This window comes from Myodes glareolus, chromosome 13, assembly GCF_982192425.1.
Source record: "Myodes glareolus chromosome 13, mMyoGla1.1, whole genome shotgun sequence".
Taxonomy (NCBI): Eukaryota; Metazoa; Chordata; class Mammalia; order Rodentia; family Cricetidae; genus Myodes; species Myodes glareolus.
This window is the reverse complement of record NC_142038.1, coordinates 33,960,765-34,104,943: the sequence shown is the minus strand read 5'-3', so window position 1 is coordinate 34,104,943 and position 144,179 is coordinate 33,960,765. Positions and strand designations below refer to the sequence as shown.

General features: G+C 38.3%; 2 protein-coding genes across 10 annotated transcripts; one reads left to right on the top strand and one right to left on the bottom strand.

Annotated features, from left to right (window-relative positions):
• Nucleotides 1–31,552: 31,552 nt before the first annotated feature.
• LOC125390551 (uncharacterized) lies at nt 31,553–37,951 on the bottom strand. Its single transcript, XM_085676543.2, has 3 exons — nt 35,306–37,951; nt 35,067–35,206; nt 31,553–31,997 (listed from the first exon to the last, which is right to left on the bottom strand). The coding sequence occupies exon 1, from the start codon at nt 37,949–37,951 to the stop codon at nt 37,502–37,504; it is 450 nt and encodes a 149-aa protein (XP_085532669.2). The 3' UTR covers nt 31,553–31,997; nt 35,067–35,206; nt 35,306–37,501.
• A 91-nt stretch (nt 37,952–38,042) lies between these two features.
• Csnk1g3 (casein kinase 1 gamma 3) lies at nt 38,043–129,076 on the top strand. 9 transcript variants are annotated; one of them, XM_085699852.2, is made up of 14 exons: nt 38,043–38,182; nt 63,046–63,469; nt 71,962–72,002; nt 73,781–73,850; nt 81,087–81,235; nt 83,041–83,275; nt 102,481–102,566; nt 102,687–102,771; nt 104,780–104,925; nt 105,676–105,771; nt 109,144–109,239; nt 120,768–120,874; nt 121,372–121,395; nt 126,771–129,076. In XM_085699852.2, exons 2-14 carry the CDS (start codon nt 63,292–63,294, stop codon nt 126,823–126,825), a joined length of 1,368 nt encoding a protein of 455 aa, XP_085555978.1. In that variant the 5' UTR covers nt 38,043–38,182; nt 63,046–63,291; the 3' UTR covers nt 126,826–129,076. The 9 variants fall into 9 exon arrangements, with proteins under 9 accessions (XP_085555978.1, XP_085555977.1, XP_085555982.1 ...); XM_085699851.2 differs by having other exon boundaries at nt 104,777–104,925; XM_048419107.3 differs by lacking the exon at nt 38,043–38,182 and adding an exon at nt 44,808–44,894 and having other exon boundaries at nt 104,777–104,925.
• The last annotated feature ends 15,103 nt before the right edge of the window (nt 129,077–144,179 follow it).

Below are 144,179 nucleotides of genomic sequence, written 5' to 3'. Positions count from 1 at the left end.
CTTTGGTGAATGATTAAGCTTCTTTATAAGGAAAACTGCAGTACGTAGCTGCTATTACAGGGAACTACCCACACATATCAAGCCACATCCCAGCGCTCTGTGAATAGCTGTGCAGGCTCATCCTGAGTTGAGCGAAGGAAAAGCTCTGACTGCTCTCCAAGTCCAGAGGGTTGCTGTTCTGTTCGTTACATAGTACATCTGCGGTGGGTTCTCTGAGTACTCTCTCCAGAGTCCTGCAGACAATCAGTGCCAGCAGGGTCCCGCATACGGACTCAGTTCCACTGTTTGATGTCTTTCTTGAGTTGCTACAAGGTCTTCAAGGAGGGGGAACAACCTTCACCATAGAGGGAAAGAAAGATCTTTAACTCCAACCCTTACAAATATCTCTGTCTCGGTTATTACATTGCCATCCTTTCTAAAGAACGCTCCATCTTTCACCCAGGAGACCCCAGAGAGATAAGAATTCAACCCACACTATTTATCACCCCACACACCAAGTTCTTGGTTTTATAAAAAATAAAACTTGTTTCAGTTGAGTTATTTTAGAGATAGAATATTGCGATTTTATTTACCTGTTTTAGAGCAAGCTAGTTTTTACTTCCTATGCCCAAAGTGTCTCACACAGGTGGAGCACTACTGCGCCTTGCTTTTCTTGATTGTCCCTTCCTGGGACCTACTGTCCACCCCAGAATGCTGGACTACATGAGCAGATACTTGTGAAAATTGTGCTGGGGCAAGAAACATAAAGCATCAGGACACTGCACATGTAATTGTGGTACAGCTCTTCCTAAGGTTGCTCTGACATTAGCCAAATTCTTTTCTCCAGTGAATATTCATTATGGGTAGCTGGAGATGGTAACTGACTTTAATTTGAATGGCTATGTTGTCAAAGTAGCCGACTTTAATAATAGCTTGATTCTTTTTCTGATACTCTAAGAGTCTGTTTCTAGAAATTTCCACTACTTATTCATCTTGCTGATGTCTTAGCAGCCAGAGTTCTTTGTGTTGGATCATTCTTGATGAAGTATCGGGCAACCTGGGTTCTCCATTGGTAAGCATTTGCTGGACAGAATGGTGTTTTCTGGAACGGCAAGAAAACCTGGTATGGAATCACCTGATTCAGTGATGTTTAACACCAATAAAAGATGAACCAGAAAGATAGCACAGGTTCTTTCAGTTATATTTTGGCATTATTATTATTGTATGCTCATGTGGACTCCGGGTTATAAGATTACATTAAACATTAACTTTCTTTGACCACACAGGACTCAGTCATTTAAATGGGTATTTTAGTCATGCCAAAGTATTTGTGTACTTTGCAGTGTTGACTGTATAATTTAGAGATAAGCCTTTTTAAGAATACTAAGAATAAAGGAGCAATTCTGGTGTGTGTGGAAAGACTCTAACAATGCTATCGAAATGTCAAGTGTGGCAAGAATAATGATTCATGCTTTGGAGGGAAGAGGGGAGCAAGACTAATCTGCTAGCTCTAGAACAGAATTTTGCCACATCAGTAAGTGAAGAATTTCTTTAGGTGAACTGCAAAATGTCATTCAGATCTGTTATCCTATGAGTCTACAGAACACCAGCATGTAAATACCTGAATAATGACATCTAACCCAACGTTAGAAAAGCATAGTTCAGCTGGGAATTCATCGTAAGTCGGTAGAGGTCTTGCCTGGCTTGCAGGAAGTGCTGGGCCCAATCCCTAGAACCACATAAAGTGAATTTAGTGACAGGTTCCTATCATCCCATGAAGCACAAATAAAAACTCAGGGTCAGACATTGGGTTTCAACCTGAAGATCTGAAAAGCAAAACAACCAGACACTGGTTCTTACCTCGATCTCAGTCTGAAATGACAATCCTGCCTCCAGGAATCTCAGAATGAGACTGTCTGAGAGTTGTCTCCCCCTGACCCCCCGGCACCCCATTTTATATTCCTCTCTAGGGCTGGGATTAAAGGTGAGCACCACTGGGATTAAAGGTGAGCACCACTGGGATTAAAGCATGCATCACCTGATTTCTATGGCAACTAGTATGGCTACTGGGATTAAAGGTGTCTGTTACCATAACCTGGTTTGTAGCGCTGACCAGTGGGACTGTTTAAATCTCAGATCCTCAGGCAGTCTTTATTTATTAAAATACAATTGAAATGCCACTACAGTTCCAGCTCTTGGAAGATGGGATCAGGGAGATCAGAGGTTCAAAGGTCATTCTTTGCTGCAGAGTGGGTTTGTAGCTAGTCTGGGCTACTTGAGGCTCTGTCTTAAGCCCACCTCCCAAAGGACAGTTCATTGAGAACCATATGCTTCTAAAATCTAAAGGCAGTTTGCTTTTGTTTCTGTTTTCCTGTTAGAGAGGGTAATTGGCAGGCAGAAGGGCTATGGGGCTTACTCCATACTTTTGCATTCAGGTAGTTCATGTAGGTATAGCTAAGAAATTATTCTGTTATATCTGGAAGATGTTCTTGTTTCTCTTTTTGAGACTGTGTTTCATTCTGTAGCTCAGACTGGCCTGGAACTCGTCATGTAGCCCAGGCTGGCCTCAGACTCACGTGAGCGCTTCTGTCTCAGCATTTTGAGCACTGGGATCATGCCTAGCCCATGAAGACTGAAAAGTATGTTGGTACACAGAACCGCTCTTGTGGGCATTATAAGTTTCGGCGGCATTGGTGACACATTCATTTTTTTAAGCGATTGATTTAGTGGGGATGTATTGACATAGAGAAGTGGCTCCCTCCTGCTACTATGAGTTCTGAGGGTGAAGCTCATTTTAACAGACTTAGAGGCAAAGGTCTCGACCCACTGAGTCATCTTGCTGGCCCACTCCCTCATTCTTGATATGGACTCTATCTGTAATTCCCCAAGTGGAAGTTTCGGTCACTATGCCAACTATGGAAATCTTTACTGTTTGCAGAAAGCTTTGTGAAGAATAAATGTCACCCTTGCCCCAAATGCTATGCTCTGGAAAATCAAGTAATATTTTCATGTTATTACATTGAAATGTTCTTGACCACTGTTTAGATGACCCATCTTGGTATCTTTGGTATGAAGTGATGGTGGCTTTGAGACAGCAAATATCGACCAGAAAATATACTTTCACAGAGATGATGAGGGAAAGAACACATTAGAAGATGTCCTCCAACCATGGTGTGACTTACAGGTAGACTTACAATTCACCTATTATGATTGCTTGGGTGGGAGTCATGCAACTCTTGGACTTAGGTAATGACAATGAAAAATAGCACTGTAATTTCAAGAAATGAGGTTTGAGGTGGCTCAGCAGGTAAGAGCACCTGTTACTGTGCAGAGCCCCTGAGTTTGAATCCCACATAGTAGCTCACAACCACTTGTTGTTCCTCCAGTTCCAGGGGATTCAATGTTTTCTTCTGACCACCAATTATGTATAAACACATGTAGGCCAGCACTCATATGCATAAAACTAAATAAATATAAAAAGACTAAGAAGGCCTACATTTTCTTTGAAAGTTGTTTTTATTGACTCTCTCAAAGGTACTTTGAATAATACTTATCAAATAAAACTATGATTTGGTGTTCCTTTATTTAGAATCCATTTTCCCCAGTGGAAAAATCTGAGCTTTGATCTTTGCTGGTGAATCACTCAACAGAGGTTTCAGTGCCCGCCTTTATAAGGAAGGACTGCACTGGATTCTGGAATGAATTTCCCCAAGGCTCCTTTAATGGCCTGCATTCAAATGCACGATAGCTTTAAAAAAGGTTTAAATCCTTTTTCAATTTGATCGATTCCTTTTAAATTTCAATGAGTTCCTGCTCTTCCTTACAAACTCGGACAAGTGCTACTGACTCAGAGGCTTGGGGCCTGCCCTTTGGGTGGATTTTGCAGTCCTGGTGGCATGAGTCAGTCCAACCCAGACACCCCCACCCAGATCTCCATGTGACTGAAGATGCTCTTGACCAGCAGGGAGACCGACCTGGATTCTGGCCTAGAACAGAGCGAACCCTGGAACCTCCCATAGGACCCACTCATCCTGGGCCTCTGTGCTATGATTCCAGGATCAGCAGATTCCATAGATAATAAGGATGTCTTTTCTCTCAGAAGTAGACCTGGATTTCTACTGCCTTATTTCTCTCCCCATAGCTTCAGCTAGGAACTGTTTTATTTGCTAATATTCCCTAGCTTAGGTTGGGTTTCGAGCCAAGGACATTACTGCAAGAGAAGCAAGAATAGAAGATCAATACTGTATCGATTGCCTGTGAAAATGGCTATGAATAACTTCAGTTATTTTTTTCATAGTTTAAGGATCATTGTTCTATCTTCCTCGTTTATGGGTATCTCAGTTTTTATAACAAAAACGTTAAGTTTGAGCCAAGGACTCTAGGAAATATTATGTCTATTCAAGTTTGTAAACATCAATAAACAGTATGTTTAAATAAAATCTCTCAACATTGGCCTAAGTTAGTTTATTCTCTATATTTTTAAGAGTTATTTTTACTATTTTTAATTATGTGTAGGAGTGTGTGTGTGTGTGTGTGTGTGTGTGTGTGTGTGTGTGTGTGTATGTTGGTTATGTACCTGTGAATAGAAATGTCCTTGGAGGCCAGAGGTGTCAGAGCTGGAGGTAATGATGGTGGGATGTCAGATGTGGGTGCTGAAAACTGAACTTGAGTCCTAAGGAAGGGCATAAAGTACTCGTAACCCCTCAGATGCTCTCCAGTCGCCCCTCTCCTCCCCCCATTTTTTAAACAATAACCAAAAAAAAAACCACCATTTTCTTGTTCGCATCAATAACACAGTAGCCATGCTTGCTCTGATCTGATTTACTGTGCCCAACATTTCCATTCCATTTCAGCATATCAAAGACATATTGTTCATGTGATAACGTATTTATTTTAGATCTGACATTTCCTTCAGATACTGAACATAAAAGGTAGCATTTGGCTGACTGTTCACATAGAAATGCTTTAGATTTCAGAGAAGCCCCAGAGTGCTATGTCATGCCTTAAGCATTTCAGAGCACAAGGAAATGTATTCGTTAGTTACTGGAATAGAGAGTTGGAGTAGAAGAGTCAGCCTGATGTGCTCAGGAGGTTCCTGGAGAAATACGATCCTGCAGCTAGGGGGCAGTTCTTCGTGGGGCGGGGGGACCCACAATGTGCAGATCCACAGACATTGATCCTGGCTCTACCTTCAGGAAGGCGGATTCTGGAAAGAACCGGAACCTTGCTGTCATTTTTGATAATGAATCATTTGGTTGCAAGTAACAGAAATGACCTCAGCTGACTCAAATGAAAGAAATATACACTAGAGAAATATGAATAGTCTCGGAAGACAGGAAACACTGAAGACCCAGACTTCGGAAAGGAGATGAGCTCAAAGAGAGCTGGCAACTGTATGCAGGGAAGCCTACACTTAGCAGTGAGGTAGCGTCCGTTAGGTACCATTTCTTCTTCCGCTGCTGTTGTTCAAATTCTGGTTAAGTGCAAGGGATGTAGCTAGGGTCCTGAGCCTTGGGTGTGCAAATCACTTATGTGATGTGTTAATAGGGGATGGGGCTCAGAGAAAACCCAGGAAACCAGAAGGGCAGGAAAACAGAACCAAAGCAACAATAACAATAACAAAAAACCCACACATTCCCAAAAGGTGGCATTTTTCTCATCCCAACTTTTCAAGGCTGTGTCATTCATTGCTCCAATAGCACCCTCTCTTCATAGCAGCTTCCTTATGGACTTGACTTCTAGAAAGAACGTCTGAGCCTAGTTCAGCTTTGTTTAAACTGTGCTTTCGGGAGCCCTTAGCACTGGTTTGGCTAATGCCTTATGGTCTGGTTCTAGCATCATTTTTAGGACACAGCTTGTTTCTTTCTTCTTTTCCAGTAAGCATAAACCCTGAACTGCTTCTAGCTAGTCCGTCATCCTAACAAGAGGCTTGGCTGCTTTCCCGAACACCAACACCTGGCACTTTTCCCTGCTATCGAACTTCCCTGAGCTGTTTGGCACAATTGCTTCCATATTTCTCAGCACTATGCTTCTTCTATGAGAATATTTTGATTTTCCTGGTGGGTCCAACTAATGACAACTGATTGTGTGCCAAATCTTCTTCTTCTCTCTCTCTCTCTCTCTCTCTCTCTCTCTCTCTCTCTCTCTCTCTCTCTCTGTGTGTGTGTGTGTGTGTGTGTGTGTGTATCATAAATTCAGCTCTTTATATGGTTCTGGCTCATTCACTATTCTATTTATCTTTTAAAATTTATTTCAGTCAATATTGAGTAAAATCCTAAAGATAGTATACATAGGATTTTAAGAATTAGGAAACAATCAAAAGTACTAGCCAGTGCTGGTGTTATAGCCATGCACAGTCATGGCTGTGCCTAACTTTTTATATGGGTCTGGGAATTCAAACTCAGGTCCTCACTCTTGGATTACAACTGCTCTTATGTACTGAGCCCGCTCTCCCCAGTCTGTCCATCTGATGCTTTTGAACATAGGCTCTGGGCTGAGCCTGGAGTTCATCTATTTGACTAGGCTGGCCAGTGAGCTTCCAGGGAGCTTTGGGCGTGTCCCTGCAACTACCTCTGATAGGTTTATATGCCCTCACTGTGAAATTCAGCTTTGTATTTTAGCTATTTTTATTTTGGAGACTGTAATATTACTACATCATTTCCATCTTCCCTTTCTCCCTCCAAACATTCTCATACACCCTTCTCTGTTCTCTTTCAAAGTCATGAACTCTTTTTCACCAGTTATCGTAACATACACACATACATACATGTATATACTTACATATCCTTTTAAAAGATTGATTTCTTTATTATGTATACAGTGTTCTGCCAGCATGTATTCCTGTATGACAGAACTCATTACAGATCTGCATAACCAGATTACATTACAGATGCTTGTGGGCTGCTATGTGATGGCTGGGATTTGAACTCAGGACCTCTGGAAGTGCAGCAGCCTATGCTCTTAACCTCTGAACCATCTCTCTAGCCCCTACTTACACACTCTTAAATATATAACTTCAACCTGCTCAGTCTGTATAACGTTACTTATACGTGTATTTTCAGGGCTGACTGTTTGGTTTTGGATAACAATTGGTGTGCTCTTCTCACAGAGAAGACTCTAGCTCTCAATGTTCCTGTTGTTCTTTGTGTGGGGTTGAGGCCTTTTGGGCTTTCCCCAGTCCGGTTAAGATGTCTATTGTTGTTATTCTTGTTCAGGTCACTTTTAGGCAGTCATGTTGGTATGACTTTATGAATGTATCTTCTGACAATGCTAGGAGACACAATTTCACAGCAAACTCCTTGGCCTTCTGCTTTTTATTTATTTTTTCTGGGTTTTTTTCCAATCTTTTTATTCCCTCTTTCACAATGTTCCGTGAGCTGTTTCGTAGATGCATCCACTGGGAATGGATTCTACAATCCTGCATTTTGATTGCCTGTGGTTTTCTGGCAGAGCCTCCGTCGGTTGCAAAAGGCAGCTTACTTGACGAGGGATAAAGACTACTCTTATTTGGAGGTATGATGACAGACCCTTAGAATGCTCTCAGGAATCATGCTGGTTTAGTAAAGTGGTACTTGTAGGTTCTCTTCCAAGATGCAGGCTTTTAAAAACCCTGGATAGCTAGTTAGGTTTCCAGTATCAAGCATGATTTCTCTCTTGTTGGGAAGAACCTTAACTTCAATTACAAAGCTGTTGGTTACTGACAAGGTATGTATGCTACTGCTGAACCTTAGGGTTATCATGCCATGCTTTTATCATTGTGGTTCATAGGGGTCATAGCTGGGTAAGACTTTAGGTTGCTTCCCTTCTTTTGGAAGCTTGAATAGTATCTTCTGGTGTCACGAAAGCTAGTCCTAAGAGAGGAGGTTTTCAAATCAGTTCTAGCTCAGGGACCTCGGGGCCTGGAGTCTAAAGTACATGGTATCTTCAGTAATAGAGACTTAGACTTCCACCTCAGGAGGGTAACCAGAGGCAATAACCTGTAATGTTTTGGGAGTCTGATCAAGAACTCAAAAGAGGGCTTCTCATGCTTGGTGTTGGGGTTTTTGTTAGATGGTCGTGGGCCTTTGGTGGAGGCACTATCAGCCCAGATAGGAAACTTTAATTTAAACTATATATGTATATTTATGCATACACTTTTATTTTTTAGGTAGGTAGTTAATAGCATGATTTCTTGTGACTTTTTTGAACATTCTTACTGTTATTTCACTCTCCCTGCTCCTTCTTTGTGTTTCTTTCCTGGCCCCCTACCTAGAGCCCCTCCCATTTCCCCGTAGCCCCCATCAGATCACTTGTACCCTGCGATTCCCCTCCCAATTGCCCCCACCCGGGCAATGATCCCTTTTTGCTTTCCTGGTTCTGCAATTACTCCTGAATATGTACTCACATCAGAAGATTTAGAACCGGGACCCTCAGATGAGAAAGAACATGTGACATTTGTTTTTCTGGGTCTGGGCTACCTGTCTCGATCTCAATATGACTTTCTTTTAGTTCTATCTATTTACCTACAAAGTTCGTGGTTTCATTTTTCTTTTTGGCGTAATAGTAGGTGTTAGTGTGCATGTACCACAGTTTCACCATCTACCTGCCAGCTGGAGTACACTTAGGTTGTTTCCGTTTCCTAGCTTGCAAATAGCCGTGATGAACATGGCTGGGCAATCCTTAGAGTGGGATGTGTAGTCCTTTAAGTTTATCACAAGGGGTGGTATAGCTGGGTTTTATGGTAGATTTGTTTTTAGTTTTTTTGAGATTTCTTCACACTGAATTCCAGATTGGCTGGAGGAGTTATCCCCACCAGCAATGAAAGAAGGTTCCCTTACCCCCACAGCCCTGAAATAAGTAACATTAACAGACTGAGCAGGTTGAAGTTATGCAATTAAGAATGTGTAAGCAGCAGCTGGAGAGATGGTTCAGCGATTAAGAGCACAGGCTGCTCTTCCAGAGGTCCTGAGTTCAACTCCCAGCCACCACATAGCATCTCACAAGCATCTGTAATGCAATATGATGCTGAGTAGGGTGAGATGGAATCTCAAAGTTGTTTTGATTTGCATTTGCCTAATGTTAAGGACAATGAGCACTTTTTTCATATTTTTTTTTCTTCTTTGGAAAACTCTCTGTTGAGGTTCCAACTACATTTTTGAACAGGACATTGTTTACTTGTTTATTTTTTGACCCTTTGATTTTTTTGTTTGTTTGGGGTTTTTTTTTAGTTCTTTATATATTCTGGATTATTAATCCTCTGTTAGGTGTATAAGTGACAATGATTCTCTCTGCAGAGCTCAGGTATCTATGAGTACTGGAGTCGCAGTTCAGGTCTCCTTGCCTATGCACTCCATTGACTGAACCATCTCTCCAGCTTCATCACTCTGTCTTAAAGTACCGCTTTGCCTGATTGGCCAGAATGGGCCTAGAGAACTAAGTTGGAAACTCAGCTCTACTGTGTCCTATGTGATCTGGGATAACTGTTCTTCTTTACATGTCGACTAAAATCACCTATGTTTAATTAAGTTGATGTCACTGTTATACTATTGAGATCAGTGGACTTCCTTTATGAGATTCCTGTTAGCCAATTGTCCCCAGTACCCTGTTCCTCATGTTCAGATTCTGCTTGCTGCATTAAAAGGTAGAATGTCTATAGTACACAAATTTGAATTCTTAAATCCTCCTGTTAAATTGGTCTTTTGTTCATCAAAAAATTTTAATTACATTTCAATTTATTTATTTTGTGTGTTTGTGTGTGTGTTCTCACCCATGAACAAATGTGCATGCCATTGCTGACAAGCAAAGGTCCTATGACAGACTGTGGTCCTTCCACCAAGTGGGTCCTGGGGCTCAAACTTAGCTTTGAAGCCTTGGTGGCAGGTGACTTTATCTGCTGAGTCAACTTGCTAGTCCTTGTTCTTTTATTTTTATCTTTTTGAGAGAGGTTCTCATGTCGCCTAGGCTGGCTTTGAACTCACTTCATAACTCCTGATCCTCCTACCTCTAACCTCCAAAGTGATGGGAATACAGGCGTACATCTCCTAAAACTGGTTTTGAGAGCACAGTCCAGCAGGTACCTAGAGATCCTGACCATAAATAAGAAAGACAATACATTATATCCACACTCCAAAATGACATGGTCATAGCAAGACATTAGTCATCTATACTTTGACTACTTAAATGCTGCTCCTGTTCAATCTTCCCTCCAGTCTCCACATGTTCACTCCTGCCAAGTCAATTACCATATTTTTGAATTAGTATTACCCAAAGTACATGCTTCAGTCAAACCATTTACTATGCTATATTTTTAATCAAAATGTCTTCCCTTCGCAAAGCTCCTTAAATGTAACGTTCTTTCTTCTTATCTTTCCATCTTTAGCACTATGAGCATCACACAGTAGGTGCTTAAAAGAGGTTTGTTTTGTAGAAGGTATGGAGACAAGATGTAGCCTACCTAGGACTTCTTAACAAACTTTGATCTGATAATAGTGTTTAAGGATGGCTTGTCTGAAAGATCATTGCATTGCTATTTTTAAAAAGAATCATAAACCAATGATCAAACTTAAACACACAAGGCATGCAAAGATCAAATGGTGTCAGACTGCCTTTCTGTGTAAAATTTAAATTCCTTAGGCCATGTTTGAATTCTTGTCTAATATGGTATTCTGTCATTTTTCTGGTCTCTGAATTTGACACTGTTCCAGGCTGGCCTTGTCTGTTGGCAAGTGGGCTGGGAGAATGCTTCCTATTCAGCCCTACGTACTAAGCAGGACCTCCTAACAGGGCCTTTCCATCTGCACCCCTACACTCACCCCATGCCCCCACCCCCAGATGTTGCCCTGATCTGTGTGAGGAATGTTCTGTGAATGCTAGCAGATGAAATCCCACTCATCAGTTAACTCGTTTCAGCTGAAATGGATGTGTCCAAAGGGATTGCCACCCACATCTGAAATTCTCTGGTTATAATAGTAATGGTTTTTCTTCCTTAAAAGAAATCCCATTTGACTGACAATAAAAATCACTCAGAACTTCAACGATTATGGCACTGTCTTGCAAAGATCACTGAGTCTTTTTAAATCCAATTTAGAACAAATTCTATGATATGCAGAATGTTGCCTTCAATAAGAGAAAGTAGCAGAATTTAACACATCAGCTTCTAAGGAGGACATGGTAACTGCTTTAACAGTCCCTGTGTGGGGGTTGATTCTATAGTGGCTGAGTGACTCAGAACAGTATTTCTCTCTGTGGGTGGCGGGTGGGAAGGAGTGTCTTGTGTGCAAGGAGCTAAGTGACAAACACAAAGCAGGAATGGCATTTGTAAAGCCCAGGAGCCCAAAACAATCGCACATAGACTGCATATATTTAGACAAGAGCAATCACACATACATTGAACACATTTAGGCAAGAATCCGTAGCATAGAGCTCACTTCACTATCTAGTTCAGTTTTCTGAACAGCCCAGCTATTCCATTCTTACCAACCAGAACTCTATCTAGTCAAGCACAGACCGGCAGTGTATTTTAACTTTCCTTTTCTCCCAAACACCTGAATGCTACACAACACTATAATCATCCAGCTCCATCACTTGGCCTGTAAGCTTGGCAAGTTTAGAATTTAACTGAATGTGGCTTTAGGTAATGAAGCAGGAGCTACCTGATGAATAAATATCATTTTTTCTCATTTTTTTAAATTGTGTGCATCTATGTGTATCTGTGCACATCTCTTTGTATCTGTGTGTATCTGTGTGCGTCTGTGTGTCCTGAGATGTGGATGAGTGAGTGCTTGTGTATCTAGAGTCCAGAAGAGAGCTTTGGATCCCTTGAAATCACAGGTCGTTGTGAGCAGTAAACAATATTTATTTAATAAATATCTAGTGAGCACCTATTGTGCCTTTATGTAAAAAATAAAGCACTAAATTTGGGGGCTGCGGAGAGAAATTGGTGACCCTAAAGAGGTTAGAAACCACTGACGATGTGGTCTCTGTTAATTTATGGAAAATCAGAATATTATGCTTATGCATACCTTTCAGATAAAACAGAAAATATAGGTTACCTAGAACTTCCAGCCTTCCAATATATTAATATCAACTTCAGTATGAGGCTACCATACCTAGGTTATGCTAACACTGACAATAATAAGTAAGGCAACAATACAATTTCTTTGCCTGACAATGTAGGCAACGTTGATTGGATTTTAGCCATGCTTTTGCTTTTTCATAAATTTACAACAACTGATGGGTTTTCTCTTTGAATAGAAATATAAATATTCTCTTGAGATTAAAAACTAGTCTAAAAAAACAACACAATGTCTATTTAAATATTTAATATGGATCAAAAAAGTCTGCCAACCTATCATAACCTAGAAGGTTTTTTGTTTTGTTCTGCTTCCTTTTGTGTTTGTTTGTTTTCAAGATTTCCAGTTGGATACTTGCTACTGCTAATATTTTTTTGAGCCAGAAGGTGCTATTTTTAAAACCCCAAACTTAATTTCTATATTAAAGCATTTTCTTAAGGATAGTAATATTACTTGAAATTCTGTTGGCTTTTGTATCAACTTGGGTATGTTGTTTAATGGATTCAATAACACTAACCAATCCTGTCATCATGATGCTGTTAAAAGGTAAAGAGGTCGTTATATGTCGTCCCTTAGCTGGTGTTACACTGAATTGGGATGTATAAGAATTATCGATACAATACAACTTGGTAAACTGATCAGAGTAATTTCCCTGTGCTTTGACGTCCCTTGTGGTACTGAAGTGGGTTAATCCTGAAAATAAGTTAAAGATAGTAAGGGCACCAACGTGGATTCTGAAACTTGCCAAAGATGTATAACTGTGCTGATTTTAAAAATGCCAAGCCCAGAAATTAAATTTGTGCACCCTATTATTCTAGTGTATCTGTCTTAGCTAAAGGATCCAAGAAACTCAATGAATCGTAATGATAAATATTTTATCATTTAAATGGAATTAGAATGAGAAAGTTTTGATAAATAACAGCTGATTTGACCCTCACAGGCAGAAATTGGTGAATAATGATTACATGGATAGGAAAAATAATATGTCCTGTCTTTAAATGCTGATTAATAAGAAAAGAAGGAACGTGGGGCAGTTATAACAGCAACAATCACACACGACTCACGACTGTTTGTTGCTGCCTCCATTACTCTATAGCTCATTCAAACAAAGGTGTCTAGGACTGGAGAGATGACTCAGTGGTTAAGAGCACTGTGTTCATGTAGAGCACCCAGGCTCGATTCCTAGTACTTACTTACACAGCAGCTTGCCACCATCTGTAACTCCAATTCCAGTGGATCTGGTAACTTCTTCTGAGTTCAATGGGCTCCTGTTCACATGTAGTGCACATACACTAGGGACCCCCCCAACACACACACACACACACACACACTAAATAAATAAATAAATAATATTAAAAAATAAATGTTGGTGTCTCATTTAATATGTAGATGATGAATAATAAAATAATCCATGCACACCAAATAGTTCATACTGACTTCTTTTTAAAATCATTTGGTTTAAATAGTATCATTACTTACCAATCATTACTTCGCAAATTTTCCAAGAACCCCATGAGTAAATATTACATAAACCTGAATTTTGATGAGTTGGCCAGCAGCTACTACAAAGAAAAGAACTTTTGCTGTCATTAGTTTGTTTTTCCTCTTGACCTTTATGCTGTATCAGCTTGAGGTCAATTCTAATGATGCATGAGTCTGTCTTATTCCTCATCTTCAAGTTAAGTTCTTGCTCATCTATGCTGAAGTGAAGTAATTTAAGACATCTGGGGATTGACTGAGTCCTCAGGCTTCTATGACTAAGAGCGAAGGTCACTCCCAATCTAGAACGCTGGTGTGGATCTATTTTTCTTGTTCTCTTTGACTAAACATAGCTATGATCCCTTAAAATGATGTGACAGATGACCGGAGAACTGTGGAATAAGTGTAATGAGGAGAAGACATGGTAGTTTGGGACACCAAGGTTACAGAAAGCTTATCATAGAGTATGCACCAATAATGTGCTCTCTCCAGAGACAGCCTATGGCCGTCTGTCCTGTATGTCCTTACACAGCAGCGGAATGCTGCCTCAACACAAGCTGACTTTCAGTCTAGCCAAAGACAGCAGCCCAAGTACATTCGTTTCTCTCCCTGAATCACACTGGAGTCTTTCTGACAGTCCTTTGTGGGACGGACAACTGCTCATAAAAGAATTAAACTGGGAACTGCCCTTGGAAATCAGTGCTTGAGGAGTCTCCTTGCTCACCACTGGATCCAAGCCTCTCCTTGTTGCTTAGAAATAACCCTGACAGCAAGGCAGAACTCCCAGGAGAGACTGGAACCTGGTCAGCAAAGTTTATCTGTTCCTATAGACAATCTCCTTTCCCACCCAGAGACACCAGAATGGTGAGCAAAGGGGCCAATAGGGAGACACCAATAGTGGTGCTTTTAAATTGAATTAAAACTGACTCTGCACAACCTCTTCATATAGAAGATGGAACTTTCTAACTTACTTGACGAAGGCCAGCATTGGCCTTAGCAGAAAGGGCAATGCCGTAAAGTAAATGACAGCCAGAATACAGAATGAAAACTATGGACAAATGCAAACATTCTGAAAACAGATACGCAGACAAATTCCCAAAACAATGCATTTAAAATGTACACTGTGACCAGGTGGCATTTATTATATAGGCAAGCAAGGCTGGTTGAATATTTTCTTTAAAAAAAGTTAATTTTATCTGTGGGTAGAGCAATGACTCAGAAGTTAGAACTTTCCACACTTGAAGAGGCTCTGAGTTCAGTTTCCAGCACCCTCATGGTGTCTCATAGCCGTCTATTACTCCAATTCCAGGGCATTGGGCATGCGCATGGTATACAGACATATATGAAGGCAAACCACACGTGTAAAAGTAAGCAAATCTTTAAGATGTTATTTTATCTACATCATCAATAATCTAATAAAAGATAAACCCCTTTACTTGAACAATGTTGTCCTTTGCTATACAGAGCTTTGCAAAAGCCTCAGGGAGTCACATTTATTAATTATTGGTCTCAATGCCTATGCTACAGATATGTCAAAGAAGAGTTCTAGACTATTCCTTATTTTCTCTTGGATCAGATTCAGGATATTGGGCCTTACGTCAAAGTCTTTGGTCCATTTGGAGTTGAGTTTTGTGCAGAGTGACAGATAAGGATCTATTTATATTTTTCTACATGCAACTGTCCAGTTTGAATGGCACCATTTATTGAAGATGCTCTCTTTTTTTCCGGTGTGTATTTTGGCTTCTTTGTAAAAAAAAAAAAAAAAGTATCAGGTATCTGCATGTATATGAAGTTATATTTAGGTCTTCAATTCCATTTCATTTATCAATGTGTCTGTTTTTGTGCCAATACTACACTGTTCTTATCACCATAGTTCTATAACACAGCTTAAAATCTGGGATAGTGATGTTTCCAGCAGTTCTTTTATTACTCAGTATTGTTTTAGCTATACTGCTTTGTGTGCATGTGGTGTGTGTGTGTGTGTGTGTGTGTGTGTGTGTGTGTGTGTGTGGTGTTTCTGTGTGAAATTTAAGATTGTTTCTTCAAGTTCTGTGAAGGATTGTTTTGGAATTTTTATGGGGATTACATCGAATCTGTAGTTTGCTTTTTGTAGGATGGCTGTTTTCTCTATATTAATCCTACCAATGCATGTTCATGGGAAATCTTTCTATCTTCCTATGTCTTATTCAGCTTCTTTCTTCAATGTCTTAAAGTTTTTATTATACAAGATGGAAATATCTTCCATGCTTGAGTTGCTCAGAGTCCCCCAAGATTTTATATATAAATATATATAGGCCATTGTGAAAAGTATTATTTCCCTGATTTCTTTGTCTGTCATTTGTATACAGGAAGGCTACTGACTTTTGTGTGTTAACTATTAACTTGAAACATCATAAAGTTAATGTAATACAAAATTATGAAACTTTTAGAAAAAGAAACAGGAGAAAGCCCTTTGGACTCTTGAGCTAAGCAAAGAGTTCCTGGAGAGGCACTAAAACTTGATGTAAAGAAGGGAAAGTTGACCAATTAGACTCCATTAACATCTTAAAAGTTTTTCCTCTGAAACAGACCCTGTCACAAAAGTGGGAAGATAATTTTGAGATTGAGAGAAAACATTGTAGACAAATATCTGTCACAGGACTTGGAGGGATAACAGAATGATGCCTAGCTCTGAGGCTGGGGGTCAGTGGTACCCAGTACCGCTTATCCAAACAAGACTATAAGGAGTAGCTGATGACATAAACTTGTAATACCAGCATTTGGGAGTCAAAAGCAGATGAATTACCACAAGTTGAAGGCCAGATGGGGTTATATCGCAGTTTGAATGAATTTATGTAACACAGAGTGAGACCATGTCTAGAAACCAAAATCTCGATATCTAAAAGTCAATAATGTGATGAGACAATAATCAAAAATATAATGTAGAAGTAGTACCCTACAGAGCCTACAGAGAAAGCAATAAAAGAATGCACAGATGTTCAAACTTATTAGCTTTTAGAGAAAATGCAAGTTAAAAGGAAGGATATCATTACACATCTATCAGAGTGACTAAATTATAAAAACTGCGATAACATTAAATGTGAGGGCGTAGAGAAATTAAGCCACTCATACACTGATGATGGGAATGTAAACAGTCCATCCATGCTGGAAAATGTCTTTTGAGAAATAGGACATCTAACAACCACATGAGTCACAATTACACTTCCAGGCATTTATGCTAGAAAAAATGAAGACTCAACTTCACAGACTCCTATGCAGATATGCTCACAGCAGCCTTAGTCAGAATGGTTAAGCTTGGAATCAGCCTAGGTGGTTTTCAGTAGGCAGATGGTTAAAGAGGTGAATACATAGATGGCATATAATACTACTCAGTAGCGGAGAGGAATGGGCTATTGATACATGCAACAGCTTGGATGAACTGCCAGGAAATTATTCTGAGAAACAAAGAACCAATCCCTGATGGCTAAACATCGTGGGATTTCATCTATATTCATATTTTACAAATAGAGACCAGGGACAGAGCCAAATTAAGATAGTTTTCTGGAGAAATGATACCCAAGGGATCCTTCTGTGCGGTTTGTTACAGCTACACGTAAATATATAATTATCACAATAAAATTCACCTTAAATTTAAATTTTTTAAATGATTTACCACAATATTTAGAAACTGAATGACATCTTAGTATCTGTAAGTGGCATTTTTATGTGTTTTTGAGGAAGGGAAAATTTGTGCATAAATTTGAGATAATCCAAATATTTTAAGCTTATAATAAAGACTTGTTATATTCAGGGAGAAAGGATCGTTTTGAATAAAAAGCATACGTTATAAGAAAAGCACAGCTGATGGTGAGAAAGGCGAGAGTGGGTGAGCTGATCAACACTGCAACTACCCAAGCCCAGAACCAGGGTCATGAGTTAGCCCACGCCAACATCCACCCTGTCTGTGACCTACTGGAGAATGTGAAGGGACCGGTCCTGGAAACTCATAGCTGCAGGATCTCTACAACACAGAGCATTAACAGGATGTCCAAGAGGAGTCCCAGTGAGAGCCCAGCATTGTTAGAGTAGCAGAAACCACAGGCCTTGAACCAGATCAATGGCTCTGCAAAGAAAATTTGCAAGTGAAGATTTATGACTTAAAGAGTCTCCTGTGTGACTCACTGTGTCACATTGTAGCTTCTATGACGAGGTTAATTTGTCCTTCGACTTTCTTCTTCTTTTTTTCTCTTGTATTGTATTTTATTTTATCTGGTGTGGCTGCAAGGGCAGAGGGCAGATACAAAGGGATGGGGAACTGAGTGGAATCGAGAAGCATGATGTGAAAGTCACAAGAACAAATAAAGAGAAAGTTAGACAAAGAAAAGTACAGCTTTTTCCTCCTTTTGTATTAAACCAACTTATGACATAAATAATTGGTTCAAGAAGTCCTCAGAGCCACCTTTACCCTCTTTAGATAATAGTCAAGGTTACTGTAAGGAAGAGTCCAAGGTGTACACTGCAGTCACCTGTCCAAAGTTCCTCTAGGAGCTTCACCAGCAAGTCTCAAGCACAACTTTTTGGATAATTTTTTGTTTTGTTTTTGAGCCCTGACTGTCCTAGAATTCACTACTTGAACCAGGCTGGCCTTGAACTCACAGAGATCTGACACTTCTGCTCTCAAGTGAAGGGATTATCTTGATTATCTTGAGGCAAGAAGACCTGCCCACTGTGGGTGTAACCAATCCCTGGAATGGGATCACTGCTCGGAGAAAAAGGAGAAAACTAGCTGAACATAGGCCTTCGTGACTCCCGGCTCGACTGTGATGCCCTGTGACCAGGGGCCTCTTCAGGCTCCTGCAGGATTTCCCTGCCATGATAGACAGTAGCCTGAAAATGTGTGCCAAACCTTCCTTCCTTTCTTTCTTTCTTTCTTTCTTTCTTTCTTTCTTTCTTTCTTTCTTTCTTTCTTTCTTTCTTTCTTTCCTTCTTTCTTTCTTTCCTTCTTTCTTTCTTTCCTTCTTTCTTCCTTCCTTCCTTCCTTCCTTCCTTCCTTCCTTCCTTCCTTCCTTCCTTCCTTTCTTCCTTCCTTTTTTCCTGCCTCCCTGCCTTCCTTCCTGCCTGCCTACTTTGCTTCTTTTTTCGTTCTAAGACAAGGTGTGAGTACCTCTCTCTGTGTTTCTCGCTCTCTCTCTCTCTCTCTCTCTCTCTCTCTCTCTCTGTCTCTCTGTCTCTCTCTCTCTCTCTCTCTCTCTCTGTTGTGTGTGTGTGTGTGTGTGTGTGTATGTGTGTGTGTGTGTGTGTGTGTGTGTGCTGCATGAATGAGGTCAGAGGACAGTTCTGTAGAGTCTCTCTCTCCTTCCACCTTTAGCATGTGTTTTGGGCATCAAACATAAGTCATCAGGCTTACTTCATTGGGTAGCAAAGATCTTTGCCTGCTGAGCTGTCTTATAGATCCAACTCTCCCTCCCTCCCTCCCTTTCCCTCCCTCCCTCCCTCCCTCCGTCCCTCCCCTCCTCCTTTCCTCCCTCCCTCCCTCCCTTCCTTCCTTTTTCTTTAGGGATTATAAACTGATTATAGCATTTTCCCTTCCTGATTCCTGCCCCCAAACCATCTCACACATTTACCCATCCCCACTTTCCTTCATATGCGCTCTTCCTTCCTAGATGGCATTTCTGGCCACATTCTATCGCAGTGCCAGATGAGGACCTTGACTCCTTCCTGGTTTTTCATTTTCCCTCAGCAGGAATTGGAAGATAGCTAAGAGAAGACAGTGAAAATACCAATTTAGTTAACATTCTTCTTTTTTAAAATGTAGATTAAAACTGATACCAAGAAAAAAAATGCCCCAAATAGTGTGTCAAATGATAGATTAATAGGAATTTTTGCCATGACATAATGTGATTTACAATGGTACTTAGTTCTGGGGTTTGGATTGTACTTGTTTCTTGTCTTTAGAAATGTATTTAAGTATTTAAATCTGCCATCGGGGAGGTCTGGGGTGCTAGAAACCTAAACCAGCAGCAATTAAGTAGTATTTGAGAGTGCCACGAGACCAGAAATTCCACACGTAATGGCCCCCCACTCGGAAATGACTTTGCATCAACCAGCACTCTCAGCATTTCTATCTGCAGAGTCAGTGGACAGAAATTCTGTCCTCAGACGTACATAGAAAATGAGCGATGGGAACGGTGCCAATACAATCTCTCTACAGACAGCAGCAAGTTAGAACCAACCATAAGAGAATTGTCAGTCCAGAGGAAGCAGAGCGAAGGCAAGGGGCCACTTAGCATCCAATATGGGAGGATTTTAATTAAGTCACATTTGGGAAGTGTATGTGAATAGTGGAGGTTCTGCACTGGGTACAATTTCATAGGCATTATAAATTCTGTTTCTCTTTGACCTTTGGCACTCTCTCTCTCTTTTTTTTTAATGGATCCCTACAAAGCATGCAGCACAGCTTTTGAACTCTTGAGTTAATTAGATTAAAATGAAATATAGTTACTTCATTGTCAGAGAACAATTTGACTAATAAGAAAAATAAAAGGACCCTATTTTCAGGATTTCTGCTCTGGAAAAGGACATTATAGGAACGGACATTTTCTTATCCAAAAAAAAAAAAAAAAAAAAAAAAAAAAAGGAGAGGGAAGAAAGTTCATCTTGATGAGCACCAAGTTTGAGATTTTTTTTTTCCTGGAATTTTGTTAAAAACACATTAAACAAATGGTGTGCTATGGAGTACTGTGGGAAAAAAATTGAAGAATTCCGCAAGATGATTAAGGCCACATTAGTAACTTAATCAGCCATTATAGGAATATAACATCATAAAAATAAGCAAATTCCCCCATTACCCATCTGTCACACGATGGCATGAGTGGAGAAAGATACTACCCCACCACACACACACACAGACACACACACACAGACACACACACACACACACACACACACACACACGTTCACTCATCAACACCTGAGGCAGGTGGTGGGAGAGCTGGCCCTGAGGTCATCAGAGCAGGAGAGCTAGCCCTGGCCTACATGAGCCACACCACTCAGGAGAGCGGGCCCTAGCAGCACAATAGAGCCAACCCTGTTGTTGGAGGTGTGGTTGAACCAGCCCTAAAGTTGTGAGCGTGGGAAAGCTGTCATGTGGTGTGGTGGCACGGGCTGAGGGGGGAGGGGGGAAGGTGCCCTCCCCCATCCTGCCCATCAACACTTCGAGGCAGGAAGAAGAACTGGTCCAGCCCCTCCTCAGCTGCACCACAGGAGAGGGGCTGCTATGCCACACCTAGGCAGCGCAGTAGAGCTGGCCCTGAAGGCGTCAGTGTGGGAGACCCAACCCTGAGGATGTGAAAGCCTGAGAACCGGCCCCACCCCTTGATCATCTCTGCAAGGGGTGAACAAGCCGGGGCAATGCAGGAGAGCTCACCATGGCGGTGAGGACAAACCAGAGCTGGCAGGCTGACCAACTTTGCAACTACCCAAGCCCAGAAAGAGTTATGAGCTGGCCCACCCCAACGCCTACCCCATCTGGATCTGCTGGAGTGTGTGAAGGAACTGGTCCTGTAGACCCAAAGCTGCAGGATCTCCACGACACAGGACAACAGGATATCCAAGAAGAGTCCCAGCATCGGTAGCGTAGCAGAATCCAGAGGCCTCAAACCAGACTAATGACTCTTTGCAATGAACACTTGTAAGTGAAGATATAGGGCTAAAGTATTTACTGTGTGATTCACTGTGGTACACTACAGCTTCCAAGATGAGACTGATTTTTCTTTCTTCTTCTTTTCTCGAAAATGTATTTTATTTCATTGGCGAGAGGGAGTTTCAAGGGCAGAGGGTAGATATGAAGGGATGGGAAATGAATGGGATGGAGAGACCTGATGTGAAAGGCACAACGAATAAATTTTTAAAAGGTTAAACACATAAGCAAATTGTACACATCACATTTCTGTGCCTCCTCCCAGTCTAGAACCAGCTGTTAGCATTTGTTGCCGTTTCCCTGAGAGTTGGTCAGTCCGGAACCCGCCATTAGCATTCCTGTCATCTCCCTTAGCGTTGGTCAGCCTTTCATACTATGACAAAATACCTGCCACAGATTATAGCGGACAAAGATGTATGTGGACTCCATATTTCATAGGTTTCCATCCAAGAGGCTAGACCTATTTGCTTTGGTCCCGAGATGAGACAGAATATCATGGCAGCAGGAGCATGCAGTGCAGAGTCAGAGGAAGGTTGCCGACAAAGTGTAAGGCCAGCCCCCATGGCTCCCTTGTTCCAGTCCTGTTCCACCTTCCACAGCTTTGACCACTATCAATAATCGGTTCAACTGTGAATCCATCAGTGGATTAACCCATTGACTGAACCAGAGCCCTCATAACCCAGTCTCTTCTCAAGGCCCCACTTTCCCAGAATACACTGGGGTTCAAGTCTTCAACAGTGAGCTTCATATCCAAACCATAAGCCCTGGGTACACACTTATTGGTGCGCCAAGTGGCTTCTGGGTGTTTGTAGTTTTGAGATGGGAAGGTGAGGAAGCCTTGCCTATCTGACAATAATTCCTTACACAGTTGGCACGAGAAAGTCTGTGTGAAAGCTGTGACTTAGAAAGCTTTGATATACAAAGGTATGGTTGAGGAGAAGGCTCTGTTGTAGACATGAGGGAGAGAACAGCCAGAGAGATCTACAAGGGTTCAGACTGAACAGGGACATAAGAAGAGTGGGAGGGGGAAGAGAGACAGGAGGGGGGAGAGATTATTTCGAGTGTAATTCAGCCCCAGGGAATAGTATTTACCTCAAGCAAGGCTTTAGTTTCCTGTGCGCTAATGCTCAAGCAGGAATTGCTACTCTAGGTATTTCATTCAAATGGTAGAGGGTGAGATCAGGAAAGCTGATGTAGACGCTACTAATCGTGAGTGTCTACAAGAAGCTGCAGTTGCTTCGAAGCTTGGTGACTTAGGGAATGCCCCATTCAAAGGTCACCTTAGCAATTCACGGCCTGCCACAGCTACACTTGGGTGTGGTTTACAGGGCAGGGGAAGCCAGTGAAGAGATAAGCGGGTGGTGTCCTCTGCACTTAGCTCCAGTGGGGGAGGTTCCTGAGATTCTTGAGGGAGGTTATGAACTGGGGGTGATCTGAGAATTAAGTCGGGCTCTCGAGGTGGGATTAAACTCCATCACTTAAATCTGACATAGTTTCCGATGTAGGGATTCCAATGGCTTCCAGCAATGTCTGCAGTCATTAACTGTAAGTCAATCTGAGAGGACATAAAGCTCTTCAGGATGGGCTCCAAAGTGACCTAGGAATCTGTAAATTGTAAAAGTCTTGAAATGAGAGGTTTTTTGGTTTTTTTTTTTTAGAGAAAGAAACAAACAACAACAACAACAACAACAAAACCTACGTATTTCACGAGATCAACAAAAATTTACTCTGGAAACAATATGGTTTCAGGAGACCTTTGAAGGTTAACATGGGGCCACGTGGGATATATGTTATTAAATATGTGGGTTTGTGGGCATGTGGGATGTGTGTGCGTTGGGTGATGGTGGTGAATGGATAGCATACAAAACAAATGTGACACTAAGCTATTTATCTATGTAGTATACAACAAACATACAGTATTTAATGTGTATAGACCATATGTGCAATGATTATACACACTATATCCTATAAACTGTATATTATATCAATGTACTTTTTATACATGTGAATTTAGAATTCAGGTAGCTATAAACCTATAGTGATTCCTTTTGCAACGACCTCATCCCAAATGAATCTTGCTTCATACTGTCTTTACAGTATGGCGGTGGCTTTATACCACATGAAAGCCTCCTTGGAACATATAATCTACTCGGAGACAGTGGAGACACATATGGGAACGGCACTGCCAAGACCACAATGAGGCAATCAGTGAGGAGACAAGCATGTCTGTGGCAAGGAGAGAACAAAAATGAGAGCTTTGCTGAGACAGAACGTCTATAGCATGCCGCACCATTTTGAACCGCGCTCTGTGTTTAGGAGCCTGGACTCGGTAACCCATGGTGAGTTCATTTTAATCAGATTCCCGAGGCAGGAGGCCTGGCAAAGATTTAAATTGGTTCTCGTATTTTCATTTCCCGACTGTTAGAATCCCCGTTGCTCTTCTTTACATACAAAGTTTCTATATTAAATCAGGGAAAGTTTCTAAAGGCGAAAGTCCAACATAACTCAGAGGTCTTGGAACCTTAGCACACTCCCAAAGACACAGCTCCCTGCCCTCTGCTCCTCCGTGTGCCATGCTCTGGGTTTGACACTGAGTCTCCTCACAAGAGAGCTGATGTGGCACCGGCCGTAGCTGGCGGAACAGAATACGGGAGGTGGGAGGCAGCTTTGCCCACAGCAAAATCACAACCTTTTTTGAAGAGGTGGCCTTAATGGGTGGCTCTAAATTCTCTGGGGTGGAGGGGGACCCTTCTCTGACCTCATCTTCCATGTGGACTGCAGTATAATGGGGAACTGCTTTTTGACATTTGGTAACCTTCATTTAGCCTGCTAAGAGATACTGGTTTTGAGAAAGAAAATGGTTATTTAATTCTCTTTCTCTTACATACATGACATGCATTCATATTAATTGAAGTATATTCTGCATCAAATCTCTCTCGGGACCTCTCTGGCTAGGCTGGCATGGTGTAGTAGTGTCCATCTGCTTACTATAAGCCTACTCACTGGCTGTCCTTCATGGTCTAATCTCACCGTAGCAGCTGGCAAGATGTTCTTCATTGTAAATCAGATCATATCAAAGCTCTCCTTAAACTGTCCAGAGGCCTCCCTTTACTCTTTCCATTTGTGAGATGGACTGAGAAAAGATTTTGAAAAGAATTAAGGAATGTGTGCAGAGTATTTATGGGTGTCTGCATATAGTGGGCACCTAATTAATGTTTAGGTTTAGCATTGCCATTATTTCTTTGGGGGTGATAAGTTAAGAGTTATTTTATGCTTCTCATTCCTTTTGATTGCTAGAGGTGGTGTGCCAGTATTGTTAGGGAGAATCACAGCATCCCCCAACAAAAATGTCCTCGGCATGTTTAGAGCAACATAGAGAGAGTGCCCTCGTTATAAAAGCAGCCTCCTCTACAAATGGTTGCTCATGCTTTTTATTTAGAGTTTAAGTTGGTACGTGTTTGTTTTCTCTGACAGGAATACCTCAGACTGACGGCACATTTCTCCTCATTGGAGACACCCTCCTTAGACATAGTGCGGTTGTCCTAGAAGATGAGAGCCTCTCTTCTTCAGGTGTCCCTCAGGAAGTATCGTGGAATCAAAAGGTGCCATGGTTAGGTCAAACTAACCTAAGTACTCTTCAGATTTTCAAATACAATTAGCAATTGTTACCAAATGCACTAAATCATTACCCAAGCAGAAACCTCTATAAATTTAAGCATACATTTGAGACTGTATACATGTGTACCTATGTACACACCACACACACACACACACACACACACACACACACACACACCGTAGCAAGAAAAATAAAGGGAGAATAAATAAAAGTATCAGAATAAAATTATACCAGAGTTGGAGACTAAAATGCACATAATAAACACATGGACTCTCTGCAGGCTGGAAGCTCCCTAACCTACCAGTTTGTGCATAATTTAGGAGTTGTAGTCAAAGGCTTAAAACAAACCAGTTGTTTGAAGGGAGCATAATTATTTTAGATATTGTCACTTGAAAGGTTTGTTCTTCAGGTCCTCATGATGATGCTATGGTATCATATAGTGCCCTCCTCACAGACATTCTTACATCTGGTATGACAGGATGGAATTGCGCCTATAATCCCAGCCGAGGGAGTTGAGACCAGGCTGGATTTAACAGCAGCCTCCTGCCTCAAACAAAGTAAAGAAAAGCTTCCTACAGCAACTGCCACAGTGAGTTTCCAGGGACGGTTTCTTCTGTTCCTGGAGCAGTTACAGTCACGACGCAGGGACACAGAGTGATGAAGAATGTTTAGTTAAGGAGCACTCCCTGGGCAACGGAAAGACCCAACACCGCGCAAGTGAGATTTGCGATTTGTCTGACTAAATGTAACTGTATATTTGACACTAGAAATGGAAGGGCTGCATTTTTTTCAAGACAGGGCTTTCTCTGTGTAACAACTCTGGCTGTCCTGGAACTAGCTCTTGTAGACCAGGTTGGCCTTGAACTCACAGAGATCTGCCTGCTTCTGCCTCCCAAATGCTGGGATTAAAGACTGTGCCCTCATCGCCTGGCAAAGGGCAGTATTTTTTTTTAAATCCTCTACAATGATATTTTTCCACCGAGTTTTTTGGTAAATTCAATGTGACAAAACAATTTACAGTAGCGTGCTCAGACACCTCTCTTAATACCTACTGGTAGGGCAGACCCGCTAATTTGATGGGCACTATTTTATCAGAACTTAGCCTAAGGAAGAAGTGATAGGATAGCTACTATCTAATCTCAACGATGCAGCTGAATCCTGAAGCACAAAGTAGTTGAAAAGGACACTCAGGGTTGAAAGAAATTTAAAGTGGAAAACAGTTTGCTAAAAACCTTTATTGGGCTGGTCAAATGTGTGTTTGGGTCCATTGTTTTGTCTGGGCCAGGGTTGCTGCTGAGGGCCATGGTTGGGTCCAGGGCCTTAATGAAGCCGGAGTCTGTGTTGATATCTGTGCCTCTGGATACCATTGAAGGCCATACCAATGCCAGGGGTCTGAGCTACCACCTGGAGCCATGTTAGAGTCAGAGGCCATGCCCACCTGAATAGCCTGCACTGCCACCTGGGGTCATGGGGACATCTGAGCCCAGGCTGCTGTTGATGACCATGTCTTGGTCTGTGGTTCTACCATGGCCTGGGGTCTGTGTTGATGTCCATGGCCTATATTGCTACCAAAGGCTACATAGATGCCTGTGGTATAGGCTACAACCTATGGCCATGTTAGTGTCTGAGGAGGGCCATGCGGTCGCCAGGGTCATGCTAATCTGGGTGGCCTGAGCTGCCACACAGGGTCATGATGTCATCTGGGCTGGGCTGTTGGCTAAGGCCACATCTAGTTTCATGGCCAAGCAGTAACCAGGGACTGAGTTGATATTCATGGCTCCTATTAGCACAGAGCACTGTGCAGAAGCCCAGGCTCTGGCCAGCCATCTGAGACCGTCTTGGTGTCTGAGAGTCTTGCTACTGCAGGGACCTTAATGATATGGTTGACTTGTGCTGACACCAGGGCCAAAATGACAGAGCTGCTGCCAAGGGTCTCGTCTGTGTCCATCATTCATTAGGATACACCTTGTTCTCCTTCCTTCTTTGGCTACCCTCCCTTACTTAAGAAAGTCCAGACTGTAAAAGTTAATTGTAGACTACTACTGCATCCCAGAGTCCTCTTACTTATCTCTCCTAACACATCAAGAGAAATCGTGTAAATACGTCAGCATTAGAGTCAGCCACATTTGTATGTAAATCCTAGCTCTGTCACAGATTTGTTCTATTTTCGATTATGTGCACATGTGCTTTTCTGTGTGTGTGTGTCTGTGCAAATGAGTGTAGGTGCCTATGGAGGACAGCAGAAGACATCAGGATCTCTAGAGCTAGAATTATAGGTGGCTGTGGGCTACCCAACACGGACTATGGGAACTAAACTTCAGACCTTTTTAAGAACACTCTTTACCACTGAGCTGTTTCTTCAGCTCCAACTGTGAGTCTTCTCTTCTCTGAGAAGAGAAAATGATACCTATGAACTAGGATGGATATTATTGGGAAAATAATGGGCATTCTTCAGAAGTTTTTAGGGTTTCGCGTCCCTTTTATGATTGCAGAGATCCTCTAGGTAACTATCAATAAATTATGCTAAGAACCAGATGTGACAGTAGAACTCTGTCACTAATTAATGTTAGACTCTGTCCCTTTTTAAAAACCTTAAGCTCTTTCACTTGACTCTGTGCATGTGATAGGTAGAATAATGCCACACCCCAATGTCCACACCTTAGTCCCTAGAGAATGTGAATATATGTCTTACGTAGTAATTGAGACTTTGTACTAAGATGAAACCAAAGGGTCTGAAGAGAAGGCTCTGTGGTTAAGAGCATATGCTTCTCTAGCAGAGGACCCAAGGTCAGTTCCCAGAACTCATACCAAGCAGCTTTCAACTGCCTGTAACTCCAGCAGCAGGGGATCTGATACCCTCTTTTGTTCTACAAGCAACTGCTTTCATGTGCACCTCTCTCCACACAGACACACATGCATACACATAACTAAAAAGAAAAATAAGTCTTATTTACAGAAAGATGAATCAAAGATTTTGAGAACAAAGGATCATTCTAGTGAGCTCAGCATAATGACAATCATTCCCATAAATAAAGGGAGCCAGAAGGGGTAGGGGCTGTGATGATGGGTGCAGAATTTGGAGTGGTGTGGTATTGACTTTCAACACAGACGCAAGGGATGCTGGAAGCCTCTAGAAGCTGGAAACTACAAGCAAATAAATTCCTACTTACAGCCCCCAAGAAGGAACATAACTCCGCAAATGTCAGAATTTTAGATGAATGAGAACCATTTGGGTATTTTTAACCTCCAAACCTATGAAATACTAAATTTGCATTCTTTGAAGTGACTACTAGGTTTGAGGTAATTTACAGCTGTAGAAAAGTAATATAGTGCTATGCTATATTTGGGGTTGGAAATATGTGACTTGTCTCTGAGTCTTTTCAGTGAACTAAGCTACAAAAACACTTGGAAGATCATGACGGTATTCACATTAACGAGTCAAATTTTGTTCGTCTATCTTAATTTGTATGTAAAAGGTAACTTAGACAAATCTATGCACCAAATCTGGCTTTATATATTCAAACTAGAATTGAGACTTCTGCCTACCACCAGTGCGATTTGCTACATGAAACATCCTGGGGAGGGAAAGATTTAAAATCCTGCCTCACCAAGGAAGAAATACTGACTGATGCAATAGTTTGAAAGTGAATTTCTCTGTGCTCGTTAGTTTTTGTCAGCTTGACATAAGCCAGAGTCATCTGCGATGGTCTTGCTTTAGTTTGCACATGACTTTGCAAGTTTCAGAAAGTTATGCGTGATTCTCCAACTGTTCTATTGCGTAGTCTCTACTAGCATTTTCCATGATTCACAGTCTAAACACTGTGAACATGCAAATTGAAGGAGGTATTATTCTACCCCTGATATGAATTCCACAGTTATGAACTTATTAAAGTAATAAGTGAATAAGATAAAATTCCAGAAAGAGATTTCAAGAGAATATTCCTAAAAATACTTGGTGAAATCAGGGGATATAAACAATCTTAAAGATGATTTTTAAGAGAATGCAAATGAACAACTGAATGAAAAAGGAAGTCAATACAAATTCCTTCAAACAGGAATTCAACAAAAAGAAAGCTTAACTGAAATAATATCAAATTGAAGTTTAGAAATGAAAAGTTTAGTTAATCAAAGAAAAAACTCAGTAGAAGATTCACCAATAGAATGGATCAAGTGGAAATCAGAAAGTCATGAGTGGGAGACAACATAGATGAATTAGACTGTTCAGTTCTGACAAAGATTAAAATGAAAAGAAAGTATGAGCATATATGATCTATGAAATAGCATTAAAAGATCAAATCTATAAATTATGCGGATAGAAGGGGGAGATAAATTTAAGGCTAAACATATAAACAACACTCAATAAAATCATAACAGAAGAATCCTCAAATCTAGCAAGACTACAGTCCAGACTCATGAGGCATTTAGAACACCAAGCAGACAAGACTAGAAAGAAACCTCCCTAGATTGTATTGTAACACTAAAAGCATTTAAAACGAAATATAGAGGAAAAAACAAATTGATAGCTACAAGAGAGAAGCAGTAAGTCACAGAGAGATGGACCCTTCACAACCTCAGCACACTTCTCAACAGAAACCCTGACAAATGTGGTTCCATGAAATTAAAAAGTTTTGACGTATAAAAGAAACAACTAGAATAGAGACAATCTATAGAATTGGAGAAAACTCTTTGCTGCTCTAACTCTGATAGAATATTAATATCTAGTATATATAATGAATGGAGAAAACCCAAAACATCAAGAAATCAGGCAACCTAATCAATAAATGGGCTAATAAAATGAGCAGACATTTCTCAACAGATAAAGTCCAAATGTCAATAAGCATGAAAAAAGTTCAATCTCACTAGCCAGTAGAGAAATAAAAGTAATACAAAACTGAGATTGCATTTAATTCTAGTCAGAACCCCAGTCATTACAAAAACAGATAACAATCAGGTGGGGTGGCATACACCTTTAATCCCAGCACTCAGGAGGGAAGCAGAGGCGTTTGAGGTCAGATTGATCTACAGAGCTAGTTCCAGGACAGCCAGGACTACACAGAGAAACCCTGTCTTGAAAAACAAAAAACAAAACAAACAAACAAACAAAAAATTAAGAAACAAAAAGAAAAGAAATAGAAAAAGACACAGAACTTAGTCAAGAAACAAGTTGATTTTTCTTTTGGTTTTCTTTTTTAAAGATTTATTTTACATTTCATTTCCTATAATGTTAACGTGTGTGTCTCTGTGTGTGTTTGTCTGTGTGTGGTATGAATGCAGGTGCTTGAGGAGTTCAGAAGAGGGTGTTGGGTCCCCTGAAGCTAGAGTCATTGGTGTCTGTGAAATTCCTGGTGTGGGTGCTGGGCTCCAAACTCAGGTCTTGTGCAAGAGCAGCATATGCCCTTAACTGCTGAGTCATCTCTTTGGTCCCAGTTAATATTTCTTGATCAGCTAGACCATAACCTAGAACAGAAGGCCATAGGCAACATAGGAAAATAAGATATTGGACTGAACTGACTTCCATTATTGTAAATATACATTGATAACCATACCCTAATACATATAAAAGTAGCAGTTCTAGAAAGCAGCAAGTGTTGGCAGTGGGTAGAAATGTCTGCTAGATCAGGTGACTCAAGCTGGCAGAATACAAACCTTAAGTCTCAGTCCAAAGGGTTAGGCCCGTAACTGGTAGGGTTTCAGGAAGACGCTGAGGTAGATTGCCTGGTGACAGGATGCAGCTGCATTGGAGCACAAAGCCTTGGCAGGGTGTGAGCAGTTTTGTCAATTATCAGAACACAAGCCAGAGTCCAGAGGGACGGGTGGCAATTACAGAGAAGCAAGGCTGAATTCAAAAGTTCACAGGGCGGTGTCAGAGCAGGCAAAGGGAAGCCAATGCTCGCTCCTCTCCCTTTGTCCCTCCCCAACCTTATGGCGTGCCCATGGGAGGCAGGGCCCTCACTGCTGAGCAAAGAGAAATGGGGGGAAACAATCATCCAGAGGAAATCAGAAATGTAAATAAATGTATATCATTTAGGAAATGATATACAGGTGGTGGGGGTCAGACAATATCCCATAAATGTTCACATACATGCATGAAAATCCAGACTAATAGGGCCTGGAGCAAGTTCAAATGATGTTTTACCGTGGCCTCCTAGAGTTTAAGACCACATATCCAGTTCTAAGTCTTAGAATTTTACAGTAAGTAATACCTTAAAACTTGCTATTTCCAACCTCCAATTACTGTTCATGTTGGGTTGGAAAATAGAGATTCCTGGGGGTGGAGAGGCTTTGTGGCATCTAATAACAGCTGTCTATTTAGTGTTTATCGTATGCTGGGCAATGTGGTAAGTATATTACAGATTTCTCACTACATTTAATCTTTCTGGTGCCAGGATGCTGCAGGTATTACTGGCCCACTTTGCAGATCAACTAAGGTCAAAACTACCCAAGTAGTTTGTGCCAAGAAGGAATATAGAACGAATCTCAAAACAGGTAAAAGTCCAGAGTTGCAGAAAGAAAGCCAACGGAAGTAAGAGTTCTAAGTATCTTCTTGCACCAATTCTAGCTTTTGTTGGACTTGTATTTGTTCAGTCAAATAAGAAAACAACGCCCCAAGAGAAGTAGATGAGAGGATAATGAAATAAGTAATAAAGAGAATAAAGAAATGCTGGGAGTTTAGCAGTGTAAGTTGGTGCATAGGGATGATGTGAACGCCGGGAATATCCAAGTACGACAGAGATTAAAGAAACAGAATTAGACAAAGAGGCTGACTTCCTTGTTTACTGTTCAAAGGGCACACGAAGTTCACCCTGCCTTTGGCACCACTGTAATCCTACCAAGCAGAATTGGTTTAACAACGGCGTGTGATGATTCGTTTCGAAGTGTGAAGCAGCCTTATCCAGTGATGTATGTTCAGGTCGAAACTGGAGCTAGGGAAGAAAATTTCCCTGCAAACTCATACCTGCTTGTGGGCTGGTTGGGAGTTTAGGAAAGGCTACAATTTCCTTTAGGAAGGGAAGCTGAAGAAGTCCAGTGTTCCCCACACAGCGGGTGTCAGGCAGACGGGTGAGTGGCAGAGCTCAAAGTCCGCAGAGTTCAGCTCAGAGACAGCAGGTGCAGCACTGCCTGATTCTTCCTCATGGGGACTGAACAGCCACCTTGTCTTGTTCAGATTTGGCTTGTGAGCTGTCGTGGGCTCCTGAGATGAATGTAGGGAATACGATTCCAGAATCATAGAAGTCAAGCAGGGAGGAACAGAGCAGAGATAAATTATTAAGAGACCATCTAGAGAAGCCAGGATTTGTGTGTTACCCAGAATTCAAGCTATCCTGCAAACCATTAAGAAAATAAAAAAGACAGCTTTAGCTAACTCTTCCATTTTCTACAAAGCACCATTCTCTGAATAGGCAATCTTGTTTAGAAGCTGCCAAAATTTAGGACTCTTAATGGAAAAAAAAAATAGATTGCCTAGCAGGAGACTTAGCCACTCTTTTTGGCAAGACTTTTTTTTTTTTAAAGACATTTGTGGTGGTTATAGATTTTCTTTACTGAAGTTCTTTCTCTTAAGTATGTACTCGTTTTCTCCATAAGCCATTTACATGGTTGTCCAAAGTTAGTGCTCCTATTTACAATGTGTCTGCCCTCTGACTTGTCTCTTATTTAAAGATGAACTACTTCCTACATGAAATGTATTATTTTGAGGAGTGCTCGGGACAGAATTTTGTCTTTCCAAAGTTTATGTGCTTACACTTTAAATCCTAACACCATGATGATATTTGAAGTTGGAGCCTTTGGGAGGTAACCAAGTTTAGTCAAAGTCAGGGTATAGAGACTTCAAGAGAGATCACTGTCTGTCCCTGTCCACACACAGAGGTGAGGGCATTTGAGGACACAAGAAAGCATGAATCCCGAAGTCTAGACAAAAAGCTCTCTTTACAACTTCGCCTCCCTGACAGTTTGATGTTGGAGTTCCTGGCTCAAAAAAATGTGAGAAAGTAAATTCACAATTTTAAAACATCCAACTTGTTATATTTTGTTGTGACAGCCTGCCTTAGTCCATTTCCCATTGAATAACCGAGCACACAGTCTGAGTAATTTGTAGAAAGATCTATTTGATGTCTTAGCCAGGGTTACTATTGCCGCGATTAAATACCATGACCAAAGACAAGTAGGTGAGGAAAGGTTTATTTCATTTACAGTTCCATATAACAGTTCATCAGCAAGGAGTCGGATGGAAACTAAAGCAGGGCAGGAGCCCAGAGGCAGGCGCTAATGGAGAGGCCATGGTGAGGAGCAGCTTATGGGCTTGCTTCCCATGACCTTGCTCAGCCTGCTTTCTTACAGAACCCAGGACCACCAGCCCAGGGATGGCACTACCCATAGTGGGCTGGGCCCTCCCCCACTGATCACTAATTGAGAAAACACCTTAGAGACAGATCTTATGAAGGCATTTCTCAACCGAAGCTCCCTCCTCTCTGATGACTCCAGCTTGTGTTAAGTTGACATAAAACTAGCCAGTACGTTTGGGTTCATAGTACTGGAGGCTGGGAAGTCCAAGATCAGGAGGCCGAGTGGCAGAGGGTGAAAGGGCCAAGGTGCCCGTAAAAGAATGGACTTGCTTTCTAACAACCTGCTTTCAAAGTAAGTCATGCAGTTCTGTGAAAGGATTCACCCAATGTACAAAAGGCATTGATCTACTCTAGGGAGCTCTGCTCACATAACTCAAATGCCCACCCAGCAGGTTCCACATCCAATGCTTCTGCAGGAAGGAATTTCTCTGACCTTTTGGGGTTCCCATCCAAACCTTGGTTCAGCTTGAATTAAGAGAAGCCCCCAAACTGGAATTTTATTAAACCTATCTGAAGATTACTGTTCTAAGGTATAATAAAATCTCATGCAAATTTTGTGATTGTCGTAGATACATTTTTCCACCTACAGAATATTTTTTAAGATCCTCCTCAGGATGGTAGAAACCAGCATGCTGACTCTTTCTAGCAACAGCCATGAAATAGCTGGTGTTTTCTGAGCCCTGAGGACACCTGAATTAATACTCACTCCAGACAGGCACTAAGGAATAGACCAAAAACTCCAGCTTGGCTAACCACTAAGTTTATTGGCCTTACTTATATAACGTGTCTGAGGGATTGCTTACAGGCATGTGAATAACTGCTCCGCAAACAGCTGCACCACCAAAAAGTCTCACCCCAGCATAGACGACACTTTCTCCCCCCTCTCTCCTCCATTTAACTTTCCACACTTTATATATTTTGACACCTACTGAGAACAGGAGGGCATGTGTACGCCCAGGCTGGGCAGAAGTACCATAGAAAGGAATGACTGGGATCGTGGGTGGATTCTAATGACCTTCCCGACTCCTTTCTTCTATAAGGAAACATTAGTGCCGATCTTTTATAAAAACTGATTCTGTGAGAATTCCACACGTGTGCTCTGATCATTTTCCTCCCTGGGTACCTCTTTTATCCCCCCCCTCCATTCCCTCTGAACCACTTTTTCTCAAAAAGTCCCTTTTATACTTTCATTCTTTCCCCTCTTGATCCCCTGAATTTAACTAGGGCTTTTTGCAATGAGTAAGGGAGGGAACTTATTGGAAGGTGAGCAACTATTATTGGCTCTACCACTGAAGGGAAAGTAAAAACTGCCTCCCTTTCCCTCAGGAGCCAGTCACTCCTCTGCAAGGGATGGGGCCTGATGAGTCCCTCCCCCATCTGTGATGGAATGTTTACAGGCTTGATCATGGGCAGATCCTGCACAGCAACCTAGCTGCTTGGAGTTTCTGAGGGCAATGGCCATGCAATGTCCAGACCACAGTGTTTCCCAGCATCCTCCAGCTCTTACATTATTTGTGTTCCTTCTGTGATGTTTCCTAAGCCTCAGGCATGGTGTGTATGTGTATGTGTGTGTGTGTGTGTATGTGTGTATGTGTGATGCAAATGTTCCATTTAGGGCCCAACCATTAACAATCACTTCTCAGCACTTTCACCAGCTAGGAATCTGCATGAACCTCTACTTACTGAAAAAGACACTTCTCTCACCAAGACTTAAAATAACATTAACCTTAACCTATGGGTATAAACATAAATATTAAAAAGGCGTTTGACACCATTTCAACTTAGCAAAATGACAATGGCAGGTAGGTTCCCTCCTCGAGCCTGTGATGTCAACAACCAGTGGGCTTTTGATGAGGTACCCAGCATGAATTGCCTCCTGGGAAGAAGGCTTTGAGTCTAGTAAGAAAGTCAGTACTTACCCCCTTTACAGTTATGCCACTATTGCATTTGTGGGCACGTCTTGTCAGGAAGGTCCCGCTTCTCATGTGCAGGGACCCCCACTGGGTATGACTAGTGAGGGTTATCTCTTCAAGCGGCCTGCATAGCACCTCCTGGCTCTCTGAAATGTAACAAGAAGGAAACTTCCATTTCCATTCTAGTTTGATTTCTCTACGTCCTGCAACCAAAACGTCTGCTATCCTCGGCAATGAGATCTTACCTTAGTCCTGGTGGGCGATCCACAGCAAGGGAAACAGGTTTGCTGTTTTGGGGGTCTCTGGGGCCTCCCTAATCAACACTCACAGTGCGCTATCAGAGGGACATTCTCCCTGAACTTTCCCATAGCCTGAGGTAACTGTTGTATGTGACTGACATTCTCACAGAACTCTTCCCTTTGCCCGCCTTGATTGCAGGATTCTCTGCAGATAAAGTTACGAAAATGTGTCTTTCTACTTCCAGGCTTTGTTGTTACAGTGTCTCATTTTGTTTCAGTTTTCTTTTTGTTTGACTATTTGATTTTTCTTAATTACATTTCAGCCGCAGGTATTTGACTTTAAGGATGATACTGAAAAAAGGTGCAGATGAGTTTTATTTGGGAATGCCTTAGGCTTTATCCTGGTCAACCACCAGATCACTGTAGCAGCCTTCCGATTACAGGTAAAGATGTGGAAGAAAAAAACCGAATGTGTCACCTGGTTTTGCTTTGGCAGGTTTAATAAGCATCTTAATCTCATAATTTCCTGCTAATAACTAACCAGGATCCCTTTCTCTCCTGCTTGGAACCTCATTTCTTGGAGAGGAGGGAAAATGGCCAACTTTGCTTTCCACAGTCTTCCTCTCTCTCTCTTTCTCTTTCTCTCTCTCTCTCTCTCTCTCTCTCTCTCTCTCTCTCTCACACACACACACACACACACACAGCAAAAAATTGGTAGGAAATAAAGCTCTTCACAAAAGAGGAATTTAACAAATGAAAGTTTTCAGTGTGTTATAAAAAACTATAACTACCTGAGCACATAACTGGACAGTGCAGGAGTAACAAAGAATCTCAACCGAGTATATGTGCCTGGAGAATGGCAGTGTCAGCTTGAGCGACACAAGCCAACTGCGCTGGTTTGCAATATAGCAGACTGGAAAGCAAACACTGTCTGCTTTGTTGAGACATTATGTTCTGAAGAGCGTTGTTGCGATGTCTTTGGTTTGGCTTTTCCCCTGCTAATATAAACCATGTTTATACTGACTTTGCTTTCTTCTTACAAGTTATTGGAAGAGGCTGAAAATTTAATTCCTACCTAGATTTCTTGCTAGTTTCAATTCATGAGTTTCCAGTCAAATGTCAATGAAAAATATTTACTTAAGTGTTAGAAATCTAAACATTCTCACCCACATCTAATTAAAATATATATAATCCACATATTTACATTTGTGGCTTAAAAGGGTTGGCATTATTTATCGAAACTTGGCCTGGCCTGGTGAATCACTCCGGCCTGTGATTCCAGCTACATAGGATGTTGAGGCAGGAGGATTACAAATTCAAAGTCTGCCTTGGCTACAGAGTGAGTTCAACGCAAGCCTGAACAATTTACTGAGACTGTCTCAAATAATAAGAGAGCTTCAGATGTCTCAGTGATAGAGGATTTGCTGAACCTCAAATACAACGCTTATTTGAGTAGATAACATATACGGGATGATTGGGAGTGAAGGACAATGCATTTTCTAGACATCTCTCTTCCATTTATTGAGATAGGTTTTACTCCATCTCTTTTCTAGTACTGGGCCCTTGGAAGATCAGTTTTTTTTAGGCGATGGGATATGTTGTTCGAGGAGATAATTACCCCCAACACACCAGTCCCCTGTATTATGGACCAAACTTAAGAACTCCTGAATGCTAGGTTATTTTCTTTTACTAAATCTCAAGCCAGTTCCAGCTCCCTTAGCGCCAACGTGCCATCTGCCTGTCTCAGCCTCCCCAGTAGCTGGGATTCCAGGCCTATGGGGCTGCGTCTGGCTGTATCATATTACGCAATGATGCTGTGTTACTCACGAAGCAGTACTTAATGAACAATATAATCCTTTGCCCTTTCGAAGTGGCCTGGGAACTGGATTCCAGTTTGAGCTTTACAACTTAACGATTTGAGTCACGTTTAGAGTCCAAAGTCCTAGAGCTTCATTTGAAAAAAAAAAAAAGGCAATAATATCTATGACACAATTTTCGCTCAGGGGATGGTGACCTGAGCTCCCAAATGGGGACCACAAACCATTTTTCTAAGCATCCCGAATTCGTGGTAGAGTACTTGGGGGCAGGAAGAAGAGACCATCAGCCAGGTCTTGATTTGCTGGCATTGTTCAAGAAGGCCCTGCCACCCTGGCTGAGTAACGATGCCCTGAACGCTCTGTCCCTTGATTCTCAGCAGCATTTCTAGAGCTCGCCCAGTTCTTCGCAGACCTCGCTTTCCCTGCCTCCCACGGCTTCAGAGAGAAGCCACCAGGGACCTACAACCGCTCCCCTCTCGCGCGCTGCTCCTGCGAAGGCGGGGCGGGGCGGGACTTCAGACTTTCTAGGTCGTGTCAGCCAATGAGCGCGTGGCCTCCTTTCCGGCCAGCGAGCCGACCAATCCGAGCCGGCCTGTGTCATCTTCGGCTCCACTCGGCTCTTTTCGCTGCTGCGGGCTGCTTGGGGGCCTCCGCCGCTGGAGAGACGAGACGCTTTCCTTTTTTTTTTTCTTCTTCTCTTTTCTTTCTTTTTTTTTTCCTCCCCTTTTCCCATGTGTTCACTTCCGGGTCCGGTGCCGCTCCGGATGCTCGAGGCCGAAGGATGTTTGACCTCCGGATAAGCGAGGCGCCGCCGTGCATTCATTCCCGGTTGCATTGGTGGCCCCAGCCGCGGCCCGGACGGCGACTCGGCGCTCAGCGGCGGCAGTAGGTGGCGCCGGCGGCGGCGCGCCGAGCCAGGAGACGCGGGCCCGTCCTTCTCAAGCTCGCGCCTTCCTCTCCCCGGCCTCGTTCATCTCCTGCGGCCGCCGGCGGCGGGGATGTGCCGGCGCTGACGGGCGGACGCGCGCGCCGGGCCGAACCCGCTGCCCGCGGCTGCGCCTCTGAGGTAAATTCCGGTCGGCGGAGGCCCGCGGGCAGGCGGGCGAGCCAGGGGCGCGGGCTACGGGGCGAGGCCGGGCCGGGCGGCGCGGGGGCTGCGGGCCGGGCCGGGGAGGGGCCCGGCGGTCGCGCGGCTGCCCGAGCTCCTGGGCGGCGGGGAGGAGGAGGCGGCGGCGGCGCGGAGCAACTTCCCTGAGCCGAGGCGGCGGCGAGGGACCGGGTGTGCCGAGCCTTCCGCCGACTCGGAACTCGGCCGAGCCGTTCGGGGAAGGCGGCGACGTGCCTGCCGCGGGCTCTGGGGTCGGGTTGGTGTGTTTACCCGCCCGCGGGGGAGGAGGCACCGCGGTTCACGGGTGCGGGGTGTTGATGGAGATCCTGTGTACTGCTGGGGTCGGGGGTGTTCGGGCTGTGCCGTCTACGATCACTCCTGTTCGCCCACCCCGTGTTTCAGGACGAAAAGTTAAAAAAGGGTGAGGGAGAAGTCTGAGTGGCAGCAGGCTACTGTTGCTCCAGGCTGGGCATGAGTTGTATGTAGCTCTGTTGGGATGAGTATCCGGGCTTAGATCAGTGCCCCGGTGGAGCAGTCTGTTCAACGGGTACTTAGTGTTAGAAGATGAAATACCTTTGAAAAATAAACTTAAACGAAGACAAACTGTTTTTATTCTTGCAATTGCTTCTTGTGATTATACTTGGCGTTTGACCACAGGTAGAGATATCGAACAATGAAAGTGGAAATAAATCAAATTTAAATGTGTGCTTCTTTGAGGAATCTTGGCTTTCCCTGTAAACCCAAGGTGGGAGAAAAATAGACACAAAGTTGTTTAAGAATAATTAAATTTAGACGTGAGACTGGTTTAAGAAAATATATTATGACAAAAATCAAATGCCTTGCTTGCTATACATTCTTAATTGCTTATTTTTGAGATGTGCTTACAGCGTTTTATAGTGGTTACTTAACTTTGCTTTCACTGTATTCTGCCCTAGGGTAAACTTTATATTTTGTATATTAGCTTTCCTAGCTGCACAAAGATTAATTTATTTAGAGGCACTGGAAGAAGAGTATTATCATATTCAGTGTGCCTTTCACCTCCATTCTTAATAGAATGTATAGATTTGCTTTAAGTGAGCTTGCATTTCTGGATATGCATCATGTAGAAGTAATCCATATAGGACTTGGGGACAGAAAGATTTTATTTTGTTTTTTTTCTTTCTCATTTTGGACTTTTGAGGCAGGGTCTGACTACATAGCATGGGTTGGACTTGAATTCATTATCCTCCTGAGTCCTCTTGAGTGTTAGTATAACTAAATAGTTTTCCACCTTGCTTTTAATGTTGATATAGAAGAGACTTTTTTTGATGTTGTGGGGTATCTTGAGGAATGGTTATTGATGATTTATGTATTCCATGGCCCCTCTTTTCTCAGCTTAAAATTAATGAATTGTGTAATTATTGACATTTTTAGTATTAGATTTGCAAATGTTAATGTATACCGCAATTCTGCTAATGACGAAAGTCATTTGTTGCTCTTTTTAAAATCAAGTACTGGGAATAGAGTCAAGGGATAATCTAATGAACCCTTACCACTTGAAGTTATTAGAAAAATGGGTAGAAATATGAAGATGACCGAGACTCTAGCTACCTTCAAGGGAGAAGCAGGCATGCTCCCAAATAATTGCAACCCAAGCTTCCTGTAGGTTTTATTAGAGGTGGACGGAAGCATGGGGTGTGTGTGCAGGACACTAATTTGAAGGGAGTTAGGAATGAGCGTGGGGCTGTGACACTCTGTTTGGGCCTTAAATATTTTCATGGGCACAGGGGGCTGGGGGCTGGCTGAGCGCTGTCATGTGGCTGGGTGTTAGGGTACCTGTTGAGCTGGATGGGAAGCTGCTGTGAAGAGGAAGCTGGGAAAGTGGGTGGAGAACAGGCCATGGAGGTTCAGAAGGCCTTGTGTTTAACAGTGAGTCAGCTGGAGGTGTGAAGGTTCAAATGTGTCTCTTCTGTGGTGACAAGAGAACACAGAAGAACGCTGTGTTTAAGGAAACAAATTATAACCTAATGGTTAGCTGGCTGTCATCTATGCTACGGGGGGGGGGGGGCAGATGTATACAGTGGACATCAGTTTATACATGGCTTTATAATTTTTCTTTACTTACATTTGATTATGGGTGTGTCTGGTAATCTGGTAATTGGTTTTACATGAAATAAATAAGGACTGTAAAAATGACTCAGGGAGAAATGGGAAGCCCTCCAATTATTTCTGTGTTCCCTCCGATCTGTCCTGTAATCTTTTCCCTGCTGGGAACAGAACAGATCATTTCTATGGTATAGTTTTTGGTTTAGTTTTTTTTTTTTAACTTCGCAGAATAGAACAAATATTGTTTTAATTATAAAGGGCACCCCCAAACAAAATATACAATTAAATAAAAGGAGTGGTGAAATATTAAACAACACAGCAAAGTGCAGGCCATTGCATAATCTGTTACTGTGAATACATTTGAAGGGAAGATTTGCTAGAGAAAAAGGGTCATGAAGAAAAAAATCTATGCATGAAGAAAATTAACTGTGATAGTAAGATGATAAAATGAGAATAACCACAGTTCCAGGTAATCATGTGAGGTTTTTGTCATCTTTTTATTTTTATTTTATTGGTTTTTTTGCCTGTATGTATGTCTGCATGAGTGTGCTAGATCCTGGAGTTGCAGACAGTTGTGAGCTGCCATGTCCGTTCTGGGAATTGAACCTGATTCCCCTGGAAGAGCAGTCAATGTTCTTTATCACTGAGCCATCTCTCCAGCCCACTTTTAGTCATCTTAAGTATCAATAAACTCTAAAGTAATTTAACCTTCAAATCACTATCAAAGTAGTGCTTAGAAAGATATCACCCTCACACCACCAGTTTCTGAGTGCTTCTAGAAAAGTTACAGTGAAGGTTTTTTCCCTCAAATTTCTCTCTTAATATTAGAAAGACTTACATTGTGACTGAATTTATATTATCTTGAAACCTCCCCCTAAAAAACAAAACGAGCTACAATTTACTTTTAAGTCTACCTTTTGTAAGACCACTTTGAACTTTTCTGGGGGATTTAGTTAAATGATGGGACTCCCATTATGAGACCAGGGAAGTCTAAGTGATTTTAAGTAAGCTGTTGAAAATATGTCTTGGGAATAACAATGTATATTTGTGTCCTTTTTTTCTTGACTCCATAGTCACCAATATTGTTTTTCCCTTCAACTTTCATATTCTTTTTCTTTATTCAAGCAGTTGGCATTTAGTGACATTATTTGATACCGTTAGTATGTTCTAGTTTTGGCTCTTTAAGAAGAAAGTTAGCTCGCTCTTTGGAAGTGGCAGTTTGGGGATATATGTCTTTTCCCAGTTGCATGGAATCTGTAGGCTCAGAAAAACAGTTTCAGTGATAAGCATTCCTGTTGTGTGGATCCACAAGACAGAATCATACTTGGGGTCTCATTTTTCGAATCAAGTATGCATAATTTGTTAATGGGGAAGGACTCTGGAGAGCCTGGAACTTCTTAGAAAATATATAATAAAACCTGGGGTTATAGCTCAGTAGTGGAGTGCTTGCCTAGCAAATACTGAAGGAGAGAGGTGTATGTGGGATTATTTTAGATACCCACTGTTAGGCATGTTTTCCTAACTCACCCCAAAGTTGGGGTTGAGAAACTGTGTTTGAAGTTCCCGTCTGTTATGTTCCTAGACCCTGAGTGGTTGTATCTTCTCATCCATCCCAATCTCTCACCTTAGCATTCCTAACAATGAGTATTAGTGTGTTGTGGGGAGGAAGAAATACATTTTGGCCAACCTAGTTTGAATTAAGTTTAATAAATTTGTGGCTAAATCATATTGGCTTTTATTTTTGTAGCTTTCAGTGGTTTAAGACGGAAATATCACATCAGTTATATCAGGTTTTTTTCTTTAACTACTAATGCTTTTTTCCTCTAGTATAGTCACGTCAGACTTGAAGTTGTGCTCAGGTTTCTATTTGCGTTTAGCCAGTTCTGAATTGCCTAGAAGAATCTTTAGTTTTAGTTGACTTTGTGTATGTGTGTGTGTGTGTGTGTGTGTGTGTGTGTGTGTGTGTGTGATGGTGTGCGTGTTGGGGAAAGAGGAGTGGAGACGAGATTGAGGGTTAGGGTTGACTCTGCCTTTATGCTCTTCATTGAGATAGAGCACATTGTTGTGAAAGTGCCAAGGTATGATGCCATATAGGGCTTTATTTCAGAAATTGCTGATAGGTATCAATTGTTAGAGGGCTGATTGGTGTATAGAATAACCAAAGACTCTTGGGGAGGCTCATTATAGGAAGATTGCCTCTTAAGTGACCTCTGCTTGAACCCACTCCTGAGCTTAAATGATACCTCTTTTCCCTGAAGAATAGAGCAAAGCCTGCATGCTGTGGCGGTAAGCAACTCCAGTTTCCCCTCGACTTTCACTCCTACCGTTGTCCTCCCAAGAACCATTTGTTTCTTTATGTTTGTTTATGCTCCACTATCGGTGGCAGTTACATTTGATTTTGTAATCACATATTGCAGTAAAACCTTGTTCAGCAAATTCTCAGGTCAGAAACTTGTGTGTATGAGAACCATTTGACTGCGTTGGAAAAAACAGTGTAGTAAAATCAATTACAGTTGAAATATGGGGAGAGGATGAAATGATTTTAATCCAGGACAATTTGTAAAGATCCCATAGTAAGACTGCTTAAGTGTTGTGAGCTGCAGTGCAAGATTGCACTGTAAATAGACCTTGTTTTGTTTTAGCTGCAGTAAATTATTTAGTGCCCCGAGCTTTTTGTTCTGCAGATTTTTAAAAAAAATCTTTTTAAAGCTAATTGACATCTGTTGATAAATAAGCCAAAGAGAAACCTACTAAAAATCTAATTACACCGACTTTGAGACTTCCTTAGTATCTAATGACTAGGTTTTTTGTTTGTTTGTTTGTTTCTGCTTTTTTTGTTTGTTTTTTGAGATGATTTCGCTCTGTAGTGCAGGTTAGCCTGGAATTCACTATGTAGCTCAGGTTGATCTTGAACTTCAAATCGTCCTGTCTGTCACCTTCCCAAGATTATAGGCTTGAGCCACTTTGCCTGACTGCATCTTCTTCTAAGACATAAAGGAAATTCTGGTTTTCCTGACTCTACCAGAAGGTCATTTCTCAGAATACATTGTTTAAATATCTAGTCATGTGATTGCATAAAGTAGTGCAAACTACACTTGGTCAGATTTCGTATGCTATTTTTCAGGTTTTATGCAGTATCAGCATTGGAGTAGAGCCTTACCATTTCAGTAGCTCTTCAAGTTAAGTAGGCACTGCTAGGGTGAATTGGTAGGCGAGGTTGTTCTTAGAAAGTAGAAATAACACTCCCTTGATGTCTATCAGGAGCACTTGAATGTGGTGCAAAGCATGCTGGTTTGATGGCTGAAGATTGCTATGCTGACCTGCCTAACTTAGCTCAAGTCGAAAAGGAGAATTTGCAGTTAAAAAATAACAAGGTCCAGGTTGAGAAATATACAGAGATGTGCTGCGTATGTGGGATCCACTGCTTCAGAATGTACAGCAATGTGCAACATTGAATTGGGAAGGCTCAAGGCTGAGTCTTGAGTAGTTTGCCTTTCTGTGACTTTGCCAGCTCTTATCTGTGCTCTCAATACATCCTTAGACTGCTATCAGATCATATTATAGACTTGCATTGGCAGAGGAGGGAGTGGAGCTTGCTTGCCTGCCCTCTTTCATCCTTCCCAAATGAGAAAAACCTTAGCACTGGCCTACCAGTATATTTTTCCTTAATATTTTATTGATCAGAATTAATGGTGCACCTGTTTTATCCAGTTAGGACAATGAAATAGAGTTATGTTTGGTGTTTATTAGTCAGGATATACCCCTTGTTCTGCAGTTACACAGGGGAGAGAAAATATTTTGAAAATAGCGTGAGAAGGAAGAATGGGGAAATGAATATTAGAGATACAGTCAATAGTGACCATTCCTACTTGTTTTGAGACTGAAATAAAATATTGCATGTCAGTGCACTTTGAACTCCACAGTGTAGTGCAGATGCGATGGATGAAAATGGCCATGTTGCTGTCTTAAATGTGCTCTGGGCTGAATATTCTTCAGTACTAAAAATATTGCTAGTTTTAAACTGGCTAACTTGACACTCTAAAAGAGGTTATCCAAGTAGTAAGATTTTATGCGTTACATGGTACTACTGTTGAAGCTACTCTGATTTCAAATAAAAAAATCATGAATATATTAATTTAATTATTTACCAAATTACTGCCCTCTGGTCCTTGTTCAAAATACTGCCTACACCTTTGATCTCACTAGACTACTTTGTTCCTCACCCCAAGTGGAGAGTAAGTACTCTGTGGAAACAAAACAAAACAAGAAAGTCAGACAAACTTGAAATTGTGGGTCTCAATGACAAGAAGAAAGGGTGGTTTCCTACCAAATTTGAGAACAGGAGAAACAGTGGGGGGGTTGAAGGGGAGGCGTGGGAGAATCACAGTTTTAAAATTGAGTGAGTCATGGGAAGGTTGAGTGAAATATTGATGTCATGCGCTTGATTAGTAGAACTCTCATCTCCAAATTACTAGTGTCATCCCCTTCTGACCGACAGGTGGGAGGCCGTCAGAGGAGTCCTGTCTACAGCAGTGCAGACTCAGTCTGTGACTGCTGGTGAGTCAGCTGGACCTTTCTAGGACAGGTACTGTGTTCTCAGTCTTTGGAGGCAGGCAGCCGAGGGCTTTTTTTTCTAAATAACAGATTTTTGAAAAATTTCCCTTCAAATAAGCAGCAGTAATGATCACTGAGGTGTATACTTGTGCGTCATGCACTCACTGAATAGTCTTAAACTTGACTTGTTTCGGTGAAAATGGAAAGCAGAATGAAGATATAACTAACCGCTTACATATTTCCATTTTGAAGAAAGTTATATTAGACTTTTCCTTTCTTCATTGTATGTAAAAGAAAGGCATAGATAGATATGTATGTGTGTATGTAAATATATTCACTGTTTATTTCCCCAAAGAATATGTTAATGGAAGTTATTTATAAAGTGATATTTAGAATTATTTTTACTTTTCTCCTTTTAGTATATTTCTGTATTTGAATTTTCAGTTGTGTCTGTGCATTTCTTTATCTAATGTACATATGTGTGTATGTATGTGTGTGTGTATATGTGTGTATATACATGTACATGCATACATATATCTTTTTTGAGTAAAGAGAATAGATTTCTAGTAAGGAATGTTTTCTGCCAGATTAGGATTTTTACACATAATTTTATTACCATCATGTAATACCATGAAACAAATGTTCCTTGAATGTATTGATACATATTTTTTTGATTCTTAAAATTGGATACATCTTAAAGTTTTGAGTTGTGTGTGAGTGTGTGCGCAAGTGTATGTGTATGTGTATGTGTATGTATGTATTCATGTGTGCACAAGTGCATTTGCTTGTGAGTGTGTTTGTAGAGGCTAGAGTTTAATTTCAGGTATCCACCTTTCTCTTCACCATTTTTTATTTTTGGTTTCTTGAGATGGGTTTCTCTGTGTAACAGTCTTGACTGTCCTGCAGCTCACTTTGTAGATCAGGCTAGACCAGGCTGGCCTCTGATTCGTTGAGATCTGCCTGCCTCTGCCTCCCAAGTGCTGGGATTAAAGGCGTGCACCACGACCACTTGGCCTTTTTTTTTTTTGAGAAACTACTTTATTTAAATATTTTTAAAACGTGAGTTGGCATTTTGTCTTTGTGAGGGTGTCAGATCTGCTGAACTGGAGTTACAGACAGTTGTGAGTTGCCCTGTGGGTGCTGGGAATTGAACCTGGGTCCTCTGAAAGGGCAGTCAGTGCTCTTAAATGCTGAGCCATCTCTCCAGCCCCATATGTTTTTGAGGTAGTGTGTGTTACTAGATCTGGAGCTTGCTGTTTCAGTTAGGATCCCCTGGGATCTACCTGTCTATGTTATATCCCCTCCACCACCCTATGCTGGGATCACAGGCTTGCGCTGCTGCCATGACCAGCATTTTACATAGGGCCGGGTACCTGAACTCGGCTCCTCATGCTATTGCAGCCATCTCAATAGACCTCTGAAGTTTTAAGTTGAGATTGGCCATGTGACACCTTTTCGTATAAATGTACTTTCTAGAAGTAATAGGTTTCATACACAGTATTTTGAAATGATTGTGTTGTATATTTTTTAAGATTTGATTTGCAAAAGTACTAGACAATGTGTTAGAATGTGGTATATTTAGAGCTAAAATTATGTTCAGAATTTCCTTTGTGAAAAGGGAAGTGAAAATGCTTTTTTCCCCTTATACCCAGTCTGTGTCATGTTTATTTTCTATTTCTTTGAAATACCTCTACCGGTGAATATTGCACATTCATATGGTAGGCAAATATGTTCGGTAAAGTAGTGGAGAAGAGAGAACCTTCATCCTGTCCCATTCATCTTATGTATGGCTTATGCTGTGCACATATGACTGTGAGTCCTTATAATGAAATTGTAATCAGGGATTGCCTGGCACCAATTTGCAGGTGTAACTACAGGCATTAGTTGTTGGATAGGTGGCATTTGTTGGTGCAAAGGTTTATAAAGCATTTTTATGTATTCACTCCTGGGATCTGAAAGTAATAATACCACCTGCAATACTTCCTAAATCTAATTCTTCAAGACATGAACTCTTGTGATACCAATTTTCATCCAAGCAAATGGTAGATTGTTTTCTGAGTTCATTTCTAGTATGTGAATGTCAAGGTATATTGTGACTAAAATATCTTTTATATAGTTGAGATTCTATAAATGCTTATTGCTGATAAGGTATTAAAATGTCACCAGTTTAAAAAGTCATTCTTTCATATATTTTCTGATCTGTTGAAAGTTAGTTGATTAAATGGAGTATGTGTTGTATGCTTTGCTAATTATCTTAAATACTGTCCTTTTGAAAGTTTTTTGTTTTGTTTTTATTTGTTTTTTTTTTTTTGAAGAGCAGACAAATAATTTATGAGTATTTAGGATGAGAAAATCAGTTATTGGGCAATAGTGATGTACACGTTTAATCTCAACACTTGGGAGAGACAGGTAGATCTCTGTGAGTTTGAAGCCTTCCTGGTCTACAAAGAGGTTTCCAGGACAGCCAGGACTGTTACACAGAGAAACCCTGTCTCAAAATAACCCAAAAAGCAAAACAACCCCCCCCCCCCGCAAAGTCAAATAAGTAAAAATGATCTTATTCTATATATTTTTTCCCCCTGTCGTAAGAGAAGAAAAGTGTATTTATAAGACTGTGTTTATAGACCTGAGAGTGTTAACACTTTGTTAGTAGATGAGTGGAGAGAAAGGGCCCTGGAGAACATTTTTCTACCAGTGGCGCTCAGCCCAAATCCCTGTTAACATTTTCTTAGGATGTTACCCAACTAATTTATACTTGAATGTGGTGATTGAGCCAGAACGTTGGCATGTTTTAGATTTCTTTAGGCTTTTCTAGTTGGCTGCAAGATTGAAAAGAACTGATTTCCTCCTTTCCTTATAGGCACCTTTACCACTAAAAATTAGTGCTTTCTTGCTGTCATTTTAATTGGGGGTGAGGTATGGAAATGATAAAAGAAATGCGTGGGAAGGGCGTGGTGTTCATGAAACTATAGTCCTAGTGTGCACGAAGCCAATTCAGGTGGATTGCCATGCCAGCCTGGTCTAAAGAATGAGATCAAAATAAACAAACACACACATAGACCCAGCTATTATCAGAGGATCAGATTCAAAAAAGTAACTTCTCATAGCGTCGGACCCAGCTTCCTTGGTGAGACATATTCATTTCACATTAGTACTTTTTGACAAGCATAGCATCAAAGCTAGAACGTTTAGATATCCTGTAAAGCTTTTTAAAAGGAAATTTATCAAGAAGAAATTAGAGCAACAACTAGGGAGTACTCTTGGAAATATTAAGAATTAAGTAATAAAAACACATCTCTAAAATTATCTTTAAAGAATGCTTGCTGATTAAAAGTTAACTCATTTTATGTTACATTGATCATATTTACAAAATCATTGGGTTGCTTTTTTCTTTTCTTTTTTTTTTTTTTTTTTTAAGGTTTTGAGACAGAGTCCTGGTTTATAACCCAGAACACAAACCCTTGAATTTCCTTTCTTAGCTGCTAAGTGCCAAGAAGACAGGAGTCTCCATGGGGACAGAAGAGACTTAAGTGGTCATGTAGTAAACTCTACTTCCTCCTTCTCTTTTGTATCAGGGCTAACAAGTACCTCTGGAGTTTTCCTCAGCAGAAATATTTTTATCTCAGTCATAGTATATTCATACTATATTGTCTGTGTTGACTATAGTTAGGATATGTATACACATTAATACACTATGATAATAATAGCTGTGTATAGGATCATTTTGTCATTGGTGACTACTTGAGGTCCTTTTTTGTTTCATTTGATGCTAACTTTGGCTCAGGAGTAACCTTATTCATTTTCAGTACTTTTGGTCTGACAGAATGGGAGCAATCCTTCTAGTTATTTATTTATTTACTTATTTTTAATTTTTTTTTTTGTGTGTGTGAGGGGGACAGCAGGGCTTCTTTGTGTAGCCCTGGCTGTCTTGGAACTCACTATGTAGACCAGACTGGCCTCAAACTCAGAGGTCAACCTACCTCTGCCTCCTGAGTGCTTGGGTTGAAGGTGTACACCGTCACTGCCTGGCAAGCTATTTTTATTATGAATTCAGTTCAGTTCCAACACATACACACATGCACACATACATGTACTCTGCATGGCGGCAAGTTTTTGCCATTATTCCATGCATTGTAAGGATTAGATTTCTAAAAACTACCCTGATATTTAAGAATTTGTGGTGGAGAGCTTTAATATTCTATACATAGGATTTGGAGAACATGTTATGTGAACGTTATGAATGACTTTTGGAGATTATTTTTAATTTAGTAAAATACCACAGTACCATAGTAAAATCAACATGTAATAAGGAGTAATGAGCACTGCTTCACAGGATTGCTGTTTGTTATTAATCTTACTATACATAAGGTTCTAAAATACATTTTTTTTAAATTTTTGGCATGAATTGACTTGTTTTAAAAATGCGAAATCTGTTCTGAGATGTTATCATTAGTATTCTTAACATTTTTAAGCTATGTATATGGTGTGTGTGTGTGTGTGTGTGTGTGTGTGTGTGTGTGTGCATGTGTGTGTGCATGTGTTATGATATGTGTTTGGAAGCCAGAGGACAACTCTAGAGTTAGTTATATCCTTCTAGCTTTTGTGTGGGTCTGGAGATGGAGTTCAGGTTGCCATTTCTTCATGACAGGGTCCATTATATGATGAGCAGTCTTGCTGGTCCTTTAGATTTTTTTTTTTTTTTCAGTATTGGTGAGTCAATCCAGGGTCTTGTGCATGATAGGCAAGCAATCTACCAGTTGACCTATATTCCTAGTCCCTTACTTCCTTATTTTATGTATTTGTAGGTTTCATTATAGATTTGGCAAATGTGTGATTTTCTTTTCTTATTCAGTGCGTTGTCCAGTCCTTACTGGGGTTTGTGCAGACATTATACCACCTGTCGAAAGTCCTGAGACTTTCTGAAAACTAAAAAAGGGGGCTGCAGAAACTTTGAAAGAAGCTGTGTGGACGTGGATGAGTTTGTATCTACTTCTTAACAGAAACTATTTAATAGGAATGTGTGTATATTACTTCCCTGGATAGTTTCAGTAGGTGCTAGTTAATATTTTTTGCTTTTTTTCTTGTAAGTTTATGATCATCAAAAGGATTTTATTTTAATTTGCATTAGTTCCTTTAACAGTTATTGAAAGTCCCTCCCCTCACTGCATGTCTGCTTTTTTCCTGCTTTCTTTAGTCCTTTCCTTACTGAGTAGCTAACCCTGGACTTTGGGCCTGATGGAGGTCCCAGATGCATAGTGTAGTTAGAATGCTCAGTATGGAACCATTGAAGAAGTCTGGGCTTAGCTGAGTATTCAGGTGCTCTCTGGTCTCCAGGACTATATCAAGGGTTTTGCACATGATAACGTCATGTCAGAGCACCTACAGGAAGCCCTCTTTTTATATATTTTGACTCTGCCTCAAACCTCCTTAATGATAGAGTCAAGGGTGTGGCTGTAATGTCTGTTTTAGGTTCCTTGAACTTCCTTAATTTGTTTCTAAGTCACTGCTGTAAATATCTTTATACCTGTATTGATGCCCCTTTTTCTTTACTTTCTAATTCTTATCTTCTCTGTTAGCTTTCTTTTTCCCTTCTCTCCTTTTCTTTGTAATCTCCTCATTCATCTCTTAAAATGGTCCTTAAGAAACTTAAAATTCTGTCATTATGTATCTCTCTCTGTTGCTACAAATCTAGATTTTAAAGTCTTGTAGGAACTTGCCATAGGGGAATGACACTGATTGTGAGATATGATGTTCTGTGTATATGTTCTTGCTGTCTTTTCATCTGGAAGGGTGTGGACCAGTGAGCACTGCTGTCATGTGCTTGCTACCTGTGCTTCTGAGTGTACTAAGATACCAGACTCTTGAAGGTGCACATTCAGCGTGAGCATGTTGAACCTCGTAGATAGCCAGCTTCTGTACTTAAATGACAAGACCCAGAGTTTACAGTGTGGTTCTGTACACTTGGCATGTGTTGAGAAAGCACCGTACTTTTGTTGTAATACATAGTATGCTTTATATTACTGCCCGTTTAAACATTCCATGTCAAAAACTGTGTCTTATTTGATTTCTTCATTTCTGTTTGGCCTACAGTAGGCCTCTAATGGCTGTGCATTTATTGGATAAATGGGTTGTTTCATCTTTTTATTAGGAAGATCAATTTGAAAGATATGTGAGTGTGCGAACATGCACTTATGCACACATGGGTGGGTAGGTCCTGTTATTTTCTGAACCCGAAACTATCCTGTCTGTGCCTCCCACAGCACTGACTGGGATTACGGGCCCATGGACTCACACCAGCTTTTTATTTGTGGGTCTTGGGGATTCAAACTCAGGTTCTTGTGCTTGTGCAACAAGCAGTCTTAATTAACTGACCCATTTTCCTAGCCCTTCAGCTATTACTTTTAAAGTTTTATTTCTAGAGTAAGCTTTTAGAATTATTTAAAAGAAGCTAACATCTAAGAGCTTTTATTGTTTAAATAAGGCAGTACGTGCATGTTGTTATCTTTACTGGTGGTTTTTAAGCGCTTGATAGTATACATGTAAGCAAGTATACAAGGCTCTACAATTGAGCCCTATCCCTTGCCCTCTTTTTACTTGTATTTTGAGGCAGGGGCTCACTAACAAGTTAACCGTGTATCCTTGAACTTGTAACCCTCCTATTCATCCTGTCGTGTTGCTGGGATTTATAGACCCAGACTTCTAGCTCAGCTTTTTTTTCCTTTTTGGATTGTGGGATTTTGGAGAGTCAAAAATTGCACTTTTAAAGACTTTTGATCCATGTGATATTGCATTTCTTGACCTGTAAATTTCCTTACAGCTTTATAATCATTGTTCCATCCCTTTTTTCAGAAAAAAATGGCTATATGAATTATTACTCCCAAATTTCTGAGAACGTTTTCATTGATCATTGGTTATTCTTTTAAGCAGTTTTTAATGTGTTCTGTTATTGGGAAGAAAAGTTGAGTAGCATGACTTCTGCTTTTGAGGACATCAGATTAAAAAAATTGGGGTATCTCTATACTAAATAGAAGAGTAAAGCATTGTACTCTATGCTTCCTTAACATGGACAGTGAAATGCAGAGGCTTGATCGGATTCAGCTGCAGATGTTTTGCTTCTATTGGAAGGATGTGAACATTCTTCTTATGATCTTAACAGTCATTCCTCATCCTTGTTTAGTTCCGTTATATTCACCAGGAGTCACATATTGGTAGTAATTAATTCTCATTCCTTATCCTTTTAATCCATTTAGTAGATGAAAGTGTGTGTGTATGTGTAGGCCAGAGATTGACATCTGGTGTCTTCCTTAATTGTTCTCTATTTGTTTTTTGAATGTTTCTCACTGAAGTTGGGTCTCAGGATTTGGCTAGAATGGATGGCCAGCAAGCCCTGCCTGGGGATCTTCCTGTGCCGGCTTTCCTCGTGCTGGGATTACAGGTGCATGATATCGTTTCTGGTTTTAGTTCACAGAGGGTTGTAGCTCAAAGAAGGTACCGGGGCTTAAACTTTTCTTCCTGTGCTTACATAGCAAGCACTGTTCTCCTGATCTCTCTCTCCAGCTCTGGAATATTTTTTTTTTTTTTTAAGCCAAGGTTTCTCTCACTGTGTTGCTCAGGTTGATCTCCAGTTAAGATCCTCAGCCTCAGCCTAGGATTACAGATGCAAACATATGTAGTGTTGAGCTTTTTATTTGCGTGTTGGTGATCTGAACCCAAGTCCTTGCTTGTGTGACTGAACCATCTTCCCAGAACTTGGTGGAATACTTTCAATGAGGCAGTTTTCATCAATTAGAGAAAATTTTACTGTCTTTTGAATGTTTGAGGATTCTGTAGTTGCAAATTTTCCTGATGGCTAACATTTATTTGTGACCTGAAAATAAATGCTCCTGATGCTATTTCAGTGAGTCACAAGCAGACACATACAGAAGGTAGGAAAAACTTTGATCTAGTCAGTGTGTGTGCCAAGCTGAGGTTAAATAAGGCTACTCAGTCTCCTGGTTTTGCTTTTCATAATGAGTCCTTTCCTTTCCTTTTTCCTTTTATGATTTTGTTTAAAATGACCCCAGACCTAGTGCTGAAGAGCTGAATAATGTTCCCAAGCATAAGAAAACTGGTGTGTCGTGGAGAGGATAAGTACGTTAGTTCAGGTGCAGGTATAGGTATGATGTTGTAAAGTGTTTCAAAACAGAAACATACATGAAAAAAGTTTGTATATTGATTTGATTGGTTTATTGAACTTTTGTGACTCAAGAAAGAGTCTGGACAAAACCTTAAATGCATTTTTTCCTAGGAACAGTGGTTCAGTGTTTGATTATTCTGTATTTGCACTGACCTGATAAAACATAACTATTGTGAATCAAATGTTTTTGACTTTACTGATGAACAGGAGAAAATAATTTTCAATGAATATAAAAGGCATGCGTGAAAAGTTGTAGGTCACAGAACAGATAATATTCACACCAATCCTTCTTCTTGACTCCCCCATATCTACCTCCTCAGTCCCTTCCAATTTCATTTCCTCTTTCTTTTTAAATAACTCACCAAGTCTACTTTGTGCTGCTCACATACTCCTGGCTGTGGGGCCATCTACTGGAGTGTGGTCCACCTACCAGGCCCACACCTTTAAAGAAAACTGACTTTCCCTCCCCTAACAGTAATAAGTAGGCAGCAACTCCTTGGTTAGAAGAGGAGGCTGTGAACTCCTCCTCTCTCTATGCTATGTTGGCTGTCTTGATCTTGCAGTTTTATCCAGGCAAACACAGCTGCCTTGAGTTCCCAGAGCAGTGGTCTTTGTCATGTTTCTAAGGCAATTTCATGCTTACACTCCTCACTCTGGTTTTTACACTCTTTCTTCAGCCTTTGGGGCATGAGCAGGAGCATGATATCCCTCTCCTGTTTGTGACTGAGTGCTCCACTGACACAGTCTCTGTTCTGATTAGTTGGGAGCTTTGTGCTTACCACTGTCTACTGCACAGAGGTTTGAGGACTGCAGAGAGACAAATTCAGGGTACAGTTCGATACTGTGTCTGTTTAGCAGAGTAACAGCTATAAATTCATCACAGGGCCTGTGAGCTTTGCAGCCACAGATTCATAGCTGTTTATGGTATTAGCTATGAGTTTTCTCCTCTGGAGCAGGCCTTAAAACCAATTAGAAAACAGCAGGTTAGCCTTATAACTTTGTCCCTGCTGTTGTACTTCTGAACGTATCTTGCCAGACCAGTTGTTACTGTAATTCAGAGGGTTCTATAGTAGGGGAAGGTTTGTTGGAGTGTTGATCAAGTCAATTCTGGGACTAGAGAAGTAGTTGATGGAGTGATCAAATACTCCTGTTTCATTTCCACACTAATTAGCCAGTAGTTCTGACGACTTCTAGCTCACCATCTTACCTGGAAAGACAATTCTTAAATGGTCAGAATATGAGTTAGATTTGCAGTTCTCCGTATATAATATAGGAAGTGCTTAAGGGACTGAGTATTTTACAGTTCTCCTAACTGTTGAACTGGGTGAACCTCAGGAAAGATGTATGAGTGCTCACATATGAGGGGGCTGGAGACATGGATCTTCCCCCCCCACACCCTGTTTGTTTATACAACTTTGCAGTTAAACATGATATTAAACATGATATTTTGGCTGGGAATGGCAGCTCATACCTTTGATCCAGCACTTGGGAGGCAGAGACTAGTGGGCCTCTGTGAGTTTTAGGCCAACCTGATCTGTACAGGTAACTCACAGGGTAGCTGGGGCTGTGTAGAGAGATTTGTCTCAAAACAAAACAAACAATGACAACAAAGAACAATGTGATTTTTTTCTTATTACATATGTGCACTCCATTTTCTTTTCTTTTTCTATTTTTAAAGATTTATTTATTTACTATGTATACAGTATCCTCAGTGCTCTGCCTGCAGGCCAGAAGAGGGCACAGGATCTCATTACAGATGATTGTGAGCCACCTTGTGGTTGCTGGGAATTGAACTCAGGACCTTTGGAAGAGTAGGTGGTGCTCTTAACCACTGAACCATCTCTCCAGCCCTCCATTTTCTTTTCTATTAGTGTCATCTTAAATAACTGCTATTTAAGATCCACTAAATTAGTTTCATGGGTGATTAGTGGGTTCCACCTAATCCACAGTTGAGAGAATATAAAAACTAGTTAGTAATCTCTTTTTTCTTTTAAATTTCTCTTCCTTTTTTCCTTCTGTCCTTCTTTTTCTTTTCTTTTTTTCCTTCTTTTAGGTGGTCAGTTTCAAAGACTAGACAGTCTAGATCTTCATAGGAATATACAGGGACATCATTGAAATCAAGTTTCAGAAATACTAAGTAATTTTAAATGATAGGTTCTAAGTCATTTGAGACAATTTTTTTGTAGTATGTAATTAAAGAAATTGATTTCCATATTTTGACATTACAGTGAATGATTTCACTTTAAAAATAAGTGTTTATTTCTTTCTTAGACAACTGCAGTTGGAGTAATGCCAGAAACCAGTAACTGGGACACTGACTGCTAATAGCATGTGATGTAGTGGCTAGCCATCTCATTGCAAATATCTCCACTCATTTAAATTTCAGAGATGCTTGAAGATACATATTCTAATACAATTTTTTGATAGAGACTGAATAAAGTGTTTAATACCCCAAATGAACCTTTTTGTAATAGATAGTTCTAATTTTCTACTTTTGAGAATTTTGTACATGAATATTTTACATAATTTTCACTCTTTCCTCCCCCTCCAACTCCTCCAATGTCCCCTTTACACCTTTCAACTTTGAGATCTCTTAATTATTTTTATACTCATATGCATAAATACACATACATACAACCTGGTGAGTCTATTTAGTGTTGCTTATACAAATACATACATTTTTATTTCATGTAACAAACCTGTGGGGAAATAACACTGTCAGAAATAAGTTTTGAATATAAATTTGATATTAACTTTGTTATAATTTTTTATTTGTAAATTATAATGTTTATTAGAAATGCATTGAATAAATCTTTTTCTTTTTTTTACTACAGCAATATTTTAATAGTATAATATTTTTAAATTATTTTAAAATCTAGAACTTCTCATTGGTGTCTGTTTGGCCTATGAGGCAGAACATGAGTACACAGATTTATTTTCAGACTGTTTTTCTGTTTATCTAGGTTGTGTGTAAGGTCTTAAATGATTGAACCATGCAGATTAGAAAGTCTGATTTTCTGTTTTGAAGATTTATCAGTGATTGTCAAATACAGTCAGATACAGTCCTCATATGTCCGCTTACAGCCAGGTAATGCAAATGTTCTCCAAATTGAGAAGCTCTTTTATTAGTGGATATCACTATATCAAAATTGAAGCGGTTCATAGAAATAAGACAATTTTCATAGTTGCTCCTTCTTAAAGACAGTTAAAAACGCATCCTTTTGACCAATATGTCTTTTAACATACTTTGTTACCATTTATATACACTCACATAGTTAATTATGCTTACTAATTTTAGCTAGTAGAAGGATTAAGATTTCAGTTAAAGGGGATACATCTGCTATTTATAATGCCCGGGGTTACTTTTGTGTTGTGAAAAATTGTGAACAGGGTGTTTCTGGAGCACACCTAAGTAGCTGTGCTACCTAATCTTTAGGATCTACTGGTTAGTCATGTTTTCTTTTTTTAAATATTTTTTCTGATTTTTAAAAAGTTTATTAGATTTTTAAAAAAGTATCAATTCAAGTTCCCACTCTCTCCCCTCCTCCCATTCCTTCCACACACTCTCCCACCCACCTCCATCTAATCCTCAGAGAGGGTAAGGCACATTGCCTTGTGGAAGGTCCAAGGCCCTCCCTACTTTGTATTTTTTGAGTTGACTGTTTCTTTGAACACATTCATAGTTTCACTTTTGATTGCATCTGTAAGTATAATGCAGGACTACAGCATCCCAGCACTGCAGCAGTACAGTACTACAGCACTACAGCAGCACTACAGCAGTACAGTATTATATCACTACAGTTCTATAGTACTAAGCACTATAACAGCGCTAAAACAGCCCTACAGCACTACAGTACTCCAGCAGTACAGCAGCAGTACTATCGCAGTACTACACTGCAGTGCTTTCCTTAGCTATTTTTTTTTTAAAACAACTGGTATTTAGTTGGACACAGTGAATCATATCTAGTCACAAAAGTGCTTTCTGTGTGACTAGTAGAAAATGCAGAAATAAACCTGCTCTGTGTGGGTGCTAAACTGAACAGTATGTAATATTCCTTCCTCATTTTCTTACCTAAATAGTTTTTAGATCTTTTGTAGTATGTCTATTGAAACTGTTCCAGATAATTAAAAAACATAGTTGGATTTTCAGCTGCTGGTGTTAATTAGTACTTAGAAGAGATTGCGTCTGAGATTTATTTATCTATTTTTCAACTGTTAGGGTTGGGGCTCAGAACCTTTGCATGTGGAAAGCAAGTACTTTAAAAGAACTGCATCCCCAGCCCTGTTTCTAAGAAGGTGTTAACAACAGTTCAGGGAGAAAATGAAAGTAACCTTTTTAGTTGTTCTTTACATTTTAAAGATTGTATCATCATTTGAAAACCATGGATTCTTTCTTCAGAAAGATGGTGAGGGATTGTGGATTTCAGAGTAAGAAGTCCTCGCCCCTCACCACTGTTATATTTTGTGTTATCTTTCCAGTATCCTTTGAGAAGAAAGTTTTTTTTTTTTTAGCACATCTGCTCTGACTTCCCACTACTCTTTTTCTTCACTTCACCCTCACCTGTTCCTTTCCTCTGATAACTTTCAATACTAATTTTACCTCTACTTCTTGTCCTAGTGAACTTGTGACCTTTTCACCTTGTACTCTACAAGAAACAGAAATTCTTGTCCCTGTACTTTTTCATTTGTGCCGCCAACAACCCAACTTCTATTAATTGTGCCATAATTCTAACAGGTTAGCATCCATACATTTTTAAATTAATTTATTTTCTTTGTAAAATTAATTCTTCAGGTTGAAACTTTAGGCCTATTCTGTTTGCTAGGTTTATTTTCCCCTGTTTAACATTTCTTTGATAACCCCTTCCTCTTTCTTTTGTTTATTAAATAACTTGCTAGCCAGGATGTTTTGTTTTCTTTCTTTGTTTTCTTCCTCCTTTCCTTCCCTCTCTCCTTCCCTCTCTCCCTTTTTCTTTCTTTTATAGGGGAAACATTTTTCATATTAGAATTCATTAGATGTCCAGTGATCCTTGATTGTCAGTTCATATTTTGAATGAGGGGATGAGAGTATATATTTAGATTTTCTTCATAAAGCTCTTAGAGTCTTGTATGCAAACAAAGCTTATTGACCAGAATTATTAACAAAAAGTTTCATTTATCAGTGAATAATATGTGTAACTGTCGTAGCTTCAAGCATGGTATTAAGTTCGGGGGATCATAAAGTTACATGTAAGAAACTGTTTTGTCAAATACTAATGCTGCTTGATGGGTGCTGTCATAGAGAAAGTTCTCCCACTATTTGGTTCTGACCTGAAATTTGACAATCCTCTTTAGTCTTTTAGGTGCTAGGATTACAGGCATGTGCCACCATGCCTGGTTCTCCTGGAGATTTTGTGTACATATGATGCTTCTTTGTGTGTGGCCATGGTGCCTGTGTGGAGGTCAACGGTTCACCTTCCAGTGTTGACCTTTGCCATTTTACCTTGTTCAAGACAGGCCTCTTTACCTTGGCATAACCAGGCTGGTTAACCCTTCTCCCCATAAGTGCCTGTGCTGGGATTAAGATAATACATTGACTGGGTTTTACATAGGTTCTGGGGAATCCAAACTCAGGTCCTAAGGCTGGTGGAACACGTGCTTCTACTCGTGAAGCCACCTCTCCATCCAGCCCTGGACCCAAAAGTCTTAAACTATTTTAATTTCTTAAAAATAGTTTTAAAAATAAGAATTCTGTATTATAAGTTTATGAATAGTTCCTGGACTGTTCTGAAGTGAGTGAGGTAACAGATGTGTTAGTTTCTTAGTGGCCATTGTTGTCAAACTTTGACTTGTCCTCCTTACCTGTCATGAATGATTGATTTCCTAGTCAGTTTCCATTGCTTTGTTTTTATCTATTCAGAAAATTCATTTTTTTATGGCTCCATTTTAAGCTAATTCACTGCTGCTTGTTTCTCTCCTGATTTCCCAGTTTCAGGTGTGGGCCTATTTTCTGGGCCCCTCTACAGGGAAGAAATTTAGGGCTGTTTCTTGGCCTTGCTGTCCTCCATCATGCTGAATACCCTGTGCTAGGGTTCACGAGGGATGGAAGGCTATGAAAGGGAGAGAGTACAATACTCTTTAAAGAGTATCTTTAATTTAATGATACTCTTTTACATTCTCTTTCTATTGTGGAACAGTTTGTGTTCTTGGAAGATTTCCTATGCACCTCTTACACAGACAGAACAGTCTACAAGTATTTCTATACATATTTATGCATACATAGGCTTTACCTAAAAGACACATTCAGTAACTGAGAGGAAGGGAAGGGCAAATAGGTTGAGGAGTGAGAAATGTATAAATATCTATGGAACATTTTTACTTCATTTGTAGATTATTTGGTTTCTTATATGTAGAATATGGTTTTGGGTAGCTCACTGTTTAAACATAAATGAAAAGCTATATATCAGAAATACAAAATTTTTCCAAAAGAAAATAATTTTCTTCTAAATGGAAAAAAAAGCAGAGACTTTTTGTTTTAAAAATTCAAAAATATTGCTATTATGTTAGTTAATAGTTAACAGCTAATTAACTATTTAAAAGAGCTACATTTTAAGGTAAACTTTTATGTAAATTTATGTAATAAAGGGGATATTATAATATACTTTGAGATATTTTACTAAATTTTTGTTTTGTGAATGGGCATTGTTTTTTAATATTTATTTTAACTTATATATATATATTTGTGCGCACACATATATGAAGGTCAGAGGGAAGTTTATGGGGGTTGGAGCACTACACTGTTACCCTCTGAGTCATTCAGTCAGCCCAACTATTATTTTAAAAGCCACATTTTGAGGCACAATGTACATATAACACCATGCACAGGTTTCAGATGTAGTTTTATGCATTGACAAGTATATAGCTGCCTGTGCTCCTCTTAATGAAGGTACAGGATATATGCTTCCACAAGGAAGTTCCTCCATGCTATTTTCTAGTGAACTATCCTCCACCTGGTAAACCTCGGTTCTGATTTCTAATCCTGTAGCTTAATTCTGCTGGTTCTAGGATTTCTGTGACTATAACTCATTGTGTCTGATGTCTTTCAACCTACTCATGATTCAAATAGTATTCTGTTATATGAATATGCCAACTTGCTTATTCTTCTGTTGAGAACACTTTAATTATGTTCAGTTTTGGTTATTATAAATGAAGTTACAATAAAAAATGGTGACAGATCTTCCTGAATACATTGTTTTATTGATAGGTCATAGGATAAATATACGTTTTCCTTTTTAAGAAACTGTCAAACTTGGTTCCTTGTCATACTGTATTATGCTTGTACCAGAAATTAAGGACAGACATGCTTGTTCTTAATTTCTGCTAGCTTTGCTACTGGTAATCTTTTAAAGTTTTGCCATACTTATGAGTATGAAATGATACTTTTATGGTTTTAATCTGTATTTCTATGGTGAATATGATAATCAAGACTTCATATATTTATTGGCTATTTGCTAACATTCCTTGTGGAAAATATATTTATGTTTTGCATAAAAATAAAGTTTATTACTTAATTGCAGTGTATTAATGCATATTCATAAATATATGAACTAATTTCTCGTAATTTTTGTTTTTTTTCTTCAGCTCTATTTATTAACTTTTTATCTTATTTTTCCTTTATATATATCACAAGCTTACAAAGCTATTTTCCTTTATGGTTCTCATTTTTTTGTGTTTAGAGGTATGATTCATTACATACTATTCTTTCATGGATTGAATCAAGGTTCTTTTTTTTCCACACACAGATGTATAGTTGTTGTGACCCATGTCACTTTTGAATTGACTTGATATCTTAGTGGAAAATCAGCTGGGCATCTATGTGGCTCTGTTTGGGACTCTTCTGTTTCACTTACCTATTCTGTAGTAGTTCCACATTGTTCTGATTACTGTAGCTCTCTAATAAGCCTTGGCATTAGGTACTGTATATTTAATTTTGTTTTTGTGGTTTGAGTTTATTCTAGATTCTGCATTTTTACAATAACTTTAGGCGCAGGCGTATCAGTTTAGAAAACAGACTCACCAGTTTTTTGGGATTGTGTTGATTTATAGATATTTTTAAAAGCTATGTTTTGAGGTCTTCTGTTCTTCCTTATTTTATTATGGAGCCCAATAAGGGCATTTCAGACATGTATCACCACAGCCTAGCTTGAAACTGTTATTGCAAGGCGTGGAAGCCTGCTTGGATTGCTTGTACGAAAGTAGATGTTCATCTACGATATCTGCCGGACTAACGGCAGAGTTCACATGTATTTGCTAGCTAAATTTCTAAAGGAAGTATGTGATTGCTCTTTTAAAAGTCTCCTGCACTTTTTAATGCTTTAGTGGTTTCATCTGTATATTGGAAAACTCAATACATGTAGCTAGGCATGGTGGTATATGTAATGCTAGAACTTGGATGGGAGTCTGAGTCAGGAAGATTGCAAGTCTGAAACCAGCGTGTGGTACATAATAAAACCCCTGTCTCTAAAGGAAACTTTTATACCTATCTTCTCCAACATCTCTTATCCTTGTGAAATTATTTTTTTTAAAGGCTTAGTTTGAGTGTTACATAAAAATTATTTTCCTTGAGAGATCCAAAGACTGTGTTTTTGTACTATCAGTTTTGTGACTCTTTTCTATATATGAAGGATAATAAATATTTGAGTAAATGAGAATATACTTTTGAAATGAAGACAAAATGAAAACATACTTTTGAAAAGTAAAAATTAAGTGTACAAGAGTGAAAAAAGTAATTAAGATTTAAAAATTTTAAAATGTGTGTGTTGTTTTTCTGCTTTTAAATAGAATAGCTATATTTCTCAGACTTTGAGTCCTCCTTTTTCTTACTGCAGTAACTTTTAAGTGGGAATGTCTGGTCTAATCAATGGATGTTGTTTTATGAAACGTTCAGTACCTTTTCTTCTTTGTTATTTTAAAACAACCAGGTCCCTGATTTTTAAGTTTTGTGTTTGTTGGGGATAGGGAGATGCTCAAGTGGAAAAGTAAGCTCTTGCACAAGTGTGGGGCCCTGAGTTTGGATCCCGAACACTCCTCTAAGAAGCCGGGTATGACGTGTGCCTCCATAACCCTATCACTGGAAAGGGGCAGAGCCAGGGGACCCTTGGAGCTTGTCATTCCGTCAGCCTGGCTAGTCCATGAGCACTGAGTAGGTGTGTGTGTGTGTGTGTGTGTGTGTGTGTGTGTGTGTGAGAGAGAGAGAGAGAGAGAGAGAGAGAGAGAGAGAGAGAGAGTAATTAAGGAAGACACCTGTGGTGACTTAAATGCAAACGGCTCCCATAGGCACAATTGTTTGAACACTTGGTCCCCAATTGGTGGTTTTGTTTGGGGAGGTTACAAAATTCTTTGGTGGTCTAGCCTTGCTGGAGGAAGTGTGTCACTGGGGGCAGGCTTACAGAGTTTTTAGTCTTACTTTAATTATAATTTGTTTTCTCTGCTTGCTACTTACATTTGAGATATAATCTCTTAACCGCTGGCTTGGGCCACCTGCTGCCTTGTATTCCTCATCACTGTGGCCAAAATAAACTCTTCTATAAGCTGATTTTGATTATGATATTTTATCATAGCAACAAAAACTGATAAAATATCTGATTTCTACTTCTGGCCTCCATACATACTTGTATATATACACGTGTGCCCATATGTTCATGGTCATATAAACATTCATACACATACATGTATATCACATGTACACTCAAATTCACAATTTTTTCACGTTTTATTATTATTATTATTAAAAATTTTCACCTCCTCCCCTCCCAGTTCCCTCCCAAATTCACAATTTTTTTAAAAAGTTAAATTTGTTTTTTTTTAAATGATATTTGGTATTAATGTATAGACAAAAATTAATGGTTCATTTAAGAGTCTACTGTGCTTTGATTTCTGGGGCCTCAACAGGTAACCTAAGCTTTTATCATTCATTTTCCTAAATATATATGTCATCTTTGTTGACAGTTTTCTCCTTTTAATGTCACAGCTCTCTATCAAACCAGCTTCGATCCCTGAGAAGATAATTTTGAAGGCGTACTTTGCTGAGAAGACAGCTGCGAACAGTTGTCCGAATGGGATGAACACGCCTCAGCTGACTGACTATCGGCTGGAGTTTGAACGCTGACGCTGCTCATCGCGTACTCTCACCTAGTGATGCACCTACTCTTACAGTGCCCATTTCATTGTGCTTGTCTTGATTAAAGAATTCAAAGTGGAGTACCGCAAACTTGATATGGATAATAAAAAGAAAGACAAGGACAAATCTGATGATAGAATGGCACGACCCAGTGGTCGATCAGGACACAGCACTCGAGGAACTGGCTCTTCTTCCTCTGGAGTTTTAATGGTTGGACCTAACTTTAGAGTTGGGAAAAAAATTGGATGTGGCAATTTTGGAGAATTACGATTAGGTAAGACTGCTTGTTTGTTACGTTATGTAAAGATACACTTGTAAAGAAATACACTTGTAAGACTACTTTCTTTAGTGTTTAAGTTCCTTGTGTATACATTGGGGGCTTTAGTTGAACCATGCTTTCTCAAAGTACTGGTTATAAAGAATATAGGTGTTGGAAATTTCTTATTTATTTGTACTTTCATTTGTACGAAATTCCCTAGTATCTAGATGTCTATTTGTTTGAGATTAACCATTCTCATTTCTTAAGAATGTGAGGAAACAAGAAAAAGTAAATTTAAAAGTTCATGCAGGGGCTGGAGAGGTGGCTGAGTGGTATTAGAGCACTTGCTGCTCTTCCAGAGAACCCAGGTTTGATTCCCAGCACCACATTGCAGCTCACGACCACTTGTGATTTCAGTTCAAGGGGATCCTGTGCATTCTTCTGATTTTCTTGAGCATCAGGCTCAAGTGCATAATGCACACGTGTGTGTATGTATGTATTATGTATTATGTATGTGTGTATGTATATGCAGGCAAAACATTCATACACATAAAAATAAGTAAATAAAATTTTACAAAGGCCATAGTTTCCAGTAAGTCTTTTGTTGTATAGTATAATATGGGGAGATATTTAGGTTTCATTTTTGTATTTCAAAACGTTTAGTAACTGATCACTTTAGAGTCATATATGTGGCTCAAAGTCAAGTTAAGATACTATGTAAAGTTAACCTTTACTTGTTATAATAGCTAGTTTCTCTGCACCATTCTTCCCTTTCCTTTGCCCTACTGTGTCTGAGGTAAGGTTCAGCATCGTTTCTTTAACAGGAATCTCAGCGTTATCTACCTACTCATGCTGTAATAGTTTGGGAAATGCTGTGCTTATTGAAGCTCCTAAACTGTCCACTTCAGGAACCTGAGGCTCCATAGAGAAGGCACTTTACTGAATGCCGCAGAGAGTTCAGTGACAGGTTTAGATGTGAAATTTCAATCTTTCTACTCGTAGTGTAGTAGAGAGTCTGTCTCCATTGAAAAGTAACAAGGAATGTGGCATGGTATCACAGCAATCAGTAGTAAGGTAATTAGGTACATTAAGGACTCACCTCATTGAATCACCAAGACTATGACCTTGAGGGGAAAAAATAATTTCACAGTTTTCACTGGGTCCACTCTTTGTTGAAAATAAAATGATTTGTATGTTTTTACTGAGCTATTTCTTACTATTTTTTAAAATATTCTAATTTGTAGTGTCTCTTTCATTTGTTTTGTGTTGCTAATGAACATTAAATATGAATGAAGAAACAAGCTAATAAAAGCTACGTACATTCTTTGTACATAGCTATAAACAATGTAGTTGACAGATTCTTTTACATTTAGTAGGGATTAAAATCTTTGAAAGGGCAAATATTTTGTGGCTTATTTTTTAAAGATAGTGTTCTTACTTGGGAGTCAGAGAAACTAGGTTAATTACTTTCTGTCAAAGTTTGAGATTATCCATCTAATTCTTAACATGGATTATATACTGAAAAATGTTCATGAATCTCTTCCTAGGTTATTATAAATATTAAATTTAGAGTATAATATAAAAGCTAATATAATATCTATATAGTGTTGTAGGAGGCCGCTTGTTTGTTCCTGGCTGCTCAGCCCTGAAATAATCACACAGAAACCATGTTATTTGCAATACTGTTTGGCCAATAGCTTAAGTGTATTTCTGGCTAACTTATATCTTAAATTAACCCATCTCCATTAATCTGTGTATCGCCATGAGGCTGTGGCTTACAAAGTAAAGTTGTACTCTGGCAGGGGCTACATAACTTCTCTCTGACTCCGCCTTCTTTCTCTCAGCATTCAGTTTAGTTTTCCCTGCCTAGCTGTTCTGGCCTGCTCTGCTATAGGCTTAAAGCAGTTTTTTTATTCATTAACCAATAAAAGCAGCACATAGACAGAAGGACCTGCCACACCTATAAAGGCTTTGGTTGTTTTTATTACAGTTTTCTCCATAATTTAGAAATAACTATTCTTATAATATACACTCTGTATATATGTGTATTCATATAGAACAATTTTAGTGGGCCAACTTAACCAGAACAATATGAGACATGGTGTCCATGATCTGTTTATAAAGTTATACTGTATATTGTGGGGCATTCCCTTCTGTGTATCTGTGAATGAGCAAAAGTAAATACAATGTGCTGGCTTAGGATCTTTAATCTTATCCAATCAAGTGCCTATGTAGACTCTAAGTGTGTTGTGTATGTATGTATGATACTTACATATTTGTTTAAATTATTATATATATATATGTATATCTTGAAAAGTCAAGTGAATACTATAATAACTTATAGTCTGAGACTTTTCCTGCAAAGACACAATTCTATGAAATTCTAATTTGGTTAACCAAAGATTTTATTGGTGTTAATTTTAGTAGTCTGTGTGATAGGCCAGTATGACTCAAAGGCAGCTGCATCACTGAAAAGCCCACCCTGTGTGGGTGCCAGCTCAGAAAAAGTTGCATTTCCAGAGATCTGCCTAACTCCCAGGCAGCTTGGCAGGTTGGGAGCATGCCCTTCTCACAGCTCATTAATGGGGGAGGCCCTTCTTTTAGCATCTATTTTTTGCTTCCATAAACTTAACCTTGGGGAGGGACCTTGTGAGTTTGAAAGCTGCAGCTCTAGGATTTAGATCATTTACTTCCTGAGCTTCATGCTTCATTCCCCTCTCTAGGGGGAAGTGTTTCCATATATATCAAGTAAATATATCTTTCTTTCTATGTGTGCCATTGTTTTGTGGATATCTAAGTATTTTCCATATATATACCATATCCATATCCATATACAGAGCTAAGTTAGTCATTTTAATTTTTCTTACTCAGAGACCTCTGAGGGGTTTATTACTTTCTTTTCAAAGCCCTCCATGGTTTCTGTTTATAAAAAAAGTTATTGTAACTCTGAGACTAAAATTACATATGGTGTGAGCCACCATATGAGTGCTGGCAATTGGTCTCAGGTACTGCAGAAGAGCAACCAGTGCTCTTAACTGCTGAGCCATCTCTCCAGTCCTGCTTTGGATCCTTAAAGTATTTTTTTATTAAAGTCACATTAATAAAGCATCCTGAACATTTGATTTTCTATACTAATTTGTATGTGTGTGTGGTATTTGAGTAAGAAAGACTATGAGACTTTTTATAGGTAAGTGCTTTTCAAGAAAGGTGCTTATTTTCAACAAGGATGCCCAGTTTATTTATTTATTTATTAATTAATTAGAGAGCTGTTTCTTACCTCGTAGGATACTTTAGCTACCCGATACCTCTTTGATACCTTGATGTGTTGTAACTTTAAGTAGAACTCGAAGATGCCCCCAGCCCCATCACATGCATAGTTGCTCCATGGAGAGAGAGTGCTGTGCATTGCTGGAAACTCTTCTTACAGGTTATTAGTTTTTCGAAAAGGACTGATTGAGATTAAAAAACACACAAAGTTGTAAGCATTAAATTTAAATTTTATTTAAGTCAACATTTTAAACATCTTTATTTTGAATGATAGATCAATTTATTTGCTGTTTTCTTTCGTCTTCATCTGTTGTCAGTACAATTTGCATTTTTTGACTGTTGGTAGATAGATTTCAAGTTTAAGCAATTCAGAATCCCTAGAACTGTTTTTGATACATAACAAATACTTCAAACATAGCTAGCCAAGATAGTAGGATTCTATTGTGTATTTAAAACATTTTTTGTTTCTTATGATCTTTGGACATCTTTTAAAAATAATTAAAATTCTTTAACAATTTCATGAATATTGTTAAAATGTGTTTTGATCCCCACACACCTCTCATGTTCTTTCCAAGTGCCTCTGTACTCTTCCCAGCAGTTTCCCCTCTTACTCCCATGGATTTCATTTTAGAAAATACCCCTACTGGGTTTGAATAGAGTGGCTTTGTGCCTGTGCCTGTGTGGGGTCATTAACTAGGCATGAACAGCTTACCAGTGGATACATCTCACTGAGGAAATGCTTTCCCTTATCCTCGCTACTGCCAGCAGTTCCTCAGCCAGGGAGTCCTTATGGGTCCCTCCCACTCATGCTGTCATGCTCATGGCTTCAACTTGTGCAGGTCTTAGGAAGACAACCTCAGTTGCTGTGAGTTGATGAGTGCCGTTGTCATGTGTTGTCCTGTCCAGAAGGCAGCATTTCATAGCACTCTTCCCAATTATTAGGTTCTTCAATCTCTGCCCCTTTTCCTCCATGTCCTCTGAGCCCTAAGACTTAGGGAAGTTATACTCAACAGTTACTTCATTTCACTTAGTTCAGCCACTGGCTTTAACTACAGCTCACTGCAACATTAAGCATCTCTGAACTAATATTGATACCAGCACTAATTTATTAACTGAGTTGGGCTCAATTGAAAGGTGAGGTGTCTCAGATCCCTCTGGCTCTAGCACTGTATTGGTGTTGTGTAGGGGAGGGGCAGGTGAGAGCCCTTGTCTAAATTATCCAAAGATTTCTTCAGCCTCATTGTCTGGTGAGGTTAGTTTCAGTGCAAAGGCTTCTACCTCAGCCCCTATCCTCTCCTTTAATTTGTGTAGGAGTTTTGCCTGTCTGTATGTCAGTGCCCCAAGTATGTGCTGTCCTGTGGAGGTTAGAAGAGGGTGTTAAATCTACTGGATTGGAGTTACAGATGGTTGTAAACTGCCATGTGGATCCTGGGAGTTGAACTCAGGTCCTCTGAAATACCCAGAAGTCTTCTTTGAATATGTTAAAAAAAAACAAACAAAAACAAAAAACCATTTTATTTGGGGGATAGCCTGTACCTCCTATAGTTGGTGTATTCTTAGGAAAAGAGCAATTAATTGCTAGAGACTTAGGTAGGGGAATGCCTTGGGTATGTGAATTATCCAATCCCCAGCTTGAGTCTCTTTATCTGTCTCTATACCTAGGAACAGTATTCTGTGCCATGCTTTTAGAGACAAGCCCTCTACCCAAAGATCATTGGAACTGTAGAGACACGCCAGTCTTAATCTGTTTATCTTGTCTTGCCTTTCCCCTAAAACTAATAATAAAGGCCTTTGCTTAAACTTTTTTTACGTCCTTGTGTTCTGCCACCTAACACACGCAGGCTGCTTTTGCAGTCTTCTGTGGCAGTGGTTCTCAGCCTTTCTAATGCTGCACTGTTTAGTACAGTTCCTCACGTTGTGGTGACCACTAACCATAAAATTGTTTCTGTTGCTACTTCATGTTTGCAATTTTCCTACTGTTATGAATTGTAATGTAAATATCTGTTTGTTTTCTGATGGTCTTAGTTGACCACTGTGAAAGGGTTGTTTGACAGTCTCCAAAGAGGTCGTGACCCACAGGTTGAGAACTACTGCCCCTGGCTTTCTGAGAGAAAGATAATTTATTTCCTGAGCATCTCCTCTGTTTTCTTGTGGGTGTGCCTGATTGACATTACATTAAAAAAAACCTCAGAAATATTGCTTTATGAATGATCATATCTGAAATAAGATACTGTATACCTTTTGACATAATTAAGTTTCAATAACTTCTCTTAGTTTTGCTTTTCTCCTCTTATTCCTGTATTGCTCACAACTCCTTATTTTGATCTTTGGGCTTGGAAATTATGGTGCTGGAAGTTCCATTATATCTCCATTACATAAAGATTTGGGTAATTTTGTTATTTTTGTTTATTGACTTCTGCAAAAACATTCTAAAACACTGGAAAATGTAAAAATAAAGACTAGACGGTGGGGCTGGCAGGATGGCTTAGTGTTGCACAAGGCACTTGTCACTGAGTCTGATGACCTAAGTGCAATCCTTGGTACCCACATGATGACAAGTGAGACTGACTTCTGCGAGTTGCCTCTGACATCCATGTACTCCATTGCACATGCATACCCTGCCCCCCCTTGCCTGAATAAATAAAAGTAAAAATTAAAAATTGACAATGATGCTATGATAACAAATTTAAAAGTCCCCAAATACAGTAATTTTAATCCACTTACTTTGTTCTCTTCCATATAACACAGACAGAGGGCAAACACCGGGTAACTGTACCCTGTATGTTCAGTGTGTGTCTTTAGTGTTTGCAGGGCTATCTTCCTAGCTGTTAACTCCTTTCCAGTCAGGAACACATTACAGTCCTGGAAATTGGAGGCATCGTACTTTATCTCCACCAGTGTGAAGTTTTTCATTTGGCCACAAGAAGCTGAAAAAGAGCCTAGAAAGCGTAGTTTGTAGCTGGAAAACCATTTTTAAACTTGGATATTCTTTGTTATTGGAAGTACAGTGTTAATACTGATGGATAACTAGTGGTTCCTACTATAAACAAATATATAACATCCAAAGGACGTAGTTTTCTCTAATAACTCCAATTCCACAGTATTGGTAAAGCTTCTTTGGGTTCAATACCGCAGAAAACTGTTAGAAATGTCACTTGACGTAAATTAAGCTATCAATGAGCTAGGCCCAGTCCAGTTGTAGCCTTAATGGGATTCTCTATACCCTCTCTATCTTACTCATATCACACAGACAGACAAACACACGTGGTGCACCATTTGCTTTTGTGTGTAATACATATTGATTAAAATCTAACTGTAGGACTGTGGCTGTACTCAATGACAAGACTGTATTGTTTAATCTTCATTCATATTTATGACTGTGATCACCACAGTTCAGCCAGATCTCTAATATTAACAAGGATGATGCTCTTTTTAGGACTCAACTACTCTCTTTTCTTCCTTCCTTCCTTCCTTCCTTCCTTCCTTCCTTCCTTCCTTCCTTTCTTTTCTCATTTATTTATTTTTCTTTCTGCTGTGACATAAAAGATTAGACTATATGAAAGTCAACAAAAATGTTGGTGTGTTTTGGTTCTGTGGGATCTATATTTAGCCTTTTGTCTTGGATTTTTCCTGCATATATTCATAATAAAATTTATATAGTTATAAAGAGATGATAATACTCTGAGAAAACATATATTTTTCATCTTTGATTCAGTTGTGAATAGGATACCAGTCTAAAATCAGATCACTAACAGTCTTCACTCAGGTTTCCCAGAGGACACCTACATTTTCATACATAACGAGTTCCTGAAAATGTGCACGAAAGCATTTCTAAATGCAAAACTAGTTGCTTAAAAATATAAAATATTCTCTAAAGTTTGAAAAATAGTTATGTAGGCTTGGTTTGTGTGTTTCAGAATAAACTTTGTTTGTTCCGCTTTTGGTATTTCTCCTGGGTTAAATCTGTCAAGTGTGTTGAGTTTCTGAGATCTATGCTACTCAGCTTTAATGTGAGTGTTTTCCCCCTTAACACATTCTTATGCTGTGAGGGCAATATTTAGAATATGTCTGTGAATACTCTTTCTGTAAAGACAGCGGCACATCTGGAGCTCTCTGAAAGGTCAGAGGGTCCTGTGCAGAAAAACGCCGTGCATGAAGATTGGTAAACTGCCTATTTTGTTTTTAGTAGTCATTGTAACCAGAACCACTTTCTGGGTTTAAAAACAAACAAACAAGTCATTCTGTTTTCATTACAGTAGTTATTTGTGCCTAGAAATTAAGAAACAACATGGCTCTTTTTTTTATTTCATTCTTTTTGATGTGCTTGCAAAGATACATGTTAATTGATATTTCAAATTGCCCTTCTAGCCTTATTAACTCTCAAATTCTCCATAGTGTTTTTTCTGGGGTTGTAGATTCTGACCATTGTAATTTTCTTAGCTTATGGTCAACACAAAGACAATTGTAGTTTATAAAAATTCTTTGCATGTTAGTGATGTTAAGCCTGTGTTCCAACATTTACATACCTTTATATTTAACATAATTTTCAGTATTTAGAAGTTTAAAGTATTTCATGTAGCCAGATATGTATAGAATCCTGTTCTTCATGTTTTCTTATCCCTAGAAAGGTCACCATATATATTTTATTTCATTTCTTATATTTAACTATAAATAATTGAAATTAATTTGTAAGTTGAAAAACTAATAATTTTTTCTTAAGGTAGTTAATGAGTTTTTGAGCCAATTATTGATTAGTTTTCTTACTTAATTTTATCTTAAACATGTTCCAGAGTTTTCATATATCTGATACATATGCTGGATTAAATATGTGGTCTGATCGTACTGTATTCCATAATAGTTTAAAAGGAAATGATGGATGGGTGAGGATTTATATTCTTCTTTTATATAAGTATTCTGGCTTAAAATGTATTCAGTATTCACTTGAATATTGGTTATTTTCTAAGTTGCATGCAATATTAAAACAGTCAGAATGTGTTCTTTATTATAATGGACAATATATTTATAAGTACCGGTTTCTACTTGGAATCTAAGTGAAATATTAAATACATTTGAGTTGATAGTAAATTTGGCAATTCTTTTTCTTTATAGCTGAAAGAAAAAACTTTTGCTATTTAAATGTCTCTTATACTTTTTAAAAAGACAGAGTACAGGTCATAAAAGTTATGTAAGTTAAATTTCAAAGTATTAGCAGGATCTGACTTATTTCTTCCTTTTTCAAGGGAAAAATTTATACACAAATGAATATGTGGCGATTAAACTGGTAAGTTCATGATTATTTTTCTACAGTTTTTTCCTTTGATTATCGGCTTATTAATTTTTTTATTTTTACATTTATAATTTTGGTATTCATTCAAGAAGGAAAAATGTTTGCCTAACTGACCTTTTGTTCGTGTCTCTAATGATGTGTAGAGTGTCAGTGCTTTCTCTGTGTGACAGTTCTGTCTTTACTTCGGCAGCGTTATGGAAGTGAAATTTGTAGTTTGGCAGTATTTTCAGTGGTATTTTTAAGTGGATAAAAGCAAAATTTTTCTTACTGATTCAAGCATTTAGACAAAAGCACCTTTAGCATTTAGGATTGTATTTGAACACACACTTCCAATTATCTTCTGAAGTGTTTCTACTGGTGTTTTATAAATGTAGTAAAGCTGGTTATTGCTTGGCTTTCAAGGGTTTAGAAAGCCATGAATGTGGTGGTAGCAAGGAGAACTGTCATGGGAGTAAAATTCCAAGTGCTCAGTGTCACAGGTACAAAGTAGTTCTATGGAAGAATTCGCACCAAGGAACTATTTTATTCATTTATTATTTATTCACTCAATCATTCATTTATTTATCTATCATCTATTTAGACAGAGTTTCTGTTTAGATCTGACTGTTCTAGAACTCACTATGTATACCCGGCTGGCTTCGAGTTCCACCAGCTTCTGTAAAGGTCATCTGTTGGTAATGTGGCTTGCACTACATGGTGGTATCCTAACATTGTGTTGTTGCTATTGAAGTACAGGATCAAATTGAAATTACTAAACTAAGTCAGGGCTGGTTCCTTTTCTTTTTACTTGAAGCACATCAATCATTAAGATGTATATTTAATTTCTGTTGTGATGGTATAAGTGAATATTATGTCATATCTTACAGTTTTTAGATAGTCAAAATTCATGGATGTGATATGTGAAAGGCACTGTTTTCAGTATTTTATATATTAACTTGTATATTGTGCACACACATATGCATGTATATATAGAGAGGAAAGGAGCGAGGGAACCATAACAAGTGTTAACTGCATTTTGCAGACGAGGAACTTCAATGTACAGCAAAGTTAACTAACTTTCCAAACCACACAGCTAATGAAGTGGGAAGTCAAAGGTTTAAATCCAGTATAATTTGGTTTCAATCTCTGAGCATTTAACTACTACTCTTATTGCTCCTCAAGATTTAAGCTTACCATTTGCTATAAATAATCCTTCTGATTCTAAGTTTGTAGTGTATTTCTCTCTCTCTCTCTCTCTCTCTCTCTCTCTCTCTCTCTCTTTCAAACACACACACACACACACACACACACATGCCTACTGTGTGTCTCATTCTTGAATCTGGTTTTTGCTTGTGATCGTCACTGCCCTCCACCCCATCACTGCCTATTAGACCTTCTCTCCGTGTTGTTCAGATCTCTATTGATGTGAAGTTTCTACTTTCTCCCTCATAATGCACTTACATAGTTTTTCTTGTAACTTCTGTTTCCCTTAGTCTCTTTGTTCTTTTGTTGTGCTTACCTTTTATTGCAGAAAACTGTGATTTTAATTTAATTATTTTTTTAAAAAAATCCTTTTGGTTCCTCTGATAGCTGTTCAAATGCTTACTTTACATATGCTTACAGATGGTATCAATTTATTGAACATAAGTACAGTGTAGATCTAGAGGAATAGAGATACCTAGTAGAATATTATAGTGTATATAAGTTGATGCTAAAGTTTAAAACATTTGGAATTAGAAGCTAGTGGTTTGTCTTAATTGAAATGTCTTTTGTTTATTCAATTGTTTGCCTAGGAGCCCATGAAATCCAGAGCACCACAGCTGCATTTGGAATACAGATTCTACAAGCAGTTAGGATCTGGAGGTAAGTTATATGAATTTTAAAATTTGGAGTAACACAGATTGTCATAACAATAATACTCTAGTTTCAAAAATAATATTTTAAATTTGTTTACAGAATTTTTTTTTTATATTGGGGCTGAAGAAATGCTTCAGTGGCTAAGAGTGCTTCCTGTTTTTAGCGGATCAGAGTACATTGTGGTGTGCATGTGGAGGATAGGGGATGGCGTGTAGAAGGTGGTGCGTTTTCTTCACCTTGTGTGTCCTGGGAGCTAGACCTAGGTTGTTAGGTGTCACCAACCCCTTTTTTTGGCATGACTTCTGCGGTCCTAGCCACGGCGGGTTGGCAGGCTCAAATGTTCCAGGGTAGGGGCATTAGGATTAGAAATGTTGGTAGGAGAAACAGAGAAAAGAAAGAAACACAGAGACACAGGATAGTAATGGGAGGGCAACTCAGCGAACTGGATGCTGAATTCTCTCTTCTGAGTTCCGAGTTTGCCTGTGTTTATTTTTCATACACTTTTATGTCCCAATACAAAAGAGCTAGGGGAGAAGGCAACAGACTGCTTTAACAGGACACAGAGTACAACCAGAACAGTTACTTGCTTCAATACTTGAGACATCGAGTCATTATTTTTTGAGTAATGCATTTGATGTCTGGGACAGGGTACACCCTAGACCAAGTATCCTGTAGGCGTCCACTCCCTATGTCATACTTCCTATTTCAAAAGAAGGAGCAGAAGTATGTTTGAATTTTCTGACTTTTGGTCAGGGTGGAGCGGGCCATCTTAATGTCCAAAACACCAAGTAGCCACACCCTAGGTCAGGATATCTTGTTTTATAGCCACACCTTCTGTCAACAACTTTGAAAGAGCAAAAATAAGCTCAGACTCTCTGACCTTCAGATACGGAGGAATAGGCTCACATTTCTGGAGTCTTCTTAGGTTTGTTGGCAGATGCCTTTACTGCTGAGCATCCATACTGTTAGTTTTTTTTTTTTTTTTTTTAGCAATATTGCTGTTATTATAATGGGTGTAAAACATGGCTTCATAAATATATCCACATAGTTAGCCCTGGAGCCCATAGTTAGCATATAGCAGACATGTGAGATTGCAGGATTATCCTGGATGTTGTCTAGATAAGCCCTCAATGCAACCCAAGTATCTTTACTAAAAAGGCAGAGAAATTTGACATAGACAGAAAAGGGAAAGACTGTATGCCCATGGAGGCATTGATTGGAACGATGTGAATGAACTAAATAAAGTATGCCTGCAGTCTAAGATCCTGAAGGAGGCCCCTGGGTTCTCTGCTCGAGCCTGCAAAGGGAGCATGGCTCTGCTTTGATTCAGCCTTATGAAACTGATTTGAGACACTGGCCTCTAAGGTGTAATACAATTATTTTTTTGTTATTTTAAGCCATCAAATTTGTAGTAATTTCTTGATAATAGTAGGTGATACAAATATATTTATATATGAAGTTCTTAAATCTCAATGGGAATAGAGATTTTTTTCATTGACAAATGTTTATGGTTAAAATTTCTACTATGTGTTGCATTGTCTTCATATTGAAGCTCTCAGTGCTACTTTTATTTACTCCTATTCTTCTAATTGATTTTACTTATTTATCTGTAGTAGGGTATATTATTTTCCCATATTTAATAAAATAGATTTTTGTTTGTTTGCTTTTCAAGATAAGGTTTTTTTTTTTTTTTTGGTAACAGCCCTACCTAGCTGTCCTGAAACTAGCTCTATAGATCAGGATGGCCTTGAACTCACAGAGCTCTTCTTACCTCTGCCTCTCTAGTGCTAGGATTAAAGGCGTGTGCCACTACTGCCTGGCCTTGATGTGTATTTCTATAAACATATTTATATTCTAGTTGGTAGAATGTCCATTTCTTCAAATGATACACACTTTGCATTTTTCCCTCGCTAAGAGCATATGCAAACGAGTAGTCCTTGCAGTGTTAGTAAACTTTGCATTAATGAATATATTGTAGATTTTTATGTAGTGTTCTTCCCTATTTCTTCTGCCTAGTTTTGGTTTGAAGTCTGTTTCGTCAGATATTAAGGTAACTACATCTGCTTGTTTCCTTAATCCATTTGCCTGGATACCTTTTTCCATCCTTTTACCCTGAGGCAGTGTATCCTTGATTTAAAGTGTATTTCTTGGAAGCAACAGAAAAATGGATCTGGCCTTCAAATTCAATCTGTTAGTCTGTGTCTTATCCCTGGAGAATTGCTAGTTAGTTATTAATGAGTAGTATTTATTAATTCCTGTTATTTTGTTATGGTAGTATATTTTCTTTTTTTTCAATTTTATTTTTTTAAAAAAGAAAACAATTTTTTTTTATTTTGCATACCAATCCCAGTTCCCACTCTCTCCCCTCTTCCTATCCACGCCCCCATCCACTCCTTAGAGTGGGTAAGGCACATTGTTTGAGGAAGGTCCAAGGCCCTCCTTACCATATCTAGGCTGAGCAAGGTATCCATCCACCCCTGTGTTCCCAATTTTGTTAGGAGATCTTGTCTATTTCCCCTTCCCAGTAGGTTCTATATATATTTTCCCCCCTTAGGGCTCATCTTGTTGCTTAGCTTCTCTAGGGTTGTGGACTATAGGCTCATTACCCTTTGCTTTACAGTTAGTATCCACTTAGAAGTGCATACCATGTTTATCTTTTTGAGCTTCACTAGTGTGTTTTTCTACCCCTCTTTGTTTTTTTCATTTTTTTGAAACTTCTTTATTGAATCTTTGGGGGTTTCTCATCATGCACCCCAATTCTGTTCATCTCCCAGTCCCTCATATCCCCTCAACATCCCTGTTGCATCCCCCTCCCCCACAGAAGAAAACAAAATAAGCAAACAAAAGCAAGAACAACAGCAACAACAAAACCCTAATAAACCAAAACAGAATAAAAACCACATCAGAAACAGAAAAATCTCCACTCTCCTTTTCTCCTGACTCTCCGTCACCTCTTTATCCGTCCTGATGACACTGGGGACTTTGGTGTGTCATATAGTATACTCTTTTGTCTCTACCCCTCTTTTGATGAACAGTTGTGGGATTATTTGTTGTTGTGTCCTCTTGTGTACAGTTCTTCTACGGACTTCTTCAGACTGAAGTACCTTCTGGGGAACTGAATTACTGGGCAAAAATTGCTTAAATTTGTTTTTTATCGTGTAATGTTTTCCTTATTCTGATGATTGTGATTGATAGTTTTTGCTGGGTACGGTAGTCTAGGCTGATTTCTGTGGTCTTTTAGAGCTTGTAGTAGACCATCTCTCAGCTTAGGCTCTGTTGGCTTTCAGAGTCTGCATTGAAAAGTCAGGTGTTATTCTCATGGGCTTCCCTGTGTATGTAACTTCATTTTTCCCTTACAACTTTTATTATCCTTTCTTTGTTTTGTACAGTTAGTGTTTCTAGGGACTTTATTTCTAGTCATGTCTATTTGGTGTTCTGTATACTTTTATACCTTTGATAGGCATCCCTTTCTTCAGATTGGAGGAATTTTCTTCTATAATTTTGTTAAAAATATTTTCTGTGCATTTGACATAGGTTTTTTTTTTCTCTCTTTACTCTATACCTATTATTCGTAGGTTTTGTCTTTTCATAGTGTCCCAGATTTTCTAGATGTTTTGTGCCTGGTTTTTGTTTGTTGGTTTGTTTTAGATTCAACATTTTCTTTGTCTGCGATACCTGATCTTCAAGCTCTGAAATTCTCTCTTCCATGTCTCTTAATCTGTTGGTGTGGCTTACCTCTGAGGGTTTTATTTGGCTTCCTGAGTTTCTCATTTCCAATTTTATTTCAGTTTTGGTTTTCTTTAGTGATTCTATTTCTTTGTTGAATACTACTGTTATATTTTGAATTGTTTTCATTGTTCCCTTCAATTCTTTGTGTTTTCATGGTCTTCATTAAAACATTAATTTATAGCCTCTTTAACATCCGTGAGCATATTCTTTCTCTTTCTACTGTCTACTTTCTAGTTGTTTTAAACTTACTATTACTTGCATGAAGCTGTTATTTTCACATTTGTATTCATTGTGCACGTGGAATGTCCTCTTCCAGTGGATGGCCTAGTGAAGCCCTAGCTAAATGTACCTGCTTTGCAGCACATTCCCTGCTGCCACTTGACTCTTCTCCAGCAGGAGTGTTATCATGTTATTAATCTAAAACTTTGACTGTTTTCAGTATTCATATGGGAAATATTGTTTCTCAAGTGAGTGACTTGACTTTTTGAGGTTCTTTCAACTATGTAGATCTACACTAATTTGGTGATAGCAGTAGTTGCTGTTACTAAAATTATAACTTCACAGTATTGTCTTCTAAGACGTTAGGGAACTCCCTTCCTTCTTCCTGGTGCCCCCTTTGCCTTCTCAATCTGTGCTTTGTAAAAAGTCATGACTTCTGTGTTCTTTCCATGTTTCCATCTGGTTATTAACACTTTCAACGTTTACCATCTTTTAAGAACTCCTTGGTTATATCTGCTGTAAAATGAATGTAGAGAATTCTATAATGTGTGGAATTTTAATTGTACTTTTTGTGAAGAATTTTGGTTATTGTATAAGCCCTGTAAACATCAGTGATGTCTAGAATTCATCTTTTTCACAGAGTTACCTGTTGGAATAAGGCTGCTCGTTAGTTTCTGGTTGCTTAGCCCCGAAATAATCACACAGAAACTGTATTAATTAAAACACTGCTTGGCCCATTAGCTCTAGCTTCTTATTGGCTAACTCTTACATATTAATTTGACCCATTTCCATTAATCTGTGTATCGCCACATGGCTGTGGCTTACAGGGTGAAGTTCCCAGCATCTGTCTCCGGCAGGGGCTGCATGGCTTCTCTCTGACTCCACCTATCTTTCTCCCAGCATTCAGCTTAACTTTCCCTGCCCACCTAACTTCTGCCCTGCTATAGGTCCAAAGCAGTTTCTTTATTCATTAATGGTAATCACAGTATACAGTGGGAAATTCCACATCAGTTACCTGATCATGCTTTTCAGAATCATGTTTTAGCAAACTTAAGAAATTATCCAGGTATACCAACACATGTCTATGATCCCACCACTTAGAAATATGAGGCAGGAGAGACACAGGTTTGAACTCATCATGGACAACATATGAGACCTGATCACAAAACAACAGTAAAAAGAAATTTTAAGAAAATCTGCTTTCTCTGTCCTCTCTTACACTGGTGCTGCTGTAATGAGAGAACTTATGGTACCAAGAAGTCTCTTAAAATGACACATCCCAGATATTGGGGCCTGAGGGTCTTTTTGTACCTTTAAGGTTTTTGAGAATCTCAGAGACCTTTTGTTTGGATTGTGTTGACTTAAATTCTCGTTAGTATAAAAAGTTCCCAAATGGCCATTATGAACACTAAGCAAGAATTCTATCACTGAGCTATATGCTCAGCCCAAGTTTTCTTCTTTAAAAGACTGTACCAGGACCAGGTATGATGACTCACACTTTTAATCCTGACACTGGGGATGCAGAGACAGGTGGATCTGAGTTGGAGGCCAGCATAAACTGAATAATGAGTTCCAGGCTAGGCAACACTAGATAATGAGACCCTGTCTTGACAAAGAAAAGAAAACTAACAAAAACTGCATCAGTGTCTTTCTGTAAACAGCCCAGGTAAGACCCCAGCTTCTCAGACTGCCAGAATTACAACTCTGTAAAACTTATTTCCATAATGTGAAATTAAGTATCTTGGTGAGCTGAGCAGAGGAGAGTGGTTTTATACTCTGAAGATAGGAAAGGGAGACTGAACAGTAGATGACACATGACTGATTAACGTCAGATTATGTCACGTTACTTTGTGTGAGGATTAGAGCAGAGGGAATTTAAGCACCATGCTGAAACTAGCCCATGTAGAACATTTCTCCTGGTTTCTTGAAAGGTCAGTTAAACATGTCTTATATTTTGAAACTTTATCTTGGGTGACTCCATTTTGATTGTTTGTTCTCTTAAAGCATGGTTGAATACAAGAGTTCAAAGTGGACGTTCATGGCTTGTTCCCAGCTGTTGGTGGAATAAATTCACTCTCTCACCATTAAGTATGGTGCTAGTTTGTAGTAGATCAAAGGTGTGCTTATCAGACTTTACCAGCTTATAATCCAAATTATCCTGAGAGTTGTGTTAGATGTTTCTTTTGTGTTATAAAAAATGACTCCCCCCCATTGTATTGAATGTGAGTTATATTGATGGATTTTTAAAATGTAACCCAATTTTGCATTTCTTCAGTTGTGGTATCTTACTTGGTTTTTTATATGCATAATATAGTCCTATGTTCCCATTAAGATGTCATCAATGATTAATAAATATTTAGTGATTAAAGACAGTGTTGACCCTTAAGTGTTTTTCCATTTTGGGTAGCATTTGAAAAACACTGACAACAAAATACTAGCCATATGATAACCCCGGTTATTTGAGACTTTATTCAGAGATTACTTCTCTACAGCTTTATTAGAAAGTGGATGGCGAGTCAGAAGGAAGTAAGAAACTCTATAATCTGTCCATTTTTATATCCTGTATTATTGACAGACTTTGATGATCTAATTTACTTACCTCTTACAGTTCAGGAAGAACAAACTAAAGAGTGGAAATGCTTTACTATAGATTGTTAAATTGAGAACATAGAGATTAGTAACTTTTAATGCTGCTGGGATCAGATAAGGTTAGACCCATCTAGGCCTGCACTCTGTCTTTTGATTGACTTAAGATCTGCTGATAGGGACTGTACACATTTGTGTGTTTGTGTATTATACTTCTTCACACACATACCCCTAATTATAAGGGTGAAAGGGTGAAGTCTTAGGAATTTCCCATACTTAAGGGAAGATATTTGGGTTGATCTTGGTAGGATATCAAACATGGAGTTATTAAAGACAACAGTGACTACTTAGTTCAATAAAAGTAGCATCTTTCCTACTGTCTAAGCCTCTATTTAGTCTCTAGATAAAGAAGGCTAATAAAGCTTAGCAGGTGAGGTTGTAGAGATATTATAAAGTACTTTTTGTATGGTTTCAGAGACACAGCTACTCTACAGGTGTACTGGGCTGCCATGTGGACATCGAGGAGTGGGTTTAGAGAAGAAGGAGGTTTAATCAGAAAAGGTGGTTTTTTTTCCTCCTGGAAAAAAATAAATGTACTGTTAAAGTGCTTAAAACTAGGAAAATTAAAATATTGTTTATAGGTTCTCCAGGTAAAAGGCTTAGTATATAAGATGATAGAATTATTAAATAACTTTTCTTTTTTCCTAGATGGTATACCTCAAGTTTACTATTTTGGCCCTTGTGGTAAATACAACGCTATGGTGCTGGAACTGCTGGGACCTAGTTTGGAAGATTTGTTTGATCTTTGTGATAGAACGTTTTCTCTTAAAACGGTTCTTATGATAGCTATACAACTGGTAAGTAAAGCAGGGTGTTGGAACTTGCTTGAACAACTACTTTGATCAAAAGTTTTCCCCATTTCTCTGTCTTTCCCTCTCTTTGTTCCTCCCTCGCCCTATTCCTCAGTCTCTCTATATTTTTGATTGTTTTTTTTAGACTCAGTCTCATGTAACCAGAGGTTAGTCTCAAACTTCTATATAGTGTATGTTGGTCTTGAATTACTGATCCTCCTGCCTCTACTTCCCGAGTGCTGGTTTTGTATGTGTACACCATCATGCCTGGTGTTCATATATTTAAGTAAAAGTTTTATTTAAGCTTTTTGACCTCTTCATATGGAACATTCGATTCATATAATAGAAATGGTTTTTGCTTTTTATATTGTCTTTCTAGGATGCATAGAATGTAAAATTACTGAGTCAAGTTCATTTTAGTTGTATCTAAATTAATATTTTAATTGTTTAAGGACAGGATACATACTTCAAGGGTTGGTGTTTTTATAATATATGTAAGATGAAAACTTTGAACCCTCAGAAACAGAGATCTTAATCTTGAAAGTTGACTTTTATGACTCAATAAAAGAAGAAAAGAGTTAATGAGCAGTATACTTCAGTATTTAAATTTCTGGGAACCTATGAGGAAACATTGGAGATGAGTTTTAGACAGTTTTAACATAAATGCAATATAAGGATGCTACAAAAGTCTTGAAATTGTTTTATTCACATAGTTATTAATTCTACTTCTAGAGATTTATGTTGGAAATATTTAGGTCAATAAAATATTGTTTTATGTACAGGTGTAGATAGAATTGTAAAATAATGAGTAACATTCTATGGTGTGAGCTAACAGGGTGAATTGGGTAACAGTCATAAAGTCATATATAGCTGTTAAAGACTGCATTAAAAGAATTTTTGTGACCTAGAAAGTGCTCAAAAGATATTGTTAATTAGGGCATGGTTACAGGAATATGAGCCACAGTTTGTTAATAAACAGATTGGAATGGCCCGTGGACTCTATGTTGACATGGCACTGGTAACCAGGTTTGCCACAAATGGAACATTTGCCTTGTATCTAAAGTTCTGTTCTTTTGTATGGTAAACATTGTTTGAGAATCTGAAAAGTGGTTAATATAAGTATGCTATATTCATAGTTTATTTATTTATATATAAATATAGTATATGTATATGTGGTTAATACAAATATTTGTGTTTATATTAATAAAATTAATAAAAAATACATGCTTTATTATTATAGTTGGAATTCAGCATTTTCCAGTTTCAAGATTTTAAAGTGTTTAATGCTAGGAAAAATGAAATCTCTTATGAAAAAAATATTGAATAATGTTAATTTTTGATGCTAATTTTTTTAATAGGTAAAAATCACATTTTTAAGTTTTATTTGATTATAAAAATTGCCTGAATGTTGAATTGAGAAAGAATAATGTTAACTTTAAGAGTGTGTCTTTAGTTTTGAATTTAAGGTTTTTAGTTTTAATCTGTAAAGTTTTTTTTTTTTTAACTTTATAAGCTATCATGAAAATAGTGATTGAGTTTGACTTGCTGCTAGGAAATGCATTTGTAAAATCCAGACGCTTTCGTTTATCTGTGACCATAACAGCAAAGACAAACATTTTAAGTCATAAATGGATGTATGCTCTTTGAGGAACTGAAGACTGACATCTTTTTGACGTTAAAGGGTTGAAACAATTTCTAATTGTTTTCTTTATAATGTTACTTTTATTGTAAAAGTTATGTCATGTTTTTGTCATGATTTTGTTCGCTAGTGAAAATCTAAAATAAAAATCCTTTTCTCTTTTTCCACTAAGATTTCTCGCATGGAGTATGTCCACTCAAAGAACTTGATATACAGAGATGTGAAACCTGAGAACTTTCTAATAGGACGACCAGGAAACAAAACCCAACAAGTCATTCATATTATAGATTTTGGGTTGGCAAAGGAATATATTGATCCAGAGACAAAGAAGCATATACCATACAGAGAACACAAAAGCCTTACTGGAACAGCTAGATACATGAGCATAAACACACATCTAGGAAAAGGTATGTGGACATGTGAAAGTATGGAAACTTGAATTCTGCTGTGTCAGCAGGATAGGCTGTGTTTCAGGTTTTGCAGATTACAACAGCTCATACTGTAATTCTTGTTCACCACATGCCCATAGTTTTCTTTTGTTTATATTTTGATAATACTTTAAAAATAAGGTCATGTATATGGTAAATGTTTTCTGTGATAGCTTGAAATGCCCAACCTTGATACAATTAGGGAACCCATTTGAATATTTCTTTTAAATAATATGAAGTAATGCCCAGTTTTAACTGAATTCAGATTATAGCTCTTTTATACAGCTTGCCAGGTTAGTAACAACCTTACTAATTGGGTATAATGCTAATAACATTAGAGCTGGTACTAATGCTGGCTAGAATATTTTTCTTAACTGTATGGCTTTGACCAAGTTATTAATTTTAAAAATGCACTTCATATGTGTATAAAGAGTAAAATATCAGCCATATAGCATTTTTATGTTTTTGTTTGTTTGTTTTTTCAATTCAGTTTGTTTTATAGCTTTAGTCATTTTTAAAAAAATCAGGTCTATGTCCTGTCCTTTCTTTATCTTTCTTTATAGGTCTTAATCTTAATAATTTGTCAGAGCAAGGACATTATTTTAGAATGTTCTTGGTTTGGATCTCTTAATTTTTTTCTTGTTTAGCTGTTGCATGTTTAATACACATCCATGAGGAAGCATGAAAGTCTGGGTATTGTGTCAGGGTCATTTGGTGTGATATCCAACTGGGTCTTTTCACTTATTGAGGTGATGTGTGCTTAGTTTCTCCAGGAAAGTATATTTTCCCTTGGTAGCTAAAAAGCATATTGTATATAGATCTTTGAAGTTATGTGAGTATGTTATTCTTTGAATTTTTTTGAGATCGGGTCTAACTTTATAGCAGGAATGTAAAATAACAGTACCAAAATTGCACTTATGAAGTAGAAAATAATTTTATGGTTGGGGGGGTCACCACAACATGAAGAACTAACTGTATTGAAGAGTCACTCCATCGGGAAGGTTAAGAACCACTGACATACCGTATAAAATAAGATGTCGACAGGACCCTAGGAGCTGTCCAGTCAACTTCCAACTTCCGGTCTTTGCTTCACCTCCACCAGCTTTTCTCAGCTTACCTGTTGCAGACTGCATGTCTTTGCTCTGCTGCTCAACTCTGAATTATAGCATTTGGCTTTGTTGCTGGCAGCCTGCCTGTTACTAGCCTCATGATACCTTCTTCTTTAAACATCTATGCTGTGTGAGAAATGGGAGTCTGCCTCTGTCTTGAAGCACAGCTTCAGGCATAAAATGATAAAAGACAGGCTTTATTGAGATAATATTTTTGGTGAGTCCTTTCAATAGCAAACTCTCCTGACAGGTTAAAAACACAATTGGGTGTTCTTCTAAAACCAGTCACACCCATTTTTGCATGTGCATTGTCTGAGAAATGCTCATTTCATGGGAACTGTTACAGACTATTTCAAAATAGCTAACAAAGTTTCACAACCATTTTATTGTAAAATATGACATCACAGCTTCCTTATGGGCTAATGTTTTTCTTCGTGTAAACAATGGTACATGTAGCAGCTTTCTATTTGTAGAAAAGACAAAGTAAATTTTTGTCATTGTTAGGAAAGGCCTTCAGAGCTTGGGAGAAGTGGCATTTAACTCTTGTAGTAATGTTCAGACATCAAAAGCTATAAGATTTACTTTTCAAGACCTACTTAGCAAGTCTAATGTAGATGGGTAATGAGGAAGTGCTTGTTTGCCAGAACACGTGAGTTATAAAGTGGCATGTGTTTGGATGCACTCTGTACATGCTGTCATATTGTGATGCTGTGGACATGGGTATTTCATGTTTATTAAATTTAAAGTACATGGCTTGGTGAAGAGTGAGAAACCAATAAAAAAGGAAGAGGACAGAGAAAACGTGAGTCTTGAATGTGATTTTTCTTTTATATGTGTCTACTTGAAGCCTTCTCAACATTCCCTGGATCTTAACAACCCAGTTTTCTCCATATCCCTCTCCTTTGCTTCTTTTCCACGCTGCTCTTTTCTTCCATTTTTTAAATTTCTTTTTCTTTTCTTTGTTCTTGCAGTGCTAGAGGGTCAAACTCAGGCCCTTGCACCTGCTATGCAATTGCTGAATTGACGAACTGCCTCCACAGCCTGTTAGTGATTGATTACCTTTAAGGCATCAGTAATTGTTGCAGGGAGGCCACTTGCTTATCCTAGCCGCCCAGAACCAAAGTAATCACACAGAAACTGTATTAATTAAATCACTGCTTGGCCTATTAGCTCTAGCTTCTTAATGGCTAACTCTTATATTAATTTAACCCATTACTATTAATCTGTATATTGCCACGAAGCAGTGGCTTGCCGGCAAAGATTCGGCATGTTTGACTCTGGTGACTCCATGGCGCTTCTCTGACTCTACCTTCTTCTTCTCAGCATTCAGTCCAGTCCTCTCCGCCTACCTAAGGTCAGTCCTATCAACAGGCCAAGGCAGTTTCTTTATTCATTGATGGTAATCACAGCATACAAAGGGGAATCCCACATCACCTTCTCTTTTCTGTTTAAATAAAAAGGAAGGTTTTAACTTTAACATGGTAAAATTACATATAACAGGTATCAAGCAAGAATTACAGTTACAATATTTATAGCTACTTTATCTTTTATCATAACTAAGGAAAACTATAACTATAAATTCTTCAACTCCATCAAAGACTCCAGAAGGATATATTATTACCTAAGTAAACAGGAAATGCATTGTAAGCAGCTTCCAAAACTCTCGAATTGACAGAAACATGCACTGCCTGGACAATCACCTAAAGTTCTTCTGTACCGTTGGGGCATCCATCTTCAGCCTACTGGCCCATAGTATCCGGAAGACTTTTCCTTGAAGCAGGAAATTTCAAAGGTAGTTGAGACACTTCTGTATCCTGCAGAATATTGCGCAGACAGTTTTATGAAGCAGGAACCCCAAAGGATCATCTCTCACCATTAGGCAAGTTCAGCAGTCATTTCTCTGCAGGTATTGCATGTCCAGTTAAGCAGTTCAGGCAAGAGCAGGTTCTTGCTCTTATGGCTAACCAACTCCATAAGTAGCTTCTTCGATGCCTGACTTCCTCTTGAAGTAGTTTGGTGCAGATGTGTCTCAATGTCATGAAAAATCTTAAGTTTTTAAACATTTTAAAATGCCATATTCTAAAGTGTTTGAAAGGTTTGAAGGATGCCTATCCATCTGAAATATATCTCTATACATCTAGAAAATCTACAAGCTTGACTATTATAGATGATTATCTATTAACTTTTATTTTTTAATTATACATTACATTTTTTAGCAGAAATATACATATAACAAAATTGACCTTAAATTTGTATCAATAAACCAAGATCCATACCAATGCAAATCTCTATAACATACCCCGTTTAAATGTAAACAATTATAAACAATATTTGGTAATGTAGGCATAGTTCTTTCGTATGGTAGTAGTACTTCCTGCTATTTGGGGATGCTATTAATCAGGTCTTTAGTGGTGTATCCTGTGTGCTAGGTTCATATCAGTCAACAGTTAGACAAAGGATTTTCTTTGTGGGAGTGTTCACAGCAATCTTTCAGAGGGTCTTGTTCCATGAGACCATAATTGATCTGGAAGCAGTCAACAGGTTCTCATCTTCTGTGGGAACAAGAGAAGAACCTCTTTTCCCAAGCAGTTTATCCTTAGAACCAAATTTGGAGGTCATGATACCTTTATAATATACATGCTGGTTTAGCCTAGCAGTCCATACAATGAAATGTCTCTCTGTACTTAGCTCATTCATACTCAAAAAATTCAAAGATAACACAATAATATACATAATCCAGACTTTCTGTGAATTTTCCATTTTTCCATGGCTTATTTTTCTTTTCTCCTTTTAATCTATGACTATCTGTACTCTGTCTCTTTAAAGACTTTTTTCTTAAATCATTTACTTCTTTTTTAACTCTCTGTACTCTTTTTCTTCTCTCTCTCAAGCCTACATACATTTATCCAACACTGTGTCTCATTTAGAGTTCTTTCATGTCTGAATATGTCCTTATTGTGTTATCTGTAATTCTTTACTGTCCTTTTAAAATGGTAAGCTCTTCTTAAAACTTAAGCTGCTACATTACTAGGTCAAATATGGTACTGTGTGCTTGCCCCACCCTGTCTAAAACTTAAGCTGCACCATTACATTGATATATATGGTACTGCCTGCTTGCTCCTGTCAGAGCTGCTTGCACCTCTGAGCCTTGCACCCAGTTCCCGGCACAAACCTGGTCCACGTTGCCATCAAGCAAGTTGCAGCACGTTTTTCACAAACCCCATCCAAATACTGAAAGAGCCAGTGGTTGCGCCGCAGCACATCCCAGAAAGCCTGCATTTCAAAACGGCTCAGCTTTTTTTCTGCCGCTGCTCCTAAGTCAGGAAAACCCCTCTTAAGGGAGCTGTGGCAAGCCACCAGCAAACAACAGAAAGCTGTGTTAAACTCTATTTTTTTTTTTTTTTGTCTAGAATTCCTTTTCAAGCCTTCTCAAGTTTTACATGGATTTAGTTGGCCACGAGGGTGCCAGTTTGTTGCGGGGTGGTCGCTTATTTGTTTCTACCTCCCAGAACTGAAATAATCACATAGAAACTATTAATTAAATCACTGCTTGGCCCATTAGCTCTAGCTAGCATCTTATTGGCTAACTCTTATATTAATTTAACCCATTTCTATTAATCTGTATATCACTACGAGGTTGTGGCCTACCAGCAAAGTTTCAGCATGTCTATCTCCTGCGGCTCCATGACGTCTCCCTGATTCTACCTTCTTCCTCCCAGAATTCAGTCCAGTCCTCTCTGCCTACCTAAATTCTTCCCTATCAAAAGACCAAGGCAGTTTCTTTATTCATTAGTAGTAGTCACAGCACACGGAGGGGACTCCCATATCAAGTAATTATTTCAGTTGTTTGCATTTCTCTATTTACATGAAAATAGAGACTTGGTCATTGGACCATTATATAAACATTTTTCCTTTTGATGAGTAGCAGAGTATAATATTTAATCTATTAAATCTATAGCAGAGTATAATATTTAAGGTATTTCCACTTTATTATAGATGAATAGTGTAAAAACCACATTATATAGCTTTTTATTTTTATAATATCTGTTGACCTTATATGGCATAAGGTCATTTATGCTCAGAAGACAAACAGGGTGATTTAGTTAATATTTTTGTCTATCTACTTATGTCACTGTCCAAAGTGAACACCTCATAAAGCTGTGTGACAGATGCGGCTTTCCACTGTGACTTGATATTTTTATGTTGACTTGTTTTATGTTAGCTCTAATTAAGGGTCGACTGTTGAATAGCTTTTTAGACTGTTGCTTTGAGGTTAATTGTTTTAATTCTTGGATCACTCTTCTTCCCTTTTATATCTTTTCTTGTTGAAATTATTATTTTTTTTTAATTTTTTTATTTTTTTTATTAAAATATAAAAGTTTCCATTTTTACCCCTCCTCCCAACACCCTTCCACTCCCCCCACTCCCTCTCCTCTTCCCTCTCCATCCCTAAGAGCAGTCAGGGTTTCCTGCCCTGTGGGTAGTTCAAGTTCCTCCCCGCTCCCTCCAGGTCCAGGAAGGTGAGTATCCAAACAGACTGGATCTCCAAAAATCCAGAATATGCAGAGGAAACAAGTCCCAGAGTCATTGTCAATGGCTTTTTAAAAAGACTTCGGGCCAGCCACATTCAGGGAATCCAGCCTCCTCCAGAGAATCTGGTTGGATCAAGCGCTCCTTCAGTCCCAGTCAACTGGCCTTGGTGAACTCTCATTAGATCAGTCCCCTTGTATCAGTGGGTGATCGCTCCCCTTGCGGTTCTGATTTCCTTTTTCATGTTCTTCCTCCTTCTGCTCCTCCTTTGGACCTTGGGGGGCTCAGTCCGGTGCTCCAATGTGGGTCTCCGTCTGCATCGCCATCCATCGCTGGATGAAGGTTCCCTCTGATCTTGCCCTCCCTGCTCACGTTCTTCTTCCTTCTGCTTCTCGCTTGGACCTAGGGAGTTAAATCCAGTGTTCCAACGTGGGTCCCTGTCCCTATCTTCATCCATTGCCAGATGATGGATCTATGGTGATAAGCAAAATATTCATCAGTATGGTTATGGGCCAAAGCCAGTTCAGGTACCCTCTCCTCTGTCCAGAGAATAATCTGGGGATCTCTCCTTGGACCTGGGATCCCATTTACAGTCAAGTCTCTAGTAAACCCTAAACTGATTTCCATAGTTGAGATATATTCTTCCCTGAACCCATATCTATCCTTCCTCCCTCCCCCCCCCAGTCTCCCGAGCATTCCCCCTTCCTCCCCTGCTCCCTTCTCTCTAACCCTCTCCCCTTCCAACTACCCTCCCAACCCCCCATGCACCCGTGGTTACCTGGAACACTTGTCTATTTCCAATCTCCAGGAGGAAAACTACCTGAATTTTCTTCAGGTTCACCTTCTTATTTAGCTTCTCTAGGATCACGAATAATAGGCTCAAAGACCTTTAATTATGGCTAGAATCCACTTATGAGTGAATACATACCTTATTCCTCTTTTTGGGTCTGGCTTACCTGACTCAGTAAAGCGTTTTCTTTTTCTTTTTTTTTCTTTTTCTTTTTATTTATTTATTTATTTATTTTTATTTAATTTTTACTGGGAACCCCTCCAGAATCAAGTCTCTTGCAAACCCTAGAATGGCTCTCTTAGTTGCGATATAAACTTCCCTGCTCCCATAGCCATCCTTCCTCCCTCCCCCCTCCCATTCCCCCAAGCCATCCCCAATTCTCGCCCTCTCCCCTCTCCCCAACCATCTTCCCTTATGTCCACCCCCCACCCCCCATGCACCCGAGTTTGCTTGGCAATTTTGCCTAGTTCTATTATCCAGGAGGATAACTATATAAATTTTCTTCAGGTTCACCTTCTTATCTAGCTTCTCTAGGATCACCAATTATAGACTCAAAGACCTTTAACTATGGCTAGAATCCACTTATGAGTGAGTACATACCGTGTTCCTCTTTTTGGGTCTGGCTCACCTCACTCAGTAAAGCGTTTTCTATTTCCATCCATTTGCATGCAAAATTCAAGATGTCATTGTTTTTTACCGCTGAGTAAAACTCTAATGTGTATATGTTCCACACCTTTTTTACCCATTCTTCTATTGAGGGGCACCTAGGCTGTTTCCAGGTTCTGGCTATTACAAATAGTGCTGCTATGAACATAGTAGAACAAATGCTTTTGTAGTATGTTAGGGAATCTTTAGGGTATATTCCCAAGAGTGGAATTGCTGGGTCCTGAGGGAGGTTGACTCCCAGTTTCCTGAGAAACCGCCACACTGATTTCCACAGTGGCTGCACGAGTTTGCATTCCCACCAACAATGGATGAGTGTTCCCCTCACCCCACATCCTCTCCAGCATAGGCTATCGTTGGTGTTTTTGACTTTAGCTATTCTGACAGGTGTAAGATGGTATCTCAAAGTGGTTTTGATTTGCATTTCCCTGATCGCTAAGGAGGTTGAGCATGACCTTAAGTGTCTTCTGGCCATTCGAAGTTCATCTGTTGTGAATTCTCTGTTCACATCAGTACCCCATTTTTTAATTGGGTTAATTAGAGTTTTAGTGTCTAGTTTCTTGAGTTCTTTGTATATTTTGGAGATCAGACCTTTGTCAGATGTGGGGTTGGTGAAGATCTTCTCCCAGTCAGAAGGCAGCCTTTTTGTCTTACTGACAGTGTCCTTTGCCTTACAGAAGCTTCTCAGTTTCAGCAGGTCCCATTTATTCATTGTTTCTCTTATTGTCTGTGCTACTGAGGTCCTACTTAGGAAGTGGCCTCCTGTGCCTATATCTTGTAGACTACTTCCCACTTTCTCTTCTATCAGGTTCAAAGTGGACAGATTGATGTTGATGTCTTTAATCCATTTGGACCTGAGTTTTGTGCATGGTGATAGATATGGATCTACTTTCATTCTTCTACAGGTTGACATTCAGTTATGCTAGCACCATTTGTTAAAGATGCTTTCCTTCTTCCATTGTATACCTTTAGCTCCCTTGTCGAAAATTAGGTGTTCATAGGTTTGTGGGTTATTATCCGGGTCTTCTATTTGATTCCATAGGTCGACTTCTATAAGAAGCCAATACCAAGCCGTTTTCAATACTGTAGCTCTGTAATAGAGTTTGAAGTCAGGGATGGTAATGCCTCCAGAAGTTCCTTTATTGTATAAGATTGTTTTGGCTATCCTGGGTTTTTTGTTTTTCCATATAAACTTGATTATTGTTCTCTCAAGGTCTGTGAAGAAGTTTGATGGGATTTTGATGGGGATTGCATTGAATCTATAGATTGCTTTTGGTAGAATTGCCATTTTTACTATGTTGATTCTCCCAATCCAAGAGCAGGGGAGGTCTTTCCGTTTTCTGGTATCCTCCTCAATTTCTTTCTTCGAAAGCTTAAAGTTCTTGTCAAATAGGTCTTTCACTCCCTTGGTTAGATTAACCACAAGATATTTTATGCTATTTGTGGCTATTGTGAAAGGTGATGTTTCTCTGATTTCCCTCTCCGCTTCTTTATCCTTTGTGTATAGGAGGGCCACTGATTTTTTGGAGTTGATCTTGTATCCTGCTACATTACTAAAGGTGTTTATCAGCTGTAGGAGTTCTTTGGTAGAGTTTTTGGGGTCTCTTATGTACACTATCATATCGTCAGCAAATAACGAAAGTTTAACTTCATCCTTTCTAATTCGAATCCCCTTGATCTCCTTATGTTGTCTTATTGCTATTGCTAGAACTTCAAGCACTATATTGAAGAGGTATGGAGAGAGTGGACAGCCTTGTCGCGTTCCTGATTTTAGTGGAAAGGCTCTGAGTTTCTCTCCATTCAATTTGATGTTAGCTGTCGGCTTGCTGTATATTGCTTTTATTTTATTTAGGTATGATCCTTGTATCCCCAGTCTCTCCAACACCTTTATCATAAATGGGTGTTGAATTTTGTCAAATGCTTTTTCAGCATCCAATTAATGATCATATGGTTTTTTTTCTTTCAGTTTATTTATATGATGGATTACATTGATAGATTTGCGTATGTTGAACCATCCCTGCATCTCTGGGATGAAGTCTACTTGATCATAATGGATAATTTTTCTAATGTGTTCTTGGATTCAGTTTGCCAGTATTTTATTGAGAATTTTCGCATCGATGTTCATGAGTGAGATTGGCCTGTAATTCTCTTTCTTGGTTGTGTCTTTGTGTGGTTTTGGTATTAGGGTGACTGTAGCTTCATAAAAGGAGTTTGGCAGTGACTCTTCTGTTTCTATATTATGGAATACATTAAGGAGTATAGGTATTAGCTTTTCCTGGAAGTTCTGGTAGAATTCTGCATTGAAACCATCTGGTCCTGGGCTTTTTTTTGGTAGGGAGATTTTTGATAACAGCTTCTAATTCTTCACGACTAACAGGTCTATTTAGATTGTTCACCTGTTCTTGGTTCAACTTTGGTATATGGTACTTATCTAAAAAAGTGTCCATTTCTTTTACATTTTCCAACTTTGTGGCATATAAACTTTCGTAGTAAGATCTAATGATTCTCTGAATTTCCTCTGTGTCTGTGGTTATGTCCCCCTTTTCATTTCTGATCCTATTAATTTGGAAGTACTCTCTCTGCCGTTTGATTAGTTTGGATAGGGGTTTGTCAATCTTGTTGATTTTCTCCAAGAACCAGCTTTTTGTTTCATTGATTCTTTGGATTGTTTTCTGTGTTTCTATTTTGTTGATTTCAGCCCTCAGTTTGATTATTTCCAGTCTTCTACTCCTCCTGGGTAAATCAGCTTCTTTTTTTTCTAGAGCTTTCAAGTGTGCTGTTAAGTCTCCAATGTGTGCTTTCTCTGTTTTCTTTAATTGGGCACTTAGTGCTATGAACTTTCCTCTTAGCCCTGCTTTCATAGTGTCCCATAGGTTTGAGTATGTTGTGTCTTTGTTTTCATTAAATTCAAGGAAGAGTTTAATTTCTTTATTTCTTCCTTGACCCAGGGGTGATTTAGTAGTTGACTGTTCAACTTCCATGAGTTTGTTGGCTTCCTGGGGGTACCATTGTTGTTGAATTCTAATTTTAGTCCATGGTGATCTGACAAGACACAGGTGGTTACTAATATTTTTTTGTATCTGTGGAAGTTTGCTTTGTTACCGAGTATGTGGTCAATTTTCGAGAAGGTTCCATGAGCTGCAGAGAAGAAGGTATATTCTTTCCTATTTGGGTGGAGTGTTCTATAGATGTCTGTTAAGTCCATTTGATTCAGTACCTCCAATAAATCTCTTATTTCTCTGTTAGGTTTCTGTCTGATTGACCTGTCCATTGGTGAGAGAGGAGTGTTGAAGTCTCCTACTATTAGTGTGTGTGGTTTGATGACTGCCTTGAGTTCTAGAAGAGTTTCTTTTACATATGTGGGTGCCTTTATATTAGGGGCATAGATATTCAAGATTGAGTCTTCTTCCTGATGAATTGTTCCTGTTATGAGTATGAAATGTCCATCTCCATCTCTTCTGATTGATTTTAGTTTGAAGTCGATTTTGTTAGATATTAGAATGGCCACACCCGCTTGTTTCTTAGGTCCATTTGCTTGGAAAACCTTTTCCCAACCCTTTACTCTGAGTAGGTGTCTGTCTTTGTGGTTGAGGTGTGTTTCTGGTAAACAGCAGAATGTTGGATCCTGTTTTCGTATCCAATCTCTAACTCTGTGCCTCTTTATAGGTGAGTTGAGTCCATTGATATTAAGTGTTATTAATGACCAGTGATTGATGACTCCGGTCATTTTTTTAGGTAGTAGAGTGTATGTGTTTTCCTTCTTTGAGTTGTGCTTGTGAAGGATCGCTAGATGTCTGAGTTAGTGTAGGCCGTGTTGGGAATGTTGGGTTCCTTGGGTTGTGATTTTCCTTCTAATATTCTCTGTAAGGCTGGATTAGTAGCTACGTATTGTTTAAATTTGTTTTTATCCTGGAATATTTTGTTTTCTCCGTTGATAGTGAACAATAGCTTGGCTGGGTATAGTAGTCTGGGCTTGTATCCATGGTCTCTCAGTTTCTGCAGTACCTCTATCCACGACCTTCTGGCTTTCATGGTTTCCATCGAGAAGTCTGGTGTAAGTCTGATAGGTTTACCTTTATAAGTTACTTGACCTTTTTCCTTTGCAGCTCTCAATATCCTTTCTTTAGTCTGAATGCTTTGTGTTTTGATTATCATATGGCGAGGAGATGTTTTTTTCTGATCCAGTCTATTTGGTGTTCTGTATGCTTCTTGAACCTTCATAGGAATATCGTTCTTTAGGATGGGAAAGTTTTCTTCTATAATTTTGTTGAGTATATTTTCTGGACCTTTGATCTGCAATTCTCCTTCTTCTACTCCTATTATTCTTAGATTTGGTTCTTTTATTGTGTCTCACAGTTCCTGAATGTTTTGTGATGAGAATTTGTTGGATTTGCTGTTTTCTTTGGTCAGAGTATTTAATTTCTCTATGGTGTCCTCAGAGTCTGAGATTCTTTCTTCTATCTCTTGTATTCTGTTGGTTATGCTTGTTTCTGAAGTCTCTGTTCGTTTACCTAGATTTTCCATAGCCAGCCAGCCCTCGGTTTGTGATTTCTTCATTGACTCCATTTCAGTTTTCAAATCTTGAACTGTTTCTATTACCTGTTTGATTGTTTTTTCTTGGTTTCCCAGAATTTCATTTACGGATTTACTCATTTCTTCAAACTTTTTGGTATATTTCTCTTCCATTTCTTTATTCATTTCCTCAATCTTTTTGTTATACTTATCTTCCATTTCTTTACGGCAGATTTTCACCTCCTGTTTAAGTTCCTCTATTATTTTCATAAAGATCCGCTTAGAGTCGATTTCTTCTATTTCTTCTGGAGTAGGGTGTTCAATTCTTCTAGTTTCGAGCTTCCTGGATTCTGGAGATGTCATGTTGCCTTTCAGGTTGTTCGAGGAATTCTTGCATTGGCGCCTGCCCATCTCATCCACTCTGGATGAAGCTCCTCAGCACTTTCTGGATAGAACTCCTCAACACTCTCTGGGTAGGACTTCTCAGCACTCTCTGGATAGGACTCCTCAGCAGTGCAACAGGGTTAGCTGGTCTTCCCAGGACCCAGGAGTCAAAGGGCCAGCAGCAGTGGGGGGAGGGAGGGGTCCCGTGGAACACCGAAGACCCTGCCACAGAAGCTGAGTGGGAAGGGGCTGTGCTCTCTTCCTGGACAGGCAGGCTGCCCAGGCGAACACCCACTCACCTCTCTGGGAAGAGCTCCTCAGCCTGTTGAAATTATTTGAAGTTAAATATTATCTCTCTCTCTCTCTCTCTCTCTCTCTCTCTCTCTCTCACACACACACACACACACACACACACACACACACACACACACACACACAAATCTGGAGAAAACACATTGTATTTTTATTTTTCTTGAGTTTTTTTTTATTTTGTCTTACTTTTGCCTTGTTGTATGTATGTGGTTCTTTGTGGAGGCACCTAGCTTTTCTTATTTGGATTTGTTTTCCTTGTAAGCCAGACATAGTAAATTTTATCTAAATTGAAAGAAATTTTAAGAACGATCTTGCTTAGTAGTTAAGTGAATATATGTGCTGGGTTCTTTCTTAGAAAAGAAATGTCGCTGTTTTAGGTTTTTTTTTTTTTGATAGTGTTGAGTTGTGTATCTCGTGAGGGAGTTGTTACTGCATATTTTGCTACATAATTGTTTTGTTTCCTTTATGTTGAGACGGTCTTCCTGTGTAGCCAGTGTGTTTGGAACTCACTTTTTGCCCAGGGTGACTTGGAACCCAGTTGTGTTTATCAGGCTAGGTTTGAATTCAGCAGTCTCCTGTTTTTGCCTCCAGAATGCTGGGATTACAAACGTATAGTCTCTGCCCTTGTACTGTCATTGGGAAAAAGCGAAAGCTCATCTTTTTTATGTAGTTTCAAAAAGCGTGAGTTCAGTGAATTTTGTGACAAATTCTGTTTATTATTGGGTAGATAAAACTAATAAAACATTTTATTAGGAAATATTAAATAAAGCTATCTCAAAAGATGTTTTTATTTTTAATTATGTGTATACATGTGTGTTGTATAATAGTATTTACATAAAATACAGTTGTCTGTGGGGCCAGAAGAGGATCTTGGGTATCCTGGAAGTTATAGGTGGTTGTGCATTGCCCATTGTGGGTGGCGGGACTTGAACTCAGGTCCTTTAGGAGAATAGCAAGCTCTCTTAAGCATTGATCCATCTGTCTAACTCCTAAATATAGCCTTTACTTATATGTAGTAGATTTTTTAGCTTTATATGTACAAAAAATAAATTTTACTCTCTTGAGTTTTTTTTCTTTGAGTTCTGTACCAGTTGGTACTTGTCTTTTGCCTTTGTTGTTTTTTGGTAGGAAATGAAGTAATAAGTTTATTTTTTATAAGTTTATTTTTATACTATTCCTGCTTCTCAACAAGCCATTTGCCATGTTCTATGTTGAAAGAGATAAATTTGATTCAATGAGAAAAGGTTTTTCTGGTATAATTATCTAATTTTCATATAATTATATAATTAATTTATATAATTTATAATTTAGTATAATGATATAATTTATAATGTAGTTGATATGGACAATTACAGGTATTTGAATAGTACTATCATATCTAATTGGGGAAAAATAATACTGAGTTTTTAATGGAAAAACATTGCAGGGGATTTGCAGCAAACTTTATTTCATTGCTAGGCTCTCACAACTGCACACAATGCACAAAAGTGCATTGAACCCTGCCCTGGTAAGCGCTGGCAGTGACCTAATTTTTCTGAGCCTGCACTCCAGATTTGAGATAATTTCTACTTTCAGTGAAGTTATAACTTAAAACATCTGATACATTTTAGGCCTTTAAAATGCATTATGTTGATGTAATGCATATATTTCTAATGAGTAATAGTTTAAATGAATTATATGAGTTAAATTGCTTTGAATTTATAAGAAATTTTAACTGTACTTTAATAAATTCTCCATTTCTAATTTTTAGAAATTCGCATAATAAATTATGACTTTGAGGGAAATACCCAATTTCAAACAGGCCTTTTCAGTTAAGTACTTTAGAAGAAATGTGACCAGGTTTTAATAAGAACCTAATAGCCTGTGAGAGATCTTTTTCATGAAACAGAACTCTTGCAAACTTGAAGGGTGTTCCTTAGTCACTCTGGTTCAAAGAGAAAGCTTTCTTGTGACTTCTGTTACTTCCCACTTGGTAAAAGAACACAAAGAAATCAATTATGAAGGTAGAAGGGGTTTAGATTAAGTTTTAATAGTTCGCTTACTTTACTAGCTTATATTTATGGCTTGAATTTATAATGCCTTGTAGATTATGAATCTAATACTATCCTTTGATGGAGTGATACAGGTGAGGTCACTGTATGATTTTTTTTTCGTTGACAACATGGTAACTAAGTACCATTCTGGTAGAACAGAAGTGGTTTTTTGTGCTGTTTCTTTCTTTAACAAAGAATTCTATTGTAAGGCTAAAATTATATTATGTGTATGTATACATATATAATATAGTCTATGTGGAGGGGGTATTGTGCATTAGGAAGGGCAGAGAACAATTTAGGGGAGTTAGTTCCTTCAAGTCTTTGTCAGCATATGCTATTTCACTTTCTCTCTCTCTCTTTCTCTCTCTCTCTCTCTCTCTCTCTCTCTCTCTCTCTTGTTCTGATAAATTTTTATATTGGTAAATTTGTATATTTTCTGAGTTTTGATACTATTGTATAAAGATGTTAGTTTTTAAATTTTTCTGATTGTTCATTGCTAGTATAGAAATCTGTCTGATTCCTATATTGATCTTGTATCCTGGAACTTTAATAAACTCACTAGTTTGCGTATTTTACAGATTACTTAAAATTTCTGCATTGTTTGTTTATGTTGTCAATAAAAATAACATCTTTTTCCAAACTGGACAGCTTTAAAATTTTTGCTATTATACTTTATTTTATGCATGCATATGTGTGTGTGAGTTGCACATGCCATGGTACTCATGTGGAGGTCAGAGGACATCTTTGTGGAGTTAATTCTCTCATCCCTTTATGTGGATGCTAGAGTCACCAGGGTTGTTTCATTGAGCCGTCTTATTGGGTCACAAATACACTTAAGTAATTAAATGATGTTTTTCTTGCTTTCTTTGTACTGTCAAGAATTTTTCCATTTGGTCTGGTGGCACACACCTTTAATCCTAGCACTTGGGAGGCAGAGGCAGAGGCAGAGGCAGAGGCAGGTGGATCTCTGTGAGTTTGTGGCCAGCCTGGTGTAAAAAAAGAGTTCCAGGACAGCCAGAGCTGTTACACAGAGAAACCTTGCCTTGATAACACCCTTTTCCAAACAAAAAGAAAAAGAGGATTTTCTGTATGATAATGAATAGAAATAAAGTAGTAGATATTTTTAGTTTTGGTCTTGACCCTTAGGCTGTGTTTCTTATAATTTAAAATTTAACTTAGGCCAAGTCTATTGGCAGTAAGAGTACAAAGTCAAGTCCCATCTAGGCTAATAAGTGTAAGTTCCAGATCATTTTGGAAAAGTTTATGAGAACTGATTTCAAGAAAAAGCAAACAAGGGTGGAAAAAAATGGAAGAAGAGCTGGGAGTTTAGCTTGTCTAGTATCCCCAAGACCCTAGGGATCATACTAAGTACTACATAAAATAAAGTGAATGAAAAGACTAAGAAAAAAAGAATGTTACAGGTTTTTCATAGTTGTTTTTTGTTAGACTAAATAAATTTCTATAACTTATTTTGCTGAATTTTTATTTAAAACAATGTTTTGTGGTGCTTAGGATCAAGCCAAGATCAAGCTGGGAAACGCATAGTCACTGAGACATTACTGTGGTTGCTGAGAATTTTTATGATGAATGCATGTTAGATTTCTCAAATGCTTTTTATGTCTCTGAGATGATCATACAATTCATGGTTTTAAAATTTTAATTTCGTGTGTGTGTGTGTGTGTGTGTGTGTATGTGTGTGTATATTATATGCATGTGAGTGTGCAAGTATGCAGCACACGTGGAGTCCAGAACCTGTCATCAGGGCTTTCCTTTATTGCCTCATGATAGTCTCTCATGGAACTGAACACTTGCCTTTTTAGCTAACAAGCTACTGGGGACTGTTTGCTTCTGCCTGTTTCTCCAAGTCCTGGGTTGCAGCAGTGGCAGCCATATGTGCTTGCTGGGAATTCAAACTTAGGGTCTTGTGCTTACAGACAGAGCAAGCACTCTTACGCAGAGTCCCCATAGGTTCTTCCCCAATTTCCAGAGATTTACCTTTGAAAGTTTAATTAGCTTTATATTCTAAGGGTGAAGATTACTTATTCAGATAACGTTGCAGTTACCTTCTTAAGAATTTTTAAGCTTACTTATGAGATATTTTCTATAGTTTTTGTAGCTTGCAGTGATTTTGTGTTTGAAACAGTATAATATGATGGATTGAGAACTCTTATTTCTAAGAGTTTTTTTGCCTTGATATTTCTTGGCCTGTAGTAGAATTTATCAGTTATGTCTTGTATTTAGGTAAGGTTTCATTTGTAAGGTTGTATTAAAATGTTTAATATCTATTACACACACACACACACACACACACACAAAACGAAAAAATAAAATGTATGCCCTGGCAGTGCTGAAGTATGTATGGGCAGCCCGTATATGGTGGTTCTGTTGAACTTGTTCATATTGACTTTCATGGTCTAAGTTGATGAGGATGAGTGACCAGGTCTCTTCCTCTAGAGGGCACCAGATCACATTACAGATGGTTGTGACCCACCATGTGGTTGCTGTTGGGAATTGGACATAGGACCTTTGGAAGAGCAGGTAGTGCTCTTAACTGCTGAGCCATCTCTCATTCATACATACATACATATATACATACACACATATATACACACAAACATATATATTGTATATAATACACATGCACACACATATATGAAGTCAGAATATAGAGTCCAGAATATGAACACAGATGGTCAGCTGACTTTTGAGAGTAATGCAAAAACAGTTTAGGGGGCAGGGAAAATCTTGTCAAAATTTAGAATAGCCAGATTATTATTATTGACCAAAATGAATCTATTATTTTACTTTATAAAAAATAAAGCAAAAATAAATCTACTTCTATGCGTATAGTAGGTTTAAATATAAGAACCCAAATGGTAAAATCTGTAGTTATAAAAATAGAAAATCTGTGGTCCCAAGGCCTAGTCAGAAATTTTTTGAATTGGCCATAAGCCAGTAGGAATTGTAAGAGGGAAATTTAGCAATAAATTGTACTTCATGAAAATACAAAACACACACACAGTTCATGAATGATTTACAATAGTAACATTTGAAGTTTAAGAGCATCAGTCATCAGTAAAATATTGTTAATCCATAGTAAGCTTATATGTCGTAGCGATTGGCCTGGATAAAATATAAAAGACTGATGATAGTAAACTTGTAAAAATCTGGCAGTCTCACATTGCTGGTAGAGATCAGAAATGGCACAATCTCTCCACACTATACTTTAGAACTAGTGTCTTATGAAGCTGCGTATGCACTGCCACATGATGTTGTGATGGACTCCTAAGTATTTCCTCAAGTTGAATGAAAATGGGTGGTCATACAAAGACTCAGAATGTTCATGATATCATCCTCCCACAAGAGCTACAAACTTGAGCCTACTTAGGTGATTAGGTGGATTTATAGTAGTTGTCTTCATGAAAAGCAATGAGCTCTTAATGCATGGAGCTCTATGGGGGAGTCATCAAAATATGGCGAGGGAAAGAATCCAGATAGGAATCTGTATTGTATAATTCATACCGTATGAAAAGAATCTAATCTATAATGACAGAGCCGGTAAGTGGGATCCTCGGGCTAGAGGTTGGAGCTATTTAAAGTCTCCGAGAAATTTCTTGATCGTAGTGATACTTATGCAGGTGTGGTGTCAGGGGTATATTTTACTACAGTGAGCGAAGCTTTTCCCTCTAGTATTTATCAAACCTGACTGTACTTCAGTATCATCTACTAAGCTTTTCAAATGCACCTACCTCTGCTCCACCATATACAACAAATCAGCTACTAGCAAGAGGCCAGCTTCTTTGAACTTGTAAAAGTTCCCACAGTGCTTTTAGTTCTCATCTGGAGTTTGTAAACAATGTTTTCTTTATATTACTTTTCCTTTTTAAGTCTCCGAGACCTTAAGCTATTTTACCGGGTTGTGAGAATAAAGAGCTCTCCTATAACTTGCCGTCTGGGAAAATGATAGGCACTGATTAACGGTATAAGCATTATTTGTAGATTCAAGCAGGTGCAGTAGGAACGCAAGGTAGAAGTTCATTTTGCTGCAGATCAGTTCAGGGAAGTTTGTTTTTCTGGAAATATTGACTATTGTTCAGATAATACACACTAAAATGACTCATTTGAGAAACATCTTTCATGCTGCACTTTCTCAAAGTATTTTTCTTCTCATTTGTATCGTTGTATTTTAAAAATCAAGGAATCTCAATTTTTCAGTGACAATATTGAAATATTTTTGTGTCTCTCAGAGTCTTAGTCTGTTACTATCAGTCATTTATATTCTACATATTTTATTACAAAAACAAAACAAAAACCTTAAAATGACAGTTGTTCTAGTTGCGCTTGGGGAAGCATATAATAGTAAAGGAGTTATTAGTGGTGCTGTGTCTGACATGATTGTTATGTGCTTGCAATACTAATTCTGTTTATTAATAGTGAATATGTGAGATGGAAATTTTGTCCTTCTATATGTTTAGGAAATTCAAAGTTAACTTTAAGCACTTTCAGCTCCAGGGTTTCTCAGACTCTGTAGCATGTTCTGCTCTGACTCTTTAAGATGGATCTGTAGGATACAGAGATTTCAGTTTGACCATTTAGCCTCTTTTCCATTTGCCTCTAAGTTCCATGGACAGGCATCTAATCAGGTAAATAAATTTTCAGTAGCACTGAAGATATCATATGGCATATTTTAAAGATGATGATTTGTAGAAAGAATTTATATATGATTTCTGTATTTATAAATAGTAAATCCATATTTTACATTTATGTCATAAATTTAGAAGTAATTATTCTCCATTTTTGCATCTTTCACTGGTAAGTGAAAGTGAAATTTCCTATTCTCTTCTATTTCAGAGCAGAGTAGAAGAGATGACTTAGAAGCTTTAGGACATATGTTCATGTACTTCCTGAGAGGCAGTCTTCCTTGGCAAGGCTTAAAGGTAATTACTTTTTGTGTTTCTTTATTGGAATTCATAAAATCTTAATGTGTATTAAGACCTTCTGTTACAACTAAATAGTTTTTAAAACACCACATTCTTGCACTCCTCTTTTCACTTTAGGCTGACACATTAAAAGAGAGGTATCAGAAAATTGGCGACACGAAACGAGCTACACCAATAGAAGTGTTGTGTGAAAATTTCCCAGGTAATGGACGATGATAAACTTCACGAATTGAAATGTGCTTATGCATAGAAGAAGGCTAGTTTTCATTGCTTAAATTTCTAAGTACTTTTTTGTATACATTGAAAAACATGAACACTCTAGAAATGTGATGTAAAAGTTGTCAACAATTACTGCATAGATCACAGAAAGTTTGTATATTTGTTCCACAAGATGACATTATATGAAAAAAATTCCATCTTTTAATTAACTGAAGACTTACTAAAGCCATGTTTTCTTCAATGATTCATTCTTAATAAGTTGAAATACATGCTGAAGAATATGTGATACCATTTAGTGCACTGTTAGTTGTTTGAATCTAAATGTCAAATTTGTTAAAAATATTATTTATATTTTTAGAGTACTATAAAATCTTACTGATTTTACTAATTTTAGTGAAATTTTATATTAGTGTATACATTTTGAAATAATTCTCCTCTAAGCATTTTTGGCAACTCAGAAGCAAAAATAAGGTCTTTTAGTCCTAAGTTAAAAAATGTTTTGTTAATTAAAATTGTATGTTTGAGATACAAGTTTGTTGAGTAACCCTGGCCTGTCTGTTGCCTTGCTTTTTTCCCTGGTCTGGCCTGGGACTTGCTGCCTTCCTGCTTCAGCCTCCTATGTGGCCTGTACCACAAAGCTTAGCTGTTGGTAGTTACTAAATATCTGATGTGGTGTACATTGCAACATGAATTATAAAGAAGATTAACTCATTCAAGATGGAGGTCTTTTATCATTTTGTATTCATGGCTCTTCTGTGTAATGGTAGCATAATCATAAAGTCAGTGTTCTCAAAGAAATAGCATATGTTTCCTTATTCACTGCCAGTAAACTTTATTTTCTCTCTCGATGTAACTTTTATAAATGGAAGATTAAGCAATATTGGTGGCAGACCTAGAAGTTTAGGTCTAGATAGATTGAGTGACTGTATTATGAAGCGTGTAAGCAATTTTCCAAGAAAAAATGGAGGTACCAAGAGGATTAACCCTGTAATTACACAGCAAGTGAAATAACGAGAAAGTCTCTCTTTGAGGAAAGTCATCAGGGCACTATGTTACACTGTGAATAGTGGGATCAGAGGAGCAGCGAAATCTTCATGTCTGAGATTTCAGCACTGGTAACCTACTGTTTCTTTGTATAATGTTGGGATACTCTTTTTTTTTTTTTAAAGCTAGTTAACAACTTTACCCAGATTTTTGTTTTTCTTTACTTTTAAAATTATAAAACTTAAAAGCTGAATGGTAGTGGCGCACACCTTTAATCCTAGCACTCGGGAGGCAGAAGCAAGCAGATCTCTGTGAGTTTGAGGCCAGCCAGGTCTACAAGAGCTAGTTCCAGGACAGGCTCCAAGCTACAAGAGAAACCCTCTCCCAAAAAAGCAAACTAAAATAAATAAATTATATCTATATATATAAAATGTGGCATAGAAATTTATTACCCAACTAATTGTTTGATTAGAAATTAAAAGAAGTCTCTTATTGTGTTCTTGCATCAGATTTTTTTTGAGATGCTTTTGCTTGTTTTGCCAGCTCAGTTGGTTAAATATGGCTCATGGTGAAGAGTAGAAATTTTGTTGCATGCTAGTAAGTTAGTGTGTGTTGTTAATGTGGAAGGAAACACAGAAAACTAGTGCAGATGCTTCACGTGAGCTAGTTCTAGCAGTGCTTTGAGTAAATTTTAAAATATGCATGAAGTATGCCTTGTGATTAGACAGTTATATCATTGAGCCACTAGCTCAACTAGTGGCTCAACTAGTATCTAGCACAACTCAAGATATCTATTAAAATATTTAAAAAAATGTTTTAACCTTTGGTAATAAGTGTTACAAACAACCAAATGACTCACTTCCTTTCCTCTTGTTTCCATTCTCCTTTTTTCCCCCTTTTTAATTTTTCTAAAATTGAAAATTTTAAATTGAAATAGGATTTTGTTAACTTTTATTGAGTATTTTAGAGATACGTAGTCAGAATAACTTTTATTTCCTTTCTAGAAGAAATGGCAACATATCTTCGTTATGTACGAAGGCTAGATTTTTTTGAAAAGCCAGACTATGATTACCTAAGAAAACTTTTTACCGACTTGTTTGATCGCAAAGGATATATGTTTGATTATGAATACGACTGGATTGGTAAACAATTGGTAGGTACTTTATGCTGTTAAAATAAAAGATTATTTATGGTATTTTAATAGTATAGAATATTTCCATTGACGATTGAGAACAGTTTGTAAGGAATTCCTTTTATTTCTTGTTTGGAGACATTTCTTTGGGGTCATCATACTTGGAATTTTATACAAGCTCTGCTACTGAATTTCTTGCTTTTCATAAAAGGGTGATGAATTATTTTGGATCTTCTATCTTAATTCTTTTTTAATATTAAATATGATATTTCTATATAGTATTATGGTATTATAGTATTGCTACTTTTCTATAGTAACTTATGTTCTGCTTTGATCAAGATTAAGAATTTTAAAAGCTTCTGAGTCAAGATATTAAATATCTAATATTGTTATGTAAGTAGTATTTTTAAAATTTATAATAATGTTTTTAATAAGCATTGGATATGAGATTCATAAATAAATTTTTATTTTTAATATGAGAAAGTACCTTAAAAATTAATAAAAACAGTAGAAGACCCTTCCTACATACAAAAGTCAATACACTGAAAAGTGTTAAAATGTCTTAAAAATACTTTAGAAAGTAACTGTGGTCTTTTTACTTTGCCTTAAAAACTTTTATCAATTGCTTGAGAACAGTGTTGCTTCTTGAAGACGTAATTTACTTAGCAATACCATTTATTGATTCATTGATTCTTTTAAGCAGCTAATGAAACTATTATAGATAGACTCCTGAAGCAGGCCATTCCAGCACTAATTGTTGTTTTCTTGTAGCCTACTCCAGTTGGTGCCGTTCAGCAAGATCCTGCTCTGTCATCGAACAGAGAAGCACACCAACACAGAGATAAGATGCAGCAGTCTAAAAACCAGGTTTGCTGTCCTTTGGATATGAAATCTCTACTTTTGTTATTGAGATGTGCATTTTTCTTCAATGGGTCACATTATACACACATGAAAGGATTGAAAGTACTTGTGTTTTCAGAAAGCTTTTAGTTTGCCATTAATTTCAGAATAATTACCATTTCCTAATTCACGCTACGAATTAGTCAAAACCAAACAATGTTTGGTGCTGTTAGGATGGAAGTGTTAAAATTATACCAGCTTTTGCTCTTTCTCTCTGTAGTTAATTCAGTAGGTTATTTATTGAATTTCTGCTGTTGAAAGTGATTTTTTTTTTTATTCATGTGTTGAGAAATACAGAGGCAAAAAAGGACAGTCTGTAGAGTGCTTTAAACTGAGTGACTGAGTGGTGCTTAGCTAAGAGCTCACTCGTCCCTGGAAGCAGATGAACATGAATGTGTTTTTACTCTGCATAAATTAGTTTCCTAAACCCTATTTTCTCACCTATAAAGTAGTGGTAATACATGATAACTTCTAGAATATAATTTTTAATTAGAATTCTAATAGAATAAAATAAAATAGAATGTAAATTTATTCTCAGTAAATCTGAACTCAAGGATGCTGTTGTTCTTATGAATTTTACAATAAATGCACAGATAACTTAATTTTGAAGTAGAATAAGCTGTACCACTTGGAGTATATGCTTGGAATATACCACTTGGAAGATATGCTATATGCATTTTCATATCAAATATAGTAAATGTTGTTTCTTGTGATGAACCTACAGAGTAAATGGACTTCTTTTAGGCAAATAATAGAATAAAGACATCTTAAGAGTAGTGAGCAGGAGACAGGAAAAGAGAAGAGAAAAGAGAAAAAAGGGTGGGGAGAGAGAAGAAATACAACAGAAAGGCAAGAAACTAAAAATCAAGAGATTATTTGTTTGAGGAGTATAGGTCAGTCTGATTTGCTTGGAACAGAGCATAAATTAGAGATAAGGTATGTAAGAGTGATTTGAAATACGAGTAAGATTGAGAGTGGAGAGTTCATGTTTCCTGGGGAAAGGCATGGGCAGCTGTTGAAAACTTCAGCAGTTCGTGTCTCTTTTTGCAAGAAGATTCTCTTTTTTATTTAGATTCTATCTTGCCTCTTTTTATTTTCACTTCGTTTATCCCGTTAAAGTCCAAGTAATGGTTAAAACAAGATGGAAACTAAAGGATAAAATACACCATTCATTAAAACATATACCTGGACAAAATGCTCACTTTAGGGCATAGTTAACAATATGTATGGTATAGCTGATTTAGAAAGATTTGGTTTTAGAGTTTGACACAGAAAAAAATCACACATGAAAAGTCTCATGAACTAATTCAACTCTAAGTAGAGTTACTTGATTACTTGAACAATCTGACGAGATAGCTGTGTAAGCAGAGGGCTCAGAAGTTGAGAGCTGGTGTTTCTGTTTTCTAAACTAGAGTTGATTTCTTGGATGTTCCTGGAAGCTTGTCAGTGATTGGTAGTCCCTAAACTCCTATGCCCAAGCTCTTGTAGTAAAAGCTTTGTAGTAAGGGACGCCTTTAGTGTTGAATTACTTTACAACTTAAATACTTTTAAGCTTCTAACTTTCTACTTATCACAGACATAGCTCTTTTAATATAAACTCTCTAAGGGTGGGGCCTGTATTTCCTTTGTAGTTCTTTTTGCCCTAAATGCAGGGAAGATTTTCTATGTATGTGTAATGTTTCAGTAAATCCTTTGGGATAAGGCTGTGTATGGGATTTCAAACCTGAATATACAGTCTCCTCATTAAAGAAAAGTTATGTGCATAGAAAAAGTTCAAAATATCCATGCATCAGTTATGTTTTTGTTTTGTTTTATGACAGACCCCATGGTTCACAGTCCAAAAGAGGAAAAGCATGAGTTCCTTAAAAGGGCTGAGCATTGTAATGACTGCAGACAGAGGCAGTCAGTGGTTGAAGTTCAGGGAGCTACAGTAACATATAATATGTTAGGTACGTGTTAGTGTGTATGCAGAAAGAGTTCACATAGGTTTTTAATATTTTCTTACAGAGGTCTGTCACCAGCTGCCACAGATATCTGTCTCAGTTTTAGCGTCTTTTTCATTTTCAGATTTGATTTCCTATAATTTATTTAAATGTCAGCTCCCAGTCCACTAATTGTGGCTATGCAGTTAGCGAGTGATGAAAAGACAGAACTCTCACAGTGGTTTTGATGGCAGACTTCATGCCATGGCCTATGTAATTTTGCACTATACAGTTTAATTTAGGAAGCTTTTTTTTCATATCCTTCTACTTACACTTAACGTCTGTTCCATAAAAGGTTACTCTGGCCTCCGGTGTACTTAGGCTTCCTTTAGCTGAGCATACTTGGCACTTTGTGGCAGATTGTGTGGAATTTGCTAGAAGAAGAGAAACACAAGCACTAGAGACTTTAGTTAGTGCATGAGCTTGGTAGCGCTATTGAAGCCGACTCTGGCTGAAATTGCCACTGTGCTCTTAGCTAGGTCTGTGACCTCAGGATAGTGTTGAATGCCAGTGTCTTTATCCATGAAATGCAGATTTTATCTAAAGTTACTAATTCAGAACCAAACTTTAAGAACTCTCCCTTCTGTCGCTGTTTTCTGCGTGTTCCTGAAATAGAGAAATTGCAATTAAGAAGCCATTCTGATATTTACTAGTCTAATACTGGTAACCTATTCTTATTCTCATAGAGATTTACCAAGCGATCTAAGAAACTCCAAAATTTTCAGTCTGTTTCATAAAAGAAGACTCTTTAATTAGAACCAAGCTTTTAAAAAATTAAAGCCACAAAGAGGTTGTGGAATTATGATTTTTAAAAATGTTGTTTTGTTATAGTCTCACAGTATTGTGCATAGTGCTTTTTACTTTTCAAAGACCTTTTCTGTTTTCTCCTGTTACACCTGTAGTAGAAACAGAATACACTGAAAGGGAGGAACATCTAGGATCTCAACCTTTTAAGGTTTTTTTTTTCTTTCTTTTTTTTTCTCACATTGCTAAAAGTAGTTCCTCATGGAAAAGCTCTGCGGACTCTGTAAGACAGTGTGGTGGCCTTCAGTGCGATCATGTCAGTTTATTCCCTGGCTCTTGGATAATTCGTTTATGAACTTGTGGGATCTATGGCTTCCCAAATTCTCTACTTCTAAAATTTTATGGTTCTAATTTATTTTTATTGCTGACCATTCCTCAATTTATCAATAAAAAATCTTTCATCTTCAGAGATAAATAACTATGTATGATTCAGAATAGAAAGGATATTTTAAATTTCCTTTTTTACATTTGTTTGTTTATTATACGGATAAGATGTTTAACATATTGGGTTTTTCTTCTTCCATGCATGCCACATGCATTAAATAAATGGCAGTCGGCAGACCACAGGGCAGCTTGGGACTCTCAGCAGGCAAATCCCCATCATTTGAGAGCTCACCTTGCAGCAGACAGACATGGTGGCTCGGTACAGGTATTTTCTGATTTTTGCATGAGTGATTATTCCCCAGATTTATACAACTAACCTTTTTTTGAGCTCATGGCATGATACTCTATCCTTATGAAAGCTTGTTGCCGAATTCTATCCATAATTCTATTTCTTTGTTACTTAACCAAAACCGAAGTTAATATGGTCCAGTAAGACCACCAGCGATGCTACACTTTTGTGTGCCGTGGTTTATTTTTTGCAAGTACATGCAACAGTATTTAAGTCATATTCACGGCAAGTTAGAAAAAAATGAGTGTGGTTAAGTATGCATTGAGCTAGATTTTTAAGTGTGAAGCTTAATATTTTTATTAATGCTTTAAATAAAACATTTACAAAACTTTCTCCCCTTTTACTGACTTTGCTTCCTTCAAGTTTCATTCATAGATACCTGAACTTTTCATCTGTACTACTTGGAAACATGGCCCTGTTTGCACTGCATTCATAGATACTCAGTAAGCTGTAGTTTCTGCACCTTTAGAGCACGTCCGTTATTTCCTCACTGGAACCCCAGCAGCTGCTCAGCGCTGTCCTGGCCGCCAGGGGTAACTATGTAGGTGTGATTGTGGAGACTGCAGCCTTACAGGGCTTCACAGTGGCTCCTTAAGGCAGTCTAGATACCAGCTCAGAGTCACTGGTGACTTCTCTCTCAGCCTGTTTCACTTTGAAAGCCTTATGTTTTGGTTTTGTTCCTCTGCATATTTCTGCTTGAACAATTTTCCATATTTGATGAATTTTGCATTCTTTTTACTACATTATTATCAACATAATCTATATTGAATCATTATTATTTAAATTTTAAAAATCAGTTCAAAATTAAGTCTTAGGAGCTATCTTATTTTCCTCACTGTTACATTTTAAAGTATGTAACCACCATTTATATATAAAAATTTATAGATTTTTAGTAATATTTTTAGTAGAAATATTTGAAGAGTTATATGAAGTCAGGAGTGACAGACTCAGGCAAGAGTGCCTGAATTCATATCATTGGAGAAGCTAAGTGAGCAGAGTATGTTTAATCTGCATAAAATGTTTACCCATATTTTTGCTTGCTTCTGAGTCCTTTGGTTTGTGCTATGCTACACGTTTTGCTAGTGCTCAGGGATCTGAGATCTGCAACAGCGAAGGCTCTAATAGAAATCTGTCCTGCCATTTATAGGATTACTTTGAATCTGTTTTCCTGGCCTGTTGCTCCTCTTATGTGTTTCCCAGGATGAATTATTTTGCTGTTGTTCCATCACATCAGCAGTTCATGCTGTTTTCCCTTGGAGTTCTTGTACTTTTTTCCTGTCTCTCCCAAACTTTTCAGTCTGTTGAGACTCCTTCCAGCTTCGTTCCATTCTGTGTGATCAGTTTACCCGGTAGAATTCTAGTAGGAGAATGAATGCATACATCAAAATAAGAAATTATGCTATTTTTATTGATTTCTTTTCTCTCCTATCTTTTTTTTTGCATTTTTTCTTTTTCTTTTTACATCCTGACCAGTTTTCCCTTACTCCGCTGTTTTTTCAATCATAAACTGACTTAATACAGTAAACATTTTCAAAAGTTTAATGAGTAATTTACTAACACCTCAAGTATGTCAATGTCAGAATCTTATCCCATTGCAAAATAAAGAATGTGTTTAATGCATTTGCAAATTATCTTATGCACATTCAGAATTACTTGAATTATTATGATTATATATACTTAGACTAATGAAAATGTAAATTAAAGCTAATGAAATGAAAGGAAAGTACCTAAAGGCTAACTACTGTGATTATTATAATTGAGTACTATAGCTGATCCTAAATCAGGATAGAAAGGGAAGCAATGTGTTATTCTCATGGTCTTATAAAGGGAAGTGGTGTAGAGGTTTTTAAGAATTCGTTTGTTTTGGCCCCTTGAATGATCAAATGGTGTGTGTGTGTGTGCACGCGTGTGTATAAAATCTTAGCACATTAGGCAAGAGCTCTAACATGATGCTGAAGATACTGGGAAAACATAAAGAGGATTATGTAAAGCTAGTCATGGTGGTGCATGCTTGTAACCTCAGCCAGAGACAGGACCCCTAGGAAATCTAATCAGCTAGACTAACTGAATTAATGAGCTCTGCAATCAGCAAAAGACCACTTTCTCAACAAAGAAACTGGAGAACAATTAAAAAGATACCTGATGTCAGCTTCTGGCCTCTAGATATGTGGGAAATATATATACAGTCATGCACACCACCCTCATACATGCGAAACACACACACACACACACACACACACTCTATTGTCTATGTCTATCTCATTTTCCTGGTTTGTTAATTTGGTGGCGTGTATTTGTGATGGTTACATAGGTGGCTGCTATGAATACTTGGTCAGTAAGCATAGGTGCTCAGGTATCTGTAGTATTCTAACTCAGATTCCTGTGGGTATATACTTAGAAATGGTACAGTTAGATCATGTGCTAGTTCTATTTTTGATTTTTGAAGAACATTTATCTTGATTTTTACATTGGTTGCACTACTTCACTGGCCCACTAGAAGAGTATAAGGGTTCCTTCCTCCCAACCCCATCCTTACTAGCTAATGCTTTGGACTTTTGCTTTCTTTTTCTTTTTGTTTTTTTAAGACATGGTCTCACTGTGTGGACACAGGCCAGCAGCCTCAAACTCTCAGAGATCTACCTGCTTTTGCCTCCACCCTGTCTGGCCTTGTTTACTTGATCCTAGTGGGTTCAACTCAAGATGAGATGGAGTTTTGATGTGCTTTTCAGTCACTGTTCCCTAACAGCTAAGGATTTTTGGTACTTTTCCTACGTTTATTAATCATTTGTATTTTCTTGTTTTTAAAAATGTATTAATTTGTTTATTGATAGAATGATCTGAGCTTTTGGTGCTTAATTTTTTTAGGTTTTTTAAAATATTGATTCTAGATACTGATTCTCATTCAGATGCATAATTAACAAACATTTTCTCCTGTAGGCTGTTTCTCTACTCTGCCAATTTTCTTTTCTATACAGAAGACTGTCAGTTCTTGGATGTTTATTTCTTGAACTGTTTTCCCTTTCTTTCCTTGTGCAGTTTCAGGGCTTTAGATTTAATCCATTTTAATTGATTTTTGTGCAGAGTGATTGATATAGATCTATTCTTATTCTGCATGCAAACAACCAGTTTTCTGAGCACCGTTTATGGAAAAGGCTGTCTTTACCCCAGTGTCTGTGGCTGTGACTGTGTGCGTTCATTTCTGGACCTTTTATTCTGTCCCATTGGCTTGTGTGTCCGTGTTCATGCCAGCACACTGCTGTTTTTATTACTAATCTTTGTAGTATAATTTGACGTCTCTACCCCCACCACTGCTCTTAATGCCTGTGATTATTGTGGCCATTTGAGGCCTTCAAGCTTCCATATGAGTTTATAACTGTTTTCTCTTTCTGTCTAGACTGTCATTGAAATTTTGTTGGAGATTACATTGAACTTGCAACATTTTTGGTCATATAACCATTTTAATAATACTGCTTTTGTGAATTTATGATTATGGGAATTCTTTCCATTGTCTATAGCTTCTTAAATTTCTTTATAAATTTTTTTATTGTAGTTTTTCATCTTTTTGCTTAGTTTTATGACTGGATATTTTTGCTTTGAAGCACTTGTGAATGAAATTTCCCCCCCTTTTTTTCTCAACAAGTTTGTTATTGTATAAAAGAACTACTGATTTGAGTGTGGATTATGTACCCTGCTACATTGCTGAAATTGTTTCACAGTCGTAAGAATTTCTACTAGAATCTTTGAGGTCTTTTGAAGTATAGAGGAACTCTGTTGTCTGCAAATGGGGGTAATTTGATTTCTTCCTTTCCTGTTTGTATGCTTTTTTATTTATTTCTATTCCTGTATTGATCTATCCAAAACGTTAAGCGTCGTATTGAATAGAAATAGAGTTACCAGACATCTTTATCTCATTCATGATCATGTTTAGAGGAAATGTGTTCAGTTTTTTTCAATTTAGTATAATGTTTGGTATTTATAATTTTTATGATGTTGAGGAATGCTCCTTCTATTCCTTGTTTGTTCAGAAATTTTATTATGAAGAGACGCAGAAATATGTTAAAGGTCTTTTCTACATTTAGTAAGATTGTCATGTGATTTCTTTTCCCAAGTATATTATGAATAGTGTTGCATTTATTTTATATGTATATAGTAAATCTTTCATACATTTCCTGTAATGAAGTAAATTTAATCATGGAATATTCTTTTTAGTATTTTTTCAATTCAATTTTGTAAGTATTATATTGATAATTTTCACATGTATGTTTATCGAGGAAATTGATTGACACTTTCCTCCTTCTGTTGTTTCCTTATCTGTTTTTGGTATCTGTAATATTTTCTTCAAAAATTAATTTGGGATAGTTTTCCTTCCTTTTCTGTTTTAGAAAAGTATTTGAGAAACACCAGTGTTCGTTTGTTCTTAGTCCTGGGAGAATTCGGCAGTGAGTCCCTCCAGTCCTGAGCTTTTCTTTGTTAGGAGACTATCACTGCTTCTGTCGTGTTGCTTATTTATGTTGTTTAAATCCTCCTGATTTAATTTTTGTAGATGGTACTATATAAATATAATTTACTCATTTCTTCTCGACTTTCCGTCATTTTAAAATAGAGGTTTTCAGAGCATTCCCTAAGGATTCTCTGGATTTCATTGTTATTGTGATGTTCACCTTTTCATCTCTAATTTTACACTTTTGCTCTTCTGTCTCTTTGTTTTGATTAATTTGGCTAAAGGTTTGTCAATCTTGTTTATATTTTCAAAGAAGCAACTCCTTTGTTTCATTGATATTTTGTCTCATCCTCCTAATCCCTTCTTTTATTACTTCTTATCTCAGCTGAGTCTTCTACCCCATGGATGTTTAGTTTGTTTTCTTGATGGAGTCCTAGAATTCTTTCATGTTGTTGTCATGCTCGCTTATTTTTTCTTCATTTATGTTTGAATGTAGTATTTCTTCAGCCTTCCTCTGATCTTTCTCCAGCTTTCCCTGGTCTCTGGTGATGTTTTCTACCATCTCACTGAGTTCCAGAGTCCCCATCACCTGTCCCCACTGAGTCTCTCTTCCTGCTGGCCTTCTTGTAGGTTGCTGCTTTTTGTGTCTGTATCTTGGATTCATTTTCTTACTGTGAACTTGACCTTCTAGGAGTCATTTGTTGCTTTTAGAAGTAGATTCTGGATACTTTGTCTGACATTTCAACTGTTCCAGTGGCTTAAGGTCTCTTGGATTTACTGTGCTGCCTTGCCTTTTTGTTTGTCTTGTGACTGCTCTGTCTGCTCCTTTTGTATTTCAGGTTGTTCTTAAGGAGCAGCTCCTTTGAGCTCAACCTCAGTACCATTCAAAGAGTAGAAAACATACTGATGTAACAGCAGCAATTAAAAAATATATGTGATATAGAAATGTACTTAATATCAGTTAAAGCCCCTTGATGTACACTACCAGTGACCGTAGTACAGAAAATGGCAAGAATAATGTAATGTTCTGTAAAATTAAAGGAAGGAAACAAAAAAAGAAGATAGCAGAGGAGAAGCAGGGTTAAATAAAAGAGGAGAAGGAAGAAGAGGGAAGACTATGAAGAAAGAGGAAAGAGCTAAAAAATTGCCTAATAATGAGAAAATGTATAAAGAATCTAGACAGATCTAAGAATTACTATTAAAAATAAAAACATAAAAGCCCTTTTTAAACACATAAAGTAAAATTAAGATACTGCTGAAAGCATAATAAGAGGGAAATGGAGAAGCATAGAGGGAAGAATATGGAATCTTAGAGTACCTTTGTGGGTCCAGCCACTTGTTAATTGCCCATACTCTTGCATGTATCCGGTAACTCATGTTCCCATAGGACTCCATTCCCTTTCCCCCATGCCAAAAAAGACATGAATGTAGGAGATCTGGCTCAGAAGAGGAAGGAGATGAGCGGAAGTGGGAGGGGAATGAAGAGTATGAGGGTAATAGGGATGAATATGATTAAATACATTATATACCTGAGTAAAATTGGCATAATGAAACCTGTTTTATGCCTAATTAATATATGCTAATAACCTTTAAAAATATAAATTAAAAGAACATGAATAGATTTTTTTTCCCCAGTCCATAAGAACAGAAGTTTCATCAGAGGACACAACATGAAACCCAGATACAATTTGAAAGGCGAAGAAGGAATTAAAATATGGTTGTTGGGAGAGTGGAAATAACAGGAATTGTGAAGGTTATTGCGAACTAACTTGCTTGTAGGTAGCCATTTAGTAAAAAGCTAGCTCACTTAAAAAATAATGGAATTGGTGTCTTCATGAAGAGGCATGAAGGTAGGTGGGGATCTTTTGAAACTGGAGAGTCGCTTTGTTTGCTTGTTTTTTTTTTTTCTTTTCTCTTGTTTCCCTTCTGGGTTGTGCTGAACCAGGACTGGACGAGTGTGAGGTTACCTGACAGAACTATTTTTCCTTTTAGTATCTTCTTTTCTTTATGAGGCAGGAGACTCTGTTAACCATCTTAGCTTTGCAGTTTGTGAACCACACAGATTCTTTCCTGTTCCCATCTGTTTTATATACCCTGGGATGTCTAGCTGTTCTAGTCAGAGGTATCTCCCTAGTGTACTGGGGAGCTGGAGAAGCAAGCATATCATTCAGACAGACAGACCAGTCTCCCACTGTTTGCTTGTTTATTGAGACATGGTCTCTTTATGTAACCCTGGTTGTCCTGAACTTGGATACATTGACTAGACTGTCCCTTGAACCCACAGAGAATCAGCTTGCCACTGCCTGTGCATACACCACCAAACCTGGAAGTTTGTACTCTTTGAAAACCTGCCCAGTATTGGGTTCTGTCATAGGTCGCAAATTTCAAGCAGTCTACTGGTACGTTAGAGTTCTCAGTCCTTGTGGCAGTGAACCTTGTGGCAGATACGTGGTTTCAGTGGCTATGGGCTTCTTGGAATTCACAGTAGTTCTTAGGTGGTAGGCAAGTTCTTAGTGATTGAGGGTAGTTTACTGGCCATCATACCTTTTGCTGCCCCAGCTGAGGTTGCTGACTCTTTCTTTAAGACTGTCTGCTGTAATTATCCCTCACTTAAAGTTGTGTTGGGTTAGTTCCAGGCTCCTCCTGGACTATGATTGCTCCTTGTTATCAGGCTCCCAGGGTAATTTAGTCTTAAACACAAGGTTGCCTCTTAAACTGATACCTGGCCTCAGCCCTCTGAGGTATGGGAAGTGGAAGAAAGGACCTCTTCTACACTGATAACTCGTTACACCAGAGGAGTCACTATCTAAACTCTGAAGTACTTTCAAGGCTTGTGGAGACTGTGTGCTTGTTCGTTGGGGAGGGTTGCTGGTTTCTTTTCACCAAGGTCTCTGTCTCCTTGCTTAACTTTAGATGGCACTTCTGTGCCCCTCTTTCCCTGGAGAACTGTTCAGGGGCTCTGTCCCTCCTCCCCTGGAGAGCTGTGCAGGGCCTTCTTTTTGCTGCGTCTGTATGCGGCACTGGTTCTCTCACTTTGTGTTTGCAGTGCTCCTCCACTGTATCTCTTTGGAATGGAGTCTAAATTTTGCTACCTTGCTCTGTCTTCATGGTGTCACAAAGAAGCAGCTTCAACCTGTCTGCTTACCCTGGAAGCTTAAAGATTACTTTGGTAAAGACTTGATTAAAGGGAGAAGCATGAGTCAGAGACACAGCTATGAAAAGTCTATAGCTGAAGCTGGGTGTGGTAGCTCATGCCTATAATCCCAACACTTAGGAGGCTGAAGGACGATTGCCCCAACTTCAAGACCTATAGTCTGTGTTACAGGTGTCTTTAAAAAACCAAAAAAGTCGGTAGGGCGTGGTAGTGCTAATCCAAGTGCTCAGGAAGTAGAGGCAGATGGAGGATCTCTGTGATTTCGAGGCCAACCACGGCTATACAGAGAGTTCCAGTACAGCCATGGCTGCTATACAGAGAAACCCGGTCTTGAAAAACCAAATTGAAAAACAAAACAAAAAAGTCTATAGCTGAGTTGCAGGAGTGAGTAGTAGAGGTGAGAGAAATGGAATGATTTGAAATATAATAGAAAGTAGAATTTAGTTGATCTCGGGGCTAGGAACATATTTGCCACCCCAGTGTGATGTTCCTACCTTGCTGATCAGTTCTCTAAAACTAGGTTTTAAAGCATCCTGATCTTAACAGATAGTAGTAATCTCCATTTCCATTGTAGCTGAGCTCTCGTTTGGTTGTGCTTATTATGTATGTGAGCTTTCTAAAGACATTTCTAAAGCTGTCTCAGTCTTCTGTATCAGGTCATTAACAGTTCAGAGTTATAATGAACAAAATTGAGTGACTTATAATTCAATCTCTCTATAGTTTTCTGGGGTACCCATATCTACAAAAGAGTGTTTATAGAAGGATGTAGTTATTGTTTCTATTATGTAAATAGTTCCAACCTCATTAGTTTAGAAAGTTTCCTGGTGAGTCACATTGGTATGAATCAGTATGATTCATGTATTACGAGCTTCTGTTTTAATAACATTTTACCTATCCAAATATTTGAATACTCAGAGAAATTTGCTACAATTCATGTCTCTTTTAGTGAAAGTTAAATTGAAAATCTGCCTTATTTTGATTGAAAGAATAAAAACTGCTTGTGGCGAATCATACTTGTGGTTCATGAGAAATCCATTTTACTATGGTGTCATCTTTTAAAATGACAACTATCAGTTATTCTCTAGTTTCCAGAGTATGTAGTGATTTAAGTGTTTACTAGCATCGGCTCGGTAAACTCAGAAAAATATTCTTTTAACTGTATCTCACATATTAGCATGGTTTCTAATGAATGTCTTAGAGAATGCTGATATGTGTTTTAGTATTTTTGATGTAGTTAATGGATAGCTGTCTATATGATTCATTAATATTGTGAGCCTGTGGTATACACTTGGTAACCATGCCTTTGAGAAGTAAAATAGAAACCAGAAAGGTAGTAGTATAAGTAATTTTTTATGAATTTTTATGCAAAATCATTGCCCATGAGCCAGACATAGTGATTCTAGCAGTAGGGAGGCAGAGACAGCCTGGACGGTACAGCAGACTCCTCTCTCAACCCTCTTCCCCACAAATCCTTGGTGACAGAGGTGCTGCTTTGTCTGAGGCCTTCTCTGTCTTATCTGACTATGAGAATGGCTTTTGGAATTGCTAGTAGGCTTTCTTCTCCTGTCCTCTGAAACTTCGCAGTGAAACTAGAGTCAGTTGCTTAAAATACTAACTATGATATGGTTGGTTTCCTTTCTCCCTCAAAGTTGGAATGTCAGAGCAGAATGTCTTAAAATGTCTTTAAGCATTATAACAGTAAATTCTAAGATACCTGATTATATTCTGAAATGCCAAACTTAAGATCATTTGTCATTTTTATAAACTTCCCTGAAAACAAATCAGCTTGAAAAACACTGATATTTCAACCTTCTAGTTTAGTCATAATTCTAGAAATGTCAGCTAAATAGACCAATTTTTTAGAATTTGATGTGAAATTTTTAAAAATGTATTTGCTTCGTTGATTGATTTGGGCTTCCCTGTAGCATTGTACCTTCATTTTTCCTTTGTAATGTACCCCTTCAAAAGGCCGGCTGATAGTGGTGATGGCCACCACTGCTTGATCTCTAGCTAGATATACGGGCCATTTCAGCTGACAGTTAAGTAGACACCATTTTCCATTTCATAGTTGAGGACCCCAAGATTTAGCAAGATCAAAGTATCTTTCTCATGCTTGATTAGCTGCTAGTGGTACAGCTAGTTTTGGATATAAATCCACCTTAATATAGAGTCTAGATAAGTCTATATAGAGAGAAGAGTGATCAGCTGATGCCAACAAATACAGAAATTGTGTAGGGAAATGAGGAATGAGCAAAACTTGCAGAATACATTTTCAGACTTCACTAGCTGTTTTCAAGGGAATTCTCAATTTGAAAGTAAAGACAGAGCAGACCGGGTGATGATAAGGCAAAAGGGAATGGGTGAACTGTAGGGAGAAGGGAAGCATGGGGTGTGACCAGCCTTTCCAATTTAACATTAAGAGGAAAGAAAAGAATAATCATATGAGCTTGTAGGGCCATGGATAATTTAGGAATTTTGTTATTATAATCTTAAAAGTCTTAGAATATCATTCATGATGGCTATATTCATGTATTCTGACAAATAAGTAGAGTGTTCTGTGTCATGTTATTAGAGAGCAAGATGAGATTACTGCTCTCATGAAGCACAGGTTTTTTTCTTTTTTTTTTTTTCTTTTCTTTTTTTTTTTTAAGACAAGGTTTCAGCTTTGGAGCATGTTTTGGAACTAGCTCGAGTAGACCAGGCTGGCCTCTAACTCAAAGAGATCCGCCTACCTCTGCCTCCCAAATGCTAGGATTAAAGGTGTGCGCCACCACCGCCCAGCATGAGACACTTTTAATAGAGGCAGATTATTAACAGCAAAATAGATAAATCAGGAAATAGCATCAAGACAAAACCAAAAACATATGAAGAAGCCCAGTGATGGTATGTGTCTTTAATCCTAGCACCTGGAAAGCAGAGGCGTACATGTCTCTATGAGTTCAGGTTTCAAGATAGCCAGGGCTACATAGAGATACCATATGTTGAACATAAAAACAATTGAATGAAAATCAACACAAATACAAAGAGTCGAAAACAAAATGCAGCATTAAAGACTGTTTCTACTTAGAAATCTTAGGCATATGCTAGAAAAAGCCAGTGACAGTGGACAGTGCTAAGGCCTGACTTGATATGTTAGGTAGAAGCTGGTGAGCTAATGAGGTATTAATGAATTAGGCAGACAGTAGGTTATATGGAAGTGTAGCATGTGGGGAATACAGCTTTTCATTTTAAGTTAAATGAGAAGCCAAAGGTTGGGACTTTTCAGAAGGGAATTATCTCAGTGAGATTTATACCTCAAAAGGAGCACTTTGGTTGCTGTGTGGATAATGTATTTTATTTGTAATGGAAGTCAGAGCAGAAGACTAATTAATGGGCTTTTTTGTTTGTTTGAGTTTTTGTTTATTTGGTTTTTTTTTTCCCCCGTAGGAGAAATCATATAGTTTTGATACTTGAGTCCTAGTGGTAATAAGAGGTAGTGAGAACTCATTAGATAGGATATGTGTTTGGGGCAGTATCCCAACTTACAGGTCAGATGTGGATCTACACACTAAGCTGTATGTATGGATGATACTGTTGTTCCTTAAAATGGGCAGTGTGATTTGGAGTCTCAGTGATAACAGATTACAGGAGGGGAAGTCAATCATATGTAATATGCCAAAGAAGATGGGCACACAAGAGGAACTGATGGAAACCTCAGTGTAGGAGGCAGTGTCTAGAGAGAAGCAGAAAGTAGAAGCTTTAAGATGGAAAGGAAGTAAGTCTAAAGCACATGTTGGATGGCTTTGTTCTACTAATTATTTTGTGTTCCTCATATTAACTTTCTAACTTAAATGCCTTAATTTTAATTAGTATATATGATTATATGTACGTGTTTGATATACATAAATATTCTTTATCTTTATTGAACAGGTTGTAAGTTCTACAAATGGAGAGTTAAACACAGATGACCCCACAGCAGGACGATCAAACGCACCCATCACAGCCCCTACAGAAGTAGAAGTGATGGATGAAACCAAGTATGTTTTGTTTATTTCATTAATTTTTTTGGTTGGTAACTTTGCATTTATGAACTTTATAGTTACATACAATTATTGTACATATTTTTCTGTAGGGAATAGAACATACAAAAATGATATAATTGATTATCTTAATCACTGTTTAAAGTGCTACTACTTTAGTGAATACTTAATACAAAAATTGTAATTTAGTAACTGTGCTGAAATTTTCATTTAAACTTAATAGTACATTTTTGGCTTTTAATATTAGGAGCATTGTATTGATGTTACTGCTGTATTAATTACTAGTTTTCTCTAAGTTTAAGTACTTGGCCTTGTAGGATGCTGCATTTTTAATGTTACTTTATGATTAATTTTTAAGATGTAAATTATAGTAATGCTGCTTGGAAAATTAAGCATGCAGAACAATGTGATCACTTAATTATGGGCTATTTTTGATGATCTCTCTCTCTCTTCCTCTCCCCCTTTTTCTTTTCTTTTTGTTTTTCTGTGTATAGCTGCCAGAAAGTATTGAATATGTGGTGAGTTCTCAAGTGTAGGCAGGCAGAAATAGCTCCATTGACTATAATTTCAAAAATTTAGCACCATTTAATATAAACAAACAAATTCTTAACTTAGAAATTATAATTGGTAAAACTGAAAATTAATTGATGACAATAACATTAGCTCTGAAAAGCAAGAAATAATTGTTGAGGAGCTGTTTTGCCTGCTGCAGCTTTTTTTTTTTTTTTGCTTTAAGTTACATAGTTTGGGGCACTTTTTAACTGCATAGATGATATGCCAACTGCTTGTGCTTGCGCATTTGTTTTATAACATGGGAGTTTTTATGTGTTATTTTTAAGTAGAAAGCTAAGTTTTTAATTAAACTTTATATTTTCCTGTTTTCAATTTTTGAATACATATTTTTCCCCTACAGTATTACTAAAATCTTATTTCATTTTCTAACTAGTACTTTAAAAATCCTCTAATAGTTCTTAAAGATACTCTTCCTGGGAGAAATGGTACTGGATTTTAGTCATCTTCTGGTATTTGCCTAAGGTTGCAATTCTGTGTTTTAAGTGTTTCTCTTAATTTCAAGACAAAATTTGAGTCAGCTTTGCAGTGAATAAAGCCTTAAATAGTCAGTTTTAAAGCCTGTCAGTCATTTTACTTGCATCCATAAAAAACACTGATTTGCCAGCTGAAAACTGAGAAAACTGTATATTTTAGGTATGGTGGTGCTAAGGACGGTTACGACAGGGTGGTTGTGTGGCACTTTTTTAGGCTTGTTTCTTTTTCATAAAATGCTGCTAATAATGTCCATCTCATAGGCAGCTGGAAATAGTGGGTGTGGTGAGGCTCAGCCATCTGTCACGTAGAGGACTGTGTAGCTGTTATCACACCTGTTTATTTCCTCGGCACTCGCTGCTGGTGACCTTCTCTTCTGTACTCTTCATAGGCTGCTGCTTCTTCCTTCTCTGTCCCATGGTCTGGTTAAGCCTGGGTATCTGTGCTCACTTCCTTCCAGAGAGTTACTTTTGATCTATATATCCGTTCTCCATTTGTTCATTCAGTGGTTACACTGCTGAGATTTCAGTTGCATTAGTAGATATTAGTACAAGGTAAGATTTGAAATTTGTAAAGAAGAGGATTACTTCTTGACCAGATCATCAGAAAGGTGACTTTCCAGAATGACGTAATACATGGCTCACTTAGTTGTGATGTCTGTGGGTGTGTGTGCAAATAGGCTGGCTTTTCTCTCCAGAGGCACTGGAGGATAAGGGTGAAGAAAGCAATGAGCTTGCTGTTCCTGAAGGGACTGTTCTCCATTCCTTGGAGGATTATGTCCAGATTTCTTGATATGACATCAAAACCCTTCATAGCTTGCTTACTCTTACTATTTCCTGTTTCCCTCCAGCCTCAGTGTAATTCTGATGTTTTGTATTTTACTACTGTTTAGTTAATATGCCAATTGTTTTTCTTTGTACATCTCTCACATCATGATGTCTTTCTTAATGTATTGGAAAGAAGGCATTTTTTAACTTTAGATCCCCAGTGGTTAAAATAGAAAATCACAAAAAAATTATTAGTAAGTAATTCACTAAAGCAATTTACCATACCCGTGAAATACATTATTGTATAATACAAAGAAGTAAGGTTGGAAATTCTTCTAAGTGAAAGAAGCAGAATAATGGCATGAATTATATAGCTCCACTTACATAAGCTGTGGGAAGGGCAGTGGTAAAAGTATGGCAAATTCAGTAGTGGTTGTCTTTGACAGAGAAGAAAATGGGAGGGACTGATGATAGCAGGGTTCCTTTAAGGCATTGGCTTTCATGCTGCAACCCTTTAATACAGCTCCTCCTGTTGTGGTGACCCCCACCATAAAATTATTTTGTTGCTACTTTATAAATGTAATTTTGCTGCTGTTATGAATTGTAATGTAAATATCTGATATGCAGAATATCTGATACGTGATTTCCATAGGGGTCATGACCTACAAGTTGAAAATAACTGCTTTATTGAATGAGGCGGCTCTGAAGTTAGGTAGTTGTGGTATCTGTACAATTCTGTAAATAGACTATTTGTCTTTGCATTGTATACCATATGAGAGCAAATCTTATGACACGTGAAACTTTATTCTACTTGAGTTTCAAGAAGCCTCAGAATTTCTTGTCCTTAAAGCTCTTCATTAAAACTCTCTTTAAACAAGCCAGGCAGTGGTGGCACACTCCTATAATCCCAGCACTTGGGAGGCTGAGGCAGGTGGGTCTCTGTGAGTTCAAGGCCAGCCTTGAGCAGGACAACCAGAGCTGTTACACAGATAAACCCTGCCTTGAAAAACAAACAAACAAATAAGTAAATAAGAAATCCAAAGATAAGGAGTTGCAGTATGGGTGTTAATTTTAAGGTAAAATACTAATTTGCCAGGAAAATACTAGTTATCATAGAAGGTATTTTTGTATATGCTCCTTAAGCTGGCACTGGAGAGACTTCTGAAGTCCTGAGCCGGTGGTACAGGCTGGGTGCAGGAATAGTCTTCACCAAAGGTGATGCTGACGAGTCATTGTAGAAGGCACAGGGAAGAACCTCAGATCTAAGCAGGAAATTATGCTTCAATTTGATTGAGAGAAGTGAAAGTGTCTAATTATAGGTCCAAGAAAACAGCAAATCTAGATGAAGAGGGCAGTAAGTGAATGGAGGAATGGAATGGAGGTGTGGTATAAGCAGCAAAGCCGAGCTTGGTTCACTGATTTGAAGATTAATTCTAATGGTATAGGCTGTTAATTGCTAGTTTGTTTACTCTGGTGTTGGATTCACATTGCCTCACTGTTTCCCTGGGTTTGCTTTCAGTTCTGAAAGCTAAAGTCTTCCTCTTGTTAAATAACCTTCTTTCAAATGTCTTATTAGATACAGAAGCTATGTCAAATATTAACCTTGAGATTCAGACTCAGCATTTTAAGAATGTATCCCAGGCCAGTTTTCTTCAGAAAAGCCTCACAGTGGTGCTGAAATGTGCATTTTGTAGGCTACAGTAGTTTGTGGCCTATGGGTAAGAACTCTAGATTCAAAACATACCTATAATTTTAACTAGATCTTACTGTAGGGTTTGGTTGTGTTAATGAGGTAAATCCTTCAACAAATACTAAATGAGTGGCAACTTTTCGCTCATTTGATGGGCTGTTTCTGTAAACTCGCTATTACTGCTCTTCTTCCTAGTGTGAAAAGGTCAATCATTTCAAAGGAACAGTAAATGCAAAGACAGTGCTGTGAGAACAGCCTCCTTTCAGATTGAGTGCTTGAAAGCAGAAAATAAGTGAGAAGGTGATTTATTAATCACCAAGTCCGAATCAGCTTGGTTTCATATGGTTTGTATCTTAAAAACCAGCAGGGGTTAACATTTTAATTTCCTCCGTTAATGCCACTGCTTTGTGGGCAGATGCATTCATAGAGCATGTGTCAGTGCTGCCCTCTGGTGGTAATTGCTTTAATAGTATGCCATCCTAGTTAGTGGGATTTAGTCTAAAGTTATGTGGATAATGCTTTAATGTAGTTTTGAATTTAGAGAACCTGTGTCATTAGAGTTTTTCTTAAAATTGTATTTACTTTCAAAAAAATGATTGAGCATACTTTCTTTATGCTGTAATACTTGCATTAGAGAGAAAGGTCTTTAACAAATGGAAAGAACTTTGATTAACTAAAGACAAAACCAGAGAAATAAGGGAAGCATTCTGACTACAGCCCCAGTGTGGACAAGCTAGCAAACAACAGCCTATGTATCAAAACTTGTATTGCATTACATTTCCATCGTAAAAAGCTTCTGCGATATAAATACCTTTTTCATAGAAAAATTTTGAAGGAATATACTTTTGGAGCTTGAAATGTCAAATAAAAATATATAGAAACACTTAAATCAGGAAGGAACAGGGACTTCATATTAAACAGTACTGAATTTTCATTGAAATATCACTTACATTGAATATTTTAAATATTTGGTCTATTTCTTTTCTTTTATATTTTTGGTTGTGAGCCTAACCTTTAATGGCCGAGCCATCTTTCCAGCCCTATTTCTTTTCTTTTAAATAACTCCCCCCTCTCATTTTACCTTTTACTCTGTGAATCTTTCCTAGTAATTGAAAGATTTACTTGATAATATTTTACCCTGTCTATTTGAAACAGGGTCTCATGTATTCCACACTCAACTCAAATGCTGTGTGTCAGAGGTTGACCTTGAACTCCTCACACTTCTGTCTCTACCTCCTGCTCAATTTATGTGACACTAATGATTGAATCTAGGACTCTGTCCACTGAGCAGGGTCCCTTTGTGTTTCTATATTTGAAAGTTTTCATGTCTGAGATTTGAGAAAAAGTATTAGGTACATATAGTTGAAAGTAAACGGAACTGGTTTTTTTTAATTCCCGAAACAATCTTTTATCTTTTATACTCAGTTTTTGTTTTATGGCAGTAGCTCTAATTTAGGCCCACGAATATTTCCTCCCCCCCCCCCCCCCCACATACTTTTAGTTACCGCAGTGAGGTAAAGTTTACATGTACATGTTTTTACTTAGGGAAAAAGACAAGGATTGAATATATAGTTTTTGAATTTTATATTTTTTAAAAAACATTTAAAACAAGTTTAGAATATATAGTTTTTGAATTATAAAATGAATTCACCTTGGCTGTGCTATTTTGCATGTTAAGTATAAATTACTTTGACAAAAATTAAATAAGCTAAAATAAGTTTTGACTCTTAAAGAGCCAAAAGGGTAAAGGCAGGTAGGTAAAGAGTTATGGTCATCATCAGCTATATTTGAGTTTGAGGCCAGCCTGGGCCATTTGAGAGTCTGCCTTCCCAAAAGAAGCCTTAAAACAAGTGCCAATCTTAATGTTGTACTTAATCTGTTTTCTCTTTCTCTTGATAAATATAGTAGGAAATATTGTTAATCAATGTTATTTTTTGTTTCATTTTGCATTCTAAAACTTATTTCTACTAAAATGAAGTAGGATCATTATTGCCTTTGTAACACTGGCTTCAGGATTCAAAACTACCAGAAAGAAAGGGAGCAGACTATATAGATGAACCTTTATAAAAGCATTATACACCGAGACGATTGAATATCCTGAGTGAAATGTGACAACAGATCAGTTGAGAGTCTTCACCTCTTGAAGCAAAGCTTTTTGGACTTACTGGCTCCTTCTTATGTTACACAGAATGTCCTGCTATCCCTAAAAGGCGTGCTGATAGGACATAGTCATAATAGCTGCCATAGGGTCACTAATACCAATGCTTTGCTGATGTGTTCACTGTCTATCCTGCACGAGCCTGTTGCTTTTTATGACCATCGAAGTCACTGTGATAAATTCAGTGTCTGATAACTTTGGTGTTTTTCTAATAAATGTTTTCTTCTTCTGCAGGTGCTGCTGTTTTTTCAAACGAAGGAAAAGGAAAACCATACAACGTCACAAATGACTGGACACAGAGATCCTGGGGAGTTACTTACATGTTCACATGCTGTCTCGTGATTAAAATCATCTTTGTAGTGACCACATATATTTTCAAGGACTCACTCTTGAAACAGAAATGTCATACTTTCACATTTCATTTTGTGGTTGTCTTACATTCATTTCTCCTCCTAATTTAACTTTATGGAAGCTTTAAAATTTTATCAAATGTGAGTGCTTTGCCCATCATTGAATGGAATGGACCAATGAAGTGGTATTGATGAACACAGTTCCAGAGGACATTTTCCAGAACCTCTTCTGTTACAGAAAACAATACAGGTGTCTAAAGTGTCAATTAATTGCACCTAATTTGATTTTTTATGTCTTCTATGAAAGCATAATCAAACAGGAATTCTCTTCCCAATGGATAGTGCAGCAGACAAAACAGTTGCCCAAATATTAAAAACAGCTTTCATGAAAAGCTCCTATTTTGTGACATCTGCATTGATTTCAGTATGGCTTATGGTACTGTTATTCATGACTCATATTGACATTCTCTCTGTGAAATCAAGGTACAGTCACTGTCCAGAGGTACTGAGGAAAAGTACTATGGGACTGGGAAACGGTGGTGGTAATAAATCAGAAGAAATGTGGGAAATAAGAGCTCAGCTTCTGTTGTGCACTGTGTAAAGTACAGCTGCAGAAGTGGCAGAAGCACCGATTTGTATAGTGTCACTCTATGCTTCCAAGTGATAATGTATGCTAGATAGCAAAAAAATGAATGCTGGAGAAGTAATGTATGTTGGAGCTGGAAAAATACACTAAGGAAAGGAAATAAATGTGAAACTTACTGCAGTGTGTAAGGCTGGAGCCCTTGAAGCCTGTTGTTGGATGGCCGCATCTCCCAGAAGCAGAAGTCTGAGGATGTGCCATACAGTGGTGGCTGTTTGTTATGTAGTTCTTCAATTAAAGGAAAGAAACATACTCCCAGCAGAAAGCACTGGGTCACTCTGCTGCCCTCTGTGCACATTAGTCTCTTGTTTTCAGCTTTGCTAGTTCTCTGGACTCTCCTGTCTTGAGCATCGTGTTGATGATGGGAGATTGTTTGGCGAGGGTGGGCCAGGTGCTTTGCCTTCATAGCTTTCACAGTGCTGCAAATGAACAAAGAACAGTTCTGTTAGTAGTCAGACCTTCCTTTGCAAGTGTGCTTTGTTTGAAGCCATAGGACACAGGCATGCTTCTGTTTCTCAAGAGTGAAAACAAAAGACTGGCTAGGAAGATACTGTTGATCACATCACACATCCTCTTTCATTTATAAAATTGTTGCTCTGTCCATGCAGTCTCTTCTCTGTCATAAGTGTGAACCTTCAGGTATGCTTATTTATTTTTTTTTGTCTCAAGGTAACATTTAAAATATATATTAAAGGAAATGAATCCATCTTTTTTACTTCATTATTGAATTTGCAGGTATTTAATTGTATTTTGTAATTTATTTTTCTTATTAGCCAAAAGTTCAATGAGTTGCTTTCGATGAATTGGGCACCCATATGAACATCACGAATCAGGACATTGTTTATCATTGTTTCTTCTAATCCAATAAGCAATCTTTTTTCTTGATTTTGAAGACCTATATTCAACCTAGAAAACATTTGCTGTATATTTGGTCAGCAGTTTCCATTCTATTGATAAACTGTCATGATGTCTAAACTTCAGGAGTTAAATACTGAATTTTTGGTTTTGTTTGCTCTGAGCAAGGTAGATGGATGTTTTGGCCATTTATAATGTGAAACCACTTCTTTACAGTATTTGACCAAATTTGTGTGTCTGTGATATTTGTAAATACATGCGATATCTGTATTTCTTATCATAAGCCTATTTAGTTTTATTCTCAGTAGGGTTTTTTGGACTGTACAGTGTTTATATGATCTGAACTCCTTATACATAAGAAGGTGTGTATATTAATCCAATTATGGACTTAAATATTTTAAAAGTATGAATACCCTTATTTGCTGCAAAGGCCAGTGTGTAGACATTTGCTTTTTAGCAATATTTTTAAGTGCTCCATTTTAGTGTCAGAGAATGAGTCTTTGACACGCAGACTGGTCAGTAATAGGTAATGCAGGAATGTTCAGGTTAAGCCAACAATGTTTTGCATTTTTATGCTTCTTTTCTGTCAACACTAATGAAGTCAACGTTGCCTGAATGTCTGAATACTGAAACACAGCCCTGTTTAAAAGTGTGTAACTGAAAAAGACATAAATAAAGGTAGTTTTTTTAAACTCGCTCTTTCCCCTTTCCTCTGACCATGAGTGAACTAACGCGATTCACTGCTGCACAGTGGTTTAAACATTGACTTCTGTTGGTTCATTTCTGTAAGAGGCAGAAGGAACCTGCTTTTCTTATGTTGTTTCTGTTTTTTGCTCTTTGTTGGAACACAGTTGTAAGGAACACAAAACAAGGATCTAAGCTTGCTTTGTTTACATTTTTAATGTATTTTTTGAGTCACTTAATAGAGCAATTAGTTAAAGCTCTCTTCTAATAACTTAAGGGAATAAACAATGATTTTATTCCTTTTTTGAAAATGAAGTCATGCTATTTATGGAAGTTTGCTGTTAATTAATTTTAAGTGAATAAAGTCATTGCAGATGGGGAGCATATATTTGCAACAGTAATTGGACTTCTCATTATGTTGGACCTTGAAGCAGTTTTACCAAATGGTATTGATGGAGTCATGTTTACTGCAGGATGATGTAGGGAAGATAAACCCATGACTACTATGTGCATTGAGCACCAGAGACTTTAAAAACAACAGGAGAATAGAAGCCTGTGGATCGGAGAGATGACTCAGCAGGTAAAAGTGCTTCCTATACAAGCCTGAGAGCTTAAGTTCAAATCCTGGGAACCCCTATAAAAAGTCAGTATAATTAAGCATGCACCGGTTACCCCAGCATCATGTCCTGTAGTGATTGGAGAATCACTGGGGCTTGTTGGCTGCCAGTCTAGCTCCAGGTTTAGTAGACACCTGCCGCAAGTCAATGTGGAAAGTGATAAATGTCACCCTCTGGGTTCGGTGTTTGTTTTAGTTAGGGTTTCTATTGCTGTGGTGAAACACCACAACTAAAGCAACTTGGGGAGGAAAAGGTTTACACTTTCACATCACTGTTTATCATGGAAGGAAGTCAGGGCAGGAACGCAAGCAGGGCAGGAACTTGGAGGTGGAAACTGATGCAGAGGTCATGGAGCAGTGCTGCTTGCTGGCTGCTTCTCATGGCTTGCTCAGTCTTAGAACCAAAGATCGCCAGCCCAGGGGTGCCCCCACCCACAAAGGACTGGGCTCTACCCCGTCAATCACTAATTAAGACAATGCCTTTCAACTGGGTCTTATGGAGGCATTTTCTTAATTGAGGTTCCTTCCTTTCAGATGAATTTAGCTTGTGTCAAGTTGGCATAAAGCTAGCACAGTATTCACACATGGGTGCACCCACACTCAGGTATACATACAGCACACACAGCACATATACACACAGAAGCAGAATGATCTGAGGAAGACAGACTTTATCTAGTAAGAGCAATGTGAGTTTAGAGTGGATTCTAGTCTCCATGACTATATTTGCATTAGTAAGACTCTTTCGCCTGCAAATGATAAGAATTCAACTTAACTTAAGCAATAAAATATTTAACTGTAAAGCCCAGTAAAACTGGCTCCTGATAGTTAATCTTGCTGTTCAAACGGACACCCACCCTTCTCTTGTGCCATCTATTGGCTCTACTTCCATCTTACTGTTTTCACTTTCAGTGTGAGGGCAAGTGGCTGTTCAGCAGCATGAGACATTGATGCTGCTGTCATGGTAACCAAGTAAAGACAGAACAGTTCTGTTCTCAGCAGGTGCGACAGCTTTCCATGTTCACTAGAGTCAATACCTGTAGACAAATAGCTGCTGTTCTCCTGATGGTTGGACCTGAGTCACTGGTCTATGTTTAGAAAACACGTGAGAAGTGACACGTGAAAGGACAGTAAGACATTTGACCATGGTGACTCCCATTCCCTACTGTTCTCATTGTTCCATCAGGGGAGAGAACGTTCTTGGTCCGTGTTTATTCATAAGATCACCATTTCTATTTCTGACATGGATAAACTGTCTTTATTATACCTGATCTTCCACAGATTCAACACTTACCAGTCTGTAACTGTACATTCTCCCTTTCCTTCTAAAGAGACAGTTTTTATTTCTTGTCTCTAGTCTTTTTCCTGTGTTCCAATTGCCACCTGCCGGTCTCTCAGGATGTGTTTTTTGAGGTGGATCTGAAGAATTCATTGACTTTTGAAGTTTGTTACCCACCTATGAAAAGTCTTTTTTCTTGCCCCCACCCTTTAGATAGAATATTGTTCATGATTTAAATAGAATCAGCAGAGGAAACAAAGCCAAATCTAGGGTTACAGTTAGTCCTCAACCTTTGCTTTACTTCTGGTGCTGTGTGTGCGTAGTTTATAAACCTTGTGGTAAATCCCAGCTAACTGGGAAACAGAAGTCACATCACTTCCCATTAAGTTGCTGTATAAACTGTTATTTTTTATTTTTGTATACATTTTAAAATCTGAGTTTTTTGGAGAGAAGGAATACTTTTTCATTTTTCAAGCTTTTTCTTCTTTTCCCCTTTTGGGATCATAGAATTGAAATCAGAGTTGTGTAAGAATCGTAAATGTTAAGATAAGGTGCTAACATTGTCTCAAGAGCAAACATTTTTTGATCAGTCAGTTCCTGTGTGTGTGTGTGTGTGTGTGTGTGTGTGTGTGTGTGTGTGTGTTCCAAACTAGTAACCTCAGCTTTTTCTTTCTGTGTTTTCTGGGAGGTTGGATTTTAACATTGTCAGATTTCCTGGCCCTGGAAAGTTAGAAGTTGGGTGTATCTGGGGCATTTCAGCTTTCTTTCACTAATATTAACATTTGGTAATTGTGTGTGTGTGTGTGTGTGTGTGTGTGTGTGTGTGTGTGTGTGTGTTTAATACTTTAGGTAAGTATTTTTGAGTCTCTGGTTTAGGGGTTGGAGGTGTTTCTCCACTGATGCAATAAGCCAAATCCAGCCGAATTAAAAAAGCAGGTTTTAGTAAATAGAGCAAAGCTACTTCTGGGTGACGCTTGGAAAGGCAGGAGAGAAACCACATGGCAGGTGTATGATCTGAGTCTTAAACACTCTGTAGGTGTGGTCTTGAGCAGCTTGGGGAAGGAGTGAAAGGGGTCGGGAAAGAGAGGAAGGAATGAGGTGGAGCAAATACTTTGTGCTAGATAATGGCTTGTACTCTTTAATTTGATTTTCTTGGGTCTCAGATTTTGGAATACATTTTCATAATCCTGTCTCAATTTCTTCTCATCTGCTCAGAGGCTGTATTGTGTTCTAACTTGAGTGTCCTGCTTTTCTGTTGGGGAATATATGTTCCTAGTATGCTTGCTGGCTCCTCCCTTCTCAGTGTGCATTTCAGTCAGAAACTCCACTGTGCCCAGCATCACCAACTCTGACACCACGTTTCCTATGCCACCATATGCCTATCTTCACGAGTTTTTGCACTATTGTGTGTACTTGTTGTCATACTTCTTGCTTAGTTTCCTTGAGTGAAACTTGTAGTCCTCTCTGGTTCTGGCAGTGTCATAGCAACTAGTGAGGTATGTTTAGCTCAGATTTTCGCCTCCATTTGGGTTTGTTGTAGAAACCTCTTTAAATGTCCATTACACTCTTATCAAGACTTCATGAGACAGCCTTCATTCTAGCTATATGATCTTAAGCCACCTTGGTCTTTCTAGGCTTTTGTTTTTGTGGAGACACTTTTGTATTAATACATAATCCCCCCCCCCACTGTTTGCACCTGTATTTCAAGTTTGGAAATGTGTATTTGCATGCAGTAATTCAAATGGATTCATGAAGAAAGCATAATTTTGGAAATTATAAAAACATTTCTACTACCAGTGCATTTCTAAGTACAAAACTGACTAGCATGTTTGTTATTTCTGAGTAGCTAGAGAAGTTTGTATTCAGAATAGACAAAATTCATTCTCTAGATGTGAATGGTATGAATAATAGTCTGCTTTGGACAGGAACATCTACAGCCTGAGCTCAGATTCTTTCACAAAACCTTGCCCAAGAGGAGCCCCATAGGGAGAGGTTCAAGGAGGATGCTTCACTTTTAGGGTCAGTGAAGTTGGGAGGATCAGCAGGTATGAGCCCAACACCACCAACAGTGAGGAGGAAGAAAGGAGGAATGAGGTCAGCAGTTTTCACTAGACTGGGTCTCCAAACTCAGGGGAAAATGCAGAGGAAAAAGGTTGCTTAGGCCCTGGGGACTTGTCTCTGAAAGGGATAAGTAAGTCATGCCTAGCATGGCTGAAGGTCACAATGTAAGGCTGTCCACAGTTGTCTGGGACAGAGGGAGCCATCAGGAGCATGGGGTTTATGCTTTAACATGTCAAAGCAAACATATAATTATTTCAAATGGTTTTGTTTTAATATTTGCCATTCTTAGCCTTCATTTTTCCTTTAGGCAGCATATAAAATTACCAATAGAAAGATGAATGGTTTATAAACTTGTGTTTAAAGGAAAGAAATCTCTTGTTCTGAGAATCTGCTTATAAAATATCTTTTTTAATATGAGAAATGTTTCATAAGCCAATTATTCTTGTGAGGAGTCCACAGCATTACAAGATACATCATGCACCTAGCTGGCATTTTGTGATGTTCCATATTAATCATTCTATGTTCTTTTCACTATCAGTGTGGCAATATAATGAGCCCAAGAAGTGCTAATGCAACTCTGTTTTACTTCCAGATCTGTAGACTACAGATCAAAGTGTAAGTGTGTGTGTGTGTGTGTGTGTGTGTGTGTGTGAAAGAGAGAGAGAGAGAGAGAGAGAGAGAGAGAGAGAGAGAACACGCATGCATGTTTGTTGAGGCTATTATACATCTGGAGGTCAGAGAGCGTGTAAGAGGTGGTTCTCTCTTCAACCATGTGGATTCTAGGGATTGAACTCAGGACTGTGTCATTTCATTGGCCCAACTGTTGTCTTTTTTTAGTGGAAAAATTAACAGTTAAGTAGAATGAGAAAATGATTTAATTTCTTACTGACCTGTCATTACTTAAAAATATGAAATTAAAATTTTATGTCATAACAAAGTAAGTTTTAAGCCAAGCTCACTCAGGGCCAATCATATTTGCTAGGTTAGGCAGATGAAAATTTCTACTTGTGTATGTGTCTATATAGTAATACCCATAGGAAAGCCACGCTGGAGGGAAAGTCTAATGTCTAAAACTGCAAAGCGGATGTTCACATTCACATGGAGCTTAGTCTCTTTGGGTCTGGGTGACCTCACTCCAGATTGTTTCTAGCTTCATCCATTGACCTACAAATTTCACAATTTCATTTTTCCTAACAACTGACTAACATAAATATACCACATTTCATTATCCATTCAACAGCTGATAGACACCTGGGCTATTTCCAATTTCTGGCCATTATGAATAGAGCAGCAATGATCATTGGTGAGCAAGTATCTCTATAGTAAGATGTAGAGTCTTTGTGTTATATGCCCATGGGTGATAAACTGGGTTTACTTTTACCTTTTTGAGGAGTTTCCATACTGATTTCTATAGTGGGTGTGCCATGTGCCAATTTTCATTCTCATCAGCATTGAAAAAGTGTTTCCCTATTCCCATGTTTTTGCCAGCATATACTATTTGTTTTATTGGCCTTGGCTATTCTAACTGGGCTAAGATGAATCTCAGAGTTATTTTAATATATATTTCCCTTGTGGCTAAGGATATTGAAGATTTTTAAGTGTTTCTCAGCCATCTTTTCATCTTTTGAGAACTTTATACCCCATTTTTAAACTGGATTATTTTCTTTTTTGATGTCCAGTTGTTGTTGGTTTGGGTTTTTTTTTAGTTTTTTGAATATTATAGATATCCATATCTAGACTACTCAACCCTCTGTCAGATGTACAGTTGGTAAAGTTCCCAATCAATTTTGTAGGCAGCCTCTTTGTCTGGATGATGATGTCATATAGAAGCTTTTTAGTTTCATGAGATCCCATTTATTAATGGTTGATTGATGTGGGGGTTCCCCACTGTATACTGTGAATGTTTTATTGCCATTGGTCAATAAAGAAGATGCTTTGGCCTATGGCAAGGCAGAATAGGGCTAGGCAGGAAAACTAAACTGAATACAGGGAGAAAAAAGAGTCAGGTAGATGCCATGTAGCTGTTGAAGGAGAAAGACACTGGAACCTTACTGGTAAGTCACAGCCACGTGGTAATACATAGATTAATAGAAAGGGGTTAATTTAAGATGTAAGAGTTAGTTAGTAAGAAGCCTGAGCTAATAGACCAAAGAGTATATAATTAATATTAAGCCTCAGAATGGTTATTTCATAAGCGGCTTCAGGAGCTAGGAAATGGGACCTGGTGGGTGGAGAGAAGCTGGTCGGTGGAACCAGCAGAATGGAGAATATTTGTAGCTACCGTTGATCTTAGTACCTGCACCATCGTGTTCTGTTCAGAAAGTCTTTTCCTGTGCCAACGAGTTCAAAGCTATTCCCTACTTCCTCTTCTATCAAATGTAGGTATCTGGTCTTATATTATGGTCCTTAATTCCTTTGGAGTTGACTTTTGTTCAGAGTGATAGACATGGATCTATTTATATTCTTTTACATGCAGCCGTCTAGTGTGAGCAGCACCATTTGCTGAAGATGTCATCCTCTGCACACTTGTCTCTAGTGTGTATTTGTGGCTTCCTTGTCAAAACTCAGGAGTCCATAGGTGTATGGAGTTATGTCTGGGTCTTCAGTTCTATTCTGTTGATCAACATGCCTGCTTTTATACCAATACCATGCTGTTTCTTATTACCATAGCCCTGTAGTGTAATTTGTAATCTGGAGTGGTGATACCTCCAATAATTCTTCTGTTTTCCAGAATTGTTTTAACTATCCTGGTTTTTTTTGTGTGTTTACATATGAAGTTTAAGTTTATATTTTCAATTTCTATGAAGATTTGTATTGAAATTTTGATGATGGTTGCATTGGATCTATAATTACTTTTGATAGGATTTGATACCATTTTCACAATATTATTATATTTCATGAACATCAGAGGTCTTTGTATCTTCTGGTGTCTTCAATTTCTTCAATATCTAAAGTCTTCACATAAGTCTTTCACTGCTTGGTTAGTGTTATCGCAAGATATTTTTTGAGGGTCTTATGAAAGGCACTGTTTTCCTGATTTCTCTAAGTATGTTTGTCATTCGTATATAAGAAGACTAATGGTGTTTCTATGTTAATTTTATATCTGCTACTTTACTGAAAGTATCAGTTGTAGATTTTTTTGGTATAGTCTTTGAGATTGTTCATGTATAAAATTGTATCATCTGTAAGTAATGGTACTTTGACTTCTTCCCTTCCTATTTGAATTCCCTTGATTTCCTTCATTTGTCTTATTGCTCTAGCTAAGTCTTCAAATACTGTATTGAGTAGTATAGAGACAGTAGACATCCTTGTCTTGATTCTGATTTTAGTGGAAATGTTTAGGGTTTCTCACCACTAAAAAGATGTTGGCTGCAGTCCTACTGTAGATAGCATTTTTTATGTTGCAATATCATATCCACAGACTATTCAGGCACAGACTTTATCATGAAGGATTGTTAGATTTTGTCAAAGGCCTTTTGTGTGTGTAATGAGATGATTATGTGCTTTCTGCCCTTTTGTCTGTTCCTGGATTATGTTCACTGATTTACATATGTTGAATTATTCCTGCACTTCTGGAACGAAGCCAGCCTGATGATACATAATCAGACCAGCTTGATATGTTCTTGATATATTCTTGATATGTTCTTGAATTTGGTTTGCAAGTATTTTATGGAGATTTTTTTTGTATGTGTGTTCATAAAGGCTATTGATCTGTGGGTTTTTTTTTGGTGAGTCTTCTGTGATTTTGGTATCAGAGTAATAATGACTTTGTAAAAAGAATTTAGAAATGCTCCTCTACTTTCTATTTTAAAGAAGAATATGAAGACTATTGACATCAGTTCTTCCTTGAATGTGTGGTAGAATTCTATGCTGAGTCTATTTCTCCCTAAGCTATATTTTTTTAGTTGGGAGATCTTAAATTACTTGTTTCTATTTCACTGGGAGTTCTGGATCTGCTTAAATTGCTTATTTCCTCTTGATTTAACGTTGGTAGGTGCATATATCAAGAAATTTATCCATTTCTTATAGGGTTTTCAGTTTTGGTGAAATACTGCATCTCTGGAATGAAGCTGAGGGCTGATGACTTACCTCTTGGTCTCCTCTGTGGAGTTGCAGTCTGTGTCTCAGCGAGCCGCCGAGGTCATCATGGGGGGGTTTTATTCTTTGAATTTTAAAATTTTATTTCATCAATGTCAGTCCTGAGTTTAATTATTTCTTCCAGTCTGCTGTTTTGGGTGTTGTTCTTCTTGTTTTTCTTAAGCTTTCAAGTGTGTTGTTAAATTATTAATATGATTTCCCTCCAGTTTTTTGTTTGTTTCTTTTGTAGGCACTTAGTGCTATGAAATTCCTCACAGAAGTTAGAAAGTTCCTATTAGAATTGTTTTGTTGCCCCATTGATTCTGTCACACTATGTTTTCATTTGCATAGAGCCCTGACCTAATTTCCTTCTCGATTTCTGTTTTGATCCAGTTTTCATTGAAGAGTGGGGTGTTTAGCTCCTATGTTTGTATACTTCTTTCCACTTCTATTACTTTTTTAACATAATATTTTTGTGAACTATTTGGAAATCTCACATAATACACCCCGATCACATTCACTTTCCAGTCCTCCCAGGTTCATCCCATCTACTCTTGTGACCTCATCCAAAACAAAAGAAGAAAAAAAGAAACATCAACATGGCCTCCAATGGCAGCATGGTTCACTGACATCAATTGCTTCAGGTGGCAGCACAGACCTCAGACATCCCCGTGACCTTTGTTGGTAACATGGTAACATGGACATCAACACGGGCAAGGACAGAGGTCACAGACAGCAACACGACCCTCAGCGGCCACATGGACCACTGACACTAGCATAGCTTCAGGCCGTAGCACAGGGTCAGGCACATCAATATGGCCTCCAGCAGCAAAATGGACCATGAACTTTATCATGGCCCAATGTGGCAATGCGGACTATGGACATCTACATAGATCCAGGGGGCAACATAAACCCCTGACATTTCCATGGCCTTTAGTGGTAACCCAGGCCATGGACATCAACATGGCCTTCAGCGGGAGGAGAGACCAGGGACATCCACATTGCCTGCATTCACAGCATAGACCAAAGTCACCATCTAGACCCTAGATGATAGCTCAGATCATAGATATAATCATGGTATATCTATATATAAACACTGCCTACCTAGAGTGTCAGCAGAGACTACAATGCCAGTATTTCCCCTGACTGTAGCATGGGTCATGGATACCAACATGGCCTCCAGGGACAACATGGACCATGAAGGTCTTTCAAAGAGGTCCAGTCCAGAAAATGGACCGTTCTCCATCTCAGACATCCTGTTGCTGCTCAGAGCCAGGGCTAGTGTGAGCCTAGGTAGCATGTGCAGGGACAGAGCCTGTGTTATCTCCAGGCTGCTACACACCACCCTGCCTCCCCTGCTCGGTATCGACATACTTCCCCATTCATCACACTGTTCTCCCAGGCTTGTCACCACCCTGTCAGTCTCTAGTTCCACCTCTCTCTGCCTCACATGTGCCGTTCCCCTCCTCCATCTTTCCCACCTCTCATATTTGTTCATTGAAGTGGCATCATAAACAGCATAGTGTCACATTATATGTGTATATACACGCGCACACACACACACACACATGCGCTTTGCAGTGAGTCGTTGGTCTGGCTCAAGGTCTCTGGTTTCTGAAGCACCATAAACATTGGATCATCACTGATTGTCTTGAGTCTCCTGCTTTCCCCCCAGGTCAGGGTGATCTTGTTGCTAGGTGGAGCAGCATCTGTGTGAGCTCCAGAGCACTGCACACCTCCTTGCTTTTGATACCGACTACCTTGAGACTCACCAGGCACTACCTTTGTGCTTGCAGCCTGCAGGAAGATCAGAAGCCCTCCACTTTCCCTGCCTGGTGAGGGACCCATAGGCCGAGGACCAGCTCTATTAATTAAAGACATATTCTTTGTCCACTGTGACAATGCTCCCATATTGCTCCCACACCCTACATCACCACATCTGCAGTTTCACTATTTTCCCCTGCACACTTTCTCTATTCTGCCATCTTTCTTTCCAATTTAGTGAATTAGCTTTTTAAAAAAGCATCTTCCTTCTTTAGTTTATTGGGGGACACTATGGTCTCTACAGATTCCTTTGCTGCCACCTCCTTATCTCCCTTTGGAGCCTTCCTGGGTCTCTCAGGATCCTCAGCATTGCTCCAAGGTCCCATGTTGGGTTCCAGCGGCCACAGCCAGCCATCTTCAATCACAGCTGTTCTTCATGTTTTCATCTTCGATGGCAATGGTGTGCTCCCGAATCTGGCTGTGCAGGACCCCCTCGTCCATGTGCTCCAGCAGCGTATAGGTGGAGTGGATGCTGAAGTGTACTAACCTGAAGCTCTGGATCTGGATCAGGACGGCAGCTGAGTTGGTCAGCGTGGGTCTTTGGCCAGGTCTTCCTGGTGGTTTGCTGGCCATTTCTGTTGTTACTGACATCCAACTTTGATCCACGATGGTTATATAGGATGCAGGATGTTATTTTAATTTTCCATAGTTAAGACTAACTCTTTGTCCTAATATATGGTCAATTTGGAGAAAGTTCTGCTGAGAAATTAGTTTATTCTTTAATGTTTGCCTGTAGTGTACTGTGTGTATCTATTAGGTCCATTTAATTTATGATATTATGTAACTCCAGAGATTTTCTGTTTAGTTTTTTTTCAAAGTTTATTAAATTATAAAAGTTTCCATTTCCGCCCCTCCTCCCAACACCCTCCCACTCCCCCCACTCCCTCTCCTCCTTCCTCTCCATCCCAAAGAGCAGTCAGGGTTTCCTGCCCTGTGGGAAGTTCAAGTTCCTCCCCCCTCCCTCCCTGTTTAGTTTTTTCTGAAAAATATGTCTGCTGGTGAGAATGGGGTACTGAAGTCACCCACTATCACTGTGTGATGGCCAATATGTCATCTTAGCTATAGTAGTATTTCTTTTATGAAATCAAGTGCCCTTGGATTTGATGCATAAATGTATTAGATTATAATATCCTCTCCATAGATTTTTTTTCTTTAATGAATATGTAGTATCCTTTCCTGTCCCTTCAGACTAGTTTTGGGTTGAAGTCTATTTCGTCTATTAAGAAAATAGCTGTGTCTAGTTTGCTTCTTAATTCTGCTTGCTTGGAATACCTTTTTCCATCCTTTTGTTTTAAGGTCATCTGTACTTGACATTGAGTTGTGTGTTTTGAAGGCTACAAAAAGATGGATTCTGTTTTGTAGTTCACTCTTTTAATCTATGTTTTTCTTGGTGGGAATTGAAACATTAACACTGAGAAATATCAATAAACAGTATTCGTTAATTCTTGCAGTTTTGCTGTAGTGGTGTTTTTGTTTTCTTTGTTTTAGATCTCTTTTGGTCAACTGTTCTAGAATTATATATTTCTTGTATTCTCTCCTGTGTATTCTCTTCTCTTTAGGCTGAAGAGTTTCTTCTAGTGTCCTCTGTAGAATTGAATTGGTGGATACAAATTGCTTCAATTTTGTTTCACTGTGATATCCTCTCTTCACCATTTGAACAGATATCTCTTCCTAACAACACCAAGAAACTAGCAAAAGTTTTTTTTTGTTTTGTTTTTTTGTTTTTGTGGTGCTAGAACTCCCTGGAGCTTGCCATTGCGTGAATTCTCTCTCTCTCTCTCTCTCTCTCTCTCTCTCTCTCTCTCTCTCTCTCATTCTCTCTCTCTCTCTCTCTCTCTCTCTCTCTCTCATTCTCTCTCTCTCTCTCTTTCTCACATACACACACACACACACACACACACACACACACACACACAGTAAAGTAAGGGTTCAAACAAAAGGAAAGCCAGGCTGTCATGGTGACAAGAGACTGGAGTCCTACCCACAGGACAAGCCCACTCTTCTCACTAGCCTCACATCCAGGTGTGGGTCTTGCTGAGACAGACATCTCTGGAAAGACAGGCAACATATGCAAATAAATACTGTAAGTGCTTCAGGCCAGTGGGGGGGGGGGGAAGAAACCAGTAAGCTAAAAGGTTTTCGTTCTTTGAAAATCACACACACACACGCACACACACTTTCCAAACGTGTACACAGAAAAAGGCCAGAAGTAGATGATCCCATGCCCATACACATAGGGGCTGTATTAGCTGGATTCTGTGGATTATTTTAAAAAGGAGGGGGTCATTGAGGAAAGGGTGTTCTGGGGGAGTGGTGGTGGGGGTATCATCTACTGGAGCATGGGCAACTTAGCAGTGGCTACATCCCCAAAGAAAAATGACTCTACTTCCTTCAGGAGCCCAACTGCCAATAGTTACTCAGCTAGTGGTAGGACCTCATAAACCCACCTCACGTCCATACTGGAATTTGTATTGGCATTTTATTGGCATTTCCCGGAATTTCATATTGTTCAGGTCTTATGCAGATAACCACAGCTGCCTGAGGTCAATGGCTGTGTTGTTTCCAGAAGAGGTATTCCTTAGCTCCAGGCTGCCGGGATACCTTTCCATCCGAGCTGTAATGCTTCCATGCACTGTGAAAGTCAGTGTAGAGGTTCATAAAGAAAACAAAACCACACAAACAATAGGAAATTACCACACCAGAGGAACTGTCAGTATTCTACATCTGTGTACATGGCTTCAGTATTCACAGAAGCTAGGGAATGGAACTCATCAGCAGATGAATGGAGAAAGAAAATATGAAATATATACAAATTATATATATATACACAAAGGAATTTTATTGGGTTGTAAAGAAAATGAAATTATTACATTTGTAGGAAAATGGATGAGACCAGATATAATTATATAAAACAAAAGAAGACAGATTCAGAAAGACAAACATGAAATGCTTTTTCATTTATGTGAAGATAGCTCTCACTCTCTCTCTTTTTCTCTCTCTGAGACAGGAAGATAGGAAAGAATCTTTAAGAAAGGACAGAAAGGTATAAGGGAGGGAGAGAAAGAGGTGAAAGAATGGATACATCTTAAAAAACAAACATTATAATTAAATATATTTTTATGTATGCTAGCAATATTTAACAATAAACAGTATAAACCCAAAATTAGGTTGGCATCTCAGAGCCTCGTATAGGGCTGAAATCAATAAACACTTATTTGTTGATTTGTTTTATTGTAGAAGTCTAATGAAAAAGAATGCTTTTCAATTTCTATAGGGAGCAGATAGAATTGGATTTTGTTAGAAAAAGGAAAAAAAATAAAAGATTGATTGACAGAAGCCCATTAAACTGGAAATACGATCTTGCATCACTACTGAGAGTGAGATGGTTGATAAAGAGGTGGACCATTCTTAGACTTTAATATATTATGATAGTCTGTTTCCTTATAATTATACATATATTCGCTAATCTATAACTGAAAATATGTGTTATGGATATCCTTTAACATTTATCCATAACATATTTGGCACTACTTGGTGAAATGTATACGAATTTTCTATTGACTTTCCACTATCGGTTACTGGAATCATGTCTCTGTTTTGTACAGATCATAAGGAAGTCTGGAGACCATCTAGGAAGTGATAGGCTGTAACCTTTGAGAGGCTTTCTAGAGAATTTTTTAGAGAAATAAACTACATCTAAATTGCAGCAATACCCAGAGCTTCTCTCTTTACCTTTCACCAAGTGGAATGAACCATCACCAAGTGCCCTAAAACTGTGCCATTGCCTTCAGCTATAAAATGTCTCTGGACATTTTATATGTATTATGTATAATAATAAATAATAAATGTAAATACATATTTATATGTATTATGGCTCACAAACGTTCATGACCGAGTGGTTATGTCATTCTCATGTGGGCTATACTGTGGCTTACCTTGTTTTGGCTTCAGTAAAGCATATGTGATATTATAACTCCGGGTTCATTTTTTGTCATGCAGAAACGTGAGGACTTAACACAAAGAATATACAAAGAAGATTGTCTGATAAGTGGACACCAATTTCCATGCAATCTAAATACACTGAATGGGAAATTTTTTTACTTCAAAACTTGGCCACCAAAGAATGATGTTGATTATCGACTCCTATATTTAGGGTCCTCAGACAACACTAACTTATTTTCCATTGTTTTAATTGTGTCTTGAAATTGAATTCAAGCACCTGTCCTCAAGTAAAGGGGACTAAAATTGCTAAGGACATCAAGTTCTATAACTTTCCTAAGATGTAAGAAAGGGATATAATCCTATATTCACAAACCAATGTGAAGACTGGTGGGCCAGTGAGAGGGAACTCTGAATGAATGACAGTAGTGACGTGCACTCTGATCATTCGCCTTCACGACTGAGGTTTCAGTTAGCTACATATTGAATGTACTTTGTTGAGGCAACCATAACCAGAGAGCTCTGCTAGCCTGGAATTCATGGCGTAGATCAGGCTAGAATCAATCTCAGAGATCCACTTCACTCTGCCTCCCGAGTGTTGGGATTAAAGGCTCATGTCACCGTTCCTGGGTCAATCAAATATTTATAACTTGTATCAAGATTGCTTGTAATTTGTGCAGTAAGTCTGTGCTACTGGGATCCCAGGGACCCAAGAAGTACAATCCAGTGCCTGCTTTCTCTAGTCATTATTGCTCTTTGGGGCTTTGGGGTATCTTTTTATTAATCCAAAGAGCAATATGTGCCAGCAAGAGAGTATTATAAGTATTATAGACAACTAGGCAATGAAGAGGACTTACTTTGTGCTGTCAGGTATATAGTCAGATAGTAGTTCTTTCTCACTGGAGGTAACCTTTGCTTCTCTTCTTCCTGGAAATGTGCTATACCATATAAACTTTATTTATGTAGACACATATATAAATGCACCGCATAGGCTTGTGTCCCCGTATGAATGCAAATATATGGGATATACTATTAGGTACTTTGCCTTTTAATTAAAAAGATTCTGTATATTGTTGTGCATTAGCATATATATATTACTTAGTAGCAAGAACATAAATTGAGGAAATTCCTAAAAGTAGAATTGCTGGATTAAAGAAAATATATATCTATAACTTTTAAAAACTGTTGATCTGTTTAGGATTAATTTTTTCAAGACTGGGGTTCAGAATCTAAGTTGATTCATTTCTAGATGGCTGTTAGTTTCTTCAGAAATTCATTGTTGACCAACACACATCTGTATACTGCTTCTAAATATTTT

Excerpts from the sequence above, each read along its gene's own strand:
- LOC125390551 (XM_085676543.2), bottom strand. The coding sequence starts at position 37,951 with ATGCAACCGGGAATGAATGCACGGCGGCGCCTCGCTTATCCGGAGGTC.
- Csnk1g3 (XM_085699851.2), top strand. The coding sequence starts at position 63,292 with ATGGATAATAAAAAGAAAGACAAGGACAAATCTGATGATAGAATGGCA. Across the intron at positions 102,772-104,776 it reads GTTGTGTGAAAATTTCCCAG|AAGAAATGGCAACATATCTT; the intron begins GTAATGGACGAT and ends TTTCCTTTCTAG. Across the intron at positions 109,240-120,767 it reads GACATGGTGGCTCGGTACAG|GTTGTAAGTTCTACAAATGG; the intron begins GTATTTTCTGAT and ends TTTATTGAACAG.